Source organism: Mytilus trossulus, unplaced genomic scaffold (genome assembly GCF_036588685.1).
Source record: "Mytilus trossulus isolate FHL-02 unplaced genomic scaffold, PNRI_Mtr1.1.1.hap1 h1tg000210l__unscaffolded, whole genome shotgun sequence".
In the NCBI taxonomy this organism is placed as follows: Eukaryota; Metazoa; Mollusca; class Bivalvia; order Mytilida; family Mytilidae; genus Mytilus; species Mytilus trossulus.
The window spans coordinates 543,880-679,377 of record NW_026963310.1 but is presented as its reverse complement, the minus strand read 5'-3'; the positions used below and the strand labels follow the sequence as shown (position 1 = coordinate 679,377).

Genomic DNA, 135,498 nt, shown 5'->3' with positions numbered 1-135,498 from the left:
TTAGGTAAGTCTGGGACTCATATCAAGAAATCAACGCCACTTTGCTTATTTGAATATTATACTAAAGAAATCGGATACGGGTCACGGAAATTACTAAAAATGATAGGGAATTTTGAAAAAAATGTATTTTTTAATTTTAATTTAAGTGATAGACAGGTTGCCGGGGCAGAAAATGAATATACACAACAATATACACCATTTAAACGAAACATTATGACTGTTGTTGCAAAAATACAGGTTCCTGAGCTATTTTAAATAACGAAGCGAGAGGCCTTTAACATTGCAGTGTAAAATACACCTTATCGCTATTTGTCCGCCATTACTGGACATCACACAAGTTCCCGTAAAATGTTTACGTCATAAAAGAAAATATCTGACGCCACAATGGAAAAGAGATTGTTGTATGACGTCAAAAGTTCAAGCGGGATAGATTCTCGGGTCAAGCGGGAATAGCGATAAGGTGTATACAGGCTAAAATGGCTGAAACGTCAAATTTGCCAACTTTGTGTTGAAAATTGGCTTACAAGGTCATTACAAAATCATGTTGCTGGGGTGGATTTTGAAACTTGAATTTCCAAAGAATAAGCAAGTCCAAACCTTGTATGTGTAGTCGTTCAACTCTAGGTTCCCACGTAAAATTAAAATGTTACTATTTCAAGAAGAATAAACTCACGAAAGCACGAAAAAATCACTAAATTCACGTTCATTGTTTTGATTTTGACCGCCTGACAACTTTACGGAAATATCAAAGTGATTGTAAATAAGGACTCTGTGACGGGCAACTTATATTCTAATGCAATATATGGATGTAACAATTTTTTTCATTGGCTAAAAGTTGCCGTCAAATCCACAGTTGACCAGGTGTAACTAAGGAGAGACCCGCCATTTTGAATTGATGAATCAACAAATGTTCGATTACTACTATTTAATTGAAAATAAAATAACACCTACCTCGAATTCGATGTTTTAATGTAATTTTATCCGAATTTGAAGCGTACAGGTAACGTAATAACCTCCAGTTTGTAAGTTTTCATGTGAATGACGTCACGTTTAGCCATGACGTCTTTGTGCCAAAATTATTCATGAAGTTTCGCGGATTTTTTTTTATTTGACAAATTTAGACATTTTTTCAAGTTTTATCGTGTTTTTTCTTTTTGTAATGCATTATAATCGGAATAACAGTACTGTAGTTGAAGAGTTGCCACCGTCAATTTTGATTTGACGGTCGCAAATCTCCGTTTTACTGTCTCCGCTCCGCGTCGCCAGTAAAACTGCATTTGCGACCGTCAAATCTACAATTGACGGTGGCAACTCTTCAACTACAGTACTGTTATTCCTTAAATATCCGTGTTTTAAAGATTTTAAGGATATCAAGCTTATCAAGCCAGTCCAGTTCAAACTACTATCACGTGGTACAATTATCATTTACATGTTATGAATATTAATTAGCAAAAGCACTACTCATTTCTGGCTATGCTATTATACAGTCACGTTAATATTATAGTACTCAATACTAAGAGTCCCATGGTGTGTACATATTGTTTACTCATCCTTTCTAACTTATAAGCTTATTTTTTTTAGTATGCTTATAAATTATCAATTGTAAATACATTAGTTTATCTTGAAAGTGTATGTTAAATTTAATGTTTTAATTTTAGTCACTTTGTTTACTTTTAGTTTTGCTTTTAAAAAAGCCTTGCTTGGCACGTAGTTCCATAAATGACCCAGTATATATGTTAGCCATTATTAACTATAAAATGTAATATGTTTAACATCCGGATATCAACATAAGAAACATTTTCTCATGTTTCTTAAGCTTACAACAACATAAAAATACTCAATTTCAAAATCTATTTTTTTTTTGCATGATCGATATGTTTATTCTTGTAACATTATTTTGTGTGTTTTTTTTTTCTCCTTTTCTCGTTAGATCCGTGCGAATGAGCGTTAGTAGAAATTGCCATGCTGTCTACCCGAAATAAATGTCCTGGGTTGAGTTCAATATAGTAGCTGCTATCAATATCTATGTAACAACTTGTTCTATGATATTGCTGTACACGTTCAACAGTCAAAATCTACGTAGCACTACGTAGCCCCTACGGATATTGAACGCAACCCGGCTGTCCATTTGTCATCGATCATTCTACATTATTTGACAAATAACGCGATTTGTCCCGGTGTTGTCTAGTTTCTATAGATAGTAGAGTAGAACAAAATGATAATTAGTTAAATGTGTTGTTTGTCATACTAGTACACCGAACATGCTGAAATGAGTCGGACAAAATATGACACTGATGATTTTTTTAACTGTTTGTCCATCATAATCTTTTTAAATCTAAATGTTCATATTACCCTTGAATTTTTTTTTTTTTAAACCGGAACGTACCTTAGACTCTTATAAAATTCAGATATTCTAAAAAAAAATAAGAAAAGGGGGGACATCTTGTACTCACAAAAATGTGTTAGTGAAGTGCCATTTGTGTAATAAAGCGGCCTGACTTTGAGTCTCGCCCCACCACCACCACCACCAAGCCATCTTGGGAGTGTGATATCACTGCACATAATATTAACATGGAAAGCTAGATCTGATATTATTGGTTAGCTACAACATGTATGTTATTGTATTGTTCTCTGTTACCAGTCTTTTGTCACATTATGTATATATTATGTATTGCCATAGCATGTCCAATATGCTTTTGCAAATAAAATTCATTCAATAACGAACTGTAAACATGTAACTGCGAGTACTTTCAGATCTGTTCATTGTGTCTTTTTGTGTCGGGATGTACATGTATAAGTACGCGGCCACGTCCACTTGTATTTTTGTCCATCTGATGAGTTAAGCCTTTTTCAACTGATTTTTATAGTTCGTTCTTATGTTGTACTGTTATACCACTGTCCCAGGTTAGGGGAGGGTTGGGATCCCGCAAACATGTTTAACCCCGCCACATTATTTATGTATGTGCCTGTCCCAAGTCAGGAGCCTGTAATTCAGTGGTTGTCGTTTGTTTATGTGTTACATATTTGTTTTTCGTTCATTTTTTTTTATATAAATAAGGCCGCTAGTTTTCTCGTTTGAATTGTTTTACATTGTCTTATCGGGGTCTTTTATAGCTGACTATGTTGTATGGGCTTCCCCCATTGTTGAAGGCTGTACGGTGACCTATAGTTGTTCATGTCTGTGTCATTTTGGTCTCTTGTGGACAGTTGTCGCATTGGAAATCAAACCACATCTTCTTTTTTATATGCATTATATAATATTGAATAGACATTTATTTTTCCCTATCTACACTCATGTTGACTTTCGATAATTTAATTATATAGGTATTTAGGTATAGGTAACTGATATATCCTCGATTATTCAACCATGCATTTTAATTCTATTTAAACTGCTCGTATACAGATTGAAATGTCTAATTTCTTCCGGGTTGTACAAAACAAGCCTTGTTTGAACTTCCTAACAGGACAAAAAGTAAGTTACTTGAATTTTTGGAGTAATAACTAAGTTTTTACGTTTCAGTAATGATTTCTTTGTATATTTTCCTAATTTACACATACTTCTCAAATTCATAATAGATCACCAACTACCAACGACATATTTTTGAAACTGAGGATATTAAGGAATAAAATTATTAGTTTTTGTTTTTGACAAATAATTATACATGTATAACTTTGTACTTTCAATATAGTGTAGGTTTCAGTTTGAAATGTAGTTTTGATTCTGATAATAATTTTTTGTACTATATATCGATTTCCAATACATATGGTATCCCTAATGCGTGTTAGTGCGGATACCGTATTAGAAATTCAACAGAATATTAATACTGCGTAAATAACAAACATTATACAAATAACTCATATAGCTGAGAGGGTGGTAGAGCAGATTGGTACCCCGAAAAAAACATTGTCAGGTTTGGCGAAACCAAGGTATATAATTTTACTGTGTTCAATTAATTTGAACGAAGTAAGGCAATCTAATTGAAATGTTGATCTCTGATTACGTTATACTGCATATATGCAGTATAACGTAATCAGAGATCAACATTTCAATTAGATTGGAAGTAAGGAAGAGTTTGATTATTCCCTGCTGTCAAGAAACACAATCAGAAAACAAATGTTTTACATCTTTATTTGTTATAAGAGGTGCTTAGAATAATCAAATATCTCCAAAGTAAAAAATGATTAGAGACAACCTGAAATAACAAGAAACAGGTCGTCAAATCCATGAAACATATCCCTACCAATTGCAATCGAGACAAGACCTATACAATCTAATGCATTTCACATTATTACTAAATATAAATGTATACATCCCAGCAAGTAAAACTATATGTATTTTGTAAGAAGATATATCATGTTGAAAATTGGTACAAACTACCACGACTATAATAACTGTGATAGAAGAATAACTAGGTTCTCAATCTCCTCTTCTTCCTATCTTCATACTTTACTCTTTGCCTTCCAATTCATTATAGTTAAGACCATACTCGCAAGTAGTGTCAAGGGAGAGCCGAAAATCAGTCCCTGAAATTTTCATTCCGGAACGGGAATCGAACCAGGAAACTTTGTGTTAGTAGTCCGATTCGCTAACCACTACACCACGGCTCTTTTCTTTTCACTCCCCCTCTCTCTCTCTCTCTCTCTCTCTCTCTCTCTCTCTCTCTCTCTCTCTCTCTCTCTCTCTCTCTCTCTCTCTCTCTCTCTCTATCCCTCCCTCTCTCTCTCTCTATATATATATATATATATAACTCGTCTAAACATCAACCCAACACTGTTAGATCTGTAAATGGGCTCTATATATCTACTTTTTTCCTTTAACCCTTCTCTCTCTCTATATTCATCTCTCCCCCTCTTCCATCTCTCCTATTTCTATGTTTCTTTTTGTTCCTGTTCCTGTTTCTCTTTTTCTATCTTTCTCTTTTTTTCTTCCTCTCTCTGTATTTCTCGATTTTTCTCTCTCCTTTTTCCCGTATTCTCCCCCACTTAACATAGTTTCATTTATTTACGAACTTAGACTGACGGGTGTTAGAGTGTAAGAAGGCATGGATTCTATATCAATTATGTACTTAAAAAATCATGTACAAAAACTTAAGCAAAGAAATGCTTAGAATTCTAATAATCAAAGAATGTACGTATGTAAAAAATGTTTAGAGCAATGGTTTATCCTTTTGGTGTATATAATCTGTAGAGTTTAAAAAAACCCATATTAATTGAATGTAGATATGTATGATTTTTATCTGTTGTGATGAGCAGCAGAATATAAAACGCAGTCACAGCAATATTCATTCATTTAAAAGTAAAAGGCAAATAAGTTTAATGATTTTTAAAAGTTTCAAGTACTAAAGCAAGCGCAATGAGCGCAAAACATTGTTTACTAATATCATTTCTTAAGAATTATATGTGCAGTGGCGTATATAAGGATGGACGGTTGACTGATTGATATTTCCATGTGTCAGTATCGTCCCGCGGCAAATATTTCATAACAATATAAATGAGCAGGAACTCCAGGAATATTTAATGTGCTAGGGCTTATTTATTTATATATATAGATCTAGTCTTTGATCAGATAGGGCATAATTGTCTACCCACTTTTTGAAATAGTACAGATAAAGAAGTTTTAGTACGATGGCGATATGTCTTTTCTTTATATAGTATTTTGAGTAGTTAGTGTATGACCTTTCCGTTTTTAAAGAAGTACATATGTTTAAGTGATACTCAAAGTATAGTACACATACCTAATAATAAGAAAAAGTCATATTTCAAGTGTATTTCAAAAAAATATTGACTAAAAAATGAAAATGTAAGACGGTCGGAATTCAGACTATTATCAGTCCGTTTATGCTCCCTTTATCAGAATAAATTGTCAAGAAAGTGTGTTGCCCTTTTGATGTGTGTTTTTCTTTCTAGGTTATAAATACAAGACTTGATATATACTTGAATATTAATGTCTACTTTTTCTTCCTTTTTAATATTTTGAATAATTTTCTACTGAACATCCTATTGGGAGATTTTACAGCTTACTATCTAGTACGGATTTGCTCGTCGTTGAAGGTACTACTGTGACCTGTGATTGTCTATGTTCATGGATAACAATACCCGGGTTTATCAACGTTATGGTAGGGTTTTCCCCATACATCAAAATACCTTTTACAGAGGTGTGATTTGGATAGATAGAATTACACCATCATAACAATGAAAATTGAATTGCATCCTGAACTTAATCGTTTTCAATTGATATATATTTTACAATATACCTGTGAGCTCTTTCAATAAAGCGTGTTATAGCATGTATCTAAATAAAAATCGGTAAGCTTCCTCTTCAATAAACTATAACGGTCTGTGAGCAAACGTTATTTATGAAAACATTTAAAGGAAGTAGGAAATATCAATTATCCATCCCTTTTTTAAGAGAGGGATATACCAGAGAATTTATTTCTTCCACTTTTAGATAAAGGCAAAGTACCCGGCCACGTCCACTTGTATTTTTTTTCCATCTGATGAGTTAAGCCTTTTTTAACTGATTTTTATAGTTCGTTCTTATTTGTACTGTTATACCACTGTCCCAGGTTAGGGGAGGGTTAGGATCCTGCTAACATGTTTAACCCCGCCACATTATTTATGTATGTGCCTGTACCATGTCAGGAGCCTGTAATTCAGTAGTTGTCGTTTGTTTATGTGTTACAATTTTTTTTTGTTCATTTTTTTACATAAATAAGGCCGTTAGTTGTTCTACAATGTCATATCGGGGCCTTTTATAGCCGACTACATTGTGTGTGGTATGGGATTAACTCATTGTTGAAGGCCGTACGATGGTCTATAGTTGTTAATGTCTGTGTCATTTTGGTGTCTTGTGGACAATTGTCTCATTGTCAATCATACCACATCTTCTTTTTTATAAACTCTTTTTTCAGCAATATCCACGAACAATATGTTCCTTATAACAATGTATAAAGCAATATTGATTTTATTCCCTATCTTACCTCCTCCGGGGAACTTTATTATAAATACTTCCTATATACATGTACATATAAAAGCGATTTAATTTAATGCATTTGCATTATAAATGCTTTAAATTAAAACTTTTTATATATTTAAAATAAAATAATAAAAAGCTATGTCACGTGTGTGAGAATACTAGCCTGAGATAACCAAGATAACGCATATATAAGGAAACGATGTTCGAAATAAGATAAATTTAGATATGATGTAAACGATACATTTTCTATTAAATATATTTATATATATCCACTTCCTAAATTAAAGAAATCAACTGTTTATAAAAATCCATTCACCCCTTTCTATATTCAATTTGTTAATTCAGATGGAGGACTCAAATGATGTTCAGTTTGAAACATTATCGGATGAATACAGTGCCAGAAGTTTCTATGAGCATTATAAGGATAATCTGCCACAGATGGTCATGGTGACACAGGGATACATGGGAGAGGGCATCTTTGAGACATTTGACAGAGGACAGGTATGTATGATGGTGACACAAGGACATATGGGAAAGGGCATCTTTGAGACATTTGACAGAGGACCGGTATGTATGATGGTGAAACTGGGATATATGGGAGAGGGCATCTTTGAGACATTTGACAGGGGACAGGTATGTATGAAGGTGACACTATGATACATGGGAGAGGGCATCTTTGAGACATTTGACAGGGGTCAGGTATGTATGATGGTGACACAAGGATATATGGGAGAGGGCATCTTTGAGACATTTGACAGGGGTCAGGTATGTATAATGGTGACACAATGATACATGGGAGAGGGCATCTTTGGGACATTTGATAGGTGACAGGTATATATTATGGTGACATAAGGATACATGGGAGAGGGCATCTTTGAGACATTTGATAGGGGACAGGTATGTATTATGGTGACACAAGGATATTTGGGAGAGGGCATCTTTGAGACATTTGACAGGGGACAGGTATGTATGATGGTGAAACTGGGATATATGGGAGAGGGCATCTTTGAGACATTTGACAGGGGACAGGTATGTATGAAGGTGACACTATGATACATGGGAGAGGGCATCTTTGAGACATTTGACAGGGGTCAGGTATGTATGATGGTGACACAAGGATATATGGGAGAGGGCATCTTTGAGACATTTGACAGGGGTCAGGTATGTATAATGGTGACACAATGATACATGGGAGAGGGCATCTTTGAGACATTTGACAGGGGACAGGTATGTATGATGGTGACACTATGATACATGGGAGAGGGCATCTTTGAGACATTTGACAGGGGACAGGTATGTATGATGATGACACAAGATTATTTGGGAGAGGGCATCTTTGAGACATTTGACAGGGGTCAGGTATGTATGATGGTGACACAAGGATATATGGGAGAGGGCATCTTTAAGACATTTGACAGGGGACAGGTATGTATGATGGTGACACTATGATACATGGGAGAGGGCATCTTTGAGACATTTGACAGGGGACAGGTATGTATGATAGTGACACAAGGATACATGGGAGAGGGCATCTTTGAGACATTTGACAGGGGACAGGTATGTATGATGGTGACACTATGATACATGGGAGAGGGCATCTTTGAGACATTTGACAGGGGTCAGGTATGTATGATGATGACACAAGATTATTTGGGAGAGGGCATCTTTGAGACATTTGACAGGGGTCAGGTATGTATGATGGTGACACAAGGATATATGGGAGAGGGTATCTTTGAGACATTTGATAGGGGACAGGTATGTATGATGGTGACACAAGGATATATGGGAGAGGGCATCTTTGAGACATTTGATAGGGGACAGGTATGTATGATGGTGACACAAGGATATATGGGAGAGGGCATCTTTGAGACATTTGATAGGGGACAGGTATGTATGATGGTGACACAAGGATATATGGGAGAGGGCATCTTTGAGACATTTGACAGGGGACAGGTATGTATGATACAGATGTTTGTAAAAATTGCCGGAATTACTATCCAAACGAACCCCTAAAAATCACGCTGTCGTCTATTTGATTTCAATATCAGTTTATAAAAATCTAGTTTTCAAAATGTCATTATGTTTTCCAGTTGTAACATGCTCCCTATTCATACCTTTTATCATTGCATTTCTATATGATTTAAATAAAAAAAAACTTAGTCTTTAGTCTATATCAACGCAACAAATCTGCGTACCTAGTGTTTATTGTGTTTTATTCCTAGAGTCTCCGTCCGTCTGCCCGTCAATCCGTCCTGTTCTTGGCATATCAACGCGTATAAAGTACACAGCAGCATTTCATGAAACTTTGTTGACAATAGATCTTAATGTTGTTAATGTTATTTAAACGTGTTTCTCGTTTCTCGTTTTTTATATAGATTAGACCGTTGGTTTTCCCGTTTGAATGGTTTTACACTAGTAATTGTTGGGCTCTTTATAGCTTTTTGTTCGGTGTAAGCCAAGGCTCCGTGTTGAAGGCCGTACATTGACCTATAATGATTTACTTTTATAAATTGTTATTTGGATGGAGATTTGTCTCATTGTCACTCACACCACATCTTCCTATATCTATAGATCATGATGAAGATGTGGATTTCAATAGCAAGTTATGATTCCGTTTTTGTCTATGAGTTAGGTCCTTTGAATTTTGGACTTTAGCTTGAATATTCTACTGCAACAGTTTGTCTCTGAAACCAACTTATTTTGAACTCGCCAAAATATATCGCTTGCAGAAATAAGTTTAACTCGCGTGACACCCAACAAAGATTAGTGATATATATTCTATTTTTATGTTAATACAATTGCAGGTTTTTAGAATACAAACATATACCAAACAGAAAAGAGTGATTGCACTGGTTGTTTCTGGTGAAAAAGGGATGTACGGGTTACAGGGAAGACAAATTAGTATTCCCGCTGATTATGACGTCAAGTTTCACGTTTTGAAACTAGGAAAATTCAAAGGTTACTTTTAAAATTTGTTCTTATAAAAAAAGTGTGACGTTTAAAAAAATATCATCCATGTAATTGTTTGAAGAAATAAAAAAAAAAAGGGCCGACACCGATTTATCTCTGGCTAGTATTCCACAATTTCAGATTGAAAGCAAAATGATCGGTTCGGCTTTTGTGAATAAAAAAGTTTTGATACAAAAATGCAACTATACTGTGTTGGTATTTTCATTTTATACTTGAAGAAATAAATATGGTAATTTGTTTTGTATATTAAACATATACTTTCACAAACAATTCAACAAACAATTCTGGAAACGATAAATAAGAAAATCTGGGTTCAAATTGAACGTATTGTAGGCTCATTCATTTTACTTCGTAACATAACAAAAGTTACCCCCTTTTTTCTTTTTATTTCAGAAAACATTTTTTGATAGCTGTCTGCTCATAAGATAAATAAATCAATTTTGTTACTATTTTATTTATATGGAAGAGGTTTTTACCATGTTAATACTCCTTTCAAACTTTGTAAAAACTGCACCACATTGTTGTTGAAAAATGCGCTGGGTAATCTAATCTTTATATTATTTTTTTTGTTAGAATTAGCAATGTCCTGGATACATTGTATTTTTCCAAAATACAAAAATCAGTTTTTGTTCCCACACTATTTTGTGCAAAACTACAAAAATGAGATGTTTTTTTCTCACACTATTTTGATCTTGCATACAAAGAAATATATTTGACAATATTATAACTCGATGAAAATTAATCTCCAGGAAACATTGCAGTCTCTTTGTATCAATAAAATAGACAAATAAGATTTTATTACCGTGAACAAGTGTTTTTTTTAAAACCAATCAGTTATCAATTAACATTAAACATCACCGAGGAAAGTTTTGTAGATAAATAGTCCGCTTAACATCTACGTTAAATGTAATCTTTTTCTATGGACACATTTTAGTAGGTAAACCAGCCAGTTTAAAAGAAATCTTGGAGCGCAAAGAACTCCCGTTAGATGTCCAATTTGCTGGAGACGAGAAAGTTTTAATTGGATCGACAGCAAGAACAGCATCCTTTACCTTGACACTTGTCAATACATATGAGGATTTTTATCTGCTTGGGAATGCTATATGTGATGGTGAGTTGATTGATACATATACACTTTGTTATACCGTATAGGCCTTGTATAATCCGTTCAGTCTGATCAAAATACAGGTCCTAGGTCCAAGCTTTGGTAACACACTGTGGGGAAATGGAAGAGTACGGATATTCCTTTTTTTTTTGTCGTAATGGACACTGTCAAGAGGGGCTCCGACATTCGAAAACAAGAACGATCATTAAGTTGCTAGACGGAACGTTTGATGAAAGAGGGACGAAAGATACCAAAGGGACAGTCAAACTCATAAATCTAAAACGAACTGACAACGCCATGGCTAAAAATGAAAAAGACAAAACAGAAAAACAATAGTACACATGACACAACATAGAAAACTAAAGAATAAACAACACGAACCCCACCAAAAACTAGGGGTGGTCTCAGGTGCTTCGGAAGGGTAAGCAGATCCTGCTCCACATGCGGCACCCGTCGTGTTGCTTATGTGATTACAAATCCGGTAAATAGTCTAATTCGGTAGGTCAAATTTATTAAAGGGAAGGGGAGTGTAGTTACGACGTAAGGAACATATGAACTTACATGTTACAATATAAAGTTTCTGCGACAAGATTTAATAACTAACGAAAACATTCAGCAGATATTTTACAAATCCATAAATGAACCAATTGAATATCACAAGTGATATATGCATCCTAACGTTTTCCTTTGAATGGTGGAACCCCGAGTAAATCGATAAAAACTGAAAAACAGCAGCGACACAAAAAGTAAATAAATAATCGTTTCTATCTTAATTTTCACGTGTATCTATTTTGCATATAGTAGTACCAGACTGAAAGTTTGAAAGTCGGCCTATGTCCCAGTAGATATTTAATAATATGCAACTTCTCAATGTCGGATATATTCTGTTTACTTTACAATCGCTTGCGCATTTATTGTACACTCACTTCGTCTTTTCCTGTACGATCGCTTGGTCAAATAATTACATTAGATGTATGTTTCATTATAATACGTTATTCTGAATGGCTAACTAGCAATCGCGTGATATTCCTTAATCAATTGCATTACACTATGCAACTTTTCATTCATGATGACACGAGGTCCCACAATAAAGTGCACAGGTAAATGCAATAAAAACTTGATAAAAGGCGTGTTTTCATGAACCTATAGGTAAAAATGTAATTATAAGTTCCGCGCTTCATACAAAATGTACTTCGGTCAACGCTTTTACACCCCAATAAATTTACAAAAAAGAGCATTCAATTCTTAAATAAATACAAAACATTGAAAGGATTAAGCAAACTTTATAACAATTATTACAGGTAAACTTTATGACAGCGTCACAGCTGTTCCTGCATATCTACCTGACCTTAGGTTTTCTATTGTGAAATCTATAAAAGGATACAGCGATGACCAATATAAGACCTTCATGTCCGTTACTGACCAGTTTGTAAAGGAACATATAACTTTTGACCAATCATTTGGTAACACAGGTAAGAAGTTGATGCTCAAGTATCATACAATTCAATAGCAATACACAATACGTCATAATAAAAGATGAAACATTACAATAACACGTTATAAGTTTACGTCCGAAGCGCTTTTGTGTTATTACCGTCATCAGGAACGCCGAAAGCCGACTATTTGAAAGCCAACTATGCATAGGAACCGAAACCGTCGAATAGCTTCATGAACAAAGAAGACAAACAAGCCGAATCTATCGAAGGTAAACTTTTGAAAAAATAATGATCGCTTGTTTACTTTTGTAACGCAGATCAGAAGCCATTGTTTAATTTATAGCATGCGTAGAATATACATTTTGTTATTAAACTTCCACTTCGTAAAATCACGCATTTCACCAAAAATATCTTGCAACAACATTAAGTTTCAGAAAAGGGAGAATGTTTGGTACCATTAAAACGTTTAATCCCGCTGCCATTGTTTGCACCTGTCCTAAGTCAGGATTCTAATGTTCAGTGGTTGTCAACTGTTTAATATGTGATTCATAAGTGTTTCTCGTTTTTAAGTTGGTTTTCCCGTTTGAATGGTTTTACACTAGTAATTTTTGAAACACTATATAGCTTGCGGTTCCGTGTGAGTCAATGCTCCGTGTTGAAGGCCGATCTGTGACATTTAATGGTTTACGTTATAAATTGTTACCTGGATGGAGAGTTGTCTTATTGTCACTCATACCTCACCTTCCTATATCCATAGCCAATTATGGACACCTGACTGAAGAAAAGTTTGACTGATTAGTACAAAATAGCATAACTAAAATACCGAACTTCAAGAAAATTTCAAAACGGAAAATTCCTGGTCAAATGGCAGAATCAAAATCTTAAAATATCAAACGAATGGGTTACAACTGTCATATTCCTGACTTGGTACAGGAATTTTATTTTTCATAAGTATACGTAACAAATACAATGCAAAAAACCGAAAAACGATGAAAAGCGACAGAGCAAGACAAAGACTGGTTGATCTTGGGTGTAGGTAAGCCGTAAGGACAATTTCATCCACATATTTAGAATCTGCAGTACAAAGTCGATTGTAAGGCCTATTCGATATTGTCAACATCACCACAAATGAAAAGATGGCGGAACTGCGTCTATATCCATTAGTGAGAGGTTTAGTGAGAGGTTTAGCGCTAAACCTCTCACTAATGGATATAGACGCAGTTCCGCCATCAAATCATTTTCTACATTTGAGAATGCCTGTACCAAGTCAGGAATATGACAGGTGTTTGTTGTGTTTTATCATTTGAATTTGCCATTTGATTATTGACTTCCCGTTTTGAATTTTCCTCGGAGTTCAGTACTTTTTTTTTATTATATTACTTTTTTCGTACAAATCCATATTTTTCATTGTCACTGATATGTCATATAAAATAGGTACAATAGGTAGGTCTTGTCATAAAAGAGGCTATAAGGGATGATGGTCGTGGAAATTTAAAATTAAAATAGAGAAAAATAATATACAGAATAAAGAACATTTGGCTATAAATATAAAGATAAGAGAAAAATGGTCAAGATAATTAAAAGCTTAGAATTGAGGACTCCTATCAGACATGCATGACTTTTGTAATACATATTGGCTTGTATTTTCAGAAATTGCCCTGTATTCAAATGAAAGAAGCCAGGAAGTTGAAAGCTCTGTCGTAGAAAGTTATGCGTATATCTCACCATGTGAATACTATAACATCGGGGACCTTCTCAGACATGACAAACCAAAGCCTGCCACAAAAAAGGGAAAGAAAGGAAATGAAAAAGTGTATGATGTATTACGGGTTTCAAAATACGACAACCAAACTTATGCTTCAATGGATGCTGAGCAAACAGATACAAGTGATCTGTCTACGAGTGGAAAGAAAACTGAGGAGTCGACTCGAACAAACCAAATACCTAATACGGATGAAAAGGGAATAGCAGATAAAGCTAACACCCAATCTGAGACCGTAAAGAAAGACCCACCACCAATACCCCCAAAACCACCTCAGTCAATAACGGACAAACCTTCCATTATAACTGCAAATACAGACACCGTTTTGCCTCCCGCAATCGATAACATAACATATATGTCGACTCCACAAACAGAAGAAAACGTAGACAGCAGAGCTGATAACGTTATATCTGGTTATACTGGAACACTGCCGCCTGCTACAGTCGAAACAAAAGAACCAGTTCCTTCAACGAAAGAACAGCCTACAAGACGAGAGCATGAGGTAACTTAAGGGATTTTGAAAGTATACATACCCTTGATAAAAAAAAACAAGTCCAACCTTGAATGAAATATTATAGAAAGAGCAAACAAAGAATATCACCATAACCGGTGTTAGAGATCGTAGTAAACTTGCAAATATGTTTATTTGCGCCGTGTTTAAAGCCTCGCTGTTAATTTAAGGTGATGAACAAGAACAGAAGCACTTTTCCTTTGTTTGTTTATGATTGTACTGCATTGCATATAATGAGTTGGAATGTTTAATTGTGCTTACGATATAGATATTGCAATTTATTTTTATTCAATAAATTTCCAAATTGCTTCACACTTGAATGTTAATAAAATTCGACTATATTGTAAAAGAGGAATTTAAGCAACATCACAACCCGGTGTTTGAAACAATCGCAGCTTTTAACATTAAAGACCTAATTATCTAAGGATATTTGTTTTATTTAAAGGCAGAAATGGTAGATGTTGAGTTTGAAACCGCCAAAGAAGATTACAGTGCTAGAAGCTTTTATGAGCACTACAAAGATAACCTTCCACAGATGGTCATGGTGACTCAAGGATATATGGGAGAGGGTATCTTTGAGACATTTGACAGGGGTCAGGTATGTATTATCGTTACCCTAATTAAAACAGTGAAACCTGATTAATCCGACACCTGAGTATTCCAACGTCTTGCTTTAACCGACACATTTTCATAGTCCCAAAATATGCCTATCCTTGCAGAAAAAAACCCTGAGTATTCCGACATTTTCGTCTTGTCCCCAGTGTGTCAGATAAGACGGGTTACTTTGTAAATCTTGAGACATTTGATAGGGATAATGTACGAATGATGGTGACTAGGTATTGTAATGGTGGTGGGGGGGGAGGGATCTTTAAGACATCAGACAAGTGATTGTTTGTACGATGAAAACACATATATATCTGAGAAAAAGGACATCTTTACGATGTTTAACCAGGGAAAGACAGTATGATGGTGACAGGGATATACGGGAGAGGGTATCTTTGAGACATTTTATGGTGGGAGGTAGGTATAATGGTGAGGTAACATTGAAGACGAAAGTTTTAAGAAATTAGACAGGGGATTGGTAAGGGTCCAAAACGCTATAAAGGAGAAGAAATCAATAAAAACTTCTAGATTAAACAATCAGATTATTAAATATCACTTTTTATAGCAGATGTTTTATCAGCCCTCAGTCAAGTCAGCTCTCGAGCCTAAGGCTTTTGTGGTAGGATTACGGACAACGAAGAAACGGACACTATTTAAAAATTATGAAAAACAATGAGTATTATGTCATTTGTTTTGCATTTTACATGATATGTTTTTCTGTGTCCTAATGACTGTTTCGTACCCTACTTTGTTTTATTTGACACCCAAAACGTGCCATTGATGTGTTTGCCGGAATTTGCCGAATGACATTGAAATGCCATTCGTAGTTACGGAAATGCTGTTAATAAATGTTTCCTATCAGTCGGCTAAGCACAATTTTGGATAATAAAATTGGGAATGGAAATGGGGAATGTGTCAAAGAGACAACAACTAGACCATAGGCAACAACAGCAGAACAGGCCTTCAATAAAGCGAGAAATTCCCTCACACGGATTATAATATTTGATTAACGGAATTAATGCTATCATCATTCTGTAAAAAAGTATAACTTATTTATTGCTATATCTGAAAAAACCTATTCAGTTCGATAGGTGATAACAGAAATAGGTTGAATGGTCAATTTGATAGTATGAAAAGGGATTTATAATTGCAGATCTATTACCTTTCATTATTTTTATGTGCGAACGCCAATCATAATAAGTTTCTCATGTTTTATTTGGGTAGGTTTTTAGAATCCAGACATATTCGACACAGAAGAGAGTTGTTGCAGTCGTAGTTTCCGGTGAAAAGGGGATGTACGGATTGCAGGGAAGAAAAATCAGTATTCCTGCTAATTATGACGTCACTTTTCATATCATGAAACACGGAAAACCGAAAGGTGAGTGACCCCTAATGCTATTTTGAATAATGAATACTGAAGGTCCCATAATGGCATTTTGTAATAAAATTCATAACACTTCGAAAATTAGTGTAATTTAAAAAAATAGTTAAACCAGGTACATTTGATAATGAGCGATCATTTACAATATTATCTCTATTTGGAAGTCTTTGCATCATTACCATTAGTGACCATATCAACAAATATGTTTTTTTACAGGAAAGTCGATTAGACTTAAGGAGATCTTAGAACATAAAGAGCTTCCAATTGAAGTACAGATTTCTGCACATGAGGATCAATATGCAGACCAACAACATCTTGGTCCTTTACTAAGGACAGGCCTATTTACCCTCAGGCTTCTCAATACGTACGATGATTTCTTCCTCCTTGGAAACGCTATCTGTGATGGTAAGTGTGAATCCCAACCGATGGTTGTAGTATTTAGTCTTTATTTATCACGTAAACTTGTTGATTGTAGAACATTTTTGAAAAAATCTCAATTCAAACAAAATAATCTCTGAAACTGACATTATCAAGATGCTTGACTTTTTGACTGACATGTAAAAGGTTAAAAGAAGTGTTTTTGACATTTGAGTTTTTTACGACATTTTGTATCATATTTTACATATCATATTAAATTGATATCAACATATCTTATTGGATAAAGTACGTTTGATAAATATGACAAATCGAAGAATAAAATCGCATAACTTCCATAGATGTATTTTCAAGAAATGTTCATTTTACAGGAAATTTGTATGGTAGTGTAACGGCAGTCCCTGCTTATCTCCCTGATCTACAGTTCTCCATCGTGAAGTCTATAAAAGGTTGCACTGGTGAACAGTACCTCCATTTCCTTTCTGTTACAGACCAATTTGTCAAAGATAATATAACATTTGACCAAACCTTTGGCAATACAGGTATGGCGTCAAGGGTATCAAAGCAATGATAATAAAACTTCATATATTATGTGCGTTCGACTGCTCTCCTGTATGAATCATCATTATCAAAAACCGAAACCAAAACATTGAAAGACAAGGATATATAAAAGTATAACACAAATATCTAACTCACATGCAAATCAAGAGCCGAATTTCAGAAAAACCGAAACGCTATTAACCATTGGAACCAGTAAAAACCAGATGTCATTTTCCTGAGTGACGTGTGTATTTAAAATAAATCGTTATGAATAAGTATCGCGCTATACTCACCTAAACTTTAATTTTATTGCTATTAACATACATCGTGCTACACTTTTCTGAACTTTAGTTGTAAAGGTATTATGAAAAATCGCGCTATACTCACCTGAACATCTGATTGAATCCTTATGAATAAATATCGCGCTTTACTACTTACTAGTACTTGAACTTGACTTGTATTGCTATTAACATATAACACAATACACTCTTCTGAACTTTCATTGTATATTTATAAACAAATATCGCACTATACTTACTAGTATCTTCACTTTAATTTTAAGGTATAAAACAGATATCGTTCTATTCCGACCTTAACTTTAATTGTATTGTTGGTAACATACATTGGATCTTTTATTTAACTTTAATTGTATTAATATTGCCTTTATCAATAGATATTGCAGTAAGCTCAGGTGAATTGTAACTGCATTGTTGTTAAAAGACAATCTGCTATACTCTTCTGAACATGCTGAACCTTGATCGTATTCTTTTGAACAGTTAGCGAACGATATTAACATGAATTGTAATTGTATCGTTAGCAACTAATATCAGGTCTTTACCTGGACCTTAATTGAGCTGATTAGCCATTATGACAAAAGTGTGTCAGAAATCATATCTGATATTCTTCCTCAGTCATAATAACCTTCCACCATTACCGAACTAAACAAAGAAATAACATGACGGGTGCCGTATACGGTACAGGAAATGCTTACCCTTCCGGTGCATCTGATTTCACTCCCGGTTTTTAGTAGAGTTCGTGTTGTTTCTTATTTATTATTCATAGATGTTGATGTAAATGTCCTTTGGTTTTTTGAGTCTTTGTTAACTCCTTCATTTTCATCGTTATTGTCTTGTACTGCTGTAAACAGATATCGCGCTATACTCAGCTGAACTAAAATTGTTTTGTAATGAACTGATATAAGGCCTTTACATACATTTTAATTGGATTGTTTTTGACATATATCGCGCTAATTAAGTCACCTTAACTTATATTGTATTGTTATGAAAAGATACCGCGCTAAAATCACATAAAATTTATTGTACTGGTATTGAATATCGCGCTTTACTCACATAAACTTAGTTGCATTTTTATTCACAGATATTGCGCTATACTCACCTGAACAGGCACATGCTGAAGAAAGCTATTCCTACATATCACCCTGTGAATATTATAATATTGGTGACCTATTGAGAAACAACAAGGCAGAACCAGTCGTCAAAAGACAAAAACAAACAGACAAGGTATTGATTTAAAATGAAATGTTACATTCTTGTTCTTGTCAAAATATTTATCGTATAGATAAAAGAATGTAGTACGGGAGCGACCCATACCCCACAAACGCAACAATGAAAGAACTCAACCTATGCGGAAGGTAAGCAGGTCCTCTATAATAAGTATTTGCTTAATACTTGAACAAATTAAGGATGATTTTAATCTTAATTAGAATACTAGTAGTTCTTTAATGAATTACATTTACTACTATTCGAAATATGAGTTAGGTGCTACATAAAAAAAGGAAGTGCATGAAGTTGAAATAATTATTTCTATAATGTATAAACAAAAAGTATATAAAATTGAGAATGGAGATGGGGAATCTGTCAAAGAGACAACAACCTGACCAAATAAAAAAAAACAGCAAAAGGTAACCAACAGGTCTTCAATGTATTGAGAAATTCCCGCAGACGGAGGCGTCCTTCAGCTGGCCCCTAAACAAATATATACTAGTCCAGTGATAATGAACGCCATACTAATTTCCAAATTGTACACAAGAAACTAAAATTAAAATAATACAAGACTTACAAAGGCCAGAGGCTCCTGACTTGGGACAGGCGCAAACATGCGGCGGGGTTAAACATGTTTTTGAGATCTCAACCCTCCCCCTTTACCTCTAACCAATGTAGAAAAGTAAACGCATAACAATACGCACATTAAAATTCAGTTCAAGAGAAGTCCCGAGTCTGATGTATGACGATGTAACCAAAGAAAATAAACAAAATGACAATAATACATAAATAACAACAGACTATTAGCAGTTAACTGACATGCCAGCTCCAGACTTCAATTAAACTGACTGAAAGTTTATGATTTCATCATATGAACATCAAGCACAATCCTTCCCGTTAGGGGTTTAGTAGCATACCATCATAACATATATAAGAAGAACAATACCCGTGTCATGCCAACAACTGTTTTAGAATAAATGTGTTTAGTTCCGATGCAAAGACCTTATCAGTGACTCAATATTAACGCCAAAATATGCAACCTTTAATGACTTGACAACAGTGTCGTAATTATATCCCTTCTTAATAAGTCTATTCAAAGGTTTTGTAGGTTTCTGAGGTGAATACTGACACCTTTGTCATATTTCTATAAACAATTGGATGTGAAATACCTGAACGTATTAGAAGTCTGCATGTTGAGCTATATTTACGAATGATGTCTTTATACCGATGATAAAATAATATTAAGTAATGTTTTGACTAGTTTGTGATATCGAAAACCCTGGTGTAATAATTTTTCAGTAATACATAAATTTCTCTCGTTAAAATCTAAAACAGTTCATATAAAGAGTATACAAAACCACTTACAATAATTCAACAGAACAATAAATAAAATTGCTATCACATTGATGAAAAATGTGATATTATGCCCAGTTAGAAACGTAATGACTAAGTTGCAACCCATTTATGTTTGTCTTTCCCTGCGTAAGCTTATAAAGAATCCCAATCTATGAGACAATATATTACCCAGCAGAACGGCTTTGAGTTGATTAGCAGCTTGCCAATTATTAGTTGTCATTTTTTACCACTTTTTGGTAGAACAAATTTGCGTCAAAACAAAAAATAGCAAAAATACCGAACATAAGGAAAATCTAAATCAGAAAGTCCCTTACAGTACCAAATGGCAAAACACATCAAACAAGTGAAAACTTGTGTCATATTCCTGACTCAATACAGACATTTCCTGATGTAGAAAATGGTAAAAAAAACCCGGGTTGATAGCTAGCTAAACCTCTCACCTGTATGATGGTGGCATAAAATTCCATATTCCGTCTTCCTGATCATGATGATTGGCTATTTAAACTAGACAAATGCAATAAATCTGCTTAAGATACCACCTGTGTTCAGATACAATGTTTATACTTCAAATTAGATTGGAACATAATGTTGACTACTGCACTCCTATTTGAAACATGTTTACCTTTTTTGTCCATTTGTGTTGTACACACATTGTTTTAATGGAATTTTATGCGACCATCATACAAGTGAGAGTTTTTGCCATTTGGTAAGGGACTTTCTTATTTAGATTTTCCTTAGGTTCGGTATTTTTGCTATTTTTTGTGTTGACGCAACTTGTTCATACGTTTTTGATGTGTTTTGTTATTTGATTTTGCCATGTGATTATGGACTTTCTGAATTGATTTTCTCTTAGTTCAGTATTTTTGTGATTTTACTTTTTATTTGCTAAATTAGGGTTCATTATATTAAATTAAATGAAATACTAACACCAAACAAAATGTACATAAATGTTGATTTAAAGTGCAAAGACGTATACATAGACCAAATTAATATACATAAGTATTTAGAAAAGTAATGATATTAATGTGTAAATGAAAAGATGAATGTCTCAAACATGTATGGACATTTTAATTACAGGTGTACGAAGTAATCCGAGCATCTACAATATCAATGAATCAACAGGAAAGCCAGTACGAAGTAACAATATTCGGCGAAAAAACAGGGTCTACTAGTAATCCAAAATTTGATCCTAATATAATTAAGGACGCCAAAAAGCAACTGCGGAATACAGGTAGTTTCGGATTGCCTCGAAAGAATCAGAATCAAGGAGAAAATAACAATGAAGACCAAAAATCGTTTGCAGATTCGGGAAATACGCTTCTTTCATCGAAGACCAAAGACCAACAAAAGCAGTCAGAAACATCAGTCAAACAAGGAAAGGTCGCATTAGAAAACAAAAGTGATACCAAAAATACGGATTCCTTTTCTAACTTAACACGTAGACCCAAACCAACCAGTCCACATACTAGTACGGACGTACCACCACGTATCCCTGAGAGGCGGTCAATCGTTGAAAATATAGGATTAGTTCGTCCTTCACCATCAACTAAACCTGCAACTACTACGGTTCAAAGGTCACAAACATCGGAACCGGAAGTGGTTGTAGATGTTGCTTCGTTAACTATAGAGGACGTTAGCGAATGGTTAAAGAAATTGAAACTGGATAAATATTCGGGTGTTTTTGAAGAAAACCAGGTTGATGGTTGTATTCTCATGTCTATTGATGAAGACATGTTAAAAGAAGATTTCCATATGAGTCGATTCGAAGTCATGAAACTGATGAAATTTGTAAGAAATGGGCACGTGCCGCGTACAAGAGTAACGGAGAGTTAACTCTATCCAATGTTTGGATATAATGTAACCATACAAATTTTAGTTTTTTATGGATATATATATATGGATACACTACAGCTAGAAATCATGTTTAGCTAATAGTTTTTCAGTAATTAATGCCAAATTTGATTTGCAAATACAATTTGACAAATGCAATCGGCAAGTGCTACTCTGGTGCATTTATGTAGGAAAAAATGTCATTTGCTGTCATCCTTGTTAAATATTATGTTTTATTTATACAAGAAGTATTTTATAAATCATCAACAAAAGTAAAAGAAAACCATGTAATTGCTGTCTTGTAAGAATTACAATAATTCTATTTTACTATAAATTTTGACATTTTTGTGTTAAAAAACCAATCAAAAGGCAAGATTAGCCCCTGCGATTTATTGAAATGGATTCCAAAATGATACACACATTTGAAATAAAACGTGTGTTTAAGTAAAACCTATTCCATCGCAACGTAACTGCGTTACTGAAAACAAATAACAAATTTATTTTGTAGAGTATATAGGGTTTGAAAATTTTCTGACAATAATCCAGGTGTTGTCTTTAAAATTCTATTCTGATACGAGTACTATTACCTTTCACGAAGAGAAAATATATTAATATAGTTCCTATATTTGAATATTTTGTAAATAAAAAAGACGGAAATTAATTGAAACTAAAACATTTAATTTGATTTACCGAGTGAATTATTTGTGTTTTACTAAAAACAGGAACAAAAAATCGAAACAAATCAACTATACTACAAAAAAGTAATATATCATAAGTACCGAACTTTTTTGTTATTGCCGGCTATAGCTTTCACTTGTATAACCAAACTACAAGACAAACACTTTTAATTTTTTATTACCTTTAGCAGAATGTGACTGCACTTGAATTGTGGTACATTTTTATCAGGAGATGCATACTCTGCTTACACATCTAGCCTCGTTTTAAAACATTTCATGTAATTCAGATTGGAATTACAGAGGGGGGGGCAAGGGGGGTCCCAATAACAGCAAAACAGTGAATTGATTTGGTGAAAAACAGATAACAAGGAATTGAAAAGGGACAATAACAGATAACAGTAAATGAAATATGAAAATAAATCTTTTCAGGACCAATCCAGTAGACGACTCGTAGATCTTAGTATTTAACTTGTGATATGGACATAGAAAATTGTAATTTGTGTAAACAAAACGTTTCGGCCGTTCAGGCAGTTCTGCCTTGGTGGATTTTTGTCCGTATCTTGTACAGTAAGTTAGAGTATGCACTTTCAGAATTTTCTGAACGAAATTGCTAGTTTCTGTTTTTGATATAGGGATATTTTTAATCTAGGGCATTTGACAAAATGTTTTTGGAAAGATTTTTATGATTTAGGTTTTTTTATTTAATTTTTGAAAAAAAGTGATGGCAGTGACACTTTGTTATCAATTTGATTTTTAAATATTTTTTTTCTGAAAAGCAATATATATACTTTTAATACAAGTATTAAAAAAACATTGATGCCGACAATATTTTTTTTTATTTAATGACCTCATGATAAAACTTACTTATAAAATACAAAAATACCAAGATCAGTGGAGACAGGACATGTAACTGAAACATGCATGCCAGTTATGGTTATTCTGATAATAGAAATTGACTCAAGTGACAATTCTGATAGTATAATAGAAATTGGACAAAGTGAAAATTTGGATGACACCAAGTGAAACACCAATGATGTATCTTATCATGTGAAATTATAGAATACGGAAAATTTGGGTACATCATTAGAGAAGCTGTAGGATTTTAAAAAGGGTATTTGTCGAAAAATTAAACTGAAGACATATCTGTATTTGCATCAATGGTTTCTGAGCTTCAATTTTCGCCATGTGAAGCAGTTAAAAAGCTTTAAAAAATATGATGGTCAGGGTTCTCTTTCGTGTACATGAAAATAGAGGGAGTTGCACATATAATATAAATGCTAAAAGAAAAATATGTTGTTTGATTCCCAAAGCAATTATTCAAACCCACACCACTTATTAATGTAAAGCAATTCAAAGGAGAAAACTAACTGTTTAATTTATCCACAAAAGAGTGAACGAGAAACTTAGTAACACAGTAACAAACTACAACCACTGAATCCAATCTCCTGATTTGGAAATCGGCACATACAGAATGTGACTGCGTCAACTTTAGCATGCTAGTTGATGTCCAATCCTTCCCTAAGTAGGGACAGTCGTGTAATAGTACAAAATAAAGATTATTATGTGGTCATTGAATAAAAAATCTATAGGATGTACGAAGGCTTTTTTTATAACAAAATTCATACTATAATTGTACAAAATTCTACATGTTCACAGACAATGGAATTTACTACAAATAATAGTAATAATATATACTGGTATTGTCCTGGGTCCAATTGATTTTATAAGTTTATGTGGTGTATGTTACTGAAATTCTGCTGCAACTACAGGGCCACTTGATATCACCAATAGAAAGACCCCAACTACAATGTATATCTATTGCCAATAGATATGCATTGTAAGAAGATGTGGTAAGCGTGCCAATGAGACTATTATCCATTCAAATCACAATTTTCAATTATCTTCAATTTTTACGGAAGATTGGCTGTCAATATGCTAACATTCAAATTTTCAATAACAGTTAACAGCAAATAGATTCTCACAATAACAGATAACAAAATAGAAATTAGTCCTATAACAGCTAGCAAAGAATTAGACAATAACAGCTAACAGCAATTATATTTTCAGAATAACAGATAACAAAGAATTAAAATGCCCCATAACAGCATAACAGTTAAACCCCTTGCCCCCCCCCTCATTACAGATTTTACAAATGAGGATTTATCTTCTATTCTGGCGCACCTAAAAATCCCTTGGTTTTTGGATGTGATTGTGTGACTCTATCTTACATTCTGTTTTGTAGACTGTTGTGTTTATCTTTTATCGTTTTTTGATTTTGTTTGCCTTGGTATTTTTCATTAGTTTCATGAGTTAGGCTATATATTTGGTATATTCCGCGCCTCTCTTCGTCGCAATCAAATAAACCTGCAACTACTAATGTACAAAGTTGGAGAAATATTGGGTCCGGAGTTATGGAGTTAGATTCGTTTACCCCAAAAAGGATATAGACGTTTGCAGAAAGCTGAAACTAGAAAAATACTCGGACAATTTGAAAAATTTAGGTTACATGGACACTAAAGCTTGTAAACAGGGAAAAGGTTATAAACATTATAATATTGGTTAACTTGTGAAGATTTTTGTCTAATATATATATGCAATTAAATGTGTTCTGGCAGAATAGAACTTTTGAAACAAAGATAACCTCTGACCTTTTTTTTGTATTCTTTTGACCTTTTTGTTTTGGTTGAATTTTATTCTAAAATAATTTCTAAAACATGTGATCCAAGTGAAAACCCCCAATGAATTCAACAAATATCATAATTACACTGAACTCTGTACAAAAAATTAACTAGATTTTGAGAAATATATTTTTCAAGTGTGTGACTTGAAAGACAGGTTCAAGATCGAAGTTAAGATCATATGTGACCATGATGTGACCTTTGAGTATCTTATATGATATAATCATCATAACTGAGACTCTGATCATATTCGGTTCTTAGGTTAAACATTTTTATATGGTTCAATAGTAAGCCTCAGCCATCTTATGGTCCTTCAAGGTAGCCTTTAATAGACTCCCGTACACAAACAAAATATGTGTTTCAATCGTTCGTTTATTTTACCAGCTGTTTCAGAGTTTTGCTAAACACAAACTCATGCGTAAGGAACCGGGATATGAATACAAAGATGAAATATTTTTTTGGACGACTTAATAGCGAAAATTTACAACATTATCACAGTTTCGTAACAGAAACAAAAACTATCAAACCATTATTTGATATCAGTATATAGTCAATGATAGTAAAAACAGAAATGTGTACCAAGTACACGGCTGCCCCAACCGCACTATCATTTTCTATGTTCAGTGGACCGTGAAAATTGGATAAAATCTCTAATTTCATATCAACTAAGATCATATCATAGGGAAGATGTTTACTAAGTTTCCAGTTGATTGGACTTCAACTTCATCAAAAACTATTTCGACCAAAAACTTTAACCAGAAGAAGGACGCACGCACAGCCCAGACAACATAATTCCCAATAATGGGTCGTAAAAACACAAATGATAACTTTTTTTTTATTTAAAAACATAGAATCGACATCTAATTATGAAAATATGTTTCAAGAATGTTCAGTTATGTAAAATATAAAAATGAATTTTGTATGAAAATGTTGCGTCCAAACCGCTTTTTTGATATACCTACATGAATTCTACTCAAAGTTAAATACATGTAAGAAACCGATAATAAAATTGTTAAGTACCAACACATATTTAGAGATAGATGAACAAAGATGGTATATAATCAAAATCATCCGAGGCTACATTGCTTGGAGAAGTCGTAATCTTCGTTTCTTAACAATTATTAAATTTATTATCAGACAATTTTTGAAACATGCGATATATATGTTATAAATCATGTCAGTACCGAGTGACTGAACTAAACTTATGGTACTAAACATTTGGTACCTTTATATAATATTGGTCCACCAGAAGCGTTATATATGCAGTGGTACTACGTACATGAAAAAGTATGTAATATTGTGTAGTTAGCCAAAGCAAAACGTGTCCTTTACTCTCTAGAGAATGCACTTGGTTTCTAGACAAAGTAAATACAATACTACACCATGCAGTCTGTATGAAGAAACAAATACATAACAGTTTTTTTGTCTGCGACACAATCATAATCTTAAGAATTTTATTGAATCTTAAATATTGTTATGCAAGAAAGTGGATCTATAGTAACTTTTGAAGAAGCACTTTTTAATGTGATAGTATCGCCTACAGTAAGTTGTACTGCCAACATGCCAGATCCTGATTCATAAGAAGGAGGCTGCCTAGAAATATAGACATAACTTTGGGGCACTGAATTCTTCTACCACTGAAAATATGCACCTGGCGACAAGGAAACCATACTAGCAAAGAACACATATACTCCTTCCACCTCACATGTAAATGTTCCTAACTGCTTAAACGAATCAAGATTGCGCAATCCTTTGTGTTGTTGTACACTTTTAAACTTCGCTTTCTCCCCAGATGTGTAAGTCCCACCTCCACATGCTGTTACTGCAACTAGAAAATAACAACAAGAATGTATATATGTAAATATAGAAATGTATCATTATTTCAAATAAAAAGATGAAGTATCACAGATATTTACAATAAGTGTGCAATATTTTAAAACATTACACGATTTTGGCGTTTTTGTCAAAGTTGCTTATTTTTTGTTGACGACATTGTTGAATTTTTTTCAATGTTTGTTTGAATTTTTATGTCAGTTGTGTTCTTTGCCTGTGCTGTATGTCAATGTGGTTTTGGCTGCTGGCTTCTAGTAGCTGTCGCACTAAACTTTTGTGTCTGTTTAGGCTGCTCTACAATTTTGTCAATATAAAAGAAAAAAAAACCAAATACTAGTATATCTCAGAAAATATCAATATCATCTTAAGTTAACATAATGTACACAGTTCTCTAGTTTGGTCTTTGCTCAGATATACCAATAATGTTTGAAACATCATATAATAAATAACACGGCAGAGTAACCCCAAAAGTTTTGTGAAAAAAACCCCGAAAAGTTTATAATACATCAATACGACATAATTGTCCAGCTATACAATATAGTTTCCAAAGCCAGACAAGTATCATTAATCAGGAATTTTATCTTAATAGTCACTTCGAAGTTTTCGTATCACGACTGTATGATATATTATATAATTTATATCATCTTTTTTCAATTTGAGACTCAGGTGGTCGGGTTTGTTTTTCATCTCATGCGACTTTTGATATTACTGACTTTGGATTATTTGTTGATTTTTTTGTTAAAAGTGTCTAAAATTAATTTGAAATGCTATACAGAATTAACAAAAATCAAATAAATAATATATCACTGATAGCGTAAATACCTTGCTCATTAGTTATCTTTGACGACACATTCAGAACTATCTCTTTCAATTCTGTGGTCATATTTAATTGCATTCTGTACATGAAACCAATTGTAAAATTGCGGAATTCATTCATTGTGCCCTGCAAGAAAGTATTTTGTCTGACTGACTCCTTTTTCATTTCCGATGCTTCGTTTACCAAAGCTATAAAGTCCTGTTTCCGTGCTGTGGCATCTGACACAAGTATGCTTATTTTATTATTTGTGTTCTGAGTGATTTGTTATGTTATTCAAATGTTGCACGGATTGCATTTGTACAACACTTTTTAGGGATTTTAATCCATTAACATCACTCCGTAATTCATTAGCTTCATGTTTTAGTACATCAAGCTCACGTTTAAGATTTGTATTTTCTAGAAGTAGTTTATCATTTTTGTCATCTGTAACATTGGCCTTATGTTGAAGACCAATTATCATGTTCATCAAGTCCTGTTGTGATTGGGTTTTCTGTAGGATTCCAACTACTGATCCCGTATTCAAAATCTCGTTTTCCGCACTTGCAATCTTTTGATTTAACTGACCCACGTATTGTTCCAAACTACGACGCGATTTTCTCTCTTGAATTAGCATATCCATGAGTACATTGTAATGTTCATCCGTGAGAAAACTACTTCCACCAATCACTTGTTTCGGTGTAGATGTTTCTAATAAGAAAGAAACCACAGGCACAGTAAACAGGAGCAATACTACACATAACATGGCTAGTTCCTGTTTTTTTTTATTGTTGTTATACCATCGACGAAGTACGCCCTTCAACTGAATATACTTTTACAGAGATAAAGAATCCAAAAATATCTCAATGTATTACTTAAGTATGTCAAGGCCATACAGTTATTTTGTCAAGTTCTCTTACTTTAAGATAACACTTTAACTAGATATCTAAATCACTTTAAAAAAAAAGTTTACTTAGCAACAAAACTACCTTTCACTAACACATGATTTTAAAGTTATTTGGATTAAGACAAATCAAATTAAAGCCGTATGGTGATCTATGATTATTATGTCTGTATTATTTCATTCTTTTGTGGAGAGTTGTCTCATTTCCAATAAAACTACAGCTTTTTTTTGTTAATTGTGATGTCTTTTCTACTTTCACATTTAAAAACTGACAATATCGGTGAGAAATAAACCCTGCGTCAAAAGCGAGGATGAGTTTATTATTCAAAATTTCATTTCTATGTAGTTAAATTCATAAGAGAAAAACGAGACGAACAACACATCGGCAAAGCAACAAAACCAACGAACAAAAGACAAAAACCAGTCTTGTAAACACGGGTATGAAAATTAGAGACGAACCCATTCATCAACCGTTGATGTTTTCAAGTAATCCGAAAATGTATTATTGTTATCAAAATCCTGTACAATTTCAATTTAGTTTTTCAACATACAAATATGTAAATAATTGGTATTGTACTTACTATTACCAACATGATGGTTAGCACAAGTGGTGCCTGATCTGTTGAACCTTATGCGTTCAAGATGCAGTATCCATGCAATACACTTTTACGTGTACCACAATAAACTATTCGTCATTCCAAAATACTTTATCGTTCAAAATAATGTCCGATACTGTGTGTGTGTCAATAATCAAGTTTTAAAACGCATCAAATAAAACAAGTAGTGATAGTAACAATTGTAAATAGCAGCGATTAAGATGACACATATGTATGGCAAACCATTTTGCTATTTATTCTTTCTTTAAGATGTCTCATAAACTTTATAAGACATCTAATATAGTTTATAAGATATCTTATAAACTTTAGAAAATATCTAATAAAGTATATACATGATATACGATATCTTAGAAACTTTATGAGATGTCTTATTTAATATATAAGATATCTTATATAATATATAAGATATCTTATAAAAGGGAAATCATTTAAGATATCTTATATATTATATGAGATATCTTGAAATTCGAATAAATAGTAAAATGGCTTGCCATATAAATGACCTGATACTGTATTTCATTAACTATGTCTTGTAGATATAAACACATGTTTATGAAGACACTACCCCTTTACAACGGGGCCAATTGCAGGCAGGGTACCGACAAATGCGTCTAAGAGCATATACAATGAATAATGTACAATGAAATAAAAACACACATACATTAAGACAATATCAAAGCTAAAAATAATTCTTTTTTAAACAAGTCAACACTCATGTAAAACATAACAGCAGTATATATATGTATTAATATAAAATATCAACATTAAGAGATCACATAAATTAAAAGAGGGACGAAAGATACCAAAGGGACAGTCAAACTCGTAAATCTAAATCAAACTGACAACGCCATGGCTAAAAATGAAAAAGACAAACAGAAAACAATAGTACACATGACACAACATAGAAAACTAAAGAATAAACAACACGAACCCCACCCAAAACTAGGGGTGATCTCAGGTGCTCCGGAAGGGTAAGCAGATCCTGCTCCACATGCGGCACCCGTCGTGTTGCTTATGTGATTACAAATCCGGTAAACAGTCTAATTCGGTAGGTCAAATTCATGAAAGGGAAGGGGATTGTAGTCACGACGTAAGGAACATATCCGATATCATTTGTGAAACGGTTATTCCATAAGTGTCACACGTAAATCACAGTTAGCTTACTTTTCAAAAATTCGAAGATCTCTTAGTGAACATTTCACCCAACATCTTTTTATTAAAAGTGTCAACATGTTTACAAACATTTGGATTAAACTTTTAAAATAGTCACCTAGCAGTATGTTTATTTTTCCGTTGGACGGTAACTCTGTGAAGAAAAGTAGGGGAAGTTAGTACTTAGGTACTCATTTATATCGACAAAATACTTATTTCGTATAGGAGAATATTCAGAACATTCGAGAACGAAATGTGCCACGAATTCCTCAGATTTGCATAAACACATTTGACAATGGGAGTCTCGTATATATTCATTCTATACAAAACTTGACTCATGGGGAACAATTTGTTCGAGTTAACATATTTATGCTTGTAGACCTAAAATCGATCAATGTTGACAAATTAGGCTGTTTACCAGACGCAAGGTTAAATTTGGAGAACGCATCTACACTGCTCTTATAACTTGAAATTCCCTTTCGCTAACAAACCTTCCAAAAAACTGTTTGAACATATTCAGGTTAACATTTGAGTTGTAAAAATTATCAAGACCAACATAATTAAACACATTTTTCATATACTGTGGATATCCCTATCCTCGATGTAGCGTTAAGCCCTTTAGTTCGTCCAATATGATTCGACATAATCTATTCTTATGTAGGTCATGAAATCTAGCAAAATAAGACACCCTTTGTCTATCTAGGAAATCATTTATCGGTTCCCAACCTAAATCTACGAACAAAGTCGACTTAGGGATATTCATATTAGTACTAAAAATGAAGTTCGCCGATTTGTATTGCTAAGTTTCAAGAATCTGAATGCTTGAAACAGACGACGGCAACCATACACCACAACCGTGTGCGATATATGGCTGTATTACCAAGTTCCAGAGGGCATCTCCGAAGGATATGCGATTGAAAGAACCGTGCTCATATAGCAAGTTTGTCATATAATTGACTTGCGCTGGTAGTTTTCTTTTAAGTTACAATTTTTATGGTAGGCAAAAGTTAATGAAGAGACATTTGTATTCATTGGCCTCCTCGAGGAGCAGGTTACCTAATTGCCACTTCTTATTTTTATCTAAACGCTTACCTATTATCATAACCTTGAATTTGTTTTGGATGAATTAGCTGTTTTATCAAGCAGGCGATGTAGTTCCGCCTCGTACTTCCCGATAAAAACTACATCATCAGCAAATAATAAAAAGAGCCGGAGACAAGACACAACCTTGTTTCAATAGTACGGCCGATCGGTGGAAAAATTGCTTAAATAGTTAGGATAGCACCAATTTTTGCATTATGGTACATTTTTGTATACTGAGCAATATTAGCTATGAACCCACCCTCAAAATTCAAGATGGCTTCCGTTCGTTTGAAAATATTTTCCAGTATTGCACAAACCACAGTGGATTTGATGCAGGAAGCACAAAAATCAACATATTTAATTGACTTGGCGTACTTAGCAAGATTTTCTTTTGTTTTGATCTGTCTTTGAAATGGCGGCTATTTTCATAATGGCTGCCTTGAAAAAGAAGCAATATTCATTATTGAGAATTGACATTAATATCAGCAATTTATTTTTGCATAGTGTCATTTATTATTTGTCCCAGTTCTGTCCTTTTTGATTTTGCCTTGCCTGTCATTTCATACATAAAGTAGTATGAATTTCATAAAAGGCTACAGTAGTAGATTTCATTAAAAGCTACCCTTTTTGTTGTCTTGGTCACACATATATAAAAGCTGTGATTTGGGATGTATCTGCCTTAAGATATTATTCAGTGCCTATCTTATTTCTTGGGTCGAAATATTTTGCCATTTGAGATATTAAACTGTGAATTGAGAATCATTTAAACACATATCAGTGAAATGGCAGGAATTGAGGACAACAAGACCAAGAATATTTAAATGGCAGAAACTGAATCACTTGGGGATATGGAGAAACCCAAAACTTAAGACGCTTTAACAGAGAACAGCTCAGAAATGATTATTAAACAATTGTATAAAGAATTTTAGCAGATAGAATATATAATGCTCAGAGAACAGCTGAGATTTAACGCAATATAAAACAGAGCGAAGCGTGAATTGATCAAATATGTGCTGATCTTTTTCGAGCTGAACAGAAAGAGGCAATGAATATCAATAGCGAACAGAAGAGAGCAATATCTCAGCAACTTCAGCAGTCTGAAGACAGGATAGACCACAAGGCTAGTTATAATTGTTTGACGGAACTGATGGTCAGACCAATAGGATATTCAAGCTGACAATAACTGAGGAAGGAGTTCAATTTAAAAGTGCATTTGAACAGCAGGGTACCTTCCAACAACTAGCATCTGTAGTAAAAGAATGAGTGGACAATCGAAATAAAAAAGTTAAAATTCCTGCAATGGACACATTAGCTAAGTCAAAATCTGACCGAAGGCTAGCCAGTTCAACGCAAGTTTATCAAAGTAAACTACAAAATCCATGCATTGAGTCTTTCTTTCCCCAATTGTAGTTCGCATGAACCATCAACCGCGCCAATTCTGTTGAAGGTGTCTTCACCTTAAGCCCTTGGCCCTGCATGAGACAGTTCAAATTATTCAACTACAATCTCCATTTCAGAACATACTATAAACCTCTAGCACTAACCAACGATACCAGCAAAAGACTTATGCGTCTTCTTACACTAACTTACCATCTACTATGAATCAATAATTTTTGGTTCAGAACAGCACACCCTTACAGAAGCAATTGGTTACAAGAGAATTCTATCAAGTTTCTCCAATGCTGAATGCAGTTCCTACTTACAGTATCATCCCCGTCGAGCCAATGACAAATCCCACATTTATCACTAACATTATGACAACCTCGTCAGCTCCAGGAGCTCTAACAGGCTTCCCATAAATGCCAGCTGACTCCACTTGCCGATCTAGGAAAGGGTAGAGAAAACCAAAAGAGTGTGGCATAACCTCTTCTTCAGACTCAATTGAAGAGGATTCATGAAATTGGAGGCGTTAATTTACCAATTTGAACGAACTGCCGGTAGATGAAAATGGGAAAACAGGAAAAATGTGTGTAGGCCCCACATTTCCAGACCGATGTTGGCTTTGAATAGGCTCGCAATGTAAACACAAATGATGATTTAAAGCCCTTAAAACAAGAATGTGTCCAAAGTACACGGATGCCTCACTCAATTATTTTCCATGTTCCATAGACGTGAAATAGGATAAAAATCTTATTTGGCTTCAAAATTAGAAAGATTATACTATAGGGAACATTTATAGAGACTATGCAGTATGAACTTTTCTCGTTGTTGAAGGCCGTACGGTGACCTATAGTTGTTAATGTCTTTGTCATTTTGGTCTTTTGAGGATAGTTGTCTCATTGACAATCATACCACATCTTCTTTTTATTTTTGTACTTAGCTTCAAGTTGATTTGACTTCAATTTCATCAAAATCTACATTGACCGAAAACTTTAACCTGAAACTCCCACTTTCATTTTCTATGTTCAATGATAATATCATAAGCAACAAGTGTACTAAGTTTCAAGTTGATTGGACTTTAGCTTCGTCAAATCTTCAATATTTGGATAATGAGTTGCATAACCTCACACAAATTGTCACAAAACTAGTTGATATTATGCTCTCAACTAATCAGCATAACTGGGGATTTGACGATCAATATAAGCTCGGTTCTTCTGATCAAATAATCATGGAAGATCACCAGTTCAATTGAAGATCACCTGATCAATACACACGTGGAAGATCTCCTGAGCAATAAAATCGCGGTAGATTGCCAGATAGAAATACACCAAGCTTAACGCCTATCGATCAGCAACAACCCCACTAAGCTAGATATTATATAGTCCATAAAGACAATGGTAAGAATCTCCACGAACACACTCAAGAAATCCCGGTTATTTCAGACAACGGTCACCTTCACCAGGATACGGAGCAAAACATTGTGCAATCCCAAGAATGGAGTCTATAAACAGCAAAGGGTCGGGCAAGTAGGCCAACACACGATTCCATTGTCTATTGGCCATGAAACATCACCTCATCATAAAATCGAACTCGAACAGACGCCCACAAACCATTTGAAAGAGCTTAGCAGTAAAAGATACTATACATGATCAGAATACGGGCATGATTGTTGACACTGCTGCAATGATAACATTAGTAAATGAGAAATTGATTCCTGCAGAAAACGGAGATTAGGAGAATGTAACGCTACACGGTTTGGGTTAACAGCTTGTTATTGTGAAGATTATAAAGAACGACATTTGACATTAATAGAGTAAACATACAATGGAATGTGTGCAAAGAGCCATTAACAGACGATGTTATACTTATAGGCTATATAGTTTTGACACACTGAGCGCAGTAATAAACCTGAGTACTACCATAATTACCATCAACAATAAAGTGATAAATTCGGCATTTGTTAACAGAGGAAACGAGATTGCAACTCAGCAAGTTTGCATAAAACCATCACAGTTCCGCCAAACTCAAAAATGTCTGTTACTATTAAAACTAATATAAGTGCTGACCAGGACCGCATTTTAGAACCATGCTCGCTAAAAAGTTGCGAATTGGTTTCACACGTAAAAATAAGGAAATAGTTACCCCTTAGCCATTTTAAATGATGGCAATCGTCTAATCTGCCTAAAGGTACACCTATTGATTGCATAGAATAATTTGATAATGTAGTAGGTACGGCAGATGAAAACAGGATAAAAAGGGACGAAAGATACCAGTGGGACAGTCAAACTCATAAATCGAAAATAAACTGACAATGCCATGGCAAAAAATGAAAAGGACAAACAGACAATGACACAACATAGACAATTAAAGAATAAACAACACGAACCCCACCAAAACTAGGGTGATCACAAGTGTTCCGTAAGGGATAAGCAGATCCTGCTCCACATGTGGCACCCGTCGTGTTGCTTATGAGATGAAATTAACGAATATATGATTTTAACTTCACCATTTGGAATTATCGATTCAATAGCTTCCTTGATAAGTGACATAAGACGTGACATTGAAAAGACACGAGACAAGGTGCCCATGGCACTGCCTCAGAGTTCAGACGAGTAACCTACTATTCCACCACATTTAACCGACCTATATTAACGTTAAATCGACTCGTTTCAACCTATTTCATTCCAACAATTAAAAATGAAAGCGTTTAAAGATCAATTACAAAAACATGTAACATATTGATTAACATTCTTATTTTGTTTTTGTATATGTAACCATATTTGCAAATGTATGTGCTATAGAAATAATCGAATTATTTTTCTATGTTTTAAATTAATTGATAACAAATTCAAGAACATGAAGTTTATTTTTAAAGGATCATTACTTTAATTTCCGAAATTATATAAAATACCTTTAGGACAATCTTGATATTGATCGTTTCTCCGCCATCTTGAAATGGCCGCCATATTGGATTTTTCAGAGTGAAATAGATAGCTGAAATCAAAGGGTATATAACCAAGAACTACTATGCAAAGTTTCATGCTTTACACATAAAGTGAGCAATTCTGCTCTATATCTGCACCAATCGGCCGGACTAATAATACAGTCATCTGACCAATGGTTTTAAACCAATGTCGAGGACAAAATCAGGTGGTAGGCACCGGGATATGAAAACAAAAATGAAAAAGAACACCAATAGGTCTCAACAAACACATTTTGATTACCGAATAACTAAACAAAAAAAACTTTTAAACAACTTTGAAACAAGAACTTTCTGAACAATTATTTTAAACAAAAACACAATAACAACAACAACATCAACCAAAATTAAAAAATAACAACAGTACATGCTTAAAAAGAATGGTACACATGTATACTTAGAAGACGCATTATATTGGTATAATATGAGAATATTGAATTACAGTTTATTACACGTGTACATTTCAGCAAATCAAACAAGTATAATGTTACCCCACTTCCAGCACTTGAGCACGCGGTAATGTAGATTTTCTTATAGCGTAACAGTTTGTTTTAATGTCCTGATGGGGTCCACTTTAAATTTTGTCTTATTCTTTGAAAAATTAGAGACACTGATTTGGATTTTCACAAATAAAGTTTTAGTGTATTGTGTTACTTTCAGGACAACAAAGCTATTAATAATATGTACATTATCAGAATCATGATTTATAACATTTATTTATATATACCCGATAGCACGAAACAGGAGAAGAGGTTAACGAGCATCATTTGTCTTCGTGTTTCTCAAGCTCAAACAATTATTTTTTTTACATTTTCCGACAATGTACTTATATCGTATATGTACATTTGTTGCGTCCAATACGTGTTTTTCTTTCTTAGATTTACCTACTTCAGTAAAACTCAAAGCCAAAATATTAGAAAGCGAATGATATACAAGTACAAAAAAAACCGTGCAGAGATATATGAACAAAAGGGTTATAACAATATCCGGCAAACATTGCTTGAATATATTGTTGCAATTGTTTCTAAAAACAAAATCCTGAATTTCATCCAGAAAATGTTTGACACATACGAAAGATATGTTATGAATCATGTCAGTACAGAAGGCCTTATATATTAACTGAACTGATGGTACATTTGCATAATAATGATCCACCAGAAGCGTTATCTATTCAGTGGTACTATTTAAATGAAAAAAAGAGTATGTAACATGGTGTAGTTAGCCAAACAAACAAATTATCCTTCGCACTCTTGAGAACGTACTTGGTTTCTAAATAATGTCAATACAATACTACATGAGTCTGCATGAACAAACAATTCAATTACAATTTCATTGTTTGCGACACAACCATAATCTGATGATAGGTCTATTGAAACTTAAAAATTGTAATACAAGAAGCTCCATTTATATGTGCATTTGAAATGACACTTTTTAAGGTGATAGTATCGCCTACAGTAAGTTGTACTGCCAACATGCCAGATCCTGATTCATAAGAAGGAGGTCGACTAGAAATAAAAACATAATTTTGTGGCACTGAATCCTTATACAACCGAAAATGTACATCTGGTGACGACGAAATCAGACTAGCAAAGAACACATACATTCCTCCTACCTCACAAGTAAATGTTCCGGACTGCTTAAACGCATCAAGATTCCGAAATCCTTTGTGTTGTTTTACATTGCCAAATTTCGCAATATCCCCAGAGTTGTATCCTCCACCTCCGCATGCTGTTAATGCAACTAGAAAAATAACATGAAAAATATGTATCATGTATCTTTATTTCATATAATAAGATGAAGTATCACATGCATGCAATTAAGATTGTATAAACATTTACACGTTTTGTTGTGTACGTTTGTGTCAAATTCACTATCAACTATAACTACTTTGTGTTCAATTTGTCAGTTGTGTTGTATGTCTGTGACGTACTTATTTTTGTGTGGTTTTGGTTGCTGGCTTACCGTTGCTGTCACGTTCAACTTTGGGTCCCTCTAATATATTTCGCCCCTCTTTTATGTCTGTCTACTGCTCAACCAATGTTGTCGATAAAATAAAGTATACACATATACTGTACGGTTTAGCTATCTGTAAAACCAGATTTTATAAACAATTTTCTTCAGAGAAATCCTCTACCAAAGTCATGTATATATTAATGTTGTTTTACACTTGTTCTGTTGGTTTATATTGAAAGTCTTGCGTGTGAGTGTGTTAGTACCGACATAAAAATGCTTTAAACATTAAAAACTGATAAGAAATTAAAATTAACAAAAAGAACGAAAAATTAAAAGACAAACAAACACACAAATATTTGACGAATGTTTAAACCAATTTTTAGTTAACCTGTTGGTGTTATTCGTAGTAACAACCAACTCGCTAAATACTTTTTCACCTTATCTGGTTTGTGTGTTTCTATATTTTATGTTTTACTTGACGATATGATTATAAAAAACAACAAAATAAAACAAGGTAAAATATTTCATCATTTATAAAAAAAAAAAAAAACTTTATCTCACAACTAAACCTTTAACAGACGGTTTGTTGTAAATTAAGGCTACAATACCTATCGATGCTCAACTTATCAACTAGTTAAGACAAAAAAATCACGATGACAAACAAAAACTTAAGAAGCCCATGACCTCTGTAAAGAGCGAGACATCATGCGTCAACAAGGAAACAGTCTTCTTATTGATATGCTTGCACCACCCATCATGCAAATCCATACATACTAAAACCATGCATAGGTCGGTGCAGACAAAATGCTGCAATCGAGAATAAAACACAATCACTTAAATTAAACATCAGACTTCTATACTGATTTTTATAGATCTTATGCTGCCCCCGGAAAAAAGTGAGTAGACACCAATCAATATATCAGATTACAAGATGGAAGAAGTACCGGGATAACCATATTTCTATAACCAATTGCAAATCATCCTTGGTGTCAAATTTCCAACCAAAATTTTAAATAATTAAATGGTACGGGGCGCCGAATGGGACTCTTGTGGTTTTGTACAAAATTCAATTCTGTAATAACAAAATCATTTTTGTCTTACAAAACTATGTGCTACAGACTTGTTTTGTGAGAACTTCAATTTTGTGATGACAAAATTCATGTATGTAGACAAAATTGATATTTGTCATGACAAAAGTAAATTTTGTCTAAAAGGTATGCAAATATAAACATATTTGCATACAAAATTGACTTTTGTTACCTGATATGGAAATTAAATCACAAAAGTCAATTGTGTGAGACAAAATTGACTTTTGTGAGACAAAATTGACTTTTGTGAGACAAAATTAACTTTTGTGAGACAAAATTAATTTTTGTGAGACAAAATTGACTTTTGTGAGACAAAATTGACTTTTGTGAGATAAAATTCAAGTTTGTCAATTTTGTTGAGACAAAAGTCAATTTTGTCAATTTTGTTGAGACAAAAATCAATTTCGTCAATTTTGTTGAGACAAAAATCAATTTTGTCAATTTTGTTGAGACAAAAGTCAATTTGTTAATTTTGTTGAGACAAAAGTCAATTTTGTCAATTTTGTTGAGACAAAAGTCAATTTTGTGACGACAAAATTCATTTTTGTGACGACAAAATTCAATTTTGTAACAACAAAATTTACTTTTATGAGACAAAATTGACTTTCATGAGACAAAATTGACTTTCGTGAGACAAAATTGACTTTCGTGAGACATAATTGACTTTCGTGAGACAAAAATCAATTTTGTGGTGAGACAAAATTCAATTTTGTCAATTTTGTTGAGACAAAATTCAATTTTTTCAATTTTGTTGAGACAAAATTGACTTTTGTCAATTTTGTTGAGACAAAAGTGAATTTTGTCAATTTTGTTGAGACAAAAGTGAATTTTGTCAATTTTGTTGAGACAAAAGTCAATTTTGTCAATTTTGTCTGACAAAAGTCAATTTTGTGTAACAAAAGTCAATTTTGTGTAACAAAAGTCAATTTTGTGTAACAAAAGTCAATTTTGTGTAACAAAAGTCAATTTTGTGTAACAACAGTCAATTTTGTGTAACAAAAGTCAATTTTGTGTAACAAAAGTCAATTTTGTGTAACAAAAGTCGATTTTGTATGCAAATTAGTTCACAGAAACCAAACTAAACTAATTTGAATACAAAATTGACTTTTGTCGCCCAATTTTCAAATTAGGTAACAAAAGTCAAGTCTGTGTAACAAAAATGAATTTTGTCATGACAAAAGTGACTTTTGTCCGCTGATAGATAATTTTGTATGACAAAATTTTAAATTTGTAGTATGATACAAATTTTGTTAAACTGAACTTATTTTTGTTGAACAAAAGTCCTTTTTGTCCGTACAAAATTGAATTTTGAGTACAAACCCCCAAGAGTCCCATTCGGCGCCCCGTAAATGGAACGTACCTGTTCTGTTTTGGCTTGCAAGATTAAAGTCTGATCTACTTTCAATTTTGTCTTCTAGTCCTGTTAATAATGTACTTAAATTCTGCATCCTGAGATTCGCATCTGTATTTATGTCACTCACTAACAAGATGGTTGAATTCTGTAACTCACCGAATTGCTGACACAGTCTAGATTCAATATCCGCCGTTTCTTGTCTCATTTGAGCAGCATTGTTTACCAAAGCAGTGAAATCATTTTTTTGGTTAGCAGTATTGGCTTCAAATACAAGTAGTTCAACATTATCATTGGTGTGTTGAATTTCCTTTTCCAATCGTTTTGTCACATTATGTAGTGTTTCAACAGATTGCAGTTATGCAACCGACTGAAGATATTTTAAATCAACGACTTCATCCTGAAGTTTCCGTGTCTGTTGTTTGATAATGTTAAAATCCTTTTTGAGAATTTCATAATCAGTAAACAGTTGTCCACAAGTTTCACTGCTGGGATTCGTTTGATTTTCGAGTAAAGCAAACTCCTCTCTCCATTCTTGTTTAACCTGGGATTTCTCAATGTTGTTAATTTTCGGATTGTGTACGTTCATAATCCTTTTCTATTTTCGAAAATTTCTCATTTAATCGAATAACGTATTTCTTTAGATTTAACCGTGCCTGTCTTTTGTAATTAAAGATATCCAGTAAGACATTATATTGAGCGTCCGTTATGTAATTCTCAAGTGTTTGGTTTGATGTTCTTGTCTCAATAGAAAAGAGGTAAAACGGCAAAGAAATAAGAAGAAAAAGGAACAATACTGTTACAGACATGTTCCACATGTCAGTCAATATTTTAAAATAATGGTATCTTTCCATAAATCCTTGATACTATTTAATAATATCTCAAAATGAATGTATACTGCTTAGCATTCTGGGTAACAAAGTTTCTTTTATCGATTTCACAGTCTTGTTCAGACAGGGACAATTAACTATAGAAAACAGAGATATTGGCAAACGCATTCATCAAATTGCATGCAACATATGTTAATTATTTTGAAAACAAAAAGTTATTTAAGTAAAATCAAGAATATTTCGTTAGATTTCTTTTTTGATAAGATAAGAGGTTGACGTACATTAGCAAGAGAAGCAAACATATATATCAAAAGCGTAAAAAAACTTATCGTACCAAGAATAACAGTTTACGTAAGCAAATTATGTTGTCTTCCCGCGTCGGATTCGAACTCATGCTAATAAGATATCGTGGCACCAAATCGCATTGCGCTATGCAAGACCACATGGACCACTAGGTCACCTCGACCCTTTAGATAGAGCTTTCAGTGGCCGGGTGTTATCTTTTCTCGTCCGTTTTTATCTAGCGTCTTAATACCGGGCATGATACATAAGGCATGAATATAAAATGTTACAGATGACCTAGTATATCTATTGTAAAGAATCCTTCAAATTAATATAAGATGCAGTCACAGAAATAGTTTTTTCGTCTGAACCAGGGATGACTCTACAACATATTGTATTCATCAGATCACCAGCAGTGATGGTGATACAAGGCTGAACATACATTCTGTATAATATAACTCGGCTGAACAACCAATATTCCCTGTTGTATAAGTCAAACAACTCCCCTCCCATGGCCATCCCCAACCCCCGTCTACGCATATTATAGTTTCTATAGTTATCACCTACTTAACTAAATGTACAATATATAACAAATATACTCGGTCCAATGGACCTACATCACCTAAAATGCAATTAAGTAATTATAATACAAAATATCACGTTCGTGGTAATATCAGGACTTTTAGTTGTCTCGTAAGTTGTTTAGACGGACCTGCAACTTTGCCGTAGTTTGGCTTTGAATGGGACTGTTTTGGCTGTGAATAATAGAAATGAGGTTTCTAATATTTTAAAATGCTGCAACATCGAAGTAACTCATGAAATTATCTTTTTGTTGACGAATGTAAATTTTAAAATGAAAATATATAGAAATTAAGTTTTTTGTAATCAAAATTATATTACTGTAGTTCAGTTTAATTTATTAATCGAATTTCATATCAATGACCACTGAGAAAATCTCCTTGTATGTATACATCCTCATCTTGTAAAATGTAATCAAGAGGCACATTAATAGAATATAAAAAAAACACATACAGGCAACATTTATTGAGATATTTGTTATCACGTTACAAATAATCTTGCTGTTACGATGCACTGAATGGATGTGTCTTGCAAATACGCGGAATTCTATATAGTTTGACATCTCACGAATACAACGATTACATATATAGTGCAGGGAGTTAAGTATTTGTCATGATTTTTTTGTTAAATATTTTATACAAAGAAAACATTCAATTTGCCTGATTTGTTTCAAATGATGTCTGGTCAGATTTGAATTACCATTGATACCATGTGAAATTCAGCTTGTATATATTTGACTATTTGTTTTCATTTTCTTCTATATACTCTTTTTATTTTACGTTTCTTTAAACACTCGATTTAGTGGCGGATCCAGAGGGGGCGTAGAGGGCGTACAACCCCCTTTTTGCGGGGACTTTGTTTTGTAAAATTATTAATCAGACTAGACTTCGTAAACTTTGCCATTTCCAGTGCATACAATTTTTATGCAACAATTCTTTACTTATAAAGATATGTTTTGCTGGTATTTACCGACTATGGCAAAGTTATTTGATTCACTTTTGTGGAGTTGACCAGTGCGTCGAAAAAATGTCACTCGGTCATTTTGATATTTAATAACAGTAACACATTGCTTAAGCTGAGGATGACAATCATGACACCTCCAAAGCGAGACAGGATTGAGCGAGAACGTATTGACTTTTATTTTACAATTCCACCAAACAGAAAGTAAAACTGTTTTACACTCTCATCAGCGGAAAAAAAACGTTCCACCGCAATATTATTTACATACGAAAACAGGTTTAACCATAGCTGAACAATGACCACTAGTCAATATGTTTACAGCCCTTGATAGATTTAAAGTCTAAAGTACGAACCATTTGATTTGAGGAGGCAGTCTGAGATATTTTAGAAAAAAATCTAACTCTGATGTTTGCCTTAAACAAAAATTCTGGCCGTTTCTGGATTGAAAACAATAATCTTGTTCATAATTTTTACTATCAGAAACGAAAATTTCCAACAGAATTATTTAGCGTTAAATCAACATGATTAATAAAAACGGGCGTATTTTTTTGGGGCCGGGTTTCATGTCTGACTTGAATGTCTGTTTCGCCAAACTGATATATATTAAATATTTTTTTCAAGACCAGACTGCAACCTGCCTACTGCCTCTTTGTCTCTAATTCATAAATTCGTTGTCATCTCAGACTCATTCGTATCCATTTGGTTGATTTGGAACTCCTTACTTCTTTTGTTTGGGTTTCAACGAAACATTTGGCTAAACATTGTTTGTTTGTATTTTACCTCGTGTCGGTCGTTTTGTAAATTTCATTGAATAGCCTAGCGTATATCTTGCTTACAAAAAGAAAACTGTAAGGTTATTGTCCCTTTGGTATCTTATCTTTCGTCCCTCTTTTATTCTAATTTAACATACAACTCAGGAGAATTTGCCATGTCTATGTTTAACTGACAAGTCACTAATCAAATATATCAGTACATAGCTTTTGGTCCATACTATCATTTTATGATAGACACTTGATAGGGAGGATTAGTACAGCAAAAAACATGTCTAACCCTTACACTTTACAGCAATTGAATAATATGCATGACCGTTAAAGGGTGCACTTTAAACTAATTTGAGGTGTTTTTAAGCCCCAAAAATGTCCTAAAAAAAATTCTTGAAAATATTCTTCCCCCCTCCTTTTCCAAAATCATGGATGCGCCCCTGAGATCTGCATATTGTGGCCTGTTTCTATTTTTGTATATGAATACATAAACTATTACTATTGAGATTCAACCTGATATCAAGTTAAATGATTTTTTTAACTGAAGATACAAGTAGACGTTTTAATCACATAACGATATGTCAGTGGCGGATTTAGGTCCCCCTTTTTGGGGAAAAAATGGTTGCTTATATAGGGAATCACTGACTAATCACTGAAGCGTCACTGGAGCGGGTCACCTCTTAGGCAGTCAAAATATGAGGGCTTGTATGGGGTATATATGTTACAGTAAATAGGTGAAATTAGGAATTACATGTAATTACTCAAATTTAGGAATTACTTGTAATCCCCAATGTACTTAGTAAATACAAGTAATTCATGAAACGGCCCAGTTATTACCAGTAATTACCAATTCTAAAATGAATATTTTCACCTTTTTACTAACTGTTAAAACAATGTTGTAATATGGTAAGCCGATCAAAGGTTATGGTAATTCTAGCTATAAAAGATCAGTGAGTACTCCTAATCAAAGCGCGAAAGCGCTGCAAAGGCAGTTAATTACAGGTTGTGTGTATTTCGAGTCCAGTTATATCATTATCTTCCATAGAACAGAGGTGGTTTGTAGAATTTAAGATTTAGAGTTCTTTTGTACCTAGTTCACCTATATCTAGTCTACTGTTTACAGTGTATTTTATGTGCCTCTGATGAAATGCATTATTAGCCATGGCCTTGTCAGTTTGCTTTAAATTTATGAGTTTGACTGTCCCGTTGGTGTCTTTCGTCCCTCTTCTTTAGACATATAAGAACTTTTCCTTTTTAATATAAATAGACTATTTTTAATTATTGATTGTATACACATATTCTATGACTCCCATAAAAAATAGTTCACAAAGATTGACTAGTCTCTATACTGTGTGTATAGCAAGGACATCAAGTAACATAATGGTAAATGTACATAGTAACATGCAATGTTCTCCCCAGGATTTTTGGATAGCGCTGTGGTAAGCGTGTGATTTTTTACAATTCTCAGTAACTTTGTCGCGTCCCGCGATTGGTTTGTTATTGATTTTTTTATGTGTTTTTCCTATATTATGCTATTGATGTTTTCTCTTGTAATGATGTCCTCATCATGCTCATGGATGTCATGTCAACTTTTTTGATGACCATACCTGTCAACTGTCAGTATTTGCAGAGTATTTCACCCATCGAGCTCGAGGCTCCCAAATGGAAATTTTGTAAGAGCAATTTTGTCGACTATTTTAAGAAAACAATTAATTCAACAATGGCTATGAGCTTGTTAATGCACGAAGAAGCCAAAAAGCACATTAGAATATATTTGAAGGGAATCCATGACAAATCGCCCCACTTTTTCACTAACTCGCCCCACTTTAAAAACAAGAGTGCACACACTGAAATGTCTCGCCTTCTTTTCTTATCATTGATATTATGTTGATAGTCCTAATAATAAAGCGTTATTACAACTGTCACATAATCTTAACATAAACCAAGAAAACTAAACATTGACCTTTGAACCATGAAAATGAGGTCAAGGTCAGATAAACCATGCCAGGTAGGCATGTACAGCTTACAATTCTTCCATACAACAAATAAAATTGACTTATTGCTTATAGTTTAAGAAAAACAGACCAAAACACAAAGCTTAACACTGAGCAATGAACCGTAAAAAATGAGATCAAGGTCAAATAAAACCTGTGCGACTGACATGTAGATCATGAAATATTTCCATACACCAAATATAGTTGACCCATTGCCTATAGTATAAGAAAAAAAGGCCAAAACTCAAAAACTTAACTTTGACCACTGAACCATGAAAATGAGGTCAAGGTCATATGACACCTGCCAGGTAGACCTGTACACCTTACAACCATTCCATACACAAAATATAGAAGACCTATTGCAAACAGTATAAGAAAAACAGACCAAAACACAAAACTTAACTATAACCACTTAACCATGAAAATGAGGTCAAGGTCAGATGACACCTGACAGTTGGACATGTACACCTTACAGTGCTTCCATACACCGAATATACTAGACCTATTGCTTATAGTAGCGTATAAGGGGTTATTTTCGCGGGGTGCAAATTTTCCCGGACAGAACTAAATCGCCAAAATAAATTCCGTCAAATTAAAGGTGTACATACAAAGGTATTAATAAAAGTTTTTAATCCGCAAAAATAATAACAGCCAAAATATTTCGTATAACTTGTTCAATGAAAATCGCGAAATTTTACACCCGTGAAAATAACCCGCTATACGGTATCTCAGATATGGACTTGACCACCAAAACTTAACCTTGTTCGCTGATCCATGAAATGAGGTCGAGGTCAAGTGAAAACTGTCTGACGGGCAAGAGGACCTTGCAAGGTACGCACATACCAAATATAGTTATCCTATTACTTATAATAAGAGAGAATTTAACATTACAAAAAATTTTAACTTTTTTTTCAAGTAGTCACTGAACCATGAAAATGAGGTCAAGGACATTGGACATGTGACTGACGGAATCTTCGTAACATGAGGCAACCATATACAAAGTATGAAGCATCCAGGTCTCCCACCTTCTAAAATATAAAGCTTTTAAGAACTGAGCTAACATCGCCGCCGCCGTAGCTGCCGATGCCGGATCACTATCCCTATGTCAAGCTTTCTGCGACAAAAGTCGCAGGCTCGACAAAAAAACTGCCCCAACCTGGATTATGAAATCGCCCTACTTGTGAACTGTGTTAAATCCCGTTAATATTACTCCTGCCAACTGGTCCCACCTAATGGAAATGGGTGAAATCTAGATAAATATATTATTAACCAGGATGAATTTAGTAATGCCAACTCGCCCCACTTATGGAAAAAGATATTATTCCATTGAATATAAGTTAAATTCCTTATATTGCATTTTGATACATTTAACTGGTTTCTTTTCAATTGTTATGCAAATAACTAAGCTTCAAAACTTAGTTATTCTTCAACAATCAGTTTTTTTTTTAGAATTATAATTTCAGTATATATCAATAATAGTAATTAAATTAATTTTCGGTTTGTTTGTATTCTGTGTAGATTAGTTTTCATTAAAGTGGTGCGAGTTTTTATTTTTAATTATATATATATAAATCTAAACATTACCGTTTTTTTATAAGAAGAGCGAGTTGGCAGGAGTAATATTAAACATTATTTAACCAATTTCACATGTGGGGCGATTTGATAAATCAGTTTGTGGCGTTTTTTTAAAAAGTGGGGCGATTAGCCAGTGGGGCAACTTGTCCTGCTTCCATTTTCAGGCCCCCTTGAAGGTTTTGTATGACTATATGGACCATCTTTCACGTAAAACCCCCATGTGTATTTTGAAAAGTTGGCAGATATGTTTCTAACTCCAGGCAAAATCTACCGGTATGAATGAAAAAAAAATTCCAATTAAGGCTCTGTGGCCATAACAGCTGTCTCATTAGCATTTTAACCACTTCCCATATTTGCAGTTAAAACAATAGAAGAAAATTATTCAACGCAAAAACAAAACTTACTTGTAAATATGAAATTCTCTTTACGGTATGCGTTTTTCTCATTGTTTGAGATTGTACAGTAGTACCTGTAACTGCTTATACCTATTTCTTATTCACTTTTGCTTGATAAACTCACTAAATATCATATACATTGTACCACATCTCCTTATTTTTATAAGCATTCCAATAACATGAACAATTGTAATTCAATTCTATATACCAAAGCAAAATGAACTGCACCACTTTCATTCACTAGTATGCATCTTTTGGCAAAATACAAGTTCTTAAATGACACAATATATATTTATTGATAAAAAAATAAAATTTAGTATACAATTCTTTAACAGGTATAAAAAAAAGCACAGCTGTGTCATAACTTGTGAAATCTGTGCTGAAAACATAGACATTGATGGTATTTGAGTAATTCCATATGTGAAGCTCAACATTAGCTCCTCAGTTGGTGGTGGACAGTTATAGTTCCTTTCTGCAGGCTAGGATGAATGACTTTTCAGGAAAACCAATTTCACAAATCAAAACTTTCCTCTAGATTTCTCCTACAATATTCATCCAGTTTAGTTCTTTTGTTTTAATTGGACACCGTCCTGATTTTTAATTTTGCAAACCATTCAGTCTCTTGTTTGCAAATGGTGCATGAAAATAGGATGGGTATGGCAGTAGACAAGTCTCTTTAAAGTGGGTTTGTGCCCTGAAAAAAAGTTTTATAACTTAAGTTTTTTTTAAACTTGTGCAACACACATACCTAAATAACTATAACATAGAAGAGAGCATCATTCGTGTCAATGTTTTGTTCCTGTTTACATTGTCATTGATATTTTTTCAGAAAGCCTGAGGCATAACTCATGAATTCCTGTCATTACATCCTAAATTAACATAATTACTGCTAGAATAATTATCAGTATGATATACGTACACTATCATTGTACAGCCCAAGTCTGCAGTATATATAATTGTTGCATTCATTCACTCCTGTGTTCAGTCGTTCAAAAATATTTAAACATCAACAAATGAAAGTATTATTTTACCAACAGAATAGTGGAAGTCTGGAACAGTTTTCCTGAAACAATCGTAACTGCCAAAAACGTTAAAACATTCGAACGAAGACTAGATAAATATTGGAAAGAACATCCTATGATTTATGACTACTCAGTAGATTACAACTTCATGATCGGAGGTAGCACAGTAATCAACAGTGATAGTGACAGTGAAATAGAGCCAAATATAGAGGAGCAAGCTGATCTCCTGCGTTTGGAAATACTTAGGTAGACTTAGGTAGAAATGAACTTTAATAAGGACAAGAAAACACTAGAAAAGATACGTACATACAACCCGTGTTTAAGTGTATTTGAAAGAGAAATATATCTGGTTAAACGATGTATAAAGGAGAATTATAACTGGTTAAACGATGTATAAAGGAGGAAAAATTGTAGATATTGCATTACGATGCTTTCTACCTAATAGCACGTGGATATGTTTACATATTTAGACTTGACCCAGTATGACCCGTACCTTGTAGGTCACCGCCGTCGTTTAAACACTAGACTACAGTCGTGTAAGACAATAAAAAGCTTAAGCCTGTACTATTTGTGTGAAGTAAATGTGTTTGTTCTGTACATTCAAATTGTTTTACCTGATAACAAGGACGTATATCTATCCGTTTCCTTCTCAATTCACTTTGTCAAATTCTTCGAGCTTCTTCAAAACATACGTATTACTGCGCCCGGAAGTGAGAAAAATATGAGAAATCCTCGTAAAATAATGCTATTTTCACTTTTGTGGAATCCATTTTGTTATATTTATTATACAAAGATAAAAAAAGTTACGATTAATTATGAATTTGCATATCATTATACGGAACGTTTATGGACTATTTTCCATAGCTGTAAATCGGTCATTTTGGCGGAAAATCATGTACACATACACACGTAGATTGGCTGGTACCCGATCGTAATGTTACACATCACATATATCAATTAGCTAATACCCGGAACGTAGTACCGGGAACCAGGATAATTCGTAGACAACATACATAACTGATACCGAAATTGAAAACGCTTTACGGTTTCTCGTTTATAAACCGAATTCCGCTTTGAATTATAGAAGATGCAATATTAATCATGTTCAGTCGACTTTTCATTGTTATATCAACGTCTGAACTAATTAAAGAATCTTTAGATGTCAGATAACACTCGAAATTGACCCGACCTCTTTCCACACGGAATACACATAATGATAGTTTGTAGTCAGGTTGACTGCTTATAATGCAAAATACACACTAATAACAAGTTCTATAAAACGAACAAAACACACTGATCGTTTCTTTAGTCCCCAATGTAAATGAAAGAAACAAAAACCATATTATACCATAAAAAGAAGAGGAGAAATTCGAACATTTCCGGATCTATTTCTGGCCTAAAGACCCCCTGCATAGATTGCGTATGAAAAGATGAACCTCATGACTTAAAAGTCAGGCCTTAAAGCACTGCCTTTAAAAAGTGATCAGCCTAATATGCACCTTTTTTGTTATAAGAGCAGTAGCTACGAGATATAAAATAAATTCAATATGATTTTTTTGTTTGTTAAATCATTAATGGAAATTATATAGTGAAATTATAATTCACTTTTAGCAGTCAATCTGGTATTATATTAATAAAATTAGCAGATAAACATGGATGATGACTTTTGCATATGCAAGTGAATAATTAGACCTCATTGCATACGTATTCATGTGACCTTCAATTCAACCCCTAGCTGAAAATAAGTTACCGATGTATTTAGATTTAAAATTGTAAGCGTTTCGCAGAACTCAGTATCTCGCCTACTTTAGTTGTTAGTCGCAGGCTCAACAAAAATTGGGGGAAAATATCAAATCGTTTGACTAGTGCTGTAAGAAGCTTCTGTCCAATTTGGTTAAAATCCAGGATGTTTTATGAAATCTAATAAATGGTTTAAAAAAATTCAACCGCAGAGTGTATGTAATGTAAACTGGGAACAAAAAATAGTCCATTTATAAGGAATATACGAAAAAAGGATTTTTTTTACAAATTTTAGTCCAGTATATTCTGAGAAACTTATCAAAATTTTAAAACCTTTGACCACAATGTGAATGCTATGTTGACTGGCATATAAGTCCATTTATAAGTAAAATACGGGAAAACTTGATTTTAATTTCACAAAATTTACTTCTTGAAAATAATCTCATAATTATAGTCAAGCTTCTGTTCGCGTTTTACTATTTTGTAAAAGGAATTTGACTTATGTCATTGGGCTTGTTTATATGCAACAACAAACAACAAATTGTTTTTGCTAATCGCGGCGCCCAAAATGAGCAGAGCAATTGCAATGTTATTTTCAAACATAATGTAAGGAAAATTAAAAATAGGTTGAAAAGGACAAAATCTTTGTACATGTTATACGGTATTCACGTGCTTGTTCACACTATACGGACTTCATATACAGGAGTGTGCTCCTTACGCAGAAACTGCTCCAACAAAGTTATGAGGGGGACAGATTAAAATTGACACTCCGTAAGTTTTATGGACACCATCACGAATTGGTGGATCCATACGATGTGTCTTTAACCAAACTAGCTACGGACATTTTTACCACATGGTAGATTGTGGTTTGTCATTATGTCGTCTGATCTTTTAATTACCAAACGTGACTTATTCCCGATTGTGACTGTTTTACTGAATGTGAATTCGCATTACTATAAGACGTGTTGCGGTACTTGTCTATCCCAAAATCATGTATTCAGTTTAAATGTTTAATGTTTTATTTGTAATTCTCATCGGATTTTGTCAAATGTGTTGACGTCTTTTTTATTATATTTATGTGTTATTGAAAGATCAATTAATCACCGCCTTCAGTTATTAGATTTAATTTTGTTGAACGTAATCTGTACGGTAATTTACGTTTGAGGTTGGATTCATAACGAACTGGATATATATATATATATAAACTGACGTGGAAAGGTAACACATGCCCACCGAAAGCTCTTTTTTTGAGAGCCCAGGTGGTCGTGTGGTCTAGCGGGACGGCTGCAGTGCAGGCGATTTGGTGTCACGATATCACAGTAGCATGGGTTCGAATCCCGGCGAGGGAAGAACCAAAAATTTGCGAAAGCAAATTTACAGATCTAACATTGTTGGGTTGATGTTTAGACGAGTTGTATATATATATAATATATATATAGTGTCTAAAAATAGCAACAATCAACATTCAATCTATATAGGTGTGGATCAGTTTGTAAATAAACTGATGCAGTTACAAAATTGAATTATATAAGTGTCTAAGAATGTAACTTTAACACACTTATGAGTGTTATAAAATACTCATAAGTGTGTTAAAGTTAAATTCTTAGACACTTATATAATATATATATATATATATATATTATAGTTAATTGCTATGAATAAGTATTGCAATATGCATTGTGTTTTAATGAAACATCAGTATTTAGTTCTAATATAATCTAAATCAATCCTAATTCGATCTTACTTTTGAATTATAGTTTTTCATATGTGACGTCATTTTTGTACTGTTTCCGAAATTTCAGATGTGACGTAATTTTTTTGCCTTTTCACCATCATATGGGACGTCATTTTGATGATTTATTGCGTTAAGGCCTGGAATGAGTCAGGTGTGCCTATTTTGTGTTGGTCCTAGCATTATGTATTCGGGTTTAGTTTTCTGTAATAAGTTAATACTTCAGTTTCATTATGTATATCTTTTTTATATTCATTTGATAAAATTTACTGTTTGCAATAGCATTAATTGTTCTAAATAATAAGGATGTTTTTATCCAAAACATAAAAACAGCCGAATTTGACGCAACCTTTTTCAACTTTTGATCTGCAGTGCTGTACTGAATTATTTCACTTTCGATCTTTTATATCTGGACGTCACTTGTTAGTTTAGTGTTGACGAGGTGCGTTTTTTGCGTATGGAATTTTAAACCTGATGCTTTTTGTTATCTATTAATCATGTGATTCTTTGTCTAACATGTTCTCCTATTTATTTGTATTGCAGTCCTGTAATATTATGTTGTCATTTCAATGTTATATTTAACACGGCCATTAAAGTGCGAGGTTTGGCATGCCATAAAACCAGGTTCAATCCACCATTTTCCCCCTTTTAAAATGTCCTGTACCAAGTCAGGAAGATGGCCATTGTTATGTTATTGTTCGTTTCTGTATGTGTAACATTTTGACGTTGCGTCGTTTGTTTTCTCTTATTTTTGAGTGTAAATTGCGATTAAACGCGTCACAGTACTTGTGTATCTCAAATTCATGTATTTGGTTTGATGTTATATTTGGTATTCTCGTGGGATTTTTTCTGATGCTAGGTCCGTTTCTGTGTGTGCTACATTTCAGTGTTGTGTCGTTGTACTTCTCTTATATTTAATGCGTTTCCATCGGTTTCAGTTTGTTACCCCGATTTTGTTTTTTTTGTCCATGGATTTATGAATTTTGAACAGCGGTATACTCCTGTTGTCTTTATTTATAATCTGTACAAAATTACAACTTGTACACGACATTTATACCATATCTTTTGTTTTCTATTTCATAAAGCCTTAACTGAATTCGGCAAAACATTTTAAAGAATTATCGATTTTACATCATCTACAACGTCGTATTTAATTTGGCCTTCTATCTATTTTATAAAATAAACGACGCCAATAATTAGTCACTGAAATGCACAATATGCATATCTCATGTTCACATAGTTCATCACAACAAAAACGTCATAAAATCTTTAAAGTTGTTATAAGAAGATATGGTATGAGTGCCAATATGACCATGCATTCTCCATCCAAGTCACAATTTCTAAAATAAAACCACTTTAGGTCAAGGTAATGTCTTAAAATAAACACTCCAATATAAAGAAAAATAACAAAAATATCAAAATAAACTAAAAACGAAACGTTTCTTATCAAATTACAAAATCAAAATTTCAAACTTATCAAATGAATTGAAATCTACTGTCATATTCCGTATCTGGTATTGTCACTTCCCTTTGAAGATAATTAAAGAGGGTTGATGGACGGTAGTCAATTAATTACATAACAGACATTAGTTGTCGAAATGTACATTTATAAAGTTTTTCGTCTGGTTACAGATTCAAATTGAATATGATATATATAAAATAAACAACAAATTCACTATAGTTCCATTTTGGTCTCAAAAAAGAGAAATGTTAACAATCATTTGATAAAAATTTATATATCCAGAATTTAGTACTATTAATGTGAGGAAAATATAAACTTATTGTGTTGTAAAGACCTTTAACACGAAAAGTGTAATTTTGTCCATGATATCATAGAGATCGTATTGATAACAATAAAGTTAATAAACTTTGAAAAATGTGAAGCATGAAAAGTCATGAAGTACGATACCTGATCTATCACATTTTAAAGAAACGGTGTCGCCTACATTTAGTTTAACTGCTAACATGCCTGATCCGGATTCATATGAAGGTGGTCTATGTGAAATATAAACACCACTTTGTGACCGTGAATTTGTGAACCATTGAAAATATCCATCGTTTGAACTAGACATCATACTAGCAAAGAAAACATACATTCCTGCCACCTCACAGGTAAATTTCCCAGATTGTTTAAACCAATCAAGACTGTTTATCCCATGGTTTTCTTTGATACTGCTGAACTTTGCAGTGTCCCCTTCGTTGTAAGTTCCACCTCCACATGCTGTCAAGGCAACTGAAATAATATCATTATTTACATATATTATGATTGATTGATTGATTGTTGGTTGCTTAACGTCCAGTGGCAAATATTTCATGCATATTCAGGACGAGAACAAGTTCACAATAAATACAATAGATAGGTTGATACAATAGAGGCCATCTGGGATGATAGTCGGAGAAATTTGGACTGCCACCGGAAAAGGAGGGTATGTTGGATAGGAACAGAAATTTTGCCTTGCAACAGGCCACCTACGGACCCCTAAAAGAGTTGTTGCAAGGGTTCTTAACGTGCAAAGAGCGTGGCACTCTCTTTACACGAGGCATCGGATTTAACGTCCCCCTTCTGACCGGACGTGACTGCGAACTTGATACACCCCGCACAGCCAAACGGACGCCCCACTTCGGCAAGCGTTTTACTGCCGGTCGGGAGAAGACCAAGTGACCATATTTCTATACCCCAGTCACCCTTGGGGATTACATATATTATGAAATTGACATAAGACCTGATTTCTATTTTTTTATGGAAAGAACAACAACAATATAACTAAGTGTGAAAACAAAAATGAACAAATAACCTGGCTTCTTCATGTTCTTTGATCTCCTAGTTTTAGAAAAGTGTATTAAGGAACTCCGATTCATATAAAAAAAAAAAAAAAAAAAAAAAAAAAAAAAGTGGTCGGATAGTGTTTAAACTTAATTTTTTTTTTTTTTTCCCTTTTTGTTTTATCCAAGGCTTTTTCAGTTTATAATTTCATCATCTTGCACATCTTCTGTTTACAGCACTGAAAGGAATTTGCACTCAGGTTTGTTTTCAAAATACTCCATTGGTGTAGATACACGCACTGTACGATGTTTGATAATTGTCCAGAAAATGTAAATGACTATTGACGATGTAATTTATTGATACTTAATTTTCTCAGTTTATATTTTTATCTTCACACAATGAAATTCTCCAGATACAAAGACAGTTATATTAGTAAAACACTTACTATAAACAAAGATAAAACGATAGCGGATTATCGGAAGCCTTAGTTCAGGGCGCGGGACGTTTGCGCGTCTTTATATCACATATGTGTTTTTTCTTCAGGATATTTAAGTCTATTTACAGAACAATTTCCAGTCGTTTTACAGAACAAGTTTGCGCTTCAGAAACATAAGAGCTAATATATCTTTTTTTGGCGTAGTTGACGGATTGTTGTTCAATGATAATATTCGTCGTTCGGTTAAAATTGTTTATTATACCTCTATGAAATGATTCTGACCATCTGGTGTCCTATTTCAGGGTGATGACTGTTCAGCCAAACATATTGGTGGATATCTGTTGTGTATAACCTGTACATATGTTATATGAAAACCAATGAAAACAAACAAAATAGTGAAATAACAATAAACGAACATACCTCTTTTGCTTTGGTTTGCAAAGTTTAAGTCCGATCTACTTTCAACTTTGTTCTCTATTCCTTTCAACAATGTACTCAAATTCTGCATCCTGAGATTCAAATCTGCATTTTGATTATCCAATGACGAGATGGTTGAATTATGTAACTCACTGAATCGCTTACACAGTCTAGTTTCAATAACCAGCGTTTCCTGTCTCATTTGGGCAGCATTGTTTACCAAAGAAGTGAAATCCTTTTTGTGTGCTTTATTTGCCTCAGATACAAGTACTTCAAAATTATCATTGGTGTGTTGAATTTCCTTTTCCAATCGTTTTGTCACATTATTTAGTGTGTCAACAGTTTGCAGTTGTGCAACCGACTTAAGGTATTTCAAATCAACGACTTCATTCTGAAGTTTCTGTACCTGTTGTTTGATAAAAGTAAAATCCTTTTTGAGAATTTCATAATCAATTAACAGTTGTCCACAAGTTTCACTGATGGCATCCGTTTGATTTTTTAGTAAAGTGACCTCCTCTTTCCATTCTTGTTTAATTTGGGATTTCTCAATGTTGATAAGTTTCGATTGTGTATGTTCGGAAACTTTTTCCATTTTCGAAAACTTCTCATTTAACCGAATAACATATTTCTCTAGGTTTAACCGTGCCTGTCTTTCTAAATTAAAGAGATCCAGTAAGACATTATAATGAGCGTCCGTTATGTAATTTCCAAGTGTTTGGTTTGATGGTCTTGTCTCAATAGAAAAAGGGTAAACCGGCAAAGAAATAAGAAGAAAAAGAAACAACACTGTCACAGACATGTTACAGTCAATATTTTAAAATAATGATACCTTTTCATAAATCCTTGATACTATTTAATAATATCTCAAAATGAATGTAAACTGCTTAGCATTCTGAGTAACAAAGTTACTTTTGTCGATTTCACATTCTTGTCTAGGCATGGACAATTATCAATAGAAAAACAGAGATGTTGGCACACTCATGTAATCATTCATCAAATTACATACAACATATGTTAGTTATTTTGAAAACAAAAAGTTATTTAAGTAAAATCAAGAATAGTTTGTTAGATCTCTTCTCTGATAAGATAAGAGGTTGACGTACATTAACAAGAGAAGCAAACATATATATCAAAAGCGTAATAATAAACTTATCGTACCATGAATCACACTTTACGTTAGCAAATTATGTTGTCTTCCCTCGTCGGATTCGAACTCATGCTACTGAGATATCGTGATAACAAATCGCATTGGGCTATGCCATACCGCTCGGTCACCTAGACTCTTTAAATAGAGCTTTCAGTGGCGGTGTTATATTTCCTCGACAGTGTTTATCTAGCGTCGTAATACCAAGCATAAGGCATGAAGATGAAATGTTTCAGATGACCTGAAATATCTATTGTAAATAATCCTTCAAATTAATGTAAGATGCAGACACAGAAATAGTTATATCGTCTTAACAGTGACGACTCTACAACATATTGTACTCATCGGATCACCAGAAGTGATGGTGATACAAGGCTGAATGGAAAATATAATTATTCTGTATAATATAATTCGTCTAAACATAAGTTTACAGCCATGTTAGATATGTATATTTGCGCTAGCATTTTTTTTTGTTCTTCCCTCGCCAGTTTCGAACTCATGCTACTGAAATATCAAATCGCATTGCGCCAGTAAGCAGAGAAAACATAACACATGTGATCGTTAGAAAGGCACATTTAATAATGATCGTGAGGCGGTAAACAGTAAAGGGAAATAACCCATCAATCATACATGTATAATCATGACACATGGAGTAAGGGAGATAATACAGATTAATACATGTGACAATGAATACAATACATTGGCGCAACTTCTTTTCTCCTTTAAAGTCTCTCTCTCTCTTTACAATTGTCAACTAATAATCTCTGTTATTATAAGAACACGAATGAAAATAAATGTTATCAATATGCATAAACTAAACACATAGCTATCAATAAGAAACAAAATAATTTTGACATTTATTTTTCTTCTCCTTTTTTAAAGTCTCTATATCTTCATCAAATGCATGTTACTACATAAGTAGTTAAGCTAAAAATACTGTGCATATACATTGTAGTAAACATAAAATAAGCAGTAAATGAAATACGACGTACATTTTGTTGTATCTCTAAGTAAACAATTAACCCAAGGTGACGAGTGAGCATTAAACCTAAAAAGGAAATGAAATCTTTAAACCGTGCTGGCGTTTTCAATTCGGAGCGCTAACGGAGAACGCGCTTATTATGTTGTTCAGTGCTCGAGTTAGTAAGTGTCAAGTCATGTTCGAGATTATTATCATGTTGCGCAGTCGGCTCGTCCAGATTTTCAACATCATCGATATTTTCGCAAATAAGAATAGGCGGGGGCTCCGCGTGATCTGGTGGTAGGTCACGGAAAGGCCTAGGAAGGCTATCTTCGTCATGGTCATCTGAATCAGACTCCTGATTGTACACATTCGGAGAATATCTTGGATATTGCTGGGCACTTACAGTGTTTAAAACTTTATAACATTCCAAAAGTTTTACTTTGTAGGACGAGGCGCGGAGTTGATTTCCTGATAATTTTTTCCGATCTCGCGATTGCGTCTTTGATCTGTCGGTGTAAAGGTTAACCAAATCCCCTATATCAATATCAGGGGTCGGACGACCGGGTCGACTGCATTTGGACTTTTCGCTAAATCCGTGATTTTTATTTCGAGCTTCGTGCTGTGCGCGAATAAGGTTCATGTTAGAAATTGGCAACTGTTCATGAGTAAACTGACTTCTTTGAGTCCATAGTTCGCGGGAGGACAATCCACGCTGGCGAAGCCTAGAATTAAGTCTCGTAGTAGCTATAACTAGTGTATTTTCAGATAGAGGAGAATGATCGCGTTCCTTGCGAAGTAACTCGTCTTCGAGCTCAGCGAAGGCTTTATCGGCAACTGGATTTTTGTTCCGATTTTTAACACGGCCAATTTCAATTGATATGTTGAGTTGCTTTAAGTATGAATCGTCGCATAAAGGGCGAAAACCCGGGGCCGGGTCAACTCGAACGACAACACTTGGACCGTTTTAAGGCTTTAAAGTTTAAAGGTATCAATAAGTGTATGAGCCCATCTTGTAAGCTACCTAGTGTTTCGTCTTTGATAAAGCATGTACTAGTGTACGACGTTACAGTTTCTCTGATGACCAGAATGAGCTGGCGGTTGCGCTTAAGAACGTCGGCCACGTAAGATATGCCAACCAAGTCCGGTTGGTCTTCTGAAGACTGCTCGACGAGGCTCTTAGGGAACCGTTTTAAAGACGCGCATGTGTGATAGGAGTCACTAGCCTGTTCGGCCGCCTTTGGCATGTCTAAAGCGTAAAAGTGACGCTTTAAGACGAGGTTTAATTGGTGTTTTGACGGATGGTCCAACTTAATATATAGAGCGGTGACGAGTCCGTCAAGAACGTTACGTGGAACAATGATCAACTCGTTGGGTGGAGCAAGAGGATCACAACGCCGAACAACTAACAAACCGTCTTTGGCGATTGATGCGACATTCAGGTAACGTTTGACGTCTTTGATGTTTGTCAGTTTTTTGGAGGGCCGAGTGCCATAATTGTTTTAAATGAGCGTGGGTGCGTCTAAGATCAGGGCATTCTGATTGAATATTAATCCAGGCCGACCTGGTGGTGAAAGGTAAGCGAAATCTGTCATTGAGAACGTCTTGAATGCTTATATTTTACGGCTCGAACGACAGAATCTTCGGTACGCGATATAAAGCAACAAACCTGACAATTAGGCTCTGTACAAACGGGTGCGTTTCTGATTGCAAAGTCGGATGGAATATTTGCACGACCGGATAAATGGTTGACGCTGACCTGGTATCGGTTTACAACAGAAAGAAACGATGTGACACGCGGACTGACCGAAAATTCACCGCGACATAGTTTTTCAAATCCCTGTACGCATGGTTTACTATCTGTCAACACATTAGTTGCAGTTTTGACTGGATAATAAAGGGACTGAAATGTTTGACACTAGCGACAATGGAAAGCGCTTCGATTTCACACGGTAGCCGCAACACTTGATGTTTACGCTACTTAGCACTGAAATTCCTGCAAAGGACACTTTACCGTCACGATTTATGTATAGGGTCGCCCCGATATCGCGTTTAGTGACGGAACCGTCTGTGACTTTCCACAGTTGATCACTGCATTTAGGTAGCGTGATGGCCTTACGGGAGCTCAGAGACTTTTGGGTAAACTCGAAATGTTCTCTTAGCATGTCGGACCAAATGATTTTGTCAGCTGATTTCATACCACTTATTTTCTCTTCTAATGGGGCAATTAAGTTGGAACAATTCGGAATGACGCGGCTTAGCATCTTCTACGAACCAATAAATGATCGAAGACCCCGCACAGTGTCTGGTACGGGACACGAGGCTAGTGTTGCTACTCTGTGTGTAGCGACTGAAGAACGCACTCCCAATTGTATGAAAGCTCCTCCGGGGTATTACCGCCACAACATAAGTCATCTGCCAACTTAGCTACGCAACCTTTTTGTAAGAAATCCCCCACTATACGACACATTAGTTCTTTAAGAGCCGTTTCGGACCCATACATTCCCATCGCACAACGTGTATATACGCGAATTCCATGGTAAGGGGTCGCGACTCCACAATACTTCATCGAATCTTTTGCCAGGGGGATTTGGTAAAATGCGCTCGTAAGATCAGACTTGATTATATATTTCCACTGTGCGATCGTACGGAGTGTGGAATCCACGTCAGGCATAAGAGAAGGTTGCGGCTTACTATATCTGCCAACATCGGCAAATTTTGTTACAAGTCGGAAACCACCGGAAGCTTTTTTGACAAGAAATGACGGGTTAATATACTCGACTGAAATTCCGACGTCTTCGGGTTTACGGAACACTCCTATACATTCCAATTCGTCAAATTTGTTTTGGAGTTCTACCAAATTATTTTTTGAATACTGTGGCATTCTACCTTTCCGTTGGGGAGGCTGGACAGGACCCATATTAACAGATGCTTCAAAAGGACCTATTTCCCCATTATAACCTTCAAAGTTAGGACTAAAAACTTCACTGAACTTTCAAAGAAGTTCATTAAACTGGGTTTGGAGATCTGGACTAAGTAAATTATCTGGGTCTACAGAGACTTGTTTGAAACATTGGGAAGTATGTGTGGAGTCTATGTAGTTTGTTGTTTTTATGTGATATAGATACAATGGATAAGCGTGGATTCTTGAAAAAGAAACCATGAGCCCGCAGGGCGAATGGTTTGTTTTTCATGAATCAACGCTTATCCATTGTATCTATAACTTAAACTATTGTGATTAGTGTCTTTTCAAAATTAAAGCCTATTCTTAATTAGAAGGTATTGTAAGTGAGTTTAAATAACCATGTTATCGTGACAAACGATGCATTACATACAACAAATTATATATTAAATTTAAATGTTTAAAACAAGACAAATACATGTTTTACACAACACGTCTGCCCTTGACGATTTTCATTTATCAGGCATCTGAACATTATACGTTTTGACACAATGAGACCTATTTGATCATATTTCTAATAAAATTGAGATTGAAAATGGAGAATGTGTCAAAGCCGGGGACAACAACTTGACAAAAACATATATATAGCATATATATAAAGCATGTGTCCGTAATTTCTAACAAGAAGTCTTATTCTTTGCACATCACGATTTTCTAACATAGGAATTTGCGAATAAACAGATTAAATCATACTATATTGATTTATAAAACAAAAATTGACACCTATAATGTTAACATTTTCCTTTCAAACATAAGGAATAGCTAACAATGATCCGATATAAACGACCAGACTCGCTTTTATAAAACTAAATATCTAAAATATCTTAAAAAACAAGAAACAAACCAGGAAAACTAGAGAATAGGGACAGCAACACAAAAATACCAGGAATCGAACCTACCCGACAAGTTCTAACTCATTCAGCATATCCATGAAACCTCGCGACTACCAACACATACTATACGATTGCCTATTATTGTATATATAAAGGTGCAATCCATGTGTGTCTGTTGTACCGATGTATATCAAATATTCATTTATATATGTATATGAATTAGACATGTAAATCGTAACCAATTGGTAGCCGAGAGGTTTCGTCGATATGTTGATGTTAGTGTCTCTTCAGAGAATTCATGGACGGGTTCGACTCATAGTCAAGCATATATAAATTACAAAAATTAAAGGTAAGTTTTTAAATTGATTCCATTACTGAACAGAAATCAGTAAATTGGCCAATTCAACCCTAATGCAATTAGGCACACAAAGGAAACAAAAGAATATAAAATGGTGAGTCCATTTCAGCGACGAATTAAGTAAGCGTTGATTCTAGAAAAAGAATCCACGGCAAATGAATAGGCTGACGTCACCACAATGGTTTAAGTCACGGATATTGTCCGGAGCCATTGGTGCGTTGTCTATGGTATTCGTGAGTCGTACTCGACAAAAATGTTCATTTCGTTGTATGACCTGCGGTACCGACGTGTTATTCACGATGCGTATTTACCTGCGACGGACTGGGCAATTTGGGGACTGGGCCAATCTTTCGTACGAGAAGCGTCAGTGTGAGGCTCGACCGCGAGAATGCAATCCGATTCTATTTCCGATGGGATGTCGTATTCGCCGTAACATCCTGGCCAAACTACTGAACTTGCTGATGGAGCCCGGATAAGAAAGGCCTGTGTTCTACGTACGCGAGTATTACTAGAGTTAAGTTCCTCGTTTGGGCTACCATACATAACAGTTACCTTGTCGCGAATTACGATTTTATGTTTGCTAGGGAAAATCGCGATGTCGTTCGATGACATGAAAGGAATACCGGCGAGTATATCAACGTCCAAGTCGTTCACTACTAGGGCCTCTAACTGTAACTCGATTCCGTCTCTCGAAAGTGTGAAATGACATTCACCAACTATATTTAACGGGGTAACACCGTCAGCATGTGAAATTTCAGGTTTCAAAGAAGCTAGTGTTTTTGACCGTAACTCAGTTCCATATCGCTGCTTCACTAGGTTGTGCAAGTCACGATTAATAAGTCTTAGCCAAGTTTGCACAATCATGTTTTCCAAAGAAGGCGATAGTTCTTCGTCGGCTTCAGGTACTTCTCCGTGGTGATGAATATTGCCACCGGCACGAAGCATATATTGTCTTCAATAAAACTAGCCAATCAATGAAATAAGTCCTCAGGACGCTCATCTGGTTCCAAAAAGATGCTATTAAAATCAAGAAAGTGTCCACCAGTAGACTGAAATCCGTAGTGTAGACGAATTGACTGCCAAATATAATTCATGGATGCTGAATTTTTTAATTATAGTGTTTCTTGAAATAATCGGACAGTAATTTGCTATTTTCCCAAGCATAAGGTCCAAATGTGTGCACTTTTGGGCTGCTGTTCGTCGGTTCGCTTCGGCAACCGCCTCGCCATCGTCAACAATACCTCGTAAAGGATTGGCGTTGGTTTTCTTCAGCCATGTAAATCCATCTACAAGGAACGCTGCGAAGTTTTGATCAAGGGACAAGGTATATTGTAAGTTTTGTCTCCATGCTTCAAACGATGTTATTGTTTCAACTTTTGAGAGTGACCATTGTTTTGGAGCACGTGTGCCTGCCATTTTGTAACGATCAGTTAAGTCCAACAATAGAAAAAAATGACAAAATTTTCCGGCTCTCCTTTTACTTTTAGAGTGGAATAATGTTCAAATTGTTGAGTTATTTGAGATGTGGGTTTCTTAAACCGCTGTCGCCACGCCAGTAGGCAGATAAAACATGACACATATTCTCGTTAGAAACGCACATTTCATAATGATGGTGAGGCGGTAAACAGTAAAGGGAAATAACCCATCAATCATACATGTATAACATGACACATGGAGTAAGGGAGATAATGCAGATTAATACATGTGACAATGAATACAATACGTTTGCGTTGCTTGTGTGGCATATATTAAAAGGCTATGTGTTCTTTTCTTGTGTCGAATGTATAAAAGTTGTGTTTTCGTTTCCTTGTATGATATATATATATAAGGGTTGTTTGCTTGTTTACTTGTTAGAGATGTATAAAAGGGTGTATGTGCAGAGGGACTCGGTTAGCAAATTAGCATTTTGTGTATCAAATGTAACCTTTCAATGTTGGTAGGTGTCTCGTGTTGTGTTTTTGAAAACGGCTAACATTCCTTACATTATGTTAATACTATCTTCAAATAGTGGTAGTCAGTCCAAATTGCTCGTTTTAATGTTTCATCCAATAAAAACACTTTGCAGAACCTAAATCTTTTCAATCAAGTTTGTTTTGAATCTAATATGAGAAATATCTTCAGTTTGAGCAAAAATTAATAACAAATTATGTTATATCAGAAGAATCTTTCGAGTATTTTAAAGCAATCTCAAAACATTCCTTAATCAAATATCTCCCCCGTTCTTAATAAACGTGCGTTTCATATAATTTCAAATCTAAGCACTAATTTTCTCATTCGAATTGTTTAACATTTGTTTTGTCTTTTCGGAGCCTTTTATAGCTGACTATGCAGTATGGACCTTGTTCATTGCTACAGAACTTGATAACATATTGTCGTTTTAAAATTTCTGTGTCATTTAGTTTCTAGTGCAGATTATCGCTTTGGCAATCATACCAAATCTTCTTTAAAAAAAAAAAGGGAACTGTCGTAATGTAATGGTTATAGCATAAAAAAATAAGAATCAAAAGCTTCTTTTAATAACTTTTTTTTATGTTGGTAACAGTGTTGATCTTGTGCACAATTTGATTATAAAACGCTTAAAAGTGCGATTCACACAAATTGAGCTACTGCAAAAGGAAGCATTTAATTCTAAATAACAACCAATATTCACTGGTGTAAGTCATACAACTCCCCTCCCATGGCCATCCCCAACCCCGGCCCGTCTACGCATGTTATAGTTTCCGAAGTTATCACCTATTTAACTGCAACTTATAGTAAGCAAGTAAGTAGGTAAATCATTTGTTATAGTGACATATTTTTATGTGTTAATATGTACAGATTATACATATACAATGTATATGATAAATATTAATACACCCGGCCCAATGGACCTATAAGTCACCTCAAATGAAATTAGGTTACTATAATACAAAATATCACGTTCGTAGAAATAACAAATTATTCATGAAATTATCTTTTTGTTGACGAAAGTAAATTTTAGGATAAACATAAATAGATATTAATTTAGCTGTTTGTAAACAAAAGTATATTACAGTAGTTCCGTTTAATTTATTAATCGCATTTAATATCACTGAGAAAATTCCCTTGTTGATATAAATCATCATCTGGTCCGAGAACACAATTAATTCGTAGTGCATTTCTTTTAGAACATAAATGAAAATAAAAAAAATCCCACCTGCGCTTTCTCAAAGAAACTTTTACAGTGTGTTGTACTACTTTTGGGACAAATTATATCAAATATATAGAAAACTTCATCGCCTCTAACTCAAAATATGGACAATTTTATGTTTAGGGCGTCTTGAAATCTTTTGACATCTTCCGAAGTGCTCATTTTCAACCTTTTTAAGCTGGACCAAATCACTACTTTCCTTTAAAATTCTGGACCCAAATTTGTTGACAGTGTAATTTCATCCCCCTACTTGCAATTTGAGGCATTGAACATGGAGAAATAAATTTGGAAGGGGTATAAAAATTAATGGCAAGTAACCCACTGTCAACACTAGGGACTATATTTGAAAATCAAGGGACGACAATGGTGGTCTTGGACCATCTTGTAAATCAAGAGGCACGTTAATGGAATATAAAAAAAACACACATGCAAAACTTCATTGAGATGTTTGTTATCACGTAAACAATCTTGCTGTTACGGTGCCCTGAATGGATGGATCAAGTACTCGGAATTCTATCTAGTCTGACATCTCACGATTACAACGATTACATATAGTGCAGCGAGTTAAGTGTTAGTCATGATTTTTCGTTAAATTGATTTTATACAAAGAAAACATTCAATTTGCATGATTAGTTTCAATATATTACTAGTATCTGGTCGGGTTTAAATCAACTTGATACCATGTGAAACTCAGCTTATATATGTAGTCGTACTATCTGGGCGTAAATAATAGTTGACTATGTATAGGGTTCTGGATAGTTTTATTAATCAATGAAGCATCAAAAGAAACCCTGTAAAATAATATTACATTAAATAACAACGTATATAAATCAATTCTCTTAAAACATGTATTATATCAATCTGATAAATTTACGTAATATGTGTACTCACAAAAATTAACCAATTGACTGTAAAATACGTCACAGTTTATGAAATTAACAAAATGTGTAATTAAACCTTATCTCATCAAAATATAACTTTCTGTGACGTTCGAAACAGAATTTAACTTGTCAGAAAAGCAAAATAGAAATATAGTTTCTCAGTTAGCAAAACATTATAATATACGAATTAGCCGTTAAAACTATAAACAAACAGTCTAAGCACAATAAGCATTAATTAAGCAAATAGCAACAAGCAGTTAATTAATAAATATAAGCTAAGCTAAACAAAGCAAAATAACTAAGCTAATAAAATAATAAGCAACTACAAATGAACACTCATTCTTACCTCGTATGAGGTACAAAGGTTATGCCTCTACGTGTATCTACATCATATGCAGAACTCTGTCAAATACCTGTATAACATATACTAAATTATAGTTACTATGCACAGACTTATATAGTACTTAAAATCTATCAATCGGAGACAAAAATATTATAAAGACTCTGAAAAGTATTTATCAAGTTAACATTTTACTCATTTACTCTCGGACTCATTCTGCTCAAATATGCGGCATTCAATACGTTTATATTTACACTATTTATTCTCAGGCTTAAATTATGTAGCTCAAATGTAAATCAATAATGTGCCTGTTATAAAAGTTACGTTAACCTTTTAAATAGTTCACAACATTCATTCACCAATCACACGATACACATTCTTACTACGAATTCATGCTAAAATGGAAAGTTACTCATGCGTGAAATACTGATTAATCCGGTAATAAAATTACAATGAAAGTAAGATAAAGACAGAATATCTAAAGAGATAAGTAGGCAAACTGACCTGAAACAATCGTGGAATTCCTCCAATACAAATGATACAAAATAGGAAACAGCAAATAAAGTATATGAAACGTCTGTTCGGTTTGAACATCAATCCACAATTGAATAAAGACTTAATATAAATAAACCGCCAAAAGATATATAACCAATGAAATAGCAGAAAGTGTGCGGTCAAATCAAGCGTAAAACACTGACCATCAGAATAGTAGAAGTGAGTAACAATCAAGGCCAAACTAGTCAATCGTCAAAGTCCGTGAATATAAAATACGAATAGTACCACTCATAATTAATTACAATCCGTAATTAATCTATTTGAAAACGAAAACACAAATATGCATTAGGAATAAAATCATCTTTATTTAAAGTAAATTCAAATAGGAAATAAAATATAAATTACAAAATCATATCAGTATTTATTCAATCATGAATAAGTACACGCTAGCACATATATGTTTGACTATTTGTTTTCATTTTCTTATAAACTCTTTTATTTTATATTTTACGTTTATTTAATCACAAGATTTGCATATATTGTGGCCTGTATCTATTTTTGTATATAAATACGTCAACTATTACTATAATGATTGAGATCAATTAAGCGATTTTTTAAACTTAAGTAGACGTTTAAATCCCATAAACATATGTCAGGGGCGGATTTAGGGAGGACAGGGGCCCAGCCCCTCCTTTTGGGAATTAAAATGGTTGCTTATATATGGGGAATCACTTACTCATCACTGAAGCGTGACTGGAGCGGGTCCCCTCTTAGGCAGTCAGTCTGGTATTAACTCATCTATGAGGGCCTGTATGGGTACTATACATAATAGTGGAAAAAATCTGATTGTTTTGTACAACGTGAACAATCATAAGCGTCAAGCTACGATCATATTTAGTTCATATACAGAACTGATCTTTTTTTTTAATATTTAATGCTATGTATTTTACCAGCTTTCTAATCATGCTAAGTTTACATTTTGTAAGTTTTTATAGCTCTAATACCTAGCTTAATTTAATCATGCTTTATATAATCCGCGTATAACATGTATGTTCCCAGTTACATGTATTACCGCCATGCTTTTAGGCAGCAACCATTTGATTTTCGGGGGGGGGGGGGTGCGATGTTTTTGGAGAAAAAAACATATATTAATTTGTTTTGAGACTTATGGGTTCACCCTCAGCTGGTCACTATATATAAATGCTAAACTTGAAAGAAAAGAATTGTTTTCGACTTGTCGCCGAAAAAAAGTTTGTCTGAATACAAATCCATATAGCCCCTCCCCCCTCCCCTAAAATCAAATGGTTGCTGCGGCGCCTTAGAGCAGCAGGTTGTGTTGTGTTATTTTGTTGCATGTTTATTATGTGTTGTATTGATATTTCTTGTATATATGTCGGTTAAAAACTTTAACTCGCACTTATGGTACACTTACAAGTGACTCTAAATAAAGCGTATAAATTTTATAAATTAGCGCGAAAATATACAGGTATCACATTACACTCATGTGACTCTAACCTTAACACGTGTTGTTGTTTTGGGGTCAAGATATGAAACGACGTAGAAAATAATTTATATGGGAACTGTATCTATTTATTTATAATTGCTTAGGAAACAAAATAGGTAAGAACTTTAGTATCAGATGTAATAGTGAGAAAAAGGAGAATTATAATTTAATTCCGACACTTTGAAAGGATGTTTTCGCATTTTGTTGTTATAATGCTGTTCCGCTAACAAGACTAAGGTCAAAATGTAGGACAAGACAATCGCATAAAATACTTGATCAGTGAATACAGCACGACATTTTTCAAAAAAGAAGGGAAAAAAAACCTAGTACACAATACAATGCAATACAATATTTTTATTGTCAGTCAATTAAGGACGCCGTATTAAAGTGGGCAGTACAAGTCTGATTCAAGTCTCAGGTATTGGTATTCAGCAAAATTTACAAATACATGCATTACAAGACATAAGTTTCATCAAGGACGTATTTACCATGTTTAACCAAGGATTTGTATAGTTAGACAACTATACAAATCCTTGGTTTAACTATAATACATGTATACATCCTTGGTTTTATGCATGTAAAAGATACGTTTTCAGAATTAAATGTGTACACTACAATTATTTCTTTGTTTAATGTATTCTCCCTGGCTGCAACATCTTAAAAAATGTATATATAGTTAACATGTTTACCATCGATAACATTATCAATAGACATTTTAAAGTCTTTCATTGTCAATTTGATGCGCCAGCAGTACACTTAACTTAAGTGAAATTTCATACAAGTAATTACATATTGAATTCATTGATTATTTAACAATTAAACAAAATCAACTTGAAGTCTAAGTGAGCAGAACAATTTCTACAGAAATAATATAATAACATGTATAATGTTTATATATATCATGTATATAGTTAACTATATAATATTGATGGACAGAATATTAAATGTCATTTTATCATGTCTATATGCATGATTTAAAGTACACAATAATAAACTTACTTTTTTTATTAAAACATTATCCCCAGATGACATAAACCATATAAATTTTGATTTATTTGGGAAGCTTTTCAATTTTCAATTTTTTGATTTTAACTTTTTAAAGAAATTTATTTAAGAACTGAATGCTTCTTTTTGTAACTTGATTGGGATTGGGGTGTTGACTGAAGTACATTTTGTTCATTCTAAAAATGTGCTCACGGTCAACGCTTTTACAACCCTATGAAGTTACAAAAAGAAGCATTCAATAGTTATAATTACATATTACATATTTAGGTACTTAATTTTATTTTTGTTTCAGTTCTCATGATATTGATGATGTATCCATTAATACATTTTACTCAATTAATGAACATACAAACCTACATTATAAATATATATTCTTCAGTTTGTGAGCGAGTATACTTATTTTTATGCCAGTCTGCCTACATGGCCTAAGAATCAGGCACTGGTGAAAACATGTAAAAAAAACAACCCACCCAATTGGACATTGATTTTAGTTCATAATATTTAGTTATGCACACAAATAACATTTATTTGCGTTTTCTGTTCTGGTAATAAAAGATACAATTTGGTTGAAATGCACTAGAAATTAATGAATAAGGGGAGATAACTCTGTAATTTGCTATCATTCTAACCAATTTTCTAACAAATTTAAGTTATTTGATACACACAAACAAAAGACTAATATTTTTTTAACTCAGGATGATGGTACTTAGTATTAAATAACATGATTAGCTGGGTTAATAAAAATTTATAAAGCAAACGCTATATATTTAACTCCTTCCAAACAAATAATTTTAACCTTAATCGACTTTCCTTAAGCTATCGATCTGTATCTGTATCTGTTTCAGTGTGAGGAATTCCCTCCTTCAAAGGAGCACTTCATTTTAGAATTAGTTTAAAAGTTCACAATATATATTTACAGGACTATATTTATAGGGGTCTTCGATATACAAAAAATGCAAAAATCTACGCCCGTGGGGTGAATGTTGGCTACATTCAATGGCCCTTTCGTTTATTTGACAGCAGAGCTTTCAAAAGTTGATTTCTTTTGGTATGCAAATCATAGCACAGTTTTAAATTAATTATAAACTAATATTAATAAATGTCTATTTATTTCTAGGTTGAACACGAATGAATAAAAGAAAGATGACAGAATGCAGAACAATGAAGAAAATGTTAATCAAACAGACGAGCAAGATGTTTCAGTTCAATATGACTTTTCTATTAAATTTTCAAACACCTCAAAAAGTCAGAACTTGTTAGACAACAAAAGAACATCAAATAATAAAGATGAAACTTCTAAATCAGAAAGGGATTCCCGTTCATTGAATGGGAGTAAAAGGTCAGGGAATTATGGTGCAGTAAATTCTGAGGAATCACTGCGAAAAACCTCACCAAGTAATTGTTATGATGAGGAATTTATTGACCCAGTGGTAAATCAGGACAGCAAATATTTTGAGCCTGTAAAAAATCAGGACAACTTTACAGATGGCAAAAATGTGAACCCGACAGGAAAAGAAATTCAGACTATCATCGTTGAGACATCATTAATTTCATCTAATTCTGAGGATGAAGGACTAGAGAACAAAATTCAGGGATCTTGTGATGATCAGAGTGATATTGAGTCTCCTGATTTATCAACTCCCACATTTTCATTCCGTGCCTTAGGCAGCCGACATAAACTGATCTTAATAAGTATCTCATTGTGCAGTTTTCTGAGCTACCTGTGTTTGTCGTTGATAGCGCCATTCTTTCCTAGTGAGGTAAGATTATTATACACTTTTGTTTGTGTTATAATGTTGATATGCATGATATATCGGTTCTTTTTCACCTCATGAGGTCAGTCAGGGGTACTACTTCATGTTGTACTGTAGAAGTAATTTTTATTTACTTGAAAAAGTAAAAACAAATGAACAAATATAAGTAAATAATAATAAGATAGAAAATCATGCCCTAAATGATTTTTCCCAGGTTTAATAGCTCATAGTTTTTTTGTTAGAGTTAAATGTTTCATCTCATTAAATCAACAAAAAAACTGATTGCACAAAGATTTTAAGTATTTGCGCAAGGGTATTTGTGCAAGGCATTCAAAAATTGCTTCTTTGGGGCTTGTAAAATGAGCAGTGATAGGATGTAGGAAGATAGATAAGAAGTAAAAAAATCTGAATGTCTAAGGGACATAACTCAGCTAATTGTCAATGAGTCAACTCTCCACAAGAAACCATAAATGACAGAAATTATTATAAACAACGAAATAAAATTGAGAACGGAATGGGGAATGTGTCAAAGAGACAACAACCCAACCATAGAGGAGAGAACAGCTGCAATGCCACCAATGGGTCTAACAAGTTAAAAGTCTAAAGTTCTCCATGTTCACAATATACAAACTAACAACTTTAGGTCACTCTTCAAATTAACAACATGTACAGCATGCACAGGTCACTCTTCAAATTAAAAACATGTACAGGTCACCATATAAATTAACAACTGAAGGTCATTAGAAAAATATTGACGTAGAATTGATCATGTGTTGTGTTTATCATAATCACATGCATGACATGTTGAAGTAGATATTGTTGATTATAACTTGTATAATTATGTCTTTAGTGTTGGACAAGGGTTATCTTTGTTTGTTTTCATATCTAGTTTGGTTCATATTTCATTATCTACATGTATATGTTATGAAATTGTCTGTAACAATTTGATAAAATAAATATTTGAAATATATTCAAGGATCATTGTATATGTTGTAGATGTGGTTCACGGATTTTGATAAAGGAATAGGTGGGTGTGGGGGGGAAGGGGGTTTCCATTTGCGCCGTTATTAGACAAAATTTGTAAAAATGTGTGGAAGTGGTTAAAAGTCTAGATAATATATATACAATGTAACCATACATACTGAGCTCCAATAAGGGAGGGGATAGGAAGTCACAAGGTTTATAAGTACAGTCTTCATACATTTGTATATATATATTGATATTTTGTTTATTGTCTAAACATGCTGAAAATGACAAAACAATTATAAGTATAAAAAGAAGATCATGAGCGTTATGAGAAAACTCTTCAGACCAGACAAAACGACACAGAAATTCACCGTACAGCCTCCAACAATGAACAAAAACTCAAAGCGTATAGTTGGATATTAAATTAAAGGCCCTAAAATAACAAATGTAAAACAATTCAAACAGGAAAACTAAAGGCCTAATTAATGAACAAAATAAGGAACGAAAAACAAATATGATACAGAAACAAACGACAACAATTGAATTACAAGACACCTTGTGAACTCTTTTAAAGGCTGTCCAAGGAAAACTCAGGCACATCAGATTTCAATGAAACCTAATTAACATGAAGTCTATTAAAGACATGAATTGGAAAAAAAAATAGTTGGGGGGAAAAAACAATAAAATTTGAAACTATAACCTGTCAACATTCTTAAAAAATCTTGTAAATTTACAAGGACGTGTTATAATAATCTGATTAGAAAGTTCTGTATTTTTTACATTTTTATTAGTTTAAGATGAACCACTAATGTTTAGCAAATGTTTAGTCATTGATATTTGGTATGCGAATGTATTGGCCATTGTAACGGCATTTACAAGTTTCATTTCCATGGACATGATGGAGATTATATAACCCCACCCCATCATTATGGTTCATTGACTATGAAAAATTACATGATAAATTTTGTGTTTGGGTTTGTTTAAAAGGGAGACCTTATAAAAAGTCAACAGTATTATAATATGAACAATGATCAAGTTGTATTGACATTGGCAAATTAAGAAATAATTCATGGGGGCTTGAATATATCGTTATTTTACCACGGGTTGGCCCTTTATGACAAATATTTTACCCTGAGCGATAGCGAGGGGTAAAATATCGGCATAAAGGGACAACCCGTGGTAAAATCTAGATATATTCAAGCCCCCATGAATTATTTCGATTCTAATAGGACAAATACGGCAATTTTTTGGGATCGAAGCGCTCTAGGTGGAGGCCATTATTTGCCGTTCCCATAAATTAACGCACTTTTAGATTGGCGTAAAAGAACGGAGCAAACAGAATAAGTCACATGCTCAAACTATTCACAAAACATATTTAGATAGATTTGGATGAATTTTAATGATAACTCACTTATATGTGATCATATGTCGTCTATGTATATAAAAAATGGGCTTATACCACATTTTAGCATCGTTTGTTTACATTTACTTGTTGTGATGATTTTTGGTATCAAAAGCGTGTATTTTCCCGTAAAATGCTTAAATGATCTTAAATCATAACGTCATCATTCTATGACGTCGGGTACTTCATTCATAATAAAACATATGACGTGGGAGTACGATCGGAACAGCCAATGCAATATATTCATATTTTACCACGGGTGTGTACTCAAAGCGTTTGAAGGACGTCATGTTAGAATCTAATATATACACTGGTTAGAGGTAAAGGGGGAGGGTTGAGATCTCACAAACATGTTTAACCCCGCCGCATTTTTGCGCCTGTCCCAAGTCAGGAGCCTCTGGCCTTTGTTAGTCTTGTATTATTTAAATTTTAGTTTCTTGTGTACAATTTGGAAATTAGTATGGCGTTCATTATCACTGAACTAGTATATATTTGTTTAGGGGCCAGCTGAAAGACGCCTCCGGGTGCGGGAATTTCTCGCTACATCATGTACATTGAAGACCTGTTGGTGACCTTCTGCTGTTGTGTTTTTTTATTTTGGTCGGGTTGTTGTCTCTTTGACACATTCCCCATTTCCACTCTCAATTTTATTTTTATGATATATATATATATCTTTTTTGTTTGTAATTTTAGGCAGCCACCAAGAATGTGAGTGATTCTGTGTCAGGATGGATATTTGGAATTTTTGCTTTAACCCAGTTTTTAATATCACCTGTATCAGGTAAATTGGTAAGTAGATATATTGTCTATTTTCTATTGTCCATATAAAGAGAGGCTTTTTATTGATTATATATATAGACAACAACACAACAACACACCTTATCAAAAGAGAGGCACATTTTTTTGGGGTGGGGGGAGAGGGTGCAGGGCACTCATGGCACTAGGGCCCTTTTATTAAGCATTATGTATATGTTTATATGATAAATGCACAGACTTTTTACAGATAATATTACTCCAAAAACGGCTTGATAGGACCCCTCCCCCTTTTTAAAAAATCTATGATCTGCAACTAAGAGACCTTAAGTAAGATGCAGTCTTTATTAAATGAAAAATTTTCTGATGATTATATAGAATATAGAAAATGTGGTCAGACAACATTAATTATATATCAACTCATCAACAAACATCATTGTTCAAAGTTGATGAATTAAAAAAAACTTTACAGTCATCAAATACTAATTATACACTTGTCCATGTTGTTTAATCTAATATAGTTTAAAGATGGGGGTTCTAAATTAAAATTGATATTATTCTTTTATAATTTGCCAAGCAACAGGTAGCACAATTGTTGTAATAATTTTGGATTATTATTTGTTTTTAACTGTGAAAGAAAAAAATTATAAATAATTAATTTTAAACTTTTAAATAAAATTTGAGAAGATACTTATCTTATCTTATGACAAGTACAATGTGTTTTCAGAAAATAATAAAAAAAGAGGTTAACACATTTATCAACATGGTTAAAAAGTCTTACTACAACACAAAATGAGTGAATTTAAAACAAGTTAAAATACCTGAGTTATCTCCCCTCATATGGCATAGTATTTTTTTTTAACAAAATTAAAAATTATCAATTAGAGTTAAAACAGTCATCATGATTATTCAAAACACATAGTTTTCTTCATTATATGAAAAGTCTTTATAATGTGAGGGTACCCAAATTGCACCTAATTTGACAGTTTTTTCCCCTACATTTATTTCTGGCCAGATAAAAGTTTCAATTTTCTGTTTATTTTATAGATGCATCCTTATTTACTGTCATACTTTAAAGTTTTATTATTTATATTTTTAACTCATATTGAATCATACTATAAGTTATATGGTTTGCGACATGTACATGTAGCAAGTCACTGTTGCTGTTTTAGGCCACCCTTAAAAGAATCTGTTTTTGATGTTGCCTACCCATACCTTGTACGGTTTGGAAGATAAGTAGAGATGTAATTTGTTTGGGCTGACAACTTTTAAGTTACAAATTTAAGCCAAAGATAATTAGAAAATAAAAAAAACGAAGAAATTATAATGATCTATGTTAATAAAGTTTTATTGCTAAGCTGCCTTTTAGGCCTTTTTAATGCAATGTAGACGACATCATCAATTTTAATGTTATTTTTAGCCTTTTAAGGTTGTGTCTGAGTATTTGGTCTTTTGTTTCTTTAAACTTTATATATATATTTTATTTTAGTTGCCGTTGATGGGGTTGAAGTTCATGTACATTGGTGGTCTATTTTTAGCAGCAGGCTGTACAGTATTATTTGGGTAAGTCACATGTACAGTTATATGTTATATAATAGTTGTGAATGAAAGACGTGTTTACACTAGGTTTCATAGGTATTTTATTTTGTGGTTTCCATTAAATAGAAGTAATATTAAATGAAGGTTAAATTTCTGTGGGAGTTTAAAATTAGTGGATATAAATTTTTTTCCTCAAAATAAAAGAAATTAAATCTCCACGAAAATTTCTGCTTTTACAGTATGAAGCATGCATTATACATGTTATATATATATATTCAAAAGATAAAACCAATTAAAAATTGAAAAAAACGACTATAGTTTAAAGGAGATGTGGGATGAGTGCCAATTAGACACAAGTCACAATGTGTAAAAAGTTAACCATTATAGGTCCAATTACAGCCTTCAACAAAAAGCCTTTATTCACACCAAACAGCAATCTATAAGAGGCCCCATAGAATACTAGTGTAAAAGCATTCAAATGGGAAAACCAACGGTCTAATCTATATAAAAGGTGAGAAACAAGAAACACATATGACCCAAAGCAACTAATGACAAGCAGTGTACATCAGGCTCCTGACTTAGGACAGATGCAAACAAATGCAGGGTGCTAAAACGATTTAACTAGAGCCAACCTTAACCCTAACCTGAAACAATAGTTTACATTGTAACATGATAAAATAGAATGATACAATATAAAATGCATGCCATAGCAAAAAAATAATGAAATATATGCATTTTATTCTTTGAATTTGGATTGTTAACATTCGTTTAATATTGATACAGTCATCAATTTAAAAATTTTCATTTTAATAGTAATATGAAATTGTCAGATCTATTTTACAGGTATAAATCAATTTGTCACAATTATTTTAGGCTTCATTTAAAAGGATATTCTGAGCAAATTGACACTATTGATACCTATTCTAATATTAACCCAGGCAAGACTTTCCAGTGTCTGCACTCATGCATATATTCTAGATATTTGTAATCTTATATTTCACAGGATTCTAATCTACATAAGTTCATAGACCCTTTCTTTTTACAGAATGCTAACCTACATAGACACAAGCACTGAGAATATCACCTTCATTATTTATTGTTTCCTACTGAGAATCATCCTAGCTATAGGTTGTTGTGGTCTACAGACTGCAAGCTTTGCTCTGGTTGCCAAAGAATTCCCAGACTCTGTTGCTACAGTTTTTGTAAGTACAAGTCTTATTTGACACTTTATTTTGTTTCTTCATGCATATCTAGTACTATATAAATAAATTGTTCCATTATTAACTTTTTTGTTTGTATTTCAGAAATGCAGAGTGAGCTTTTCTCATCATTTAGCATCCGTCATATCTTACCAACAATTTATTTACTTTGTCATAACATGCACCCTCAGATCTGTTCCTACTGTCTTTTTGTTGTCGGGATGTATAAGTACCAGGCCACGTCTACTTGTATTTTTGTCCATCTGATGAGTTAAGCTTATTTCAACTGATTTTTTTAGTTCGTTCTTATATTGTACTGTTATACCACTGTGTCCAGGTTAGGGAAGGGTTGGAATCCAGCTCACATGTTTAACCCGGCCACATTATTTATGTGTGTGCCTGTCCCAAGTCAGGAACCTGTAATTCAGTGGTTGTTGTTTGTTTATGTGTTACATATTTGTTTTTTGTTCATTTTTTTATATAAATAAGGAGGTTAGTTTTCTCGTTTGAATTGTTTTATATTGTCATATCTAGGCATTTTATAGCTGACTATGTGGTATGGGCTTTGCTCATTGTTGAAGGCAGTAAGGTGAACTATAGTTGTTAATGTATGTGCCATTTTGGTCTCTTGTGGACAGTTGTCTTATTGGCAAGCATACCGCATCTTCTTTTTTTATATCACATCAGTCTGAACCGATACAGTATCCTAAATGGCACCCATTACACCATAACAAAATGTCAAATTTAACAACTTTTGGTAAAAAAGCATCATTGGGGTATCTATTTAAAATCATGTGTTTAAGTAATCTGCTTGCCAACCTATAAGGATGACATGGCTTAGAATAGAACATAAGGGAAAATGCAAGTTTTGTCTAGAAAACCACTTTAAATAGAGAATATTTGCAAGCCTTAGGACAGAAATTGTTTAAAATGTGGAGCTCTTACTATTAATGTTTGTTAATGGCAGAACTGTCAGACAACTTATGCATGTTTATTAGAACCCTTTATGATGAATTTGACTATTTAATTTTTTTTTGGTCATTTATCTCTTAAAATATAGCAATAGGATTTAGAATATATCTACATGACCATAATTGTTATTGCCCTTTAATGACAATTGTTCCTACTTTTGTCTATTATCCTGAAAAGTTTAATAGATTGATTAAAACTTTAGATTGCCTAAATGAACAGCAAACTTTCAAACTAATAGACAACTTTGGAGTTCAACGTATTTCTGTCAAAATCTTTGGTTTTAGGAAACATCATTCCTGCGTTTAGGGACATCGTCATGCACTTCTGTTCTAATGTTGAGCAAGTGGTTGTAAAACTATAAAACTATATATTGCAGGAATTATTCGGTAAATTGAATTCTCATAATTGTCTTTCAGCACTGTTGTCATTAGGGAATTGTGATTAAATACCTACAGAACAAATATTAATTCTTGTTGGTCCTGCACAATGACAATCCCTAAGTTGCTTGATGAAAGTTTATAGTGCAGGGATACAGGTGATTCCCTTAATCTGGCAAATGATGTCATAAAGACATGCATAATTGATAAGTTTTTTATGATGATGAATAAATTGGAAAGTGGTCAATTGATTTTTTGTAGATTTTAAAACTTTGTTATACAGATTCTATTATTGTTCTTCCATTGTTGTAGTCTCATACTGACATAACATGTATTCATGTTGGGTTGTTGTCTACTGGTATTTAGAATATATATCTCAAGTTTTGTCTCATTTATCTTATCAGAAAAATTCAACAGGTTCAAGTGAGTTCTGACTAGTACTACGTTTTTGCAATGCTTTAAAGATGAAACATTTCTCTTAAGGCTTAACTGTAGCATGGCATAAACAGAATTCTAACATGACGTGCTTCTTTCGCTTTGTAAACAACACTGTGATAAAATTCTCGATATATCTATACTTAGCGCAGACTCCGTGGTGTACATAATAATGGCTGTTACAATATACTTCCCACGTAAATCCACATGTATTGAAACCTATTTGCAAACCCTTTGTCGATTTAATTGTTTTAAAAATTGCAATTCAGAAAGGACAAAATCACTTTTATTCTTATTCGGATGCATAATAAAAAGAAGTCATGCATAAGAGCTCGGAGAAACCAACAAAATAAAAATAAAATAAAATTCCGCGAAAGTCTATTAATGTTTTTGGCGCATTTAAGTCATTTCAAAACATGATGTGATACAAATGAAAACTCTAGAGTTGAACGTTTTCTGTTACGTTAACTATTGACATGTCGTTTACTATTGTATTAAAATTGATTATCAAGGTAGGTTATGTTTGATTTTCTATTCTATTGCATTATTCGCATATGTACTGATTTCAGCAAGTCAACATGGCGGCTCATTGGTTACGAAATGTCAACTTTGGATTTGACGGTAGCTCACGGGAAAAACATAGTAAATCAACATGACAATTGTTGGTTTTGAGAATGAAACATATTTTTTTTCAGCGGTTGTTCACGAAATGATCCGTGCAAGCTACGGATCTATTAAAATGATGAGCTTTATCTAACAGGGAGTAAAAAAGAACAGCCATATACACAGATTTACCCACCCTCGCTTCAGTTTTTTAAATGATCGTATTTGTCCTATTAGAATCGAAATAATTCATGGAAGCCATAGATTATTGGAAATTTACACATGGCCTGGGCCGTGATATTTGTTGATTTTATCCCTCGCTAACGCTCAGGATAAAATTCGAATATCACGGCCCAGGCCATGTGTAAATTTCCAATAATCTATGGCTTCCATGAATTATTTCTTAAACATAACATGATTACTGCTTTTAGCATGCCAGAATCATTTAGAAATACTGTGGAGTACTTATTATTTATGGAAATTTAATTTTAATGGATTTCAGGGGAAGCTAAAGAAAACATTCAAGAAATATAAGTTTTGTGTAGTCTTCTTGTCTGTGTTCCATTTGTTCAATCCATGAAAAAAGGATCCATACAAAAACATTTACTTTTTAATGCCTAAAAAAATGTATCCTAGAATTAAGCATAAATCATGATTAATAGAATAGTAGTGTAAAATGAGGGATATTGTACACATTGGAGCAGGATATGCTTACCCTTCAAGAGCTACTGCAATCACCATCGGTTTTAGGGTTGGTTTGTGTTTTATATGTTGTGTTCTGTCTACATGGTATATTGGAATTTTGTTCTAATTTTTGGATTGACACTAATTCCTCCAAATAAAAACTAAAACTTATACTTATAGGTTTGAATATTTGTTTGGTATACATCAATCTCCTTCTTCATGTTTCTGACCTTATAATTTAAGCAAACAAACTATGTAAGTGTACCAGTGTTACTGTTAAACATTTTAAGATGTAAAACCTAATTTTTTGTTGCTAGCAGCTGGCATGTGTGTTTTCGAACGTATGTGCACATTTTTGCATTCTTATCTGCATCTATAAATTATTGCTTTAATATGACTGGTTCTTTGTGTTATATAGTAAGCTTATGCATCAATATGCACATTTTTTGGTAAAGTTTCTTTTTTTATGTTTTTAACTCAATAATACATTTATTTGGACTAGTTTGAATCTCGGTCTATTTCTGTAATTTATTCTTACATACTTCTGATTTTTTAACCCTGTATGCCTACATTGCCTATGTAAATTTTAAAATTGTTTGTATGCACAATGAATGAAAAATTTATTTGACGTATATAATTATTCTGACGTCAGACACTCAAATCAATCCATGTGTTCGTAGGTAGTAGATGTTTTTGTGTCCTGTTAAATTGTTCCTTTTAAAATTTTTATACGATGATGACTGATGTACCCATATTGTGACTGTTTATTTAACGCATCATGTAAACCCTACTAAAAATAATCAGTGGAATTCCACTGAAATCCCACATAAATCTCACTTGGGAATTCCACTGGTTCCCACTGGAATTCCACTGGACAATTTTGTCGGGATTTTTAGAAGATTCCAGTGGAATCTCAGTGGAATCTCAGTGATATTTTTAAAATCCCACTTGGATTCCAGTGGAATCTCAGTGATATTTTTTCAAAAATCCCACTTGGATTCCAGTGGAATCTCAGTGATATTTTTAAAATCCCAGTGTGATTCTGGGCAATTTCCACTGAAATTTCAATGGGATCCCAATGAAATTTCAATAATTCCAGTGGGATTTTAATGCAAACCCAGAGAAATTTAAATGGATTCTTCAACACTATGTGTAGTGAAATTATTTTAAATTCCAGTGAAAACAGCAGATCAATCACGTTATTTTTTCATGTCTTAAATAGTTTATTGTCTTTTTTTTTGGAAATGCAAGTGAAGTGTATAAGTTATTCTTTACTTTGATTTGTATTGGTCTTTTATTTTACTCTAACATCATAGGCCCATATTTACATGTATGTCTTGCCATTTTTAAAATCTCAAATTTGATCCACAATCATGATAATTGAGTACATATGTACTAATTAAGTTTTAAAAGATAATACTTTTTGCTTTTTTGGAAAAGATGTCTCTATATATATTAAATTATTACAGTCATACTACAGATCTCCAATTTTGCGAAAACTAGCTACTATTGAATAATATTTTATTGAAGAGATTGTCTTAAAGATATATTAGTCATGTGTCATACTGTGACAATCCAATAGTAATTATGTATATGCAAAAAATGCATGGTTTTATAGTTATTTTCTTGATCCTACATGGTCACAATTTATTTGAAGGAAATGATAGTTTCATAATTTTCAAAAAGGTTGAAATACTTATTCATAATTTGTACTTACCAGAAGATTTAATCCAAAAAATATGAAAACATCAATCTTCACAAATCCAATAGTCATGTCATCAAAAAAATACATCTTCACTTTTTAATATCAATAGAATATAACTTTTGCTCTTTTAAATTTTAGTCCACAACTCTACATCCATGGTAAAATTCATATTTTGGTCAAGATAAATAAGACATCTTTTCTTGTAATGGCTGCAAGTTCAAATTTTGAATCTGACCAGTGTTGGGGTTGTATCTATAGGGAGTTGTTTGATTCCTTGCAATGTTTTCCTAATCATACTATTAAATTACCTAAATCTTAAATATCTTATATATATTATAATAAATAAATGATATTTACCAACTTTTATCTATTATTTTTATATTTTGAACTGTAGAAATTTAAGAGAAATATACAAAGACATGTGGTCTCCTTCATTGGGCTCCATTGAGTGTGTACATATCATTTCCTGTCCATTTCACAGAGGCAAATTGAAAACAGATTGGCACATAACATTTCTATTACTAATTGATAAGAAAGAGACTGCTTGGAAATAATATTTGTGTATAATCATGATATAATACTTAACTAAATATAGAGATAGACTTAATAATTAATTGTACTTGAAAATAAATAAATTTTAATTACCTGCAACTCCTTTGTTGAAAAATTCAAAATTAAATTGTCTTAAATACTGTTAGTGAAATAAGTATATATATTCTAGTCACTTTATACATGTTTAAATGTACACATATAAATAGCAACACATAACATTTTTCAGGTCCATCATCATTTAATTATCAGCTAAATTCATTGAAATTTTTTATAATGAAAATTCTACAAGTCCAACATCCCACTGGAATTATATATTTATAAAAGACACATGTCCAAATTCCAGTGGGATAATTAGGAATGACAAAGTACAAATTTCCACTGGAAAATATAGAAATAATCCAGTGGAAATGCCACTGAGATACCATCGGGATAAACTTCCCATTGGGATTCCACTGACACTCCAAAACATTCCAGTGGGATTCCACTGGATTTTTTTCTCCCACTGGGATTCAAGTGAATCCCAATGGTATCCCACTGGAATCCCAAGTACATTTTCAGTAGGGAATGTAGCGGAATTTGATGAGACTGTTATTAAAGTGAGAGGGTTAGCGCTATAGAACCAGGTTTAATCCACAATTTTCTACATTTGAAAATGCTTGTACCAAGTCAGGAATATGACAGTTTTTGTCCAATCGTTTTAATGCGTTTTGTTTTTTTGATTTTGCCATGTGATTATGGACTTTCCAAATTGATTTTCCTCTGAGTTCAGTATTTTTGTGATTTTACTTTTTGCTACATGAAGTACAATTTCAGAAAAGAAAAGAAACCATAATATACATGATATTTCAATTATAAAACATACTGTACCAAGTCAGGAATATGACAGTTGTAATCACTTTGTGTGATGTGTTTGAGTTTTTAATTTTTCCATTTGATAAGAGACTTTCCATTTTGAATTTCCTCAGAATTCAGTATTTGTGTAATTTTACTTTTTATATCTTATACATAAAAATATTCATAAACAATCCCATATTTTTGAAAAGCGGAGTGATGCAATCGAAGATGAAAGATATATGAACAGTGTAAAAATCCCACATTCCCAAATGAAGAAAGTGCTAAATTTAATGTTGCAAGTAATGTACCTAGCATTTAGAATGAAATGGGGATTATTAACTGATTACAGGGTATGGCTGAATTATTGTGTTAACTGAATTACAGTGTATGGCTGTTTTATTATGTAAACTGAATTACAGTGTGTGTAAGCTATATTATTGTACGAATAAACTGAATTAGATTTTGTTTGTAGTATCATAATAGTAATTTATTTGGTATAAATATCTATTTCAGGGTATAACAGAGGTATTTGTTGGAGTTGGCTTTATGTCTGGTCCTGCTATAGGAGGATTTCTGTATGGTGTAAGTTTTTTCCATATATTTTTTTTACTAATAACTGTTAAAATGATGATTTTTAAAGGGCACTTATTTTCACAATTGTCTTCATTCAAATTGAAAAGTTACTCATGATTTAATTAAAACATATGAATGTATATTCATAAATTTGTATGCTGCAATGAAGACCCATTGTTGGACTAAGACAGTCAAACTCATAGATTGAAAATAAACTGACAACGTAACACAATGGCTAAAAAATAAAAAAAAGTCAAACAGACAAATAAAAGTTCACAAGACATAACACAGAAAACTGAAGACTTAGCAACAAGAACCCTAACATAAACAGGGGTCTAACATGTTATCCATTCATTTGATGTGTTTGAGCTTTTGATTTTGCCATTTTGCTGCTTAGGAACTTTCCATTTAGAATTTTCCCTTAAGATTGGATATTTTTTTATTTAACTTTTTGCCGTTATCATTTATGATTCTCTTCTTTAGAACATTGTTGTCCTTCACATTTTATTTTGTTTTCTTAGAGTGGAGGTTTTATCATGCCATTTGCTGTAGTTGGTGCTATCATGTTTCTCTGTGTCCCATTTAATTTTTGGTTGATTCCAGTAGATAGAGGTAAGAAATCATACTATGCTTTTTAAAGATACAGGTAGAAATTTTGAATTTATAAATTGATTTCAGTTTTTTTTTTATCATACCACATCTTATATCACATCTTGATTTAAAAAGCAAATTACAAACAAAGGAATTAGCAGGTGAATAGACCATTAATTGTAATGCGACTTTGTTTCCAATTAAAAAAAAAGATAGGAATGTATTAGTAACTGATACAGTACTTGCAACCTTAGGCGTTACTGTTTGACGTGAACTTGACTGATCGGTGAATGATCTGTGACGGATGTTTGACTGATCGATTACTGATCGGTGATCGGTGACCCATAGGATCCGTCAGATAAGTCAGATAACCTATGTGAGAGTTACCGTGATAACGGTCATCGATCGATCAGTAAATCAAATTTATGCACGGATCGGACGGATACATATATATTTCAAATTCTTATGTAAACCGAACTCAACATTGTTTACGAACTATGAACGCGGACCTAGACGAAAACACCATAATTTACCCGTTAATTTGGTTGCAATAAAAAAGTAAAAATAGTATAACAGTTATATTGGTTCTTGATTAAAGCGTTAAATTGTTTGTGTTGATTAATAGTTTAAAAATTGTAAACATTAGATAGAAACATATATAATACATAATAGTATTATATGTCTCAGTTAACATTAACTTCTACCTACGAAAATGCCGATAATCCGCCATTGGAGTTTTGATCTTTGTATAGTTTAGAAAAGGTCGTTTTTCATAAGATTAAAAGAATTAAAAGAAATCATATTTAAAATTTATGTGCATTGTTTAAAACTACCAAAAAACTCTCTTTTATTTAAAAAAGACACTGTTTTATTTGAAATCAGTTATTCCAAACAACTCGAGATAAATATTTTCATTAGAATTGAGATAATAAGAATTAAAATAATTAAACTTTTATTTTTGTGGAATAAGAATGCAGTTATTGGTTTATTTTGATACACATTATTAACCGTCATATCATTTCAGTACTTTTTGTACATCAAGATTGGCTGTTCTTCATAAAATACATGTATGTTTACTTTAAGGAAAAAATTATTAAATTTTAGTATGCGTTGCCTGAAATGCAAATTTTTCTTCTTTATTCTAAAAATTATTGACCGCCATTTGATTTTTTGTACTTTTTAAAGTTTAAAATAGTGGTTTTTTTTCATGAAATTAAAAGAGTGTCATAGAAATCATACTTAAATTTTATGTCCATGGTTTAAAATAACTAAAATTAGTATTCTTTTTATTAAAAATGATGCTTTTTTATTTAAAATTAGTTATTTTTACAATTTTGAGACAAGTCTTCTTATTAGAAATTACACTTTAATTTTTGTTGAATAAGAATTCAGTTGTTGATTTATTTTGATACAAATTATTAACCCTCATATGATTTCAGTAATTTTTGTACAACTAGGTTGGCGGTTCTTCCTAAAATATGCCTACTTTAAGGAAAAAGATATTACATTTTTGTATGCATTGCCTAAAATGCAAATATTTCTACACTTTACTAAAAATTATTCACCACCATTGGATTTTTGTATTTTTTTTAGTTCAGAATAGTTTTTTTTCATGAAATTAAAAAAGTGTCAGAGAAATCATACTAAAACTTAATTTGCATTGTTTAAAATAACCAAAATTAGTCTTCTTTTTATCAAAAATGAAGCTATTTCATTTGAAATCAGTCATTTTTACCATCTTGAGACAAGTCATCTAATCAAAATTAAGATATACTGAGAATTTAAATACTTAAACTTTTATTTTTGTTGAATAAGAATGCAGTTGTTGATTTATTTTGATACAAATTATTAACCGTCATATGATTTCAGTACTTTTTGAACATCAAGATTAGCTGCTCTTCATAAAATATGCCTACTTTAAGGAAAAAGATATTAAATTTTTGTATGCGTTGCCTAAAATGCAAATATTTCATCATTTTACTAAAAATTATTGACCGCCATTGGATTTTTGTACTTTTTATAGATTAGTATAGTTTTTTTTCATGAAATTTAAAGAGTGTCAGAGAAATCATACTTAAATGTTATTCGCGTTGTTTAAAATAACCAAAATTAGTCTTCTTTTTATTAAAAAATAAAGCTATTTCATTTGAAATCAGTCATTTTTACCATCTTGAGACATTAGTCATCTAATCAGAATTAAGATATACTGAGAATTTAAATACTTAAACTTTTGTTTTTGTTGAATAAGAATCCAGTTGTTGATTTATTTTGATACAAATTATTAACCGTCATATGATTTCAATACTTTTTGTACATCAAGATTGGCTGTTCTTCATAAAATATGCTTACTTTAAGGAAAAAGAGATTAAATTTTTGTACGCGTTGCCTAAAATGCAAATATTTCTTCACTTTACTAACAATTATTGACCGCCATTAGATTTTTGTATTTTTTAGAGTTTAGAATAGCTTTTTTTTAATGAAATTAAAAGAGTGTCAGAGAACTTATACTAAAATGTTATTCGTTGTGTTTAAAATAACCAAAATTAGTCTTCTTTTTATTAGAATTGATGCTATTTTATTTGAAATCAGTTATTTTTACCATCTTGAGACAAGTTTTCTTATCAGAATTGAGATATAATGAGAATTGAAATACTTAAACTTTTATTTTTGTGGAATAAGAATGCAGTTATTGATTTATTTTGATACACATTATTAACCGTCATATCATTTCAGTACTTTTTGTACATCAAGATTGGCTGTTCTTCATAAAATATGCTTACTTTAAGGAAAAAGATATTAAATTTTTGTATGTGTTTGCTGAAATGCAAATATTTCTTCCTTTACTAAAAATTATTGACCGCCATTGGATTTTTGTACTTTTTACAAGTTTAGAATAATTTTTTTTCATGAAATTAAGAGTGTCAGATAAATCTTACTTAAATTTTATTCGCGTTAATTAAAATATCCAAAATTAGTCTCCTTTTTTTAAAATTTTATAGACTTCGATTGTGACAGGAATATAAAAAGTCCTTGATTATGATAAAATAAAAATAAAGAATTTTATCATGATTAGGATACAAAAATTTTAACTGATCCTTTCATTTTGCTTTTCCTGAGTATGTTTGGAAAATAATAAAAGCAAAATCGCGATGTAGACACCGTTTTAAAACCCGCCGGGTTTGAAAATATATAACTTAAATAAAACAAAAAGACCATTCTTTAATAATAATATATTTATGTTAGGTTTTATCTGTACATTTCTTTTCAATAAAACTTTGCTAAATTATTATTATTAAAGCAAAATGTATCATCATGATCATTGAATGTTTGATTTTCACTAGGCGCCATTTTAATTAAACAAAACGAAATTAAGATTCCGTAATTTGTGTTAGTTTATCATGTGACCTATTACAGGTCAATCCGTCATCAAGGTCGATCGGTTCTATCCGTCCGATCAGTCCGATCAGTCAATTACTTTTACTATAAGTCTGACGGAATGCGGACGTCAGTTTGACGCGAACTTGACTGATCGGTGACTGATCGATGACCGCTGATTGATCGCTGAAATAGTAACGCCTAAGGTTGCAAGTACTGTAGTATATAAATAATATTTAACAATACTGAAATTGTAAACCAACTTATTTTTTGTGGATACATTATGGCGCATTTTAATAGCTTTTTCTAGTCAATATTGTGGCAATTTAGTATCACAGTGTTCTCATTTACATGAGGTTCTATCAAAAGGAAAGATCCAAATTAAACATATTCATGACGATTACAGTTTGGGTTCTTTTCTACTTCTGAAAGACGCAAAAAATTAATCACTCACGAAATAATTAGTCGGTGTACAGTAACAGAACTTAAAAAGAGAGGATTCCAAATATATTTCAGAGTAAAAAAACCTAGCTAACATCCTTAAGACAACACTTGTCTGTCCTAAGGATCACAAAACACATTTTCATGCAACCATGTAGATGCTTCTACATTTATTTAAAAAATTAAAATGATAAACGTTTGTATGTAGTAGTAAATCTATGAATATTTATTATTTACAGTTGTTGAAAAGTCTTCCAGTTCTAAGATATCATTTTGGGTGATGATGAAGTCTCCCAAGACCATTATTAATAGTTTCTCAACATTAGTGGCTGCCATGATTTATTCCATTCTGGACCCAACACTAGAACCACATCTGAGTGGCTCTGTAAGTTTTCTTATTTTTATTTTCAGCTGTTGTCATCACCAATAATCACCTTTTGTCCCTAATCTGGTGTTTATAGTCCCTCTGTAAACATTGAAATTTGTTTTTTGGAGTTATTTGTAATATACTACTCAAAAATAGTATTCCAACACTTCTGTTTGTATTATTAGGATCAAACTTTAAGGGCTCATATCTGTGCAGAAAATTCTCTTTTCAATGTAAAACAAATTATGTGTGAAAGAGAAATGCGATCAGAATCACCATTTTGTCAATTGTTTGTGTAATATGCATATTTAAGGAACATTTACATGCCATAAAATGTTAATATTGTGATTTTAATTTTGGGTCTGTCACTTAAAGTTTTCAAACAGTGAAACTGTCTGAAGTTTGACCAATACAACTGTAGAATTTTTGATGCACAAATGATTGAAAATCAAGAAAACACAAACTTAAAAGATAATTCTTGATCTTTGCTAAATTTTATATTCTTATTCACAATTTGTGTTGCTTAACTTTTTTGAGCAAACATATATTTAGAAAAAAACAAATATATATATTGGCAATAAATATTGTGATTTTTTTGAATGATTGTCATCTGGACAATATATGTGAAATCCAAATATGTATATGTTCTTTTGAAAACATGTAGGGCTTCATAACAAAAAATGGACTGAAGAAAAGTCAAATAAATCTAGACAATTTCAAGAATACCATTGTTTAAATTTACCAAATTTTTATTACTGAATTGTCTTCTTAAAGTTCTGGCTTTAGAATAAAAAAAATTGAAAATTTTTCATATTTTCTTCATTCACTCTTGAATCTATAATAGCTTGAAAGAAACTTATTAATTTTTCGTGTTCCATTTGTACATTTTATATGAGTACCAACAAATATAAAGAAGAATCATTAAATACATAAGTTTTGAACATAAAATTGTCAAAATTTATTTATTTTATTGGAAATTTTAAATGATAAGCAAGATCTTGGAATTGTTTTTAAAAACTCAACACCTAATTTAGATTTTGGTTGTTTGTTTTTCAGTTAGAATTATTGTCAAAATTGTATATTTCAGTTCAATTTAGAAGCTGATATCATAGGTCTGCTATTTTTGCTGATGGCAGCATTTTATGCCATTATGTCACCTATAGCTGGATGGATTTGTGATAAATTGGTAGGTATGATATATCATTATGTTACTATACAACTATATAGATTTGTGATATATTGATAGATTTGTGATAAATTGATATATCTGTTATGTTATTTTCTCACCTGAAGCTGGATGAATTTACAATGCATTGGAATTTGATGCGACTGACATACAAGTGAGAGGTTTGGCTGGCTTTAAAACCCCGCTTCAGTCAACCATTTTTTTCATATGAAAATGCCTGTGCCAGGTTTGGAGTATGACAGTTGTTGACCATTTGTTTGATGTGTTTGGGCTTTTGATTTTGTCATTTAAATAAGGACTTTTTGTTCTGAACTTTTCCTTGGAGTTCAGTATTTTTGTGATTTTACTATTGGTAGGTATGTAATATCATTACATATATATAGATCTGTGATAAATTAGTAGGTTAGTTTTGTGATTATGTCATATACAACTGGATATATCTGTTAACTAAAGTTGGACTAAACTACAATGCATCAGTAGATACTGTATGTCATCATGTCATTTACAGCTTGAGAAGTATAAGGTACATATGAAAGTATATTATGTCATTGAATCACAAATAACTTGATGGTTCTTTGAATTTGTGGAAGGTTATTTATTTCTTATTAAAAATTTAGCATTGAAAAGCAATCAAATAATGTACAAAAGGTACTTGATAGATTATATTCAATGAAGGACATTTTATCTTACCTCCTATACATTTCTAGGAATATGATTGGTTAAAAGCAACCTCGTGGAGACCATGTATATTCAATATTAGGTTAGTAGGGAGGCGGGGCTTATTTCAATACACAGATAGTTGCAGATTTACGATTTGGACACTGTTTGATTATTTAAAACTATTAAAGTTCTGTTGTTTAATATTGTTAAGGTTGTTGATAATAAAAAATAATCGTTTACATTAGACGTTTGGTGCAGACCAATGAAAGAAGATTAAAATTGAACACTTGAACACTTTAGTACAGAAATAGGAAGATGTGTTATGATAGTAAATAAGACAACTTTAGTCTAAATTCAACAAATAAAGATAGTCTGTAAGATGAATTCGTTAAAAAGTGTGTTAGTGACCTAATATGATACATACATGGTAAGTAAATTCCATATGGGGTTCGAGCTTCGCTCTCACCCCATACAGAATTTACTAACCCTGTCTGTATCATATTAGGTCACTAACACAATATGTAACTAATAGTTTTTATGAACTTTTACAACCTGTTTTGTCTTTTCTTTTCAGCCAGATAATCGTGGAGTATTGATACCAGGTTTTATTATTTCTGCTGTTGGTATGCTGTTATTGGGTCCTTCAGAATTACTTGGACTTAGAGATTTATTAGATGAGTGAGTTGATTTATTATTGTTTGTCAGATTTATAAGTTGCTTCTATTTTATAGATACATCAAAAACTGATTGAAAGACATAATATGAAAAATAACATGTGGTATGTTAATTTGCCAATGAGACAACTATCCACAAGAAATCAAATGACACAGAAGTTAACATGTATAGGTCACTTAACAGTCTTCAACAATGAGCAAAGCCCATAGTGCATTGTCAGCTATAAAATGCCACGAAATGACAAATATATAAAACAATTCAAACGTGAAAACTAACAGACTAATTAATGTATAAAAGAATACAAGATTAATAAATATGTATCATCATCTGACAAAATTCGTAAGAATCATGAAAATATTTTCCCAACAGTCATGCAGTAAAGCAAACAGTTGTCATGTTCTTTTTAATAAAGCTTGGATACAAGACCTGATTTTAAATCAACATTTACAAGCCATTAACTTTACATACACAGAAGGTATCAGCTATGTTATACAATAAGTAACTGTGAATCTCATGAAAAAGTAAAATGAAATACTTTGAATGTATGTTACATAAAATGATTCTGAAATTAAGCATGTACAAAAAAAAATAACTTCAGTTGCAATATATAAAAAATGTTGATATGACAGTTTGCAGTTGTTATAATATTAACATAAATATAATGTTAACATACATATAATAAAAGGAGTATAAAGACATATACAAATAATGAATATGTATTGCTTATTAAGACAGCTGCGTGTTAACAATGCATTTAAGATTGTAATGAAGTTTTGTCCAGTTTTGCATTATGTCCTAATTTATATTTTGTAGCCAGCTATGGTTAAACATTGTATCCCTCATTGTACTTGGCATTGGGTCCAGTTTAGCACTGATACCAACGTTTGATATTTATGTTAGCATAGCAGAGTAAGTATATATATCAACATAGTTGAAGTACACAAAGTTTTATTTGTTATTTTTCATTGTTATTAGAATTAAGACAATTGTTACAGTAATAAAATCAACGGTACCAATTTTGATGCACCAGATGCACGTTTCGACAATACATGTCTCTTCAGTGATGCTCATGGCCAAAATATTTGAAATCCAAAGCTTATATAAAAGATGAAGAGCTATAATCCAAAAGGTCCAAAAAGTATAGCCAAATTCGTTAAAGGAATCAGAGCTTTGCATGAGGGAGATACATTCCTGAATTTATAATAATTTCTAATATTTTGTAACGGCAAATTTTAATAACACAAAAAATCCGTATTTTCATGCCAATAGTAACTGATCAGATGTGTAAATAAAGGTTACTAACAAAATTTGAAAGGGGAATCATATTTTGATGTGTTTACTTTGTAAGCAATAGCATCTCTTACTATGCATACATCAACTACAATACAAATCAACATTCAGTGAAAATGTCACAACAAGGATGTGACACAACTACAAATTAGAAACACATTAATACTCTGGTACTTCAAGATCTAAGATTGCCAAACCATATTGCTAGTGAGTTGGAGCAAAGACTATCAGTCAAATGATGTGTCAATTTCAGATAGTCTTTCTGATAAATTATGATGACTTTATTGTGTAATTGCTTTAGACTAGCTTTCAGTAAATATAAAGTACTTAACAGAAATTTCTGAAAATCCACTAAACAGAACAGCCTAATATTTAGTTAGGAGTTAAACAGTGATCTATTTGAACTTGTAAGCGATTTTGAACATCTACTTAAGTTTTTTTGACACTGGATTATGCGTTGAGATAGCTTTCCACTATATAGATGACGTTCTTTCACTAAACAATTCAAAATTTGGTGACTATGTGGATCGCATCTATCCCATCGAATTGGAGATAAAGGATACTACAGATACAGTTAAGTCGGCTTCATATCTTGACTTACATCTAGAAATTGACAATGAGGGTCGGTTGAAGACAAAACTTTACAACAAAAGAGATGATTTCAGCTTTCCAATTGTGAACTTTCCATTTCTAAGTAGCAACATTCCAGCAGCACCTGCATACGGGGTATATATCTCCCAATTGATACGATATTCCCGTGCTTGCATTTCCTATCATGAGTTTCTTGATAGAGGGTTACTGCTCACAAGGAAGCTATTAAACCAAGAGTTCCAAATGGTGAAGTTGAAATCATCCCTTCGTAAATTTTACGGACGCCATCACGAGTTGGTTGACCGTTATGGAATAACCGTTTCACAAATGATATCGGATATGTTCCTTACGTCGTAACTACAATCCCCTTCCCTTTCATGAATTTGACCTACCGAATTAGACTATTTACCGGATTTGTAATCACATAAGCAACACGACGGGTGCCGCATGTGGAGCAGGATCTGCCTACCCTTCCGGAGCACCTGAGATCACCCCTAGTTTTTGGTGGGGTTCGTGTTGTTTATTCTTTAGTTTTTTATGTTGTGTCATGTGTACTATTGTTTTTCTGTTTGTCTTTTTCATTTTTAGCCATGGCGTTGTCAGTTTGTTTTAGATTTATGAGTTTGACTGTCCCTTTGGTGTCTTTCGTCCCTCTTTTAGTAGACAGTATTTGCAATATTAAAACCCAACATGCAATGCCAATTGGAGCTTCAGCCACATTCCAACCCTGACTTAATTTCATACCAACACCAGAAAAAAACTGAATAACAATGTACTTTCCCAATCAGTTTTGATTTGTTCCAATTACTTTGAAATCCAGGGTTATGGCAAAAACAGTATGTGTAAATTGTCAAACAGCATAAGTACATTTTTTGTTAGTGCTATTTTTATGGTCATCTTATCTTTCTTATAGATAATTACATTTAATAAAAAATAAGCCTTTGCTGATTTATATGGCAAATTAAAATTAACCTTCTAATATTTGAGGTAGTATGACTGTTATAATGTGTAACAATACCACATGACGTGATACTGGTTTAACAAATGGAATATTTTTTCAGAGAGCTAGGATTCGATGATGATTTAGGAATGTATGGTATTGTAGCAGGTTTGTGGGGATCAATGTACGCTATAGGGTAAGTTAAATGCTAATTATCATAAAGCACCTTGACATATGCATTGGTTGAATGGGATTGCAATTACAATTTTAGCATGCTTACTCTATAATGATTTCTGTATGTTACTGACATTCTGTCTTCCATCTCACACAGAGGCGTAGAACACATTGCATTCTAATTTGTGTTATTCATAGTTTTACTTGATATTAAAATCATGTAAAGGCAAGTAACGCATGTGGATAACAATGTGAACTGGAATAGCAATGCTAAAAATACAGGAAACAACCAATGTCAATGATAATTAGATCCAACTCTTAACCTATCAATGAAATAGTAATGTTAATGTTTCATTGTGATGACAGAAGGAAACGAATGTAGAAAAAAATCCCACTGATGAAGCATTATAAATATTATATTGTAATGACTTAGGGCAAAGAATGTAGTGAAAAACACCACTCCTTACTGAAACCAAATTTTTATCTGTTGAGAAAAGGAAGGGTGAAATATGCCCAAGGGACAGTAAAACGCATAGATAAAAAATAAACTGACAATGCTTAGGCTAAAAACAAAAAAGACAAATAGAAAAATAATAGTACATAGAACACAACAAAGAAAACTACAGACTTAGCAACACAAACTCCATCAAAAACTGGGGGATCTCAGAGGCTCTAGAAGGGTGCTCAACATGTAGCAATCGTCGTGTTGCTAATGTTAGTACAAACTCGGTAACTAGTATAATAAGGTTGGTCAAAAAATGTGAAAAGGGAATGGGATTGTAGTTACAACATAAGGAACCTAGTCATGCCTTACCTTTAAGTGATTACAGAGGGTCTAAAATGTATTAATTAATACCCACTCGTACCAAAAACCTAATTCTGATTGATGACATAGCTATGGTCAATGTTCTACTTGTCAAAGTGTTTACAGAGAGCACCAAATGTATTGAACAATATCTCTGCTAAAAAACAAAATATGATTTAATACTTAAAATAACAATGCTCATGCATTATTGCTAGGGTGTTGGTAAAATAATGTATCTATGAAGTGAACCTATACCACTAATGCATAAAACTTATTTTAATAAGTCTTTTAATTATTTTCATTATTAAAAGCCCTTTTAAAGATTAATTTTAATACAGCATGCATTTTTCACAGTATTTTATAAGTTTCGTGTATTTTTTGGGCCATCAAACTGTAGTGTAGTCTTAAAGATTGGTTATGTATTTCTAATCCTTTTCTTTTAAACATTTTGTGATATTAGTAATACTGTTAAAATTGTGACAAGATCGGTTTATAACATTTTTTTCCCAAAAGCAATAATGAATCAAGTAAGTTGGTTCATTACTAAAAAAATCAAAAATAAATGCAAACAAAAATTTACAGTTATTTTTATTAGACATTATCATTATCATTGCAGAGATTTTCTGGGACCAACAATTGGTGGTACATTGCTAGATATTTATGGTTTTCCATTTTGTTGTACTATAACAGCAGGAGCATGTTTATTTATGGTGAGTATATCTAAATGTACACTTTCCTGACAATGATATCACAAAAATAACAATGCTCAGGGCATCTATTCTATTTCAACAGAATTTAGGACTAGGTATCTTCATCCTTCTATGGTGGATTTTAAATTAAAAAATAAATGACAAATGACTGGACGAAAAGTCCCTAATAAAATGACAAAAACAAAATCTCAAAAACATATCAACTGTCATATTTCTGACTGGGTACAGGCATTTTCTAAAGTGGAAATAGTGGATGAACCTAGTTTTATAGCTAGGTAAACCTCTCACTTGTATGACAGTTGCAAAAAGATGAGTAATATTAAATAATTTGTTTTTCAATTTAACCATTTGAGTCAAGTATGACAGTGTTAGAAATTAAGATGTGGATCTGAGTAACTTTATATAAAAGTAGGCCTTTAATGTGTAGAAATAGGTCTTCATAAGTTCATGCAATTTAAGGTGGTATCCAACACTTTCACTAAAATTAATTTGGCTCGTTTAGTTTTCATAAAATTCTGTTAAAGTATTTACTTTGACCCTTTAACGAAACTAAAAATTTCTAAAATTTGAACCAACCATTTTGTCAGAAAAATTACACTGGTTATATAGCAGTTTGACAAACACCAATTTTAATCATTGAGAAGCTTAATATTCCTTTAACAACACAACGTAATTAAAACGTTTAGCTGACTTTACAGAGTTATCTCCCTGTAGTGTTATGTACCACCTTATGCTTTGCTACTGGGCAGATGGTGTCCTTTGGGACAAATTGTCCACCAGCAGAGACATCTACCACCTGTAAGCGGCTCTAGCTAAAATATGCAAGACAACTATGAGCCTGCTTTATGTTTAATATTTAATTTTCTTTAAAAAATGGATAGAGTGATAAACAAGCAAACAATGGCAGAAATGAACAATGTAATACAGAGGCTTATTGCACTTCTGATGCACTGTTTAGTTATGATAACCTTTACAAGAAAGTGTAGGGCAGACATGACTTTTTTGCGTAGTTAACAGTTATACAGGGCTGCAGTCTGTTTTACTATTTATATTTGCATGTCTAGTCGATGTGCAGTGCTGCAGACAGTTTTACAATACTTTGATCTCAAAATTGTGAATTTCTTTCTATTATTCATTGTCATGGCTTTATAATATGCAATGTTAAAGGCGTTATTACCTGAGTTTTATTTCATATTTACAGGTTCCTTTACTGTTATTTTCATGGCTGTATGATACCAGATGTTGTAGACAAACTTCCTGGAAGACTACCACAGTTATTAGTGAAACAACACCACTACTTGCTGATGATTCGCAGGATTATGAACATGATATGTTATCAACTTATCCTCCACAAAAACAAACTACAGTAACAATGACCTGATGATATGCCTTTATCTGTGATACATTTATTAAGTGCCAATTGTCTTTCTTCACAATTGTTTGTGGTTAACATTGTTTGAGTTAGAGTTATCTTCCTTTGTTACCATATTGAAGGTCACAATGTCCTTCAGCCATATTGAATCAGTTTTACTGATCAATTCACTTAAAGCAACAAACATTTTCTTACCAACTTTAATTTGTCTAAGTCCTCTGTTATTCATCATTATGTTCTTGTTAGGATCTCTTCTTGAACTGCCCGATTCACAGGTTTTAATTTAGTTTCTAAAAAAAAAGAATAACATAAACATCCAGTGATAAATAAAATCAAATATCGATAAGTCAATGGTAGATAAACTATATCATCTGGGGGGTTAGAAAGTTAACATAATCTTTATCTGTATACATAAATTATATTTATTTTTGGCAGCGTCAATGCTGTTTGGTTTATGGCTGCATGTCATGGCTTTCATCAAAATTTCATTTTGATTGAGTAGTATTACATGAAAAATTATCAACTAAAATATCAAATGAAAATTAAAATAAAATTATACTCATTCTTAACATTAACCTTTTTTTGCAATTATGCATTTTGTAATTTTATATATTCAGTAATTATTTTAACAGATAACTCTTATGAATTATTGTGTCATGACAATACCTCATTTTATTTGTATTGACCAAGGTCTAATAATTCAGCATTATTTTTATATATACTTACGTGACAAAAGGTAGGACATTTAATTTATAATTCAGGAAAAGTTAAAATACTGTATTTTTGAATGTTAATATTGTCTATTTTTGTTTAATGTTTGTGAGAACAGAAATGTGATATGCTATATTTGTAATACATTGATATTTGTGAAATGTATGCATGGAAGGTAATGTTCTATCTGATATTTGTATTACATTGTTATGAATGTGTTAAAGGGAGGTTATTAAATTCATAAGATTAATTATCATAGATACCAGGCTTATAATACCTGTAATATGAAACCCCAGACGCATGTTTAATATATATAAAACTCATCAGTTACGCTCAGATCAAAAATCTTTTTCTTGTTTTCTACTCTTATATACATTAAACAATGGCTATAAAATCACATACAGCTATCATAAAAGAAATTTAACTGTGAAAGTTTTTGAGCTCACCTGTTCCGAAGGGACAAGTGAGCTTATGCCATCACTTGGCGTCCGTCGTCGTCCGTCGTCTGTCGTCGTCGTCTGTCGTCGTCTGTCGTCGTAAACTATTTCAAGAATCTTCTTCTCTGAAACTACTGGGCCAAATACTTTCAAACTTTAACTGAATGTTCCTTAGGGTATCTAATTTATAAATTGTGTCCGAAGTTTTGATCTATCAACAAACATGGTCGCCATTGCTAAAAATAGAACATAGGGGTCAAATGCAGTTTTTGGCTTATAACTCAAACACCAAAGCATTTAGAGCAAATCTGACAGGGGTAATATTGTTTATCAGATCAAGATCTATCTACCCTGAAATTTTCAGATGAATCAGACAACCCGTTGTTGGGTTGCTGCCCCTGAATTGGTAATTTTAAGGAAATTTTGCTGTTTTTGGTTATTATCTTGAATATTATTATAGATAGAGATAAACTGTAAACAGGAATAATGTTCAGCAAAGTAAGATTTACAAATAAGTCAACATGACGGAAATGGTCAGTTGACCCCTTTAGGAGTTATTGCCCTTTATAGTCAATTTTTAACCATTTTTTCGTAAATCTTAGTAATCTTTTACAAAAATCTTCTCCTCTGAAACTACTGGGCCAAATACTTCCAAACTTTAACTGAATGTTCCTTAGGGTATCTTGTTTGTAAATTGTATCCGAAGTTATGATCTATCAACAAACATGGTCGCCATTGCTAAAAATAGAACATAGGGGTCAAATGCAGTTTTTGGCTTATAACTCAAAAACCAAAGCATTTAGAGCAAATCTGACATAGGTAATATTGTTTATCAGGTCAAGATCTATCTGCCCTGAAATTTTCAGATGAATCAGACAACCTGTTGTTGGGTTGCTGCCCCTGAATTGATAATTTTAAGGAAATTTTGCTGTTTTTGTTTATTATCTTGAATATAATTATAGATAGAAATAAACTGTAAAAAGCAATAATGTTCAGCAAAGTAAGATCTTCAATTAAGTCAATTTGACCAAAATTTTCAATTGACCCCTTAAGGAGTTATTGCCCTTTAAAGACTTTTTTCACAATTTGTTCATCATGTTGACTTACTTTAAAAAATCTTCTCCTTTGAAACTGCTGTATCAATTTCAGCCAAACTTAGCCTAAATGAGTTTCAGAGTATCTAGTATAAATTTTATATTTTATTTCCTTGTATGTCAAGAAACATAGCTCCTATGGCTAAAATAGAACATAGGAGAAAATGATTATTTTTTTGGCTTTTGAAGAAAATAGGACGATCCAAAAAACATTTAAATAAATTGAAAAGCCAAAATAATCATTAATGAGAGATTTAACCAAAAGAATTAAGGTGAGCGATTCAGGCTCTTGAGAGCCTCTTTGTTTTTTTTATATTAGAATGCGGATAGAAAAGTTATCCAAATCATGGGAAACAATATTATTATATCTTATATTCTTATAATTATTCTTCTCCATTGCTACAATGCTTCTTTTGGTAAAATTCAAATCAAATTAAATATGCACCGTTTCACATGCACATGAAATAAATGTAACTGCTTATATATAGACCATTATTAGTCTAAAAAAATATGCTTCTATGACAATCCATCAGTGCTTTTTTGAGAGCCTTATTAAAATGCTAATGGTAGGATTTGAATCATGTATAAATGACAAATACCGACTAAGGCTAATTTGGGGTGTTGTCGATCGTTGGGGTCCTGATCCCGAAATCCCGGGCATTAAACTGCCTTGAAATCTCCAGATGCAGATTTTAAAGAAACTCATATCCTGAAATCGAAAAATTTATTCCCGGATCTTCTTTTCTGGATTCGCCACAAATCACAAGCTTAAAAAACCCGATCCCGACGCCCCGAAAAAGGTCCTCCCTCCCTCTAATCCCTACCTTACTTTCATTTTTGCCAAATCACTTTTTTCTATTTTAACAATAAATTATCTATAGAAATTCCCTGACAGAATACAGAGAGTCTCTATATATTAAAGTAGTATAATCATAGTTTACATGTAGATAAACGCGAAAAATATTTGTCCTCTCTACGGGATATAATTGTTGTGATTTTTGCGATCTTAACACCATGCTATGGAGAATGCTCTACAATTGGTTGTACTTGTGTCACATGTTTTACTTATTTTAATATAAATACAACTGGTATGACCCCTTGAATAGTATAATGTTATAACATTTAAAAAAAAAACAGTAGACAAAATACAGAGATTCTCTATATATTAAAGAAGTATAATCGTAGTTTACATGTAGATAAACGCGAAAAATAATTATCCTCTTTAAGGAGGTATTACAGTTGTGGGTGTTGCGATCTAAATACCATGACATGGAGAACGCTCTGATTGGCTTATCTTTTTTTCTTTTTTTGTTTTCTATTATACGATTGGTTGTATTTGTGCATGTTTCAAACAGGAAGTCTTATCTATGACTAAAAGTCAGTCTGATGACGGAATCATTTCCGGACTCCTTTTTTGTCATTTTTCTCCCAAAATAACTCAATCTGAATAATCATAAGAATGGATGACAAATGCGACTATGCATGTGACCCATAGGACATAGAGGCATGATGATTGATTAATTGTGGAAGGAAGAGAAGCGACACCCAAAATGAGGTCTTCTCGTTTAATAGTATAGATATTAAGATTTACAATATAGTGCGAATATGGTCAGTTTTAGTTGATGCGGTCAAATAATTTCGTCATTGGAGTCGGTCTTTGGTGCAAAACTACTGAAATTTTGTTGCATATCAATATCTGTTGAAAAACGAAGGGAGAAAGATACCTGAGGAACAGTAAAACTCCTGGATAGAAAAAAAACTGACCATGCCATGGCTAAAAACAAAAAGACAAACAGACAAACAATTGCACACATGGCAAAACATAGAAAACTCAAGAATAAGCAACACGAACCACACCACAAACTTGGGGTGATCTCAGGGGCTCCGGAAGGGTAAACAGATCCTGCTCAACATGTCAGACACATCGTGTTGCTAATGTGATAACAAATCCGGTAAATAGTCTAATTCGGTAGGTATAGAGATATGCCGTCACAGGGAAAAACATTTGCACGACAGCACCTAAACATCCCAAATTATGTAGACGCAAATTACAAAAAACACCATTTCACAGTACATATGTGTTTTATCATTCACCTTTAAAAAAATCCTTAGGCCCGAAATTTGTACTATTGTATAGCAATATCATATTTCCTACAGAAAGTAACCAAAAGTTAGCATGCAATAAATTCCAATATTGCACTAGTGCAATAAATCTTCAAAATTCATGACGTCATCAACGACAAAATATTAATATTAGTTTTAACCAATTTTTACTTTCAAATATTATATTGCTGTACAATAAAAGGGTTATTGCATGAATATTGTGAAATATTGTCCCTCGTAGAACAAATATTGCACTCGCCAGCTCGTGCAATATAAAATTCTACTCGGGACAATATTTCCCAATATTCATGCAATAACCCTATATTATTATCTTTCATGAAAGAATGAATTTTCAATTAAAGGTAAAGTTGGCTCAGTCGTGTCAACAAAATACATCGTACTTGACATGCACAGCTACAAACCCACAAAATGATAAACAAACATCTAGAGTCTCACAAAAAGAACTATTTTATAGGCAGGAGCCTCTAATAAAATGCAAGTCTTTTAATCTTTGGAGATATTTCAAAGATGTAATTATGTTAAACACTTTTGAGTTGTCGTCATCATAATATTATTAAAAGAATATAACAAAGGACAGTGGCGATGTTCCAAAGGTGTGTTTGAGCGTTTGATTTTGCCTTATTATAAAGACCTTTCCGTTCTTTAAAATTTGTCTTTGAGATACTAGTATTTTACTTTTATATTCATGACCTTTATAATGGCAATGACACCGATCGGAAAATCAATACAGGTCTTGTAGGTTCTTAATGATTTTTTTACAAGTTTGAATAGACAGCTCTTCAAATTAAATTTGGAATCAAATATATATTCATTTTTAAATTTATCTGTCAATTTCACAGGGTGGTTCGCTATCCGTCACATCTTCGTGTTTGACATGTTGTCATCTGGGGATTCCTTTGAGTTTTTCTGTTCCATTGGACGGTTACCAACATACACTGTGTATGTAAAAATCTTCATGGAATCTTATACTTTTTTTATATTTTTTGATGGTCTTTGGAAAACAGACTTTAAAAGACGAAAACAATTATGTTTTTTTCTTCAAATCTATACATTTTTAAAAGACATATGATGAATTCAATCATAGTCAAATGGTCCGAAACACCCACAGTATAGATTGCGTCCCAGCCTTCACGCCTGATCTGAAATATATAGGTGGAATATGTTTATAACCTCAGAAACTGATGACTAATGTAAAGTTATTCTTTACAAATACTTCAAATGTAAGTACTCCACGTGCTTATATATAATCGTTAACATATTTGATAGCTTATCCAAATCGAGCAGATTTTGTGCATGCCGTTGTCTTTTTTCTAAATGTTTGTCATAATTTCATTGATGTAGCATATATCGATCATTGATCTTTATTTAGATTTACTATACATAAAATTGAGAATGGAAATTGGGAATGTGTCAAAGAGACAACAACCCGACCATTGAACAGACAACAGCAAAAGTTCATCAATAGGTCTTGAATGCAGCGAGAAATTCCCGCACCCGGAGGCGTCCCTTAGATGGCTCTAAATAGATATATATATATACTAGTTCAGTGATAATGAACGCCATACTAAACTCCAAATTATACACAAGAAATTAAAATTTAAAATAATACAAGACTGACGAGACCTCAGGCTCCTGCCTTGGGACAGGCGCAAAAATGCGGCGGGGTTAAACATGTTTATGAGATCTCAACCCTCTGGCCAATGTAAAAATGTTAATGCATAACAATACGCACATTAAAATTCAGTTCAAGAGAAGTCCGAGTCTGGTGTCAGAAGATGTAACAAAAGAAAAATACACAAAATGACTATAATACATAAATAACAACTGACATGCCAGCTCCAGACTTCAATTAAACTGATTGACAGATTATGTCTTCATCATATGAATATCAGGCACAATCCCACCCGTTAGGGGTTTAGTATCAGACCCTCATAACATATAAGAGAAGAATACAACCCGTGTCATGCCAACAACTGGTTTTTAAATAAATGTGTATAGTTCCGATGCAAAGACCCTTCAAGTGAATCAATATTCAAGCCAAAAAATGCAATCTGTAATGACCTGACAACAGTATCGTAACTATATCCCTTCTTAATAAGTCGATCTTAAGGTTTTGTAAGCTTCTGAGGTGAATACTGACATTTTTGTTCTTTATAAAGAATATTACCATAAAAGATTGGATGTGAAATACCTGAACGTATAAAAAGTCTGCATGTTGAGTTATATTTACAAATGATGTCCTTGTACCGATGATAAAATTTAGTAAATGTTTTGACTAGTTTGTGATATCGAAAACCCTGGTGTAATAATTTTATCATTAATAGATAAATATCTTACGATAAAATCTAAAACGTTACATACACGAGCGAATCGTATAAGTTATGATATATAAACATCGTAAGATGGTGACAAGGGAACGTCACCATCTAAAAATGGATAATTAACGATAGGAAATGAAAAATCATCTCTTTTATCATAAATTTTAGTATTAAGCTTTATGTTAATGACATAGATATCACGATCGAGGAAAGGACAGTGGCCATTGTTAGTATAAGCTTTATTTAAAGTAAGTTCAACAGGATAAATTCATTATTGAGAGTTAATATATCATCCAAATATCTAAAAGTGTTATTGATTTTTTGTATTAGATGTTGTTTCGATGGGTCTTTGCTGATTTTTGTTTTATTTAATGTATTGTTGGATGGCATTTTGATCATTGTTTTCCGTTTACCTTTGATAGCTTAAATTGTATATTCTTCGCCTATGGTTATTGACTGAGAATATATAATGTAACATCTCTTTATATGTTACGCTTAAAATTTTGTGTTGAATGATGTATTGTACCACTTATATCAAACGTCTGAAATTAAACATTTTACCATATTAGTCAGAAATATCATCAAAAGACCACTAGTCAATTCTTAATTCAACTAAAAAAATAAGCAATTTTTGAAAAAAAATCATTCAAATTATGTTTCGATTTCCTTTGAACAAAGTATACCACTTTGGATCAGTTGATTGTCATCTCTTTGTTTTAAAATAAACAATTGAAGATATGATCTTGACAGAAAAATTACCGTTCATTAACCAGGAAGTTTGTTTCTCCTTTGTTATAGCTTCTTCTTTTAACGACTGCTTTAATTAATTCATCAGACTAGTATTGATATCATGTATTCAAAATGACAGACATGTCTGTCTAAATCGTTGCAGTACATATTAACAAGCAACAATAGGTATACTGGACCGTAAATGATCTACTGGTCGGTCTTTATATTGGCAGTACAGATTTACAATCAACAATATATATACTGGACCAGAAAAGACAGACTTATCGGTCTAAATCTATGCAGTACAATTCACTAGACACTAACAATTGCATAAAGTGAGATAAAGCGAAATAATCTCCGAGAGCTTGTTGTAATTCATTTGAATGTGCTTCACAAAAATAACAGATCTGCTTATGAAACATTAACGCTTTAAGCTAGATTTATATTTTGTTAATTACTGACATAGTGGATGTGAAGATTTGTTATATACTTTTTGTTTCCTTTCATGACTTGTTTAGTTGTTTTTTTTATACATTGTTGTCTTATGAGAGCTTATATCGAATATCTTTTGTATATGACAATTGACTAAGAAGACTTTATGCTTCATCTCTTGATATTTCCCTCTTCATATTAACAGTATTTAACGTCTTACATAAAACATTTCTATAAGCAGAAAAACTTTACTAAATGAATTGGAAATATTGTCAATAGAAAACTAATCAATTTGTAATTAGTTTCAGACCTTAAAAGAAAGTAAGTTTGGGATAAAAAAAGTTTCATTTAAAATTTGTTTCGATTTCATTTATGTTCAAAAATATATATAATTTAATTTTAGATGAAACGCGTCTTCTGATTGGCTGACATTATTTTGTTTGTTCTGCTTCCATATACGACGGCTTAAACTAAGTCACGTGATATTGTGACACTTAGCAACGAATGTATTCCAAATGACAGACTCATCGGTTAATATCTTTGCAGAACAACTAAGAAGACAAGAAACATATCATTTTAATTTATAAACATCCTTTTTTATATATTTAGATTATTTTAGAAGTTGATGGTGACTCTTTAATAGTTCAAATTTGTTTTATTTAAATGCTTCAAGAGACATCATGCCACATTCCTTTTTTTGTCCACAATTATGAAACATTTGACATAAATCATGTCTAAAAACAATTGAAATATAAACATACGCCCACTAAAAATTGTATAGGTTATACTGTTGCCTCTATTTATAACTTTCAAACAAAGTTAGGTTCAGAGCTAAATTTCACAAAAATAGTTTTTCTACTTCCTTTTAATCTGATAGAAACGAGTGATGATAACTCACTATAAAGCCGCCCTTCTCTTTGTTTATAATGAACATTAACAGATAAGATCTGGACAATTGTTAAAATTTAGAAGGAAGTTGTGTTTGTCTCTTTGTTTTGGCTTCTGTAAACGACTGTGTTAAATAATTTTAAGTAATGAGTATATAATTCATATTCAGTACCCAAAATGACAGATTTGTTGAATTATATCTTTGCATATCTGAGTTTTTTTTGTAGTATAACTCACATTATTTATCAAGCAAGGCATATATCATTGAGTGAAATAAGATGAACCACGCGCGGTTACAAATTAAAAAGAAGATCTGTTTCAATTTGTAGACATTGTTTGGTATTTTCTAAATAAAAAAAGGCTTGGAATTTGTTGTGTCTATGATATTCATGTAATCTATGGACATGTTTTTTCAATTAAAATATTAATTTATTGTGCATCACGCATGGCCAAATTATTTTTGTACTCATTTGAAGAATATTTCAACCAAACTTTCTCAAAGACAAAACGGATCTAAAGACTTCTTGGAATCGTCTTGAAAATCCATTTCTGATATATTGATGACGTCATCTCACTTAATATATCCAACTTAAGCGACAGAATAATGCATGGTCGGAAACTGTCACAACTAATATGTCCAACAAAACTCTTATTGATAAAAGATAAACAGAAGAACGGCGCTCCTTGTATTGTATTTAACGAAAAAAGAGATTAAATCAATTGTTATCTGTCTAAAAGAGGGACGAAAGATACCAAAGGGAGAGTCAAACTCATAAATCTAAAACAAACTGACAACGCCATCGCTAAAAATTGAAAAGACAAACAGAAAAACAATAGTACACATGACACAACATAGAAAACTAAAGAATAAACAACACGAACAACACCAAAAACTAAGGGTGATCTAATCGATGTTTAGATTATTTTTTCTAAAGTATTCATTCGTTAAGTTAATATAAAATGAAATTGAAATGAGTATTGTTAAAGCAATACGTTTTTAGATATAAGAAGTTTGACAACAACTGTTTAGATTTGAATTATTTCCTAACACTCTTAGGTTTTTCTAAATCATAATTTATTATGTGATATATCAGAAATCGACACATTTAAATAATTATCAAATTATTTAGTTATAATATATAAAACGATATAATGAAAAAGGAACAATGAAATTGTGTCATTACTGAAGTCACAAAAAAGAAGTTTATATTAGGTCATTGATAAGAAATAGTTGATTGTAAACAATAATCAACGAACATCTTTAGTCGCAAGTTGATTATTTATTCCGAATCCACTTAATCTCATCAATTCTCTAGTTTAACCCATTTATAGCAAATCGGCTGTCTGTTTCAAGTGTCAGGAATAGTTAAATGGCGTTGCATGTATATATAATTTCATATCTGGTCTGTTTTATTCTTTAATTAGGGAATAACTGTAATATTTTTGCTGTCTATGAAGAAATAACATAAAAAATGTGGTGCACACTGAATAACGCGCTTAGCGGGTTATTAAACAGTGTGCACCACATTTTTTTATGTTATTTCGAATAGACAGAAAAAATACTACAGTCATTTCTTATAATTTAATTCTAAATTCCATTTTAAACCGTAGAAAACCACGAAAAAACGTTGATGACGTCACGGTCACATGGCTAAATTATGTCCATGGGCTGATAACGAAATAACGTCAGCCAATCAGAAGACGCTACATCCGAAATTAAATTATTAGCTGGTAGTGGTTACATCTACACGGCTCACACAATATATTTACACAGTTCCCGAGTTACCATAAGTTTAATATAACTTAAATTGGGTTTAAGCTTCTTTTTTTAACTCCACATTTCATAAAGGTAAATAAATTTCATTTAACATGTTTAATGTTTAGTTATTACAAGTTATAAACATTTAATAAATTTTGGTATTTATGAACTGATTAAAGACATAAAAAAAATATACAAAATTTATCTTTCTTGTTTTGACGAGTTAAAAAATATAATTAGCTTTATTTGGAACCTTTGAAATATACCGACGAGGATATCACTGCCATGCTGGATTTTTTAATTGACAACATATTTGTTGAATGTTTAGGTTTGGTCTTCCAACAGACTATTGTAATTACTATTGGTACCAATTGTGTTTCTCTAATGACTATGATGGTAGGTTGAATACCAAAATTTATGACGAACTTTGATTTTAATTTTCCTATAGTTAACTTTCCATTTCTGTGTAGCAACATCCCAGCGGCACCAGCATATGGAGTATATGTGTCTCAATTGATACGTTAATCTAGAGCTAGCTCAAAGTACGTTGATTTTGTTGAACGAGGAATACTGCATTATCAAAAGTTGCTAAGACAGGGCTATGAACGAATCAAATTAAGGTCAACTATCAAGAAATTTTACGGTCGCAATCATGAGCTGATTGACCATTATGTAAAAAGTGTGTCAGAAATCATATCTGATATTCTTCCTCAGTCATAAGAACCTTTCATCATCACCGAACTGGACAAAGAAATAACACGAAAAATGCCGTATACGGTGCAGAAAATGCTTACCCTTCCGGAGCAACTGATTTCACTCCCGGTTTTCAGTGGAGTTCGTGTTGTTTCTTAATTATTATCTATAACTGTTGATGTAAATGTCCTTTGGTTTTGTGAATCTTTGTTTACTCCTTAGTTTTGATTGTTATTTTCTTTATATATATATATTATATAGAAAATAATTATCTTTGAATCCCGGCGAGGGAAGAACAAAAAATTTGCGAAATCAAATTTACAGATCTAACATTGTTGGGTTGATGTTTAGACGAGTTGTATATATATAGATAATAGCAACATGAAATAGAACTAAGCTGTCTACAGGTTTGCTCCTATTATAAATTGAAATCAAACAGACCTAAAGAAAAACCCAAGAGCACGAGGTCGCAACTTTTTTGTGTTTATGTTTATGTCAGGTTAAATGACAATCGGCAGTCTTCGGTGGCTTATAGACTAAAATACACATGCAAGTCGAATAGATAGTATCCAGTACATGCAGTTTTTACTGCATAACATAGACTTATTATTATTTGAATAAACGTTTTAGTATGTTATAAATTAATTATGAGGATTTCAGTCAAAGTTGTGAAAATAAATTTGACAGCTAGTGCCGCTTTACGGGTATGATTAAAATACTCAATACTCTTTAAGTAGTGGTATCGTGCGAAAACTGAAGAATCTACCCATTCACGATCAAATGACGCGCGAGTTCAAATCCTTGATATGCAAATAGTTTTGAGAGGATAAAAATCGTAAATTAAAATGTCCAAAGTTTTAAAATAAATTGTATCAAGATAAAGCAATGGCCAGTGCATTTTAACAATAATAAACAGAAAGAACAATACACGGACGACAGAGAAATGGGTTTGAATAGAAACATAATTCTAAAATGTTTGTACAATTTCTTTCCAAGATATGGGTACACATATATATATCAACATCTGACTTCTGACCCGGTTTATCAATGGAATATAACAGGATACATCAAGAAAAGCGTGGTGTCTTGAAGTAACAATGTAACAAGCATATTTGGTGAATAAATATATAATGTCGTCGGAAAAAGAAATAAGCATGAAAAAAGAAATGCTATAATGTGTTTAACCTGTTGTCATGTTACTACTGGAAACTACATGAATTAAAAAGTAGAGAAAGATTTCCATTTATGATTCACGTTTGATTTCCGTGTAATCATAACCATCATAATCATCAAGTGTTTAACACTTTAGCTGAGTACTCGCCCATCCTTGGTATGTACTAACAAAATCAGATAGCATCAGTACAAGTATTTATAAAGTTCTCATTAGGAAGTTTCTGTATCTGTGTTTGTTTCAGCTGCCCTTAACGCCTACTGTTATTCATTCAAGTAGTAGTGTGAGACAACAGTTAAAACCAAGCAGCCCAGTGAAAAAAGGTAAGATATTCATCTTTGATAAAACTTGCATTGCAGGAGACGTTACCGTGTCACTCTTTTTAAAGTTTAAGGGTTCTAAGTCGATGTACAAGATGTAAATCAAGATAATCGTCAATTACCTTAACATATCAGACAAAAATATATGTTCCTGCTCTCATCCAATAGTATAAGATCACATAGAAAATGTATGCCAACAAAGTATTTCAGCTACGTACTAAACAGTACAGTTATTAAAACATAGTCAACTAAAGCCATGAACCGTTACTAAATATATATGTAAGAACGTTTTATGAATAGAACTATAATAGTAAATTATGGCAAAAATGTAGAAACCAACTCTTATTCATGAATTCACTATTATATACATTATTTTGAATATTGAACATTAATATAACACTTTGAATTAATAACATACATGTACTTAATCCATAACTTAATCAATGAAATCATATCTTTCTTAAAGTCATCATGAACAGATACTTCAGAAACCAAGACAATTCTGATGATGAAAATGTATTTGGCATACAAAAAACAACTTACTGGGAAATATACGGTGTGAAACGTTTTCCTTACCGTGGAAAGCGGAAGTTTACACCATTACTTTCCCAATCTTTAGATGGAGGAATGGTGATCTCAAATGACGTGTTTGGACTTACAATCAGTCAGTTTGAACGAATGTATAAAGATTGTTTGGAAAGACGGAAAACAGAAGAACAGTATATATTGAACCTTAGATATCCAGATAAATCTTCGAAAGAATATCTAGAATACTTAGAAAACTGTTCAGAGTGTAATAAAGGTACATATTTTGTAAAATTTATTTCTAAAACTCTAAAAACTGAAAGGTGTACACTTGATTTAGCTTGATATAAACAGTCTTACAAAGGTAAAATATACCATGACAGAAATACAAAACCAACAGTTTAGTATAAACAGTCAACACAATGGGCTATAAGAGAAACGACAACGATACGCATGACAGGGCGAACACTTGATGTCAATTTCAGTAAAACTAGCAAGTGATTGAGGTGCATTCGATAATCAAGTTGATGCGTCAAATGACAAACACTTAATTTCAAAACAAAACAAATGATGAATATAAGATTAAAAAATGTATACTAGAAAAATAAAGGGAGGTTCTATCCATGAAACGAAATCAGTTCGTGCACAGCAAAACCAAAATAAAAAAAGTCGAGGAACAGCGCTTTTATTGCAATTCTTCACCATGAATTCAAAGTAACACGAGATTTGCATATTTTCACTCAATCCGTAGGGTTGTAGTATCATTTGTTTAGTCATCAATAAACTCTTTATACACTATTTGCATATTTTCACTCAATCTGTACACCATTTTCTACATTTGAAAATGCCTGTACCAAGTCAGGAATATGACAGTTCTTGTCCATTCGTTTGTGATGCGTTTTCTTATTTGATTTTTTTGTCTTAACCTACCTTTATCACAAACACTTAAAATTCAACAGTTGAAAAATATCATATAAAAAAAACGGCACCAAGGATACTTTTAATGTTTTAATGACAGTAAATGTATTACACACTACACAATGCCTAATTGTTTATATGTTGCGGTAAATAGTGTTGAATACTAGGTCGATGATACCTAGAGGACGAAACAGCCACCTAGAATGTGATTGATTCATTGGTTGTAAAGTATCATTCCTTGCGTCAACTACGTCTACAATGACCGTAAGATTAACGCTCTGATCTGAACGATTGATTGGATTAAATGTAGGGAGTGGGCAATTATCTTTGTATATGTTGTAAGTACGTCTTTTTATGTTTTTTTTCAAATATAAATAAATGTGTATATTCATATGTATTACAGATCAATTCCTTTTCATCGACAGTTACTTTAGGGAGAAATGCTTATACCAGAACCTAGTTAAAATAATTGGTACTGAAATAGACATACGAAAGAGACAACGATTTTTTATAATACACGATATGATCGTCAATGCAACTTTGACTGATCCTACACAAATATCTAGTGGAAGTTTGGCTGAGGGACTTGACTTTCCAGGTAGTGACATAGATATAATGTTCTTATTTAATTATATTGACGTGGTAGATAATGTTAGTAATATCAAACTCCCAACACATCGTACAACATGTGTTATGGAGACTGATATTAATCATCCTGGATTTACTAGCCTCAGGGTTGCATCAACAGGTGGGTTATCCGTAGATTGTCAGTGTAGTCCAGGAACATGTACCGGTGAATGGTTGTATCTATCACCAAACACATTTGCAACACAATATATAAATTCGTTTTCTCAACCGTTATCCTTACACGGTCCATGTTTGTCAAACCAAGAGCAGACTTTTGATATGGCATTTTGTGTACGGAGTAAATATCTACCAAGAAACGCAAGTTCATGGGCTATCCGGCATCGATGGCAATGGCCACCTAATGTCGTAATTGACAGGATACTGAATTACGGATGTTTGTTAGTACCTATTGGACCGAAGACTTTATCAGATAACAACTCTAAATTATGGAGAATATCTTTCTCTGTGGCAGAAAAAGTACTTGTACATTCGTTTAACTTCACTCAACTGTTATGTTACGGTCTACTCAAATTAATGTTGAAGCATATAATAAACACACACGATGAAGTCAAAGATTTACTGTGCTCTTACTTTCTGAAAACGGCTATATTCTGGGTCTCGGAGGGAATGAATATTAATACCTTTCAGTTATCTGAAATATATTATTGTTTTTGCCTCTGTGTTGATAAAATAATTTCATGGGTAAAAAAATGTTACTGTCCGAACTATTTTATACCTGAACACAATATGTTCCTTGGTAAGATCGATCAAAGTAACAATAAAATACTACTATGTGTTCTAGAGAGTATAATGTTTGGTGGGATTGATGGATTGTTAAATAGTTTATTTGCACCGGACAATGAAAACCCACGTTTAGTAGGTACAAATAATGAATCCTCGTTCATTATGTTGGACATTCTACTTTACAGGATGTCTGGTACACTTCATTTGGGAAGTATCTTTCATGGACCAGAATTCCCTTTAAGAATGTATAATGGACTTGCGATTACGGAATCTTTACTAAAGTCCGAATCGTCTTCTTTTATTATTGCTATTTGTAAATATTATTTTGCTACAATCACTAAATATATAGCACAACTACTACCTTCGCCAAACACAATAGGAGAAGCGTACACCATACGCAATCTTTATCAGAGATATTCAAAAAACGTCATTAAGACAGATGCCGTATCAGGTTGGCTGTTGTACGCATCGTTTTATTATGTGACAGGACAGTTCGATGTTACACTTAGACTAACGGATTATGTTCTATCAAAATGTTCACCTAATATGATACATCAAGGCGAAGAGCCCTTGGAAAGATGTTTCCAAAGATACAGTCATAATGTACATTCTTCAATGACATTGAATGAAAGGATGACATTAGCCACTATCGCACATGTCCCCTACGTACAGAGATCATCATTAATACCAGAAGAACTGACGCTGGAAGTAGAAAATCATTTTAGAAGTATCTCACCTATTACAATGATATATTGTCTTAGATTTCTATGCTTTCATCATCGCGGTGATATATCCAACAGACAACAAGCTTTGCGTAATTTACATTTAGCAGTAAACACTGACGAAATCATAAAATACGGTAAATCGTGTACTTCATTAACAATACTTGGAGTTTGTAATGAAATATCAGGATATAAAGACGAGGCATATGAGTGTTATGATGAAGGTTTCTTTTATAGTAACTGTAAATGTCCAGACGCAGCAAAAAGGAAGCTAAAATTGTTAATCTAATATAACTTAACACTGCAGATGTTTGAATTTGCTTCATTTATGTTAACCTTTGTTGTATAACTTTTAGTACGTTATCGAGTTTCTATGTGTAAGACTGTTGCTATTATATTTATATTATTACACAATAAAGTGCTCTTTTGATAGACATAATTCAAATTACTTGCATGTTTTACCTTATTCACTATGAAAGATAGTTAAGTATCATTTCTTATACGATGACAAATATTTTAAAACCAAATAAATTTACTTTTAAACACACTCTTATCACGAGTTGTTTGACCGTTACGGAACATGCGTTTCACAGATGACAGCGGATGTGTTCCTAGTGTAGCGAATTTACAGTTTAAGAATGTTATACTATTCCTACAGTTATATATTTTCCAATAACTTTATGAACTTTCCAATTTGATCTTTTTATCATTGAAAACGGCATTTAAAATCATACCTTTATCATTGGTTGCTATGAGAGGCTTTGGTGCTCTCCTCGAGGTCCGCGTTAGAAGTATAAATAGTGGGTAGCTATACAATTAAAATTGTCATTTGTACCGAAGACAACAGACAGTGCACATCGGAAAAAAACTAGTTAATAGCAGACAGAAGGTATAGTTAAGGTAAAGTGAAGTGCGGACAGAACATAGAAAGGGTTGAGACTGTTGGTTTGGTACAGATTGTCCAAAGAGGGCTGGTGATAAGGTGTTGCGTCTCATTTCTCTAACAATTGCAGTGATTGTGTGCTGACATACCATGTCTTAGTGCTACCCTGTTGTTCTGACAGTTAAAGACATGTTTATTTAATAAAGTTTCATACGAAATATAAAAAAAGAAGATGTGGTATAATTGCCAATGAGACAACTATCCACACAAAACCAAAATGACACAAACATTAACAATTATAGGTCACCGTACGGCCTTCAACAATGAGCAAAGCCCATACCGCATATAGTCAGCTATAAAAGGCTTCGAAAGTTTACAACAGTTTGAATAATTTCGGGACATTCGGTTTCATACATTTAAGTTTCAGACCCTTTTCATACATTTAGTTTTCAGACTATAGTTCCAAACAGTTGTTTTAAACAGTATCGGACTGAAAGAGTTTTAAACATTTTTTTTTAATTTAGCAGGTTCGGGTTAAATTGATAGGTGTTGTTACTTTTGTGTAATTTTGGCTTAATATTTGGTAGAAACGCGTAAACTGTTTGACTTGAAATTTTGCATTGCTCTACAGATCTCAGGAAACTGGTACGAACCCGAGGATAAAACATCATAAAACGTCCCCGCCCGCTTACACGTTACACTTATATTGTCCTGTTACCCGAATGTGACCTATTGAATTAGACTTATTACCGACCGACAAGCCTTGTATACGTATATTGAAAACTAAAAAAAAAATTGTCAAACCCATTACTTTCACACGGAAATTATTTCACGCATTTAGAGGGTACAAAAAAGGTATTTTTTTCTCATACCAAAAATAACTTCTGAAAATGATGATTGGACAGAAATTCAACAACACAAATATGAACAAATCATACAAAGATCATGAAATGATAAAACAATTCGATTCTCCAATCTCGGTATATATCATATTCCAAGCCTAAGTGTGTTGTCAAAATTAAAAGACTAGAAATGAATCTATATAACGATGACATCATGTTTTCAGAAAGCTAGTTGAGTATCGTTTATGACGAATGTGAAAGCATGAAAATAAGGGAAATACCAATACACATTACTAACAGCGCCTGGTTTCATAGAACCCCCGGTTTCGGTAAAAAAAGGAATCTTCATCACAGGCAGCATGGTGGAAAAAATAGATTGTTAACCATGGTAACTGACAAATCAAAGTGATCCGACAGTTCACCTTTCCGATATTGCTTATCGTTTATCTTTTCCTTTTCGTTTTATCGTTGTTCGAAACGTTTTGTCCGTTCTTGTTTTTTTAATGTTGTTGTCAGATTTCTTTCAAAATGCTCCAACTAGTAAACGTTCTGCATTATGTATTCGAGAACAGAAACCGGATATAAACAACATTTAACGTTTTGACGGTTCATAGTTTTACATAACTTGCGCACACATTTTTGAATGTAAACGAATTCTACACAGAACCAAGGACGCGTTAATCAAAATAACGATTGTCTGGAAAGCATTGACAAAACAACAGCACGCACTATGAGAAATAAATAATTGTGGATGACTAGTTTAAATTAACTCTTCTCAATGCATTATGATTAAGGGATTCCTTGATTTATCCCTTGTATTGGAATGGTACATGTCATGGTAAGTTTGAGCATAACTCGTAAATGTAAGGGCTAAGACTTATGTAGCTTTTCACTCCTTTTACAGTCGACACCATAAAATGAATAGTAAAGATGATACGTTTGAAATAAAGATAGTTGACATAATGAAAGTTGAAGTATTCACCTTTGTCATAGTTTTAAGATTGAAGTCGTCCATATCTGTATATATGAAGCAAAACTAAGATGTAAACCAGATATTTTTATTAGTTTAATTGGGTATAGTATATGCAACAATCATTGAGATGTAGGTTGCAGATGGGATATAGTGATATGCAACGCCTTAACATTTTAATCGCCCAATTGACGATTCATTAAAGTTAATACAAAATTGATCGTGCTAGGTTATCGCTTGAGTTTGACATTTTCATGTTATTATAAGTATGCGTGTCATTAGTGAAAGGACCTTACAAATGCATTGCAACATTAACTTCTCTAAGATGATCATAATGTCATTCGATGATACATATATATTGTCGGAAAAATTGTACCGCAAAGATAATGACCCATTGCTGTCCTGGATATAAGTTCGCTACTAAGCATTTCAATTACAATAAAAATCGATTAAAGAATACTGTGAAAGTACTTTTATTCGTGGGGTACCAATTTTCGTGGTTTTCGTGGATGACTTTATCCACGAATTTAAGTGTCCAACGAAATAAAGCAACCATTGTCCAAATCAAGACTTGGAAAGATCCCCCATTTATGTTTGACTACTGATACCTGTATGATCAAGAGCATGTTTTGAATATTGCCAAATCTGAGAATACTTCAATAGCAGTCACAGAACTACACCTGCATGCAAGATTATACCCATTTTATCTTTAATAACATAAACTGTACAACTTTTGATCTTTTAATTCTCATAAAAAATATTTTTGACCGATGAAAGTCAGATTTCTGGTATTGATATGCTAGTATGATAAAGTGTTCATTTTATATCCCCATAGTTCTCATACACATGTGAAATAATAATTTCATGCTGGGCTTGATTTTGATAAGAATTATTTGACAATTCAAGATACGTTTATATAGCATTTGTTTATGTTACTGTTTCCTTTAGGTGACATCTTTATTACCTAATTAACATCTTTGATGGACTTTAATCTGTTGATCACTTTATCTTGGGTTAATTAGTGTTGTCACTCCGATTTACACAGGTCAATGTTTACTTTGCAATTTCCTTCAATCAAGACTATTTGCAAACTTCGTGTCTAAAGGCTTTAATTTTTTTAATTTTTTAAACTAAAATCCACGAATTTAAAAACCCACGGACATGTAAATATTGCTCAAACCACGAAAATTGATACCCACGAATTAAAGTACTTTCACAGTATGTAAAAATAAAGAGAGGACAAACATTTCTGACAAATTGATAGTAAATATAAAAAAGAATACATGGTATAATTGTCAATGAGACAACTCTTCACAAGCTTAAGAGACCGAACGACACAGAAAGTACCAACTATAGGTCACCATAATACAGCCTTCAAAAAGAACCTAATGTATGTGCCAAAAATGATCGTAAAACAAATATGTAACACCTAAACAAACGTTTCGAAATCATATCTGTTATTGGTTGTGATAAAAAGAGACAAACAGATCTCAATTATACATATCAAAATTAGATATAAAAAAGATTTTATCGGTAATTTGTACATTTTTCATTTGATAGGTACTCGCTTATAATATCAGTATTAGTCGACTGGCCGTGATCTCAAAATTATAGGGGTTAGATCGCAAATGACATGCAAGAATGCAACGCGTAAGGATCTACTTTTCCCTTTCATTCACAAAATTGCGCGTGATTTTTTTCGAAGAAACGCACGCGATTTTTGGCGAATGAAACACTTTGTTTGAAACTTTCACAAGTCAGCTTGGCCTTTTGAACGATTGTTGTGAAAATGTGAACAGAAAATGCATGAAAACTAACATATCGTCCTTGCTGAGTTTTTATACATACAATGCCGCTACATAGCCTGGTGCTGTTCCAAGTAGTTTTCTTTATCTGTTTCTTTAAGTTTTGAAGTATTTGTTTTACCTGTTCAGTCACTATAAAGTGTTACAATTCATATTGAAACGCAACACATAGATAGTTACCAAAAAAGGTACCGCTATCGCATGAGCGTAGCTAAAAAAAAATGAAATTTACGCATTTTCGATATTTTCTGGGACCATCATATACAATTTTAAAATATGTGGTTTCATTGTCAATATGACAGATAATCATACAAAATGAAACAAATAGCGAACCGTGATATTCATATGCCGATCAGCTACGATTAAGACCCCTTTTTTGCCCCAAAATATAACAGTTTTACAAAATTGTGAAAATGTAATCTTTCTTGAACTTTTGGTCCTCGATGCTGTTCAACTTTGCACTTGTTTCGGCTTTCAAACTTTTGTATCTGGGCGTCACTAGTTATTCTTGTGTGGACAAAATGCAATTCTGGCGTATTAGAATTTTAAACCTGTTGCCTTTTGTTAGCTATTATTCGTGTATTTCTTTGTCAATTGTGTTCTCCAATTTATTTATATTGTAGTCCTGTCATGTTGTGTTGTCATTTTAATGTTATATTTCACATGCCCATAAAATAGGGAGGTTTAACATGCCACAAAACCAGGTTCAACCCACCAATTTTTCCTTTAAAAATGTCCTGTACCCAGTCAGGAATATTGCCATTGTTATATTATAGTTCGTTTATGTGTGTGTTACATTTTAACGTTGTGTTTCCGTTATGTCGTTTGATTTCTCTTATTTTTGAGTGTGAATTCACATTACTATAAGACGTGTCACGGTTCTTATCTATCCCAAATTCATGTATTTGGTTTTGATGTTATATTTGTTATTCTCAAAGGATTTTTTCTGGTGCATGGTCCGTTTCTGTGTGTACTACATTTTAATGTTGTGTCGTTATTCTCCTCTTATATTTAATGCGTTTGCCTCAGTTTTAGTTTGTTACCCCGATTTTGTTTTTTGTCCATGGATTTATGAGTTTTGAACAGCGGTATACTACTGTTGCCTTTATTTAGCTATTTATTGGAAAGTAGAATGCTTCTGCTACACAAATATGGGCTGTTTTTGACAAAACAATGCACATATATCGGGTACTAACAACATCAAGTCATGCTAAATTACTTGAATCTTCACAATTTTAGTATTTTAGTTAAATCTTAGACGGTTTCCGTGTAAAATGAAAGTGGCTGCATTCGTGTTCATTCATAATATTGAAAGTAAGTTGTATTTAAAGATAATACATAACATATATAAAGGTTGAGAATGAACGCGGATGCGGACGCTTTCATTTTTAACCCAAAAAAAACATCTGAAAAGTGACGTTTTTTTTGCATTTTTGATACATGTTTTATATTTAAGTTTGAATCGGAGCAATTTTAATGATTAAGTCAGTTAAAAATTTTCCACATAAACTAATTGAATCAATTAAAATAGACACTTAAATGTTTAAAAAATTATTAAGATATTTCGTTAGATGAACCTGAAATTTGAGGCCAAAATCGGCCCTTACCGGACCTACTCCTTTTAAAAAAGTAGAGTAACCGGAGGCACCAAACTATATAAGTCTGCTTTGAACAGAGTTGTAGTCTTTATTAAGACGTGACTGTGAACCCGGTCGCCTACCCCTAAATTCGCTTCTGAAATTAAAGATAACCGCAAGGCCCTGGAACTCCAAGGGTCATATTTCTTGTCCGTGTTGAAAATAAATGATCATGACTTTGAAAAACCAAGAATTATAAGCTAAAAGTTTAGTAAAGCCTGTTAAAATGTTTACTTGTTTATCCCAAATTCATGTATTTAGTTTACATGTTTAATGTTATATTTGTAATTCTCATCGGATTTTGTCAAATGTGTTGACGTCTTTTTATTATATTTAGGTGTTACGGATTGGAAAATTGATCATCGTCTTTTTTAAATATATTTAATTTTGTACGATTAATAACGTTTGAAGTTGGATTCATAACAAACTGGATATATATATATATTACAGTTAATTGCTATTAATACGTATTGCAATATGCATTTTGTTTTAATGAATTATCAGTATTTAGTTCTAATATAATCTTAAAGAAATCCTAATTCTATCTCACTTTTGAATTATAGTTTTTTATGTGTGACGTCATGCTGTTTCTAAATTTCATGTGGAAATACGTTTGCCTTTTCGCCATCGTATGTGACGTCATTTTTTTTTAAATTGCGTTGACGCCTGGACTGATTCGGGTGTGTCTATGCTGTATTGAACTTGGCATCATGTATTCGGGTTTAGTTTTCTGAAATAAGTTAATACTTTAGTTTCATTATAAATATATCTTTCACATTCATTTGTTAAAATTTACTGTTTGCAATACTGTGGATTCATTAACATTCGGTGGATACCAATTTTCGTGGAATTCGTGGGAACAGGGGAACCACGAATTTAAATGTTCAACGAAATACAAAATTTCAATAGGAATGTATGCAAACTTTTCTCAAACAACGAATTTAAATATCCACGAATATGCAAGTTTTCCGCAATCCACGAAAATTGGTACCCACGAAAATAAATGAATCCACAGTAGCATGAATCGTTCTATATAATAGTGTTCTTATCCCGGGCATAAAACAATGCCGTATTTGGCAAAACCTTTTCAACTTTTGATCTTCAGTGCTGTACAACTTTGTACTTTTTTCACTTTCGATCTTTTATATCTGGGCGTTATGTATTCGGGTTTAGTTTTCTGTAATTAGTTAATACTTCAGTTTCATTATGTATATCTCTTTCATATTCATTTGATAAAATTTACTGTTTGCAATAGCATGAATTGTTCTATATGATAAGAATGTTCTTATCCCGGGCATACAAACAATGCCGTATTTGGCAAAACCTTTTCAACTTTTGATCTTCAGTGCTGTACAACTTTGTACTTTTTTCACTTTCGATCTTTTATATCTGGGCGTCACTGGTAAGTCTTGTGTGGACAAGACGCGTTTTTGGCGTATTGAATTTTAAACCTGATAGTTTAGTTTAAACATATTTTATTGTTCCAAAAAGAGACAAATGGATTAGACACAAGTTTTCCAACTTAGTAACGTCTTCTCCAATATATACATAAATATACACATGAATGAACATTACATAAATCTGACTTTAACCAATTATTATTTTAGCATGAAGATATAAAAAAATAAATTACATATAAATTTTTAGAATCGAATCAATGGATATTTAACACTTAATATAACCAATCGAATGCGCCTATTTTCAGAAGAAATAAATGCAAACACACCGAACTATAAATTAAATATGTTAGTGTACATGACAAGTGACGTTAGTCATGTGTGTGTGTGAATTTGTTTAAATGTTAATTACACACTCATAGTTTATAGTTACGGATTAACAGAAAAACGGAATAAATCTACACGTAATTGTAAGTATCAATTTTGGTTTTTACTTAAATCCATTGAAACGTTTCAGAATACAAAAGTCAATCATAAAGATCATTCGATTATCGTTCCCAAAAGTGCATACATACATTGATCATGTTCTAGTAAGATCTGTTACAGAATAGGGTTGTCAAAGTTGAGAAAAACGCTTGGTACTTTTTATATACTTTTGTACAGATAGAAAAACACTATCATTTTCTTCAGAACTCAAAGACTCATCACCAGAGAGCAATAACTCAATTGTAATATTGATAGCAAAAACATTGATTTCATTCATCATTAATAGTCTTTCTGATGAAAAATTGTTACAATATAATAAATAATGTTTAGCATCTTCATTGATGAATCCACATAAACAATTGGCATCTTGTACTAAGTTTGCATTAAACAAATCAGATTGAAGAGTGCTACAATGGTTTCGCAACCTTGCATGTAATACAAGCGGTCTCCAGAGCAAAAATGACTCGGAGGTTTTTTATTCTTGTAGTATAACATGTGCAATTTGCTTTTAAATGATGAAAATGTAGGACTCTGTCTAATAATAATATCTAAAGTGTTCCACAATGTTATGGATGCTGGGAAATAAGAATGTTGATAAACCGACAAACGATTCACTGGAATGGTGATATTGTGTCTGTTTCGTAAATTGTAATTACTAATATCAGACACAAATTCTGGAACCAAGTTATGTAAATAATCTGGAGCCTGATTGTTAATAATTTTATAAAACATGGCTAACTTTTTTACCTCCCGCCTTACGATTAATTTTTCCCATCCCGTCTCCCTGTAAATAGCGTTTCGGCTAGCATAACTTGGTAATCCAGTAACTATGCGAGCAGCCTCGATTTGAATATTTTCTATCCGATCAGAATTTGTGTTCCCACAATTATCCCAAACTTCTGATGAATACTCAAGTATCGGACGAATAAAAATCATATAAATTTTTTCCAAATATTCCCTTTTTAGTCGATATTTTAGTTTGCGTAAAACATTAAGCTGCTTCGTAGTTTTCTCAATCAGTTTATCAACATGCTTATTTCATTTACAATCATTACTAAATATGACACCTAGGTGTTTATGCGCACTAACTGGTTTCAATGTAGCACCACCAAAATCAAAAGTAATATCACTGTAAATATTTTTCAAACTGAATATCATAATATCAGTTTTATTAGGATTAAACTTCACTAGCCATTTTTCTGACCACTTACTTAAATAATCAAGATCTCTACTGATTGAATTTTTCAAAGTGGATTCATCAGGTGCAGTATGACCTATTGAAGTATCATCTGCAAAAAGCCTTCCGAATCCAGACATACCATCAGCTATATCATTTATGTATATTAAAAACAACAAGGGTCCTAATACTGACCCCTGAGGCACACCAGCGTTAAGTTTTCCAATGTTTGATAATGAATCTTTTATGACAACTCTCTGAGATCGTTTAGACAAGTAACTTTTCAACCAACATAGCAAGTCTCCTTTTATACCATATTTTTCAAGTTTATGTAATAAAGCCTTAATCCAAACAGTATCAAATGCTTTGCTTATATCAGCAAATGTACTGCTTGTTAAAAGCTTTTCATTTAGTGCACTCAAAATTTTGTTATACAATTCTATCAACTGATGCGAAGTTGAGTATCCTGGAATAAATCCGGATTGATACTTGTATAATAATTTATTTCCATGTAAATGGTTAAAAATATTTTTAAAAACAATCTTTTCTAAGACTTTACTCACACATGACAATAAGGAGACTGGCCTGTAGTTAGACGGTAATGACTTGTCACCACTTTTGAATAAGGGAATAACATGTGCAATCTTCCATTGGTCCGGAAATATTTTATCATTTAAAGATTTGTTAAAAAGTAGACATAATGGTTTGGAAATTTCATTTCTAACGGCAAGTAACATTCTGTTGCTAACGATATCTGGCCCAACAGCTTTATTAAAATCGAGCGTTGAAAGAATATCAAGTACATCTTGTTCACTAACTACAATTTGTGAAATAAATTCAAGACATCGGTCGTCAAATTCCGGCAAATCTTTACTAGCGCCATCTAAATTAGAAATTGAACAAAAATATTTATTTAAAATGTCGGACTTTTCGCTTCCCTCATACGCAAGTTTAAAGTTGTGATCAGGGTCCGTCATGGGTGGTAAATCATGAGACGGTGTATCACTTTTAATTAACATGTTAACCGTTTTCCAGTATTGTTTACAGTTTGTAACTTTTAGTTCATCTAAATTTTCATTAATACTGGTAAAAAAATATTTTTTTGCTTGCTTTTTCAAATTATTTACTTTGTTTCTTTGTTGTTTATATTTCTTTTCTGCGGATGTACTATTTTAAACCTGATGCTTTTTGTTATCTATTAATCATGCTTTTCTTTGTCTAATATGTTCTCCTTTTTATTTGTATTGTAGTCCTGTAATATTATGTTGTCATTTCAATGTTATATTTAACTTTGCCATTAAAGTGCGAGGTTTGGCATGCCATAAAACCAGGTTCAACCCACCACTTTTATTCCCCTTTAAAAGTGTCCTGTACCAAATCAGGAAGATGGCCATTGTTATAATATTGATCGTTTCTGTGTGTGTTGCATTTTAACGTTGAGTCGTTTATGTTTTCTCTTATTTTTGAGATATTGAGATAAGACGTGGCACGGTACTTGTCTATCCCAAATTCATGTATTTGGATTTGATGTTATATTTTTTATTCTCGTGGTGTTTTGTCTGTTGCTTGGTCCGTTTCTGTGTGTGTTGCGTTTCGGTGTTGTGTCGTTGTTCTCCTCTTATATTTAATGCGTTACCCTCGGTTTTAGTTTGTTACCCCGATTTTGTTTTTTGTCCATGGATTTACGTGTTTTGAACAGCGGTATACTACTGTTGCCTTTATTTGAAATAATTTTGAATTAGACAAGAAATGAGCTTTACAGTCAGCTTACATTGCCTCCTGAGTCCTGTATAAATGTCTCCTCACAGTGATTTCTTAAAATTATTTGAAATCAATGTGATCGTTTTCATGATGAACACTGAGCGAATAATGACACAATAAAAGTAATTTTATCCACTAAACTAAGTAAAATATAATTATAACTTGTCGTTAAACTCAAAATGATGATCGATGAAAAGTTTGCTGATTCATATCGTATCATTCTTATTTCTGACCCCTACTATGATGATGCTTTGTGAAAAATAAAGAAATTTGACTTACCGGTATTTTACTATTACATGTATTATATTTGCCATTGTTAGTGTCATGTCCAAAGCAGAATATTAACCAAACGCATGCAATAATTCTTTATCACTTTGTGCAAGAGAACGCCATGTTTACTGCACGGTGACAAAATTTCAAATGACGTAATGCAACCTGTGACATCAAGTGTGATTCGCCGTGATTCGACGGGAAAAAAAGTTCGTTTGTTATTTTCTCTATTATTGTAGTGATTTTTTTTAAATTACCGCTAAACAGGATAAAGGACTTTTTGTTTTTGATACTGACTTTATCACATAAAATATCAGGCTCGCCCTTCGGGCAAACCTGATATCTTACTGTGATGAAGTCAGTATCAAAAACAAAAAGTCCTTTATTCTATATTTATTTCTATAAAATTTTGGTGATATTTTGCAACCATAAAATTATCGTATAAATATTTTGGAATTTGTAATATTTGACCAACAAAGAGGATTTAACTTAATTTCATGATCCGTTGAGTAGTTTAAGTTACAAGATAACCAACTTTTGAAATCAAAGGCAAACTCAAGTTATCCAGAAGGTCAAGGAGATATCAACCGTGGTACCCCTGTTAAAATAAGAAGTATCACTTAACAACAGCTGAATGGTAAAAGTGTTTAAGTTTGCTTAAAAAAACCCTCTTTATTGATAACAATTTCAACGAAATGTGCATTTTCCCTTACATCTGAACAAATGCTTCAGAATAAAATGAAAACACGGATAGGCAGCAATCCCTGGTCGAAAAATCATGATAGACATTCGAAAATGCAACATTTAAAAAATAAACCAGCGCGAATCCCTTTTAAATTTTTTAATTTATTTCACTAATAAAACAGCATCGATATGTACGATTGCCTAGCATACAGCACTGCAAAAAACCGAACGCAAACCCTTTTGAAATAACAACTAAAAAATTGAAAGTTTGTGCTGCAGTGTCTTTATTTGTTACAAAATTTAAGTACACCTTTTGATCTTGACCTAAGAACAAATGACAGCCATAAACATCATTTGGCCTTCTTCGTCAGTTAAATTTACTCATTTTGTTACATTGAGATTGTAAATCATGATTCATTGATGTTGACTTTACATCAATATTGCATAGACATGTTTGAAAGTAACATATAGCCTCTTCCTGATAACATTATTGAAAAATTTAGTTATCAGTTATAACTTGTTTAATTTTAATTGTGTCTTTTGTCGTCTTCCTTACTACTAGTACATGCATGTTTACTCGTCTTTTAACTCTGTTGAGTTAAGCCTTTAACAACTGATTGTTAGTGTTTGGTCGTTTTGAACAGCAGTATAATACTGTTGCCTTTTTGTAACAATACTGACAAAGGTTGGGTGGAAGATTGAGAGATATTAATCATACTAAAGCACGCCAAAATTTGTAAATGTCTAAATCAATTAAATATGACGAGGTTGTGGTTGATGTATATCTGCCATATAAAACATAACAAAATGTTTTATGGTACGAAAAGACCACATGTGACGGGGATGAACACGAACATCTATCTATCAATTTGTATTCCTTCTTTTCGCTCAATACATATTTTTAGAACTATTGTTATCTTAGAAACCTCAAAACTGCATGAGATTTAAAATTTAGTCGGCAGCTTGACAGTTATAGATTGGTATGCTCAGGTTTTGTCGGATCTCTCAGACATTTTGTTCATGTTTGCACGAATTTATAACTAGACTGTACTGTATCATTCTCAATCTCAACGTATCAGTGATATATGTAATATAAACTTTCGGTGAAGTTGGACATAGTAAGCGAGATAACGTCATCAATATATCAAAAAGAGATATTGAAGATGATTTGAAGAAGCTTTTAAATCTGTTTTGTCTTTGAGAAAGTTATGTTTGAATTGTGTTTTATATGAGTACAAAAAATATGTTGGCCATGAGTGATGCACACTTTATTAATGTTTTAATTATAAAAGCATTTTCATAAATCAAAGACACAGCAAATTCCATGAACAATGTGAACATATTGAAATTCCATGAACAATGTGATCATATTGAAATTCCATGACTATTGTGAACATATTGAAATTCCATGACCATTGAGAACATATTGGAAAAAAAAATACTTTTAAATGTGTAGCCTCGCGCGGTTCATCTTATTTCACTCGATAATAAAATTGAGAATGAAAATTGGGAACGAGTCAAAGAGACAACAGACCGACCATAGAACAGACAACAGCCGAAGGCCTCCGATGGGTCTTCAATGCAGCGAGAACCTCCCACACCACGAGGAGTCCTACAGCTGACCCCTAAACAAATATGTTACTAGTTCAGTGGTTATGAATGTCATACTAAACTCCAAATTATACACAAGAAACTAAAATTAAAAACCAAACAAAGTCCAGAGCCTCTTCACTTGGGACAGGCGCACAATTGAGGTGGGGTTAAACATGTTGATGGGATCTCAACCCTCATTCTATACATCTAGCCAATGTAGGTAAAAACAAACGCACTTCAATACGCATAGTGAAACTCAGTTTGAGATAAGTTAGAGTCAAATGTCAGAAAAGGTAACAAAAGAAAATAAACCAGATGACAATTTAACTTAAATCAACAACGGACTACTAGCAGTTACTGACATGCCAGCTCCAGACCTCAACTAAACTGATTGAAAGATAATGTCTTCATCATATGAATATCAAGCACAATCCTTCCCGTTAGGGATTAAGTATTATATCATCATAACATATATGAAAAGAACATAACCCCTGTCATGTCAACAACTGGTTTCAAAATAACTATGTTTAATTCCGATGCAAAGACCAGAACAGTTAATCAATATTAAAGCCAAAATATGCAGTCTTTAATGACCTGACAACAGTATCGTAACTTTATCCCTTAACAAGTCTGTTTAATAGTTTTGTTAGCTTCTGAGGTGAATACGGACATGTTTATATTATATAACATTACCATACAAGATTGGATGTGAAATACCTCAACGTATTGCATGTCTACATGTTGAGTTTATTTACGAATGATGTCATTGTACCGATGATACAATTAAGTAAATGTTTTGACTAGTTTGTGATAAAACCCTGGTGTAATATTTTTTTCAGTAAAACATAAATTTATCTCGCTAAAATATGATACGTTGTTAAATACACGAGCGAATCGTACAAGTTGAGATATACAAACACCATAAGATGGTGACAAGGGAACGTCACCATCAAAAAATGAATTATTAACAAGAGGAAGTGAAAAAGCGGTGGCCGTGTGTTACCTCTCCTCGTCAGTTTTAATCTAGCGGGTACTACAGTATATAATAAATATGGCATGGAGATGTTATTGTTATAGATCAGCTCAATTATCTATAGTAAAGGATCCCGGAGAGGGTAGAACACAAAATTTGCAAAAGCAAATTTATAAATCTAACATTGTTGGGTTGATGTTTAGACGAGTTGTATATACATTATGTACACAGCCATGTATCACCATCATTACTGGTGATCCGATGGATAAATCTGTTGTAGAGTTGTCACTGACTCAATTCTATCCATATTCTATTTTTTTTTCCATACCTTTAAAGATTCTTTGCAACAAAGGTTATGATAGAATCATAAAATATATGTATTGTTGACTTTTCAAGTTTTCAGAGGCTGGTTTAAGGGGGATAGAGGGAGGGTTCCCGCCCAATCTTTTCTGGGATAAATTTTGTTGATTATATAGGGAACCACTGATGCATGACTAGAGCGGATCCCATCTTAGTCATTCGGGCCTCCACGTAGGAAAATGCCGAATCTGCCACTGGTTTTGAGGATTTTTGCTTTAAGAGGAAGCTTTTGAGTAAGATAAAGATCATACATATAGTTTGTCGTTCAGTATATATTTAGGAAAAAATGGACAAAAATCTAAATTTGCCTATAGTTGAACATTTTTCCTGTTTCCTGTTTTCAGAGGTTTTTTGGTAAATATCGAATTTTGTGACTGCAGGAAGTAATATCTGGTCTTGAAATTTAGTCAGTCTGTTTGCTGTCATGTTTGAGATGTTTAAAATAGAGCTAAATGTAAACAAAATATCTGTTTTTTCTAATTTTTCTAAGATTTTATGAAAAAATCTTATTTTTGCCTTGAATATACTGTAAATAATATTCTAGTCATGCAATTGTAAATAATTTTATTGCATAGCAATATGATGTTTCCCACAGAAAGTAACCAAATGTTAACGTGCAATAAATTTTCAAAATTAGTCATCAACGACAAAATCTTAGTTTAAACCAATTTTTACTTTCAAATATTATATTGCTATACAATTAAAGGGTTGTTATAAAAAGAAGATGTGGTATGATTGCCAATGAGACTGCTATCCACAAAAGACTAAAATGACACAAACATTAACAACTATAGGTCACCGTACGGTCTTCAACAATGAGCAAAGCCCATACCGCATAGTCAGTTATCAAAGGCCCCGCTAAGACAATGTAGAACAATTCAAACGAGAAAACTAACGGCCTTATTTATGTAATGTTGCATGAATATTGGCAAATAACTGCTCTAAAGTAATGCCCCTTCACAAATGTAAAAAAATATTGATTTTTTTTGTTTCCGTTCTTTACCCTAGCACTGTTCTAAATAGAACTGTCAGAATCAGTTCTAGTTAGAATTGACTAAATCAGTTCTAGGTAGAACTGTCAGGATCAGTTCTAGAGTAGAACTGTCTAAAACAGTTCTAGGTAAAACTGTCCAAATCAGTCTTAAACCGTAGAACTGTCAGCAGAACTGAATAAATCAGTCAGGACTGTAGCACAGTTCTAAATGACGTCACTGCAGTAAGGGCAATTTAGAATTTAGAAGAAAATAATCAGTTCCAATTATTTTATTATTTAATAGCAAAAATGCCAGGCGGTGACGAAATTCCGTTACATGTCGCGTTCTAGTCCATCAACCCCATTAAGATTTGTTATATCGTAAACCTAAATTGATTTATCTTTACAATGGTGTATAACATGCCTACATTTGTTGTTGGAATCATTTGAAGTAATCTTACGATCATCCTGAAATAGAAATATGGCGCCTGGAAATATTATTGGTTGAAAATTACATAATAAAGTGTAAATATGTTCAGTTTTGGTTGATGCGGTCACATATGGTCAGTTTTGGTTGATACTGAAAAATATGGTCAGTTTAAGTTGATGCGGACAAATAATTTTGTTATATGAGTCAGTATGAGATTTCAAAACTGCTAAAATTAGTTTACGATTCAAAATGTTGAATAAAAACAGGACATGTTAGCACTATAAACTGATGCGACAATAATTGTATTCCAATATTGCTCTTACTTTTATATTACAGTCCCTCTTGACCTTAAAATAATAACTGACTTACTGTGCAGCTATCTAGAATTGCAGAAAAAAGAGCAAATAATGTCAGTTTAGTTTAATGCGGTCAAAATATATGTTAAACAGGTCCGGCAACGGTATGAAAACTACTCGTAAACAGATATCACATTTATTTACGACTCAATATTTTGAATAAAAAAAGGACAATGCTAGTTCTTAGCACCGGTTTGAGTAGAAATTTTTGCTTACGTCAATATTGTCACAGTTGTACGTGGCATAGAAGACACACAGATGCGAGGCAATATGAACAATTTAATATGAAAAGCTGTCAAATTTTACTTATACATTAATATAAAACGAGACAAATTTAAGGTGAAACACATGGTAAATTACTACAGGTTGCATATATATAAAACCACTCACAAATGAAGTTTTAGGTGGTTTGATATGTATATATGATTAACCAAGAGTGTTCCGTCCTACCTGTCGACTTGTTCATAGATCTGGAAAGTGAGATACTATATATATATTACACCACATTATGTATGTGGTCTTTTTACCGGGCACAGAAAAAAAACCCATCATACATGTCATTTTTGCTATAATTAAATATATTTTTTCTGGTCAAAATAGAGTTCAATATATAAAAATCCCTCCCCCCCCCCCCAGATTACACACAATACTTTTGACCACGACACACAGATGAAGTTTGAATTTGGGAAGCGTCATTTTACTAATTCTAGATTTATGACCCCTCCACGAATGAAAAAAAATGCTTGTTTTTTCGTTTCAGTTCTCTAACTTTAGTTTGCCTCAAACACAGTTTTAAACAATAGTACACATGACACAACATAGAACACTAAAGAATAAACAACACGAACCCCACCAATAACTAGGGGTGATCTCAGGTGCTCCGGAAAAGTAAGAAGATCCTGCTCAACATGTGGCACCCATCGTGCTGCTTATGTGATTACAAATCCGGTAAATAGTCTAATTCGGTAGGTCACATTCATGAAAGGAAAGGGGATTGTAGTTACGACGTAAGGAAAGAAAATAGTTTCTTTATTACATGTATTAGTCTCATAGAAATATATACAACATTTGTCATTCGTCGTCAAAATATTTTGTGAAATATTTTGTTTCTACGACACATTAGTCAAATTAACATGGAGACTTTTAAACATTTAATATATATGTGAAAAAAAATTAAAACACAAAAATACTGAACTTAGAGGTAAATCAATTCGTAAAGTCCATAATTGCATGGCAAAATCAAATAACAAAACGCATCAACAACGAATGGACAAGAATTGTCATATTCCTGACTTGGTACAGGCATTTTTAAAGGTAGAACATTGTGTATTACACCTGGTTTTATAGCGTTAACTCTTTCACTTTGATGACAGTCTAATCAAATTCCGTTATATTTACATTGATGCGTTAACTAAACAGACACAATATTTAAAACAGTCAAAATATGGGTACATCAGTCATCATCGTATACCAATTTTTAAAGGAACAATTTAACAGAACACAAAAACATCTACTATCTACAAAAACATTCATTGATTTGTGTGTCTGACGTCAGAAAATTGTATACGTCACATAGATTTGTCGTACAATGTGCATACAAACAATTTAAAAATTTACATAGGCAATATTAGCATACAGGGTTACAAAATCAAAAGTCTGTAGGGATAAATTTCAGAAATAGACCGAGATTTAAACTAGTCCAAAGGTTATATATATAATTTATAAGAATCCACTAATAGCTAGCTAATTCCACATACAGGGTTACAAAATCAAAAACATTAAAAAGTGCAATTTGGTGTTTTGGGGAGATTTTTGAAGCCAAAATTTGAAAGTTAAAATTGTTCTTTTGCAACGTTTCAATTCAGCAACCAAAGTTGAGATATAAAAATGCCACAATTTCTATAATATATATCATATGGCTTTGAAACTTTGTAAACTGACTCTTAAAACACTAAGCTTAAATCATGCCAAGTTTTCTTGGATTTGGTCAAGTTTTTGACCCCTAATAGGCACACGACCACAATTGATGACCCCGCTTTTCGTTGTTCACGAATATAGTTCCCTGTAATTACAGTGTATTTTTTCTTTATTTTTTATCTTTTCTGGGGTTGAAATGAAAGAAGAAAACTGAAATAAACTTTTGGATGTTTTGTTTTAATTGATTTTAATACGGAAAGAGTGATTAGGCCAAATGCAAAAAGGTTATATATACATTTTTCGGAACATCTCTTGACATGCCTATAGGGGTATGGATGTGTATTGGCCAAATTTGTATGATGTAATGATGCAATTTTTCTGAAAATTGCTATATTTTCGACTTGTACTGTACATTACACACACAAAAAATTAAACAAAAAGAATAGGCAAAATTGTTTTAATGGGACAAAACGTTATAAAGAAATGATAGAGGAATTAATTGTGGTCTCGGGCCACATTTTTAGCCAGGTCATGTATATTTTCAGGAAAAAATAAAACAGAAAAAAAAATGGCAAAGTTAGATAATTATAAAAGAAATTGGATTCTTGTTAGTTACGAAAATGGAGGTTTGAATATGATTGATATTGGAATTTACTTTGAATCACTTAAATCATCATGGATAGTAGGTAGAATTTCAAATACAGATATTGCCAAACCTCTAGAATGTTTACAAGGTTTAAGAACACAATGCCTATTAATTTATAGGAACATTGTGAACATGGATTATACAATTACAAGCATAACTTTCTTCAAAATAAGTGTACAGCTTTATTTGATATCATTAAGAAAAAATGCTTGAAGATATATCGATGGAAACTTGTACAAGGTATATAACCAACTAACAAGTAATTGCTTAGATAGAAGGTAAAATACAATGATTTTTGTAACAGCTGCTTCGCGAAAAAAAGATTATTATCCTGATATCATTACCCTTTTTAAACATTTTTTTTAATAAAATTCATAATCTTTTGCTGAAAGTACACATAACAATGTTAAAGCTATCACAGTAACATAGTTTGTTTTGGTCTTACAATATCAGATACATATTCATGTGCCTTTGATTATCGTCTCATTATTATTGAATATTCAATTGAGAAATCCTACTGTGAATCTGATCAGAAAATAAAAAAAGGACTTGATGTATTTTGTCTGTTCATTCGAGAATTTACAATACGAGTGTATAATACTTAAAAGTTAAAAGTTGATTTAAAAACAATATTTTTATTTTAAAGTTTTATAAGTTATTAATGTAAAAGAATTATTTGTTTTCGTCACAAAGAGCTTGGACTTGTTGAATACAATATAAAAAGCAATTGATGGAAATAAAGACATTTAAAAAAGAAAAGAATGCATATAGACAAAATCGTAATTGTCAATGGAATTTATAGAATATAAAACCATCTGCTATCTTTTCGCGAAGCAGCACGCAAAGATCTGCCGTATCTAACCATATACCTTGGGGTTGATATAACTTTGATTCCAGGATGTCTCCATTCAAAGGCACCTCCAGCTTTTAAAGCACTTAACACTACATCACAACAGTTGTGGGATATTAAATGGTAACCGCCTCCATGAATTTTGTAATGATTCCACCAAGAAGTTACAGCAACGGCATTGACTTTTTCACTTGAAATATGAAAACTTTGACTGGCATAACGTCCCATTCCTTCTACATCTTCTTCATAATTGTCAGGCAGGTGTCCGTGTGCTGTAACCTACAACATATTGAAAAGGTACACATACTTTTTTTTTATTATTAATAATTACTGTTCTTATGAAAGTAAAGCAAAATAAGAAAATAGATTTTAAAGATCCGAAGCAAAATTTCCAAACTTAACATTTTGCTGGACAACAGACCTTTTTAGATTTTTTTACATGAGATCTAGATAAAAAAATAAAGTGAAAAATTAAAAAATAAGAAAAGATAAAATAATGAAATACCAAACAATATAGAAATATCAAAGACCACAATGATATAATTATTTGAAAACTAGCGGTTAAAAAAGTATGATGTCAAAATTATTGGTTGAGAGCGTCCCCGTGGAGTAGACGTAATATTTAATTGTACTGATTTAAAAAAACTATTAATTTTTGTATTAAATTCCATATGGGATTTGAGCGTCGCTTTCACCCCATATTGACCCTACTGACCCCGTACAGAATCAGTTTTTAATTTATTGATATATTTTTTTTCAAATCTACATATAAATTGATAAAGATCATATTTACAAGCTTATTTTTACGTATTTAATGTTCAGTAAAATCTCAGATAAACACATTTTTCTCTGTACTATCAGATCTCCCACTGGCTCTACTTTTGCCCCTACCATTACGTAGATTTTAGTAGCAAGACTGCTTTGATGCCTAGAAACAATGAAAAAAAAGGAATGATACAGTATGTATATGGAACAAGATATTGACGTTATTGATGGGATCGTAGTTAGATCGTAGCATGAACGTGTTCTTTGCGTAATTGGACTGGTACTTTTTACTGCTTGTATTTGGCAAACTAGGAATTATTTTATTTAATTTAGTCTATCCCTCATTAATAGAATCTTTCAGTTCTTTTCCAAACTGGTTAAGTCTTTTTTTCTGTTACGTATTGTTTTTGGTGTAACCTTCTGATATCGTTTTCTCCACACTCGGTATCGAAATTTCTTCTCGTATTGAAGCTTTACGGTTTTTACCACTCCTAGATTTACAGTTTATGCCATATGACCATATTTAAGGCTTCATCAATAGATTTTGGCTGTTTGCTTATAACTTTAGACGTCATATTTTCGTCATTTAGACCGTAAAGGAAACGATTAACAATCAATTCTTCGAATAGCTGAGTCCCTTTAATTTCTGGATAAGGTTTACAACTCTATAAGCAAATTCTTGTTAGCTTTCTTTGTTCTGCTTATGAAGATCTTGGAGTGCTGTTCAGTGTGTTCATGGTAAAATATTGTCCCCGAGCCTCTTCCTCAACTCAACAAGAAAACTAAAAATATCTATCTGTACTGCATGCTGGAGCCTCAAAGCAAGTTTAAAGATTCATTTTGCAAACATAATAACAGCTGTGTTGCTTGCTTCTGATTCCTCAAACGTAGCGTTTTTGAAATAATCTGGAATTGACACCAAAATTATTCCTATCAGTTAGGCCATTTTAAACGGGAAATCTATGTTGTGGTTCATTTGATGACATGCGACTCATATTTGACACCTTTGAA

At 32.8% G+C, this 135,498-nt stretch overlaps 5 protein-coding genes and 2 long non-coding RNA genes across 10 annotated transcripts in view; 3 read left to right on the top strand and 4 right to left on the bottom strand.

Moving 5' to 3' along the window:
• The first annotated feature begins 3,355 nt into the window (after positions 1–3,355).
• LOC134700987 (uncharacterized) lies at positions 3,356–22,939 on the top strand. Of its 3 annotated transcripts, XM_063562129.1 has the most exons (12): positions 3,356–3,472; positions 7,322–7,477; positions 9,781–9,934; positions 10,881–11,057; positions 12,353–12,523; positions 14,138–14,751; positions 15,206–15,358; positions 16,588–16,741; positions 16,961–17,149; positions 17,491–17,661; positions 19,037–19,179; positions 21,595–22,939. In XM_063562129.1, exons 1-12 carry the CDS (start codon positions 3,410–3,412, stop codon positions 22,348–22,350), a joined length of 2,901 nt encoding a protein of 966 aa, XP_063418199.1. In that variant the 5' UTR covers positions 3,356–3,409; the 3' UTR covers positions 22,351–22,939. The 3 variants fall into 3 exon arrangements, with proteins under 3 accessions (XP_063418199.1, XP_063418201.1, XP_063418200.1); XM_063562131.1 differs by lacking the exons at positions 3,356–3,472; positions 7,322–7,477 and adding an exon at positions 8,483–8,533; XM_063562130.1 differs by lacking the exons at positions 3,356–3,472; positions 7,322–7,477 and adding an exon at positions 8,874–8,929.
• Positions 22,940–37,810: 14,871 nt separating this feature from the next.
• Positions 37,811–41,044, bottom strand: LOC134700920 (uncharacterized). Its single transcript, XM_063562071.1, has 2 exons — positions 40,846–41,044; positions 37,811–38,184 (listed from the first exon to the last, which is right to left on the bottom strand). Exons 1-2 carry the CDS (start codon positions 41,042–41,044, stop codon positions 37,811–37,813), a joined length of 573 nt encoding a protein of 190 aa, XP_063418141.1.
• Positions 41,045–54,104: 13,060 nt separating this feature from the next.
• LOC134700978 (uncharacterized) lies at positions 54,105–57,356 on the bottom strand. The gene is made up of 2 exons (XM_063562120.1): positions 56,327–57,356; positions 54,105–54,939 (listed from the first exon to the last, which is right to left on the bottom strand). The coding sequence occupies exons 1-2, from the start codon at positions 57,120–57,122 to the stop codon at positions 54,566–54,568; spliced, it is 1,170 nt and encodes a 389-aa protein (XP_063418190.1). The 5' UTR covers positions 57,123–57,356; the 3' UTR covers positions 54,105–54,565.
• Positions 57,357–66,451: 9,095 nt separating this feature from the next.
• Positions 66,452–67,878, bottom strand: LOC134700972 (uncharacterized). Its single transcript, XR_010103999.1, has 3 exons — positions 67,476–67,878; positions 66,978–67,044; positions 66,452–66,541 (listed from the first exon to the last, which is right to left on the bottom strand). It is a non-coding gene; the product is annotated as an uncharacterized LOC134700972 (long non-coding RNA).
• A 1,096-nt stretch (positions 67,879–68,974) lies between these two features.
• LOC134700956 (MFS-type transporter SLC18B1-like) lies at positions 68,975–98,471 on the top strand. 2 transcript variants are annotated; one of them, XM_063562101.1, is made up of 14 exons: positions 68,975–69,086; positions 71,093–71,735; positions 74,791–74,886; positions 76,340–76,413; positions 77,435–77,591; positions 84,264–84,332; positions 84,845–84,935; positions 88,970–89,115; positions 90,185–90,283; positions 91,518–91,621; positions 92,432–92,527; positions 94,561–94,635; positions 96,035–96,128; positions 97,330–98,471. In XM_063562101.1, the coding sequence occupies exons 2-14, from the start codon at positions 71,127–71,129 to the stop codon at positions 97,507–97,509; spliced, it is 1,890 nt and encodes a 629-aa protein (XP_063418171.1). In that variant the 5' UTR covers positions 68,975–69,086; positions 71,093–71,126; the 3' UTR covers positions 97,510–98,471. The 2 variants fall into 2 exon arrangements, with proteins under 2 accessions (XP_063418171.1, XP_063418170.1); XM_063562100.1 differs by lacking the exon at positions 68,975–69,086 and adding an exon at positions 69,217–69,388.
• An 11,628-nt stretch (positions 98,472–110,099) lies between these two features.
• On the top strand, positions 110,100–114,001 carry LOC134700919 (uncharacterized). The gene is made up of 3 exons (XM_063562070.1): positions 110,100–110,179; positions 110,643–110,978; positions 112,023–114,001. Exons 2-3 carry the CDS (start codon positions 110,648–110,650, stop codon positions 113,999–114,001), a joined length of 2,310 nt encoding a protein of 769 aa, XP_063418140.1. The 5' UTR covers positions 110,100–110,179; positions 110,643–110,647.
• Positions 114,002–133,909: 19,908 nt separating this feature from the next.
• The window catches only part of LOC134700974 (uncharacterized), an 8,474-nt gene continuing 6,885 nt past the window's right edge, over positions 133,910–135,498 (bottom strand). Inside the window, exon 3 of the long non-coding RNA XR_010104001.1 lies at positions 133,910–134,001. This is a non-coding gene — a long non-coding RNA (uncharacterized LOC134700974). The remainder of the gene's footprint in view (positions 134,002–135,498) is intronic.

Excerpts from the sequence above, each read along its gene's own strand:
- LOC134700987 (XM_063562129.1), top strand. The coding sequence starts at position 3,410 with ATGTCTAATTTCTTCCGGGTTGTACAAAACAAGCCTTGTTTGAACTTC. Across the intron at positions 11,058-12,352 it reads TGGGAATGCTATATGTGATG|GTAAACTTTATGACAGCGTC; the intron begins GTGAGTTGATTG and ends CAATTATTACAG. Across the intron at positions 14,752-15,205 it reads CTACAAGACGAGAGCATGAG|GCAGAAATGGTAGATGTTGA; the intron begins GTAACTTAAGGG and ends TTTTATTTAAAG.
- LOC134700920 (XM_063562071.1), bottom strand. The coding sequence starts at position 41,044 with ATGAGACAAGAAACGGCGGATATTGAATCTAGACTGTGTCAGCAATTC. Across the intron at positions 38,185-40,845 it reads TGCAAGCCAAAACAGAACAG|TTGCATTAACAGCATGCGGA; the intron begins GTACGTTCCATT and ends TTATTTTTCTAG.
- LOC134700978 (XM_063562120.1), bottom strand. The coding sequence starts at position 57,122 with ATGTCTGTGACAGTGTTGTTTCTTTTTCTTCTTATTTCTTTGCCGGTT. Across the intron at positions 54,940-56,326 it reads TGCAAACCAAAGCAAAAGAG|TTGCCTTGACAGCATGTGGA; the intron begins GTATGTTCGTTT and ends ATATTATTTCAG.
- LOC134700956 (XM_063562101.1), top strand. The coding sequence starts at position 71,127 with ATGCAGAACAATGAAGAAAATGTTAATCAAACAGACGAGCAAGATGTT. Across the intron at positions 90,284-91,517 it reads GATGGATTTGTGATAAATTG|CCAGATAATCGTGGAGTATT; the intron begins GTAGGTATGATA and ends TTTTCTTTTCAG. Across the intron at positions 92,528-94,560 it reads ATTTATGTTAGCATAGCAGA|AGAGCTAGGATTCGATGATG; the intron begins GTAAGTATATAT and ends ATATTTTTTCAG.
- LOC134700919 (XM_063562070.1), top strand. The coding sequence starts at position 110,648 with ATGAACAGATACTTCAGAAACCAAGACAATTCTGATGATGAAAATGTA. Across the intron at positions 110,979-112,022 it reads CTGTTCAGAGTGTAATAAAG|ATCAATTCCTTTTCATCGAC; the intron begins GTACATATTTTG and ends TATGTATTACAG.